This window comes from Ruditapes philippinarum, unplaced genomic scaffold (assembly GCF_026571515.1).
Source record: "Ruditapes philippinarum isolate M1 unplaced genomic scaffold, ASM2657151v2 ctg517_1_1_1_1, whole genome shotgun sequence".
NCBI lineage: Eukaryota > Metazoa > Mollusca > Bivalvia > Venerida > Veneridae > Ruditapes > Ruditapes philippinarum.
The window spans coordinates 443,555-587,733 of NW_026862442.1; the positions used below are offsets into that span (position 1 = coordinate 443,555).

General features: G+C 32.2%; 3 protein-coding genes and 1 long non-coding RNA gene across 8 annotated transcripts; 2 read left to right on the forward strand and 2 right to left on the reverse strand.

Moving 5' to 3' along the window:
- Positions 1-7,384: 7,384 nt before the first annotated feature.
- On the reverse strand, positions 7,385-103,617 carry LOC132719104 (protein retinal degeneration B-like). Of its 5 annotated transcripts, none has more exons than XM_060702845.1 (25): positions 103,500-103,617; positions 79,032-79,423; positions 77,893-78,079; positions 71,492-71,624; positions 62,997-63,200; positions 57,383-57,625; positions 56,115-56,504; positions 53,396-53,485; positions 47,163-47,225; positions 42,114-42,209; positions 41,334-41,466; positions 40,821-40,997; positions 40,292-40,502; positions 39,042-39,621; positions 38,339-38,509; positions 36,018-36,188; positions 31,323-31,471; positions 30,691-30,816; positions 30,203-30,319; positions 29,655-29,797; positions 15,847-15,873; positions 12,835-12,984; positions 12,187-12,370; positions 11,213-11,341; positions 7,385-8,721 (listed from the first exon to the last, which is right to left on the reverse strand). In XM_060702845.1, exons 3-25 carry the CDS (start codon positions 77,968-77,970, stop codon positions 8,374-8,376), a joined length of 4,113 nt encoding a protein of 1,370 aa, XP_060558828.1. In that variant the 5' UTR covers positions 77,971-78,079; positions 79,032-79,423; positions 103,500-103,617; the 3' UTR covers positions 7,385-8,373. The 5 variants fall into 5 exon arrangements, with proteins under 5 accessions (XP_060558828.1, XP_060558832.1, XP_060558830.1 ...); XM_060702849.1 differs by lacking the exon at positions 36,018-36,188 and adding an exon at positions 37,878-37,892; XM_060702847.1 differs by lacking the exon at positions 47,163-47,225.
- A 922-nt stretch (positions 103,618-104,539) lies between these two features.
- LOC132719094 (uncharacterized) lies at positions 104,540-105,501 on the forward strand. Its single transcript, XR_009624168.1, has 2 exons — positions 104,540-104,804; positions 105,156-105,501. It is a non-coding gene; the product is annotated as an uncharacterized LOC132719094 (long non-coding RNA).
- Positions 105,502-124,727: 19,226 nt separating this feature from the next.
- Positions 124,728-128,636, reverse strand: LOC132719085 (transport and Golgi organization 2 homolog). Its single transcript, XM_060702830.1, has 5 exons — positions 128,486-128,636; positions 127,654-127,800; positions 126,025-126,141; positions 125,377-125,491; positions 124,728-124,812 (listed from the first exon to the last, which is right to left on the reverse strand). Exons 2-5 carry the CDS (start codon positions 127,790-127,792, stop codon positions 124,728-124,730), a joined length of 456 nt encoding a protein of 151 aa, XP_060558813.1. The 5' UTR covers positions 127,793-127,800; positions 128,486-128,636.
- A 182-nt stretch (positions 128,637-128,818) lies between these two features.
- Positions 128,819-135,079, forward strand: LOC132719105 (transmembrane protein 199-like). Its single transcript, XM_060702851.1, has 6 exons — positions 128,819-129,040; positions 131,549-131,625; positions 132,720-132,809; positions 133,318-133,348; positions 133,838-133,962; positions 134,466-135,079. Exons 1-6 carry the CDS (start codon positions 128,857-128,859, stop codon positions 134,541-134,543), a joined length of 585 nt encoding a protein of 194 aa, XP_060558834.1. The 5' UTR covers positions 128,819-128,856; the 3' UTR covers positions 134,544-135,079.
- The last annotated feature ends 9,100 nt before the right edge of the window (positions 135,080-144,179 follow it).

Genomic DNA, 144,179 nt, shown 5'->3' on the forward strand with positions numbered 1-144,179 from the left:
ACAACATAAACACACATTTAATATACTGTAACAATAACGTGACCTTGACATTCCACAAAAAAAATATCTGTGAAACATTAATAATATTTTCATGATGTTGAATAATCATATGAGAAGCCCATTATGCAAATTTAGTCTGAAAACAGAGTGTATTGTGTAAAGCTAATGTGAAAGTTTATTTCAATATATTGTAAATACATGTATTCAAAAACAAAAGTCATTTGGCAATAAGTATTTAGAACTGGTATCATAATGAAAATGAAAATAAGAAAATTTCTCTGGTAAATATTTAGATAAAGCATCTGCTACACGTCTAATAAGTAGCTAAAAATAAACATTCAAAATTTAAAAATGATTGATTGATTGGAAATGTGTTTGTATTAAAAGGCTTAATATCTGATAATTGAGGCATTTTCCATTAAGGAAAATTTGAGAAATTTCAAATCAGGTCCTGAATAAACAATCTACATGTAGTGATAATGAATATTTATTACTTGAGAAGTATTAATGTGAATATGAGATTAAAATTTCTGGATTTATTTGCCTAAATTTTGTGAGGTTAGGTGTACTATTGCCATCTTGTATATTTTAAGCAAAATCAAATTAAAATAAAAAATCTAAACATGAAATCTGTTATACAACTACACAGAGGTAAAATAAAACTTATCGCTGACTTCATAGTTTCAGAAGTACAAAAAATAGTTTGGTTGTCATGGTTATATTACTTAAATTTATTATTACACTTAATTATGTAACTATTGGTTATTAAAGGAACTCAACTGAGGTCCAAAAGGCTAAAAACATAAAATTTGAATTTCTTCAAAAAATAGGAATTATCCGAATATATAAAGATATTTTTAAAAATGTACTCAGTCTCTGAATAATTGAAAATCGTATTTATGTGCTATTTTAGCCTGATTTGAATGAAAAGCATTGCCATTTTCAACTTCAGATAAAAAATTATACAACTGGAATAATCATTCTGGAAAAACGGAGTGAGCGCATAATCTGAAATTTTGCACACAAGTTATTGGTCTAGACCTACATCAAAAAGAACATCAATCTCTAAAATTATTTCCAGTCCAGTTATGTTAAAAAAAAACTTTAGTGGAATCCCTTTAAGAATGTCAAAAGAATTGGACCGAGTTCATAAAATGAGCCATGTCACGACAAAACCAACATAATGGGTTTGCGACCAGCATGGATCCAGACCAGCCTGCGCATCCGCGCAGTCTGATCAGGATCCATGCTGTTCGCTTACAGACCCTATAACAAGTAAAGAAACTGATAGCGAACAGCATGGATCCTGATCAGACTGCGCGGAAACCCATTATGTTGGATTTGTCATGTTGCGGCTCAAATATAGTTTAGGAACAAACCTGCATGTGCATACACATGGAGATAGATAAACAGAACTGACATTGAGTTTCCATCAAGGTCACCTGAATTACATGTAAATGCTGAAAATTTAGAAAATATGAAAATTCTAAATATTCACCATAAAAAGATATGATTGTGTTAGGGTAAAGATAATACTGGGATTGAATTGGACAAAACCACTGAGTGATTTATGTTAAGATATGAAAAAACAAGAACAAACAAACTTTTATAAGTTCTACGAATAGGTGTTAATATTTTTTGACAACCCTTACTTTGAAGGTAAAAGATCAGGTTAAAGCTGCATGCCTCCAGATGAGCCAAAATATTTTAAGAAAATTAAACTTAAGGAAAATTTTACTAAGATTTAAAGAAAAGTAGAAGTACTCAAAATTCAAGTTATAATTTTCATGTTTTGTACAATTAATGACTGATTTTGAAGTATTTATCATTATACTTCTACTGCGTGACTAACGCAGTAATGGTTATTTTGCATACATGTATTTTGAACTCTTCTAGTAATTTTACATGTATTGTAAGTGTTGTATGCAATTTGTAAATTTCTTACTTTGTGTACTTCACAATGTTTTATTTATAATAAATTTTCAAAATTCTTTTGAACATAAGCAAGAATCTGAAGGCATGCAGCTTTAAATGTTGACCTTGGTCGCAGGGACCTAAATTTTGCACACAACACTCTGCCTCACAATGGTGAACATTTGTGCCAAGTTACAAGTATATTGAAATCCCTGTACATGCATGTAGCAGTTTTGCTCCCGACAGGCGTTTTTGAATGACCCCATAGTGTGACCTTGACCTTTGACCTTTGACTTAGAGAGCTTTGAATGTATGCTTTGTATTACATTGACTAACAATGAATAACAATGATTTATCTTCAATAATTCTTTATGATATTACACTGAAATCACCAGGCTGTCACAAGACAAGAGTGACAAATCACATCACATGATTCCAACAACATTAAACAGCTGCATTCTTGATAATTAAGCATACCAATTTATACACTACCACAGCTAAATTAAAGAAATAAGAAAATACTGGTAAAATATTTAAAAACATACAAGTAACAGGGTAAATACATAATTTGATAAATAAGCACTGAATTGTTACAAAAATTATTTTTTTATCTAGATCTTCAATTTCATGTAATCAAATATTACTAAATTTCAAATACTTTTCATAATATTTAATTTCAAAGAAATCCAATGCACATAAAAATTAGTCCAAAACATTTCAATAAATACCAAAAAAATTATGTTTCTTTTTTAACCCAATATCTCTCTGGCACTGAATATCTTTTATGAACTTGTTCATCTTTACATCTGGACAAAACAATTTATAGTTTTTAGGGAAAATTGAAAATATGTACTGACTGAATAGTGAACAGTGCAGACCATGATAATCAAATGACTGACTGATCATGTTCTGCACTGGTGCTATGGATAAAATATGTTGCCGCCAGCAAGCAAGCGGTTTAAAGTGTCCATAAAACATTCTGCTGGAACACTACTATTTATCAATGACAGAATTTCTGTCTAGAAGAAAAAATGATGCACTATCAAGTTAGTAGCCACTAAAATATGAGTACACAAAATAAAAACTTGAGACTGAGAATGAAACACCTGACTTCATTTTGATTCTAGGAATAGACTAGAAGAGGTAAAAACACATGATATATGGTTTGACCATAAAGAGTGACTGTCTGATGATTTATGGAAAACGGCGATGTCAAAAAAAACTATTTTCATTTTCTTGGCAAAAATCAAGTGACATTCTGAGACAATGCAAAAAGTTTTAATTCGAATCCTTAATGTAAAGTAAGTCAAAAGTGAAATATTATCAAGCAAAATAAAATGAAAGAGTTGGTTTCCATAGCAACTTGTCACATGATCAAGGTCCAAGTTGAATGGAAGCTTAATACTGAACATAGAGGAAATAAATCTTCTACAAACAATGGATGGACTCTTATTTCCCAGTCATTAGATATAAGAAAAAAAATGTTCAGTCATTTTTAATATATATAAGAATCTGACTAGTACAAAATATGGCATTTTCTTGAAAATTAAAACTTTGACAAAGGTGCCATTTTTTTTCTTTCATTTTTAATTACAACATTCTTACACTTTTGAGTTTTTTTCTTCATCTTTGGGCAACTGTTTCAGGTTTAAATTCAAAGAAAATATACACAAGAAATACTTATAAAAATGGATTACAATAATTTGAAGGACAGCAAAATAATAAACACAATCTCTCCTTATTCCATAATTATTGCAAACATAACTTAAACAAGAAAATATTTCATATTGTTATCATAACAGTAGTATGTTAGCAATGTATCCATTTACAACAATGGAATGAAGTAAAAACAACAACAACATCTGACAGTCAGACAGACAGACAGTGTACTCGACAATTCCCAGTGCCTAACTGTAAAACAAGAGTCTGAATATTGCAGAAAATGTCTATGTTCAGATCAGTAAAATTCATTAAAAAAAAAAACAACCCAACCTAGAGTTATAAAATATCATCATCAGGTGTTGACTTGCAGCAATGAACTTGAAGACACCAGTGAAGTTTCAAGTGAAAGTGAAATAAGGAAAAATGTAGGACAAAAATTTTACATATTCACTATGACAATGACAGGGTATATAGAACATCCTGTCACCTTAAGTGCAATAACTGGTTAACTGAAGGACTTAACACATTACTGCACTAAGATGGAGATTTTATTATTTTCTGAATAGTTTGGCTAAAAAAATCATTCAAGAATGAACAAGTAACTCTCACAGAATGGAAGACAAAGACATAAGGGATAATTAACATGATAAGGAAGGTTGTTTTCATGATACAGAGGAGAAACAAATCATGAAAGACAAAAGTATCAAACCTGAATGTAGAATGTACATTGAATTTCTTTAACTTGTTATATGTATATGATAACCTGATAAGATAAATGTCAAAAGAATATAAGAAATCACAGAGATATCCCAATGTCCCTTGGACATTGTTAAAACATAGCCTAACTATGATGACAAGTAGGAAAATCTAATTTTACTCTCCTTGACCTTGACCCAATGACCTAAAACTAGTATATGGATAGAAAGTCAGTGACCTTCACCCCATGACCTGAAACTAGTATTTGGAAAGAAAATATTACAAACTGTTTATCATAACAGTAGTATATTAGTAATTTATCAATTTACAACTGAATGAGAAAAAGAGGTCAATGAAAAAAAAAATCATGAAAATAAATATATCGGTCAATAAAAGATGCTGTAATTAGAAATGGTGTAAAGGAAGAACCAAGAGGAAGAACAAACCAACAAACAAACAATTTGGGAGCATATGTGGCCTTGACAAAAAGGTAATAAATTATGTAGCCTTGACAAAAACAGGTAATCAAATTAATATACATTCTTAGTTGAAAACAACATAATGTTCTATCACAGAATGTAAAACTATTGCAAAGTCAAGTTAACATTTTATCAAGAAAATCGCTGTTAATAATGGAGTCATACTTTACTGTATCAAGCCAGTAAAATACCTAATAATGCTTGTCATGTAGATATTCATGTGTCAAATACTAAAAATTATTCCCACCTCTTAAATTATTCCTAATTCTTAATTGAAAACATAAAACATTTGTATAACGTGTGATAAATATTAATAATTAACTATCATATTGAAACTTGCTTGTCATGAAAAAATGTCTATTGCGGTGGAAACATACTTTATTGTATCATAAAATCAAGTTGTATGGAACCTTTGTCCACAGTAGAAAAGCAAATATTTGTAGTCTCACCTCATTTTACACTGTCTATTCCACAATTTTTGGCTTTTTGATACTGAATACCTTTAAAATAATAATGCACTGTTCCAAATTCAAAGCTGCAAGTCCATTACGTAATTTTTGTGATGTAAGTGTTAATGTCTTTACTAGACATAAACAAGAGGACCATGATGACCCTAGATCACTCATCTGAGTCACATTGCTAGAAAAGGTCACAATTTTTAAATGATGTAACTAATAAGTCATACCGGGTGTGTCATTTTCTGCCCTAGCAGAATTATGAATAAAATGCTAATAGAGATTTGCTAGTAAACACAACATGCAAATATCTAACCTCTAGGCATCGTAGTAGACTTAATTGCGTATTATTATGTCTTAGTATAAACTAAGTAACCACAGGGGTGGGGCCAATTTTTACCTCAGGGTCATGACGCTACATGCTTAATTTCTAAGCTGTAGACACTGTAGTTTCTGAGGACAATATTTTTTAGAGATTTCCATTTTTTAAGTCTATTTTTTGCTCTTGTGACCTATATTATGCATTATACCGAAACTTTTTATAACACCTTTGCAGATGACCACCTAAGAATCATTCTTGTGAAGTTTGGTGAAAATCCACTATGTGGTTAAAGGATACTGCTTAAAGAATTTTTGGATAATAACAGAAAATAGATTACAAATGATGGAGACATTGCCATCACAAAAGCTCATGCGGTCAGGTGAGCTAACAGGGTCAAATTTTTTAAGGCTTAAATGTATATTATTGATTAAAACAATTAACAGCATAGAAAATGCTATGAATAACATATAGATAAGTGACATGGCTACTCAACAAGAGAAAAGGCTAGTTTACAACAGACAGACATGGCTAGTTTTTACATGTTTATCACTTTTTTAACTAGTATGGCTTTATATTGTACAATTTAAAAAATATGTTTTACTCTCTGTTTCACTAATTATCTAACGACTAGTCAATCACATTCAACCAATTAACAATAGACATAACAATTAACACATAGACATATAGCCATTTTCACAATAGACTCAGCCAAAGTAAAACTAATTTATGGCTAAATAATCAGTTGTCATGGCCAAAATCTTGAAACGGTCATGGCCAAATAAACAATAAAAACCATTGTAACAATAAACCGAATGAAAAAAGCCATTTATGTTGACGATTAAACTATTCAACAGGGACGATACAGACACCAGGACTACTGAACAACAAATTTCGCCGACATTTACAATCTTATAATGGAAACAATATAGCTACTGATTGGCACCAAATGTTTATACAGTTAGATTTTAAATAGACATAAAATATTTTGAAAAAAATTATTCTACAGACAAAGGACACAAGACACTACTGACATTGTGATACTATACATAGTCAAAATATACAGAACTTTGGGCTACACTTAAATTAAAGAATTAAGAAAAATGATAACCAATTAAAGGAACAGGTTTAATCCTATTTTACTCAATTGAACAGGCTTAACAACTGTTAATCAACTGAACTGGCTAAACCAATTTCAATCCATACAATGAACAGGCTACATCACTGTTAATCAACTGAACAGACTAAACCAATGTTATTCAAATTTAATGGATTTTAATCAACTTAAAAGGCTAAACTAATTTTAATCAATCAAACAGGTTTAACCTATGTTTACTTAATTGAACAGACTAAACCCATGCTGATAAAAACGGATATTGTTAATCAATTGTACAGGATAAATCAATGTAAATGTAAAGCTATTGACCATAAAAACCAATGTTAATCAATTGTAGGAACATGCTTAATGTTAACTGAATGAAAAAGCTTAACAGATGTTGAGCAATTGGAGGAGCAGGTTTAACCATTGTTTATCAATTGGAAGTTAGAGTGAAGGAAAAGGCTTTACCCATGTTAATCTACTGACTAAATAATGCTTATACTATATAAATCAATGGAAAGAACAGGATAAACCAATGTTAATCAAATAAAGGAACAAGTAAAGTCAACGATACTCTATGCTCTCCTATTGTAGTTAACTGTCTGAAATAATCACCTTATAGTGTCAGTAAGAACTGCGGGCCTTTTCCACCATCATAGAGGCAGTCAGACCAAATTTTATACTACACGCAATTCCAATTTATTACTTATATTGAAATCCTTCAAAATATTAATGTAGATTTCAAGCTTCAAATCCTGCAAAAAATATTTTTGGCTTCGGCTATAATGATCATTTTAGTATATCAGACTGTTTTACCAAAATAAGGAATACTGAATGATGGTGAATGTTTTTGGATTGTGAAACAGTGTCAAACATGAACGTGTTTGGTAACTACTAAATGCCCCCGGCCCAGATGTCAGTAACAATTTTTTTAAAAAAGGGTTTACTTATTCACACAGTTATGGTCTGAAAAATTGCCAAGGAAAAAGTCAGTTATATAACTTGACAGAGTCATGAACTTTTCATATTCTGAAAAAAATATGTAGGCATGTCATTGCTATTTGATGAAGTTGAAAAATATTCAATTTGCCAATAAAAAATTATCAAATATTTACAAATGCAACCTTGAAACCATTGACTAAAAACTCCACAAAAACTTAAAGGACCACCTGAAGTATGTTTGTATTAATTAGTAAGTGTGTAAAATACGAAGCCATTGGTACTGGTAGAACTTTAGATAAATACAACTTGCTGGTTAAGGTTAACCTCCTACAGACAGACAAATTGACAAACCAATGGACAGACCAATGGTTAAATTGCTATATGCCAAAGGGCAAAAAAATCAAAATCTTATAAGTTGCTTGCACTATTTTCTTTCAAATATTTTAAGGTCATATATGTACTCAGGTTTTAGTATACAGAATTATCAAAACACTCTGTGAAAAAAATTTGGCAGTACATAAAATTCCTGCCTTGACTTAAACCTTTAATTATAACTCTGTTCACTTAACTCCTATTTAAGTGTACTGTTAAGTAAAATAAATAAAAGTAAACACCAAAAAAAAAACCATTGCTTTTACACAAAAAAAAAATCAAACAAAATTTTTTTATGCACCATTAAATTATGCAAATTAAATAATTAAAATGACACTGATAACATGTAATACATATGATAAAAGTATAAGACATTATCTCAAAAATATATTATTGACCGGTGAACAATGCAGACTAAATTACAAAATAACAAAACTATCTATGCGCATCTAATGACATTTTTGGTCGTGGTGACGTACCCCTGGCTCGAACTGCCGCCCCGAAGCTTGGCTGTACTGGCTGTAAAAGAGTATTTCCCTGATCGCTAACAGTTATCAAAGTTTGGGGACCAGCCCCACTCTCGGGGCGAGACACGCCCGGGATGTCAAATTGTCCGCTTAATGTTGATACATTCGAAGCTCTATGCTTTGATCCACGTTTTTCAGATGTTGGTAGACTAAAGCATGTTTTGCGTAACAAGAAAACGGCGTTTCCACTCGCAGGTCTCGATCCAACGGGACTCATTAGAAATTCTAAATGTGCTGCATATCCACTTGTCATAAACTACAAAATAAAAGAATAAAACTGTTATAAAAGATAAGGTTAAATCTCTTGGTGTACTAGTGTTTATGTTTAAGTTCTATACCAAACTATAGCTATAGATTTAGAAAATCCAGTACATCTTTACAGGACATAAAACAGTTAGAATTGATAGGGCAGTAAACTTTAAACTTTTTCAAGTGTGTGTCAATATATATTTAGAGTGTTACCAAGATTTTATATATTTTGGCTATGTGGCCTAGTTTTTGACCCTAGAAGTTCCATATTCCAAATTGACCTTGAAACCACCAAAACAACCTTTCTGTCTAATTTCCAGGATATTTGGATAAAAACTATAGCCTCTAGAGTTTTAACAAGGTTTTTCTATATTTGGGCTGTGTGACAGTTTTTGATCCCAGTTGACCCATATTTAACTTGACCTAGAAATAATCAAAACAACTTTTCTGACGAATATCAAGAATATTTGGATCAAAACAGTAGCCACTAGCATGTTAACAAGATTTTTCTCTTTTTTTTTTGCTCCTGTGACCTAGTTTTTTAATTGAGTTGATTAATGTTCGAACTCCTCCGAGCAATTATTTAGACAAGCATCCTGACCAAGTTAGATGACGTATGAGGCAAAAATGTGACTGCTTGAGTGTGAAAGAACTAAATGTGGATGGACGACAGACATTCAACTATCATAAAAGATTACCCCTGAGCTAACTCAGGTGAGCTAAAAAATTTTAAACTGAGAAACAGCAGACTGTATAAACAGAAAATAGGCTAGCATGATTCCTTACTGACAGCATAAGCCAACAGAAATAAAAATCTCTGAGAACATTCGTCTCTATTTGAATATGTAGGTCAGTAGGCTACAATGGCTATTACAGCCTAGAAGCCATGATAAATAGGCTATGCCATCAGTTTAATGTCAGGCTACCTCAAATAAAGTCTGGCCAGACCTTAACTATGTCCCCTGACTGCTTCATTTTAACATCTTTATCATTAAATCTAGTAAAGTAACAATGGAGAGTGTAAAAGTTTAAAAACAAAAACAATTCCATGAAATGAATCAGCAATTTCAACAAAACAATTTTTTCAAATTAATTTCCAAGAAACTATGAAGTTATAAAACCTACGAAAAAAGTTCTGCCCACATACTGCTGTTATATTACCAGGAAATAATCAGCTTAACATTGCATGGTATATGGTTGTTATTAAATTACTCTCAAAAGAAAATATCAGCATACACGGTAAGTTATTACATTACCCCCAAAGGATATAATATGAACATTCATTCAAAGTCCAACATATCAGTTTATAGTCAATTAAAGTCTTGCATGAGGAGTGTCTATAAATAACATGATATAAATGACGCACGCTAGCAAATTGTTGAAGTTATCAGGAAGTCAACATGGTCGTTAGTCACGTTCAAACAATATTTTACGATCACACAGATAATTAGAAAATTAATCTACTTCAGATGCCTTTTTTGGAAATATGTTATGCAACTGAGCATGCATGCTTCTTAATTAAGATTGAAGATTTAATAAAAGCAGCACAATGACATGTCATGTTAAACTATATAAGGTTATTTCCATCTTCTCACCTTAGTGCAATAACTGAATAACTTCTATTTAATTTAGAAACACTTATTACATTATTGCACTAAAGTGACGATTTATGGATTTTATAGAGTTCTGTACAATACAGAGATTTTTGCAGATAATTACCCAGCTAAACTTTTATTTTATAAGACAAGTCATTAGGTAGGTATAATACTAGTTTTTCAGCCGAGTTCAAGTTCATATATACCCACATTGTAACGAACAGTAAAAGTAAATTGGTCTATAATCAAAGGTATGTAATACAACAAATAAATATGTAGATAGGTTTTAGTATTAGACATAACAAATAATCACTAAAGAATTATACATGGATGTTGTTAGCAAGTGTGAAATACATGATCCGATTTTACATAATATATTTATATAGCAGAAAATAAAATGTTCAATAACAAAGTATTATTTTTCATCATGTAAGTGCTCATACAAAATCACTTGGAACTTTATCAATGTTTTTTTGTTTTTCAAGAAATATTTCATAATATTTCATTGTTTTTTTTATCAATATTTGAAATACTTATGGAAAATGTGTCTATCATAGACCAATCCACTTTATACCATATGAATTTTAAATTTCTGTTCCAGGCATTGGCACAGTTTTCTATATTCGTCATGTATATTAATTATACAGAATTTATTTTAGTTTAATCATGTAGAAATTCTAAGACACACTCTTAAATTTGTTTCTGGAAGTTAAAGTTCAAGCTCTAAACTGCCGGCTACTCATTTTTGTATTGTGACACTGAACTCCCCTGAACTACATATGGACTGTTCCAAATTCAAAGTTAGGCAAGTCCTTTGTTAAAAGGTGGCCTTTTGTTTTATTTAAAGACATTTTTTATTACATTTGATTCATCATGGCAAATTTCTTTATCCACATCACTTACTGTAGCAAGATTCTGTTGTTTCTTGTTGGATTTACCCACTATAAATATCTGTTCTTTAGACAAGCCCAGGTCTCTGTATCCATTAACATCTTTACTTGAACCATACCCTGCTCGGAACTTCAACTGCGCCTGTGAAAAAAAAAATGTTGGTTTTTTAAATACTACTTTACTGGTATACAGAAATCTTGGCACTACTCCTTTTCCAAATTAATGTATCTTAATGATCAAATTTTACACTCTATCAAAGATATAATTCCCATTCCATTTATATTAAACATTATTTTTAAATTCAGAAATTTATTTCATTTATAACTTATAACAGACTATTTGATGTCATAACACATTTTCCAGTAGATGACTTAAGTACAAATTTACTGTGAATTATATTAAATAATGGTGCTATGTGGCAAACTAAAAAACATAGAATAAAACCATTAAAGGAATGAAATGAACAGAAATTTTATTTTTTTTATGTTAATCATATTTCTGCCATGACTTGGCAACTTATGAAAATATTGCATTCAGTATTCACTTGCTGAAATACATATTTTGATCTTAAACTGTAACAAACAAATATTTTTTTTAACAAGAAAATATTACATCTGGTGTTCACTCAGTTAAATTTTGATCTTACACTTAACAATCAAATATTCTCTAAACATGAAAATATTAAATCTAGTGTTGACTTGGTTAAATGTATTTTTATCTTACACGGTAACAAACAAATATTTTCTTAATATGAAAATATTAAATCTTGTGTTCACGCGGTTGAATATTTTTTATCTTACCCACTGTAACAAACAAATATTTTCTTATCATGAAAACATTAAATCTAGTGTTCACTAAGTTCAATATATTTCGATCTTACACAGTAAAAAACAAATATTCTAATAGCATGAACATATAACTTCAGGTATTCACTCAGTTAAATATATTTTTACAAACAAACAAACGTTCTCTTAACATAATCATACCTCTGACTGTATTGTCTTAAGATGATTAAATTTCTGTCGTAGAGGATCCTTAGAGAATCCATCCATGAAAGCCACCATGCCATGTGGAAAGTTGTGCTGGGCCAGCCAGGCTACAACTTTATTATGTTGCATGTCCGGTCTAGCAGTCACATACAGGATTAAATAGCCGAGCTCCTGCCAATGTCTGAGAAATAAATAATGTTTAAAGCTGCATGCCTCCAGATAAGCCAAAATATTTCAAGAAAATCAATCTTGAGAAAAATGTTATGAGATTCTAAGAAATGTAAAAAGATTCAAGAGAAAAGTAATAATTTCCATGTTATGTGCAATAAATGTCCCATTTTGCTATATTTCTTACACTATTTCTACTGTGCTACTAACTCAGTACGGGGTGTCTTTGCATATTTTGACCTCTTTTTGTTAAATTTAATACTCTACTACCATTAGGTCAACTGAAAATAAAGTTGTTTTTTTCTCTCTCTATACTGAACAAGTATTCAAACTCAGTTCAAATGAACTTTATACCCCAATACAGTGTCCAAATATAAATTCAGTTAAAACGGCCTTTATACAACACAAATACTGTACATGTATTAACTCAGTTCTAATGACCTTTAACCCTGAATACAACTTTTTATAAGGACTCACCTGACAACGTCAACAGCTCCAGGTTTAACTTTTGGATCTTTACCCATTATAGAAACACTGGCTGTAAATGAGCCGTCAATACTGAATATTATCGTCTCTGTTCTAGGAGGTAGAACAGCTAAAAACAAGTCGGTGGTTGTGTGGTCTACCCTGTAAAACATGAGAAAATAAATTATTATCAATATAAAGGTATGCTAGAAATATGTATGAATGCAAATTATAAAGGGGACTTAACAAATCTGAGAATAAGTCTGTGAAAGTAAATTATAAACTGCTGATAGAGAAGGACATTGCAGAAACATTAGAAAACATATAGGATGTGGATATTTAGGTTTATGATAGTTCATGTATTACCTATCCTGCATTTATAAATGTAACTAAGGGGTGCATGTTAGACAGCTTATTAATTTCTGTGCCTGTTAAGCAAGAGCTTTGATGTTTGCAAATGGAAAAATTTAGTAAATATCAATGCTAGAGTAATAGCTCTTGGTCAAAAGCAAGAGTCTTGCAGTCCAATAAGGAGAATAATTCATAAATCAAGAGCCATGTAATTCTTGAACAGCACTGATTTAATAAATATCAGTGTTAGAGTAAAAGCTTTTGGTCAAATGCAAGAGCCTTGCAGTCAACAAAGGGAAATAATTTAGTTAATAGAGTTATGGATCTTGGTCAATGACTTACAATTAGCACCAAAGGCAGGACTGTACGGTGTTCCGTTTGGACACGTTTGGACAATCGTGACATTTTATTTATTCTGTACCCGCGATGCACGATGGTACGATGGTGAAAACGCGATGGCACGATGGTACGATGGTGAAAACACAATGGTACGATGGTGAAATCACGATGGTACGATGGTGAAATCGCGATGGCGCGATAGTATGATGGTGAAAACGCGATATTACATCGCGTTTTCACCATCGTACCATCGTGATTTCACCATCGTACCATCGCGGTTTCACCATCGTACCATCGCGCTTTCAACATCGTACCATCGCGTTTTCACCATCGTGCCATCGCGATTTCACCATCGTACCATCGCGTTTTCACCATCGTGCCATCGCGATTTCACCATCGTACCATCGCGCTTTCACCATCGTGCCATCGCGTTTTCACCATCGTGCCATCGCGATTTCACCATCGTACCATCGCGTTATCACCATCGTGCCATCGCCTTCCGGTGGACATGCGCATTGTACATCTTTATCAACAATGGATGAATGCATAACTATGTATTATGTGAGAGGCTATACGTATCGAGACATTTTAAATATAGTGAGGCTTAAAACGGGATTTGATCTCACTATTAATCACAGACTATTTAACCCATTACGTTATATACACGCCTTTTAACGCCTTTTTCCCCCCCCCCCCCTTTTGTTGTCTCAATTGGTGAAAAAATGCCTTATTTAGGCCCCCAACACTTGTTTTTGTTTGAGAAATGTTGTTAAAAAAGTGACCTCTTTTTCGGCGCGGCCCCCCAACCAAAAGATACCTCAGGGGGTTGCCAGAAGGGGGATGTGCCCCATTCTGTTTGGGGGGTTTGAAGGTTTTAAAATGATTGAATCTTAATACACAACACTTATTAAATAGTCTGTGATTAATAGTGAGATCAAATCCCGTTTTAAGCCTCACTATATTTAAAATGTCTCGATACGTATAGCCTCTCACATAATACATAGTTATGCATTCATCCATTGTTGATAAAGATGTACAATGCGCATGTCCACCGGAAGGCGATGGCACGATGGTGAAAACGCGATGGTACGATGGTGAAATCGCGATGGCACGATGGTCAAAACGCGATGGCACGATGGTGAAAGCGCGATGGTATGATGGTCAAATCGCGATGGCACGATGGTGAAAAGGCGATGGTACGATGGTGAAAACGCGATGGTACGATGGTGAAAACGCGATGGTACGATGGTGAAATCACGATGGTGAAAACGCGATGTAACATCGCGTTTTCACCATCGTACTATCGCGCCATCGCGATTTCACCATCGTACCATCGTGATTTCACCGTCGTACCATCGTGTTTTCACCATCGTACCATCGCGTTTTCACCATCGTACCATCGTGCATCGCGGGTACAGAATAAATAAAATGTCACAATTGTCCAAACTTGTCCAAACGGAACACCGTAGGACTGTGTAAAGTTTAGGATGAATATTCTCTGTGGTTTTGGAAATAGAACAAGCATGCAAAACCTTAACCAGGAATTTTCATTTCCGCAAAAATGTTTAAATTCAACTAAAACAAAAATTTTTTTATCTTGGACTTTGATGCACAAAATTATGATTAGAATGTTGCATGTAAAACTTCTACCTCAACTGACAAAAGAGTGAGTAGAATAATTCAGCTAAATTTTAAACAGCCATATAAAAAATACAAATAAGTACACAAGACATGAATACTTTTTTTATTAACCCATATCACACTAAATATCTTAAATGCACTCCTCCATCTTTAAATCTGGACAAAACCATTCATCAACTTTAGGGAAATTTTCAAATGGAGTACTGACCAAATAGTGAACAGTGCAGACCATGATAAGATGAGATGGATGTGACAACTGATCTTGGTCTGCACTGGTCATATTGCTAAATTCACTTGCTGCCAGTAAGGTTGAGATTTAAAGAGCACTTGATTAAATGAAAGCAATTATGGGAAACTGTTAATGAATACTGTCAACATTTTATAGTTGCCTCAGTGTAGTAATGGCTCAACTGTCCTATCAAAATGTAACAGACGTTAACACGCTACTGCACTAAGGAAACGTTATCGAAGACTTGTTTCAACACTTTTATGCAGAAAATTAATAGTACGGGTAATGCATTATGCTGTATAATCAGAGATATATTAAATCTACATTTAGCGCCATATACTGAAAAATAAAAGCATTACTATTTCTAATACTTTGCATATTTTATATAGACATGTGCATGTACATTGTTTATTAATAAAATGTGTGCAGAGATAAAATATTCTACAATCGCTAAAATAATTTACGTTTTCCTGCTAAAGTTCTGTCCCCATCTGCAAAAATACAAAAACCTTTCCAGACACTAGACATTTTCAATAGGAACCATTGTTTAGGTCTAGACTGGAAATTTTTTACTGTATATGGCTTGCACATTATGCTTTTAAGAGCCTACTTTATATCTATCAAAGTATAAAAAAAATTGAAAGGGTGTAATTTTCCATACAAATATACATGTACATATAAACAAGAGGGTCAAGATGGCCTTTGATCGCTCACCTGACCCAACAAGCATTCTGACTAAGTTTCATGACAGGTGAGTAAAAAATGTGACTACAAGAGTGTTAACAAGGATTATCCATATTTGAGCAGTGTGACCTAGACTTTGACCCCAGGTGACCCATATTCAAACTTGACCTAGAAATCATCAAAACAAGCTTTCAACCAATTTCCAGGATATTTGGATTAAAAAAGTAAACACTAAAGTGTTAACAAAATTTTTCTATTTTTAGTTCCTGTGACCTAGTTTTCATCCAAGATGACCCATGTTCAAAGTCATCCAAGCAATTATCTAGACAGGCATCTTGACCAAGTTTGATGATAATTGAGTCAAAAATGTAACCACTAGAGTTTTAACAAGGTTTTTCCATATTTGGGCAGTGTGACCTAGTTTTTGAACCAAGGTGACCCATATTCAAACTTGACCTAGAAATCATCAAAACAAACTTTTAGACCAATTTCCAGGATATTTGAGTGAAAACAGTAGCCACTAGAGTGTTAACAAGATTTTCTATTTTTAGCTCCTGTGACCTTGTTTTTCATCCGAGATGACTGATGTTTGAACTCATCTGAGCATTTACCTAGACAAGCATCCTAACCAAGTTTAATGATAAATGAGTCAACAAGAGCATGTTTGAACAGGGTGATGCTCCCGAATAGGTTTTGGACACAGAAAAGTACACCTCTTGTACTTTCAGAGTTATGTCCAGGACAAAGTTCAAAGTGCAATATTTCTAAATTAGGGAAGGCTGAGTTACTATTCTTTGCACTGTACTTCTATTCAATGAGATCTATCTACCTACTTAGTTTCTTATTGAAACCTCTTGTCGTTTCACAGTAATGTCCCGGATAAAGTTCACAGTGAAAAAATTGAACTAGAACTCTGCGAGTCGGATGTGTCGCCTTGACATACCGGTACTTAATGCATAAATTTGTCAGTAAGTCTAGTGATCATGTTGATATACAGTCAAACTTTGATCGCTCTAACTCCGAGGGCCTGTGCAAATTTGTTTAAGAGATCTGTAGTTCGAGCCAACCAAGGTTGAACTATAATTACATAGAACATAGGCTTAAAGGTTTTCCAGCTTACATTGGTCAAATGATAAATACGTCAATATAATTGTTTGTTAGTACATCTGTTTGTCAAATATGTCATATTAAGAATTATTATCCTATTGAAAACAGTATTAACAGTACACTGTGTTAATCTATATATTCATACATATTGTAATTGGTTGAGTTTGATTGGGCGATCATTATCCAAACTGTGAACAATGTTTAAAATATAATTATATGTTTATTATGGGATGAATTTTATTTTAAACAATGAATTGATAAAATATCAAAAAACAACATTTTACAGCAGCATCTATTTGTAGTCATTTACTAAAATAAACACACATACAAGTATCATTCTATACATAGATTACACTGTTACAATTCATGTTACATGAACCACGGTTGTAATTAAAGCCGTCCGGGTAAAAGTCATTTATTTATTGACTTTTGCACATTTCAGGAGTTATTTTCTTTTTATCGTTACTAAAGACGGGCAAATGAACAATAATTATTGTATTATAACAAACAAATCTGTTACAACACCTTTTATTTTGTATCAATTAACCTTAATTGTCTTTGTCATGATCACAAGGTGTTAAAAACATTGTGTCGCCGGCTGTCATATTATTTAGAACATAACAACCCGCAACTTTTGTTGTCTGTTTGTGTTAGACCGAAAAAGTGTGATTTACACTATTTTTCTGCCTAAAGGACCAGAGATCAGGTTCGAGTTTGAGCCATGGGTGATCGAGCGATCCTAGTTAGAACAATATATATTATATAGGAATTTTGCCTAGTTCGAGGGAAGGGAGGTATTCGAGCGAACGAAGTTTAACTGTATGTTTGCTTTACAAAAACTTGACGTTGCAAACGTTTTGATGTTTACTATTATCTTGTCAAATGTGTCAATTGCTAATGAAAATGATAGGTAAATGAACTTCTTTAAACAATTTAGTGGTGAAATATCTGATGATTATTCTTTAAATGAATTTCTGTAAGAACGGTTGTAAATGAAAGTTAAAATTTCATTGTGATGACACTGGCTAACTGATGATCGTGATGTTCGAATAAAATGTAACTTAAGCAAAGTATTTTAACTTGCACTGTATGCAGTTAGATATTATTAGAGATCAATATTTTTTCTCAACTGTACACATGTTAATTTATACTTCAGTGAAAAAAAAACAAAAAAACATCCGCATAAACCTTATTTAGTTCATATTAACTAGGACTCTGCAGTCAAGAAATATTTTTGGGGGGAAATATTGAAATTGATGAATTATACTAGTGATTTACTAAAAAAATGTTTTAGTTTGTTTTTTATTTCAGCGCAATGTCACCTGGCTGCAGTGACTAAATCAAAACAAGCTACACAAAACCTATAATAAAGAAGAGAAAAAACATTAGACTGCAAGCATTCTGTTCATTTAACAACATGTGTAATTTTGCTGTTCATTGTTACTAAAAAGTTACTTAATAAACTTTTACGTACATGCATTGTTTTTGTCAACCTAATGTTGGGTCAATCATAAAACTGATAAGAATTTTAAATGAAAATCAACTCTTCCCAAAATGCAATTTGTATGCAGTCTTGCCCTTGTTCACCAAAACCTAATAATTATTATAAATGGCGAAAATGATACAAATTTTTAGGTCCTGTAATTGTCACCAAGGTCCTGTTAAATGTTGGATTTCACAGGACCTATTGTCCTGTAAGATCATTTCAAGTTTCACTAGGACTGTGAATATATAAGCTCTAAGCAATGTACTTTCAGACAAGAGGACTTTTAAGACATCTATAATATTTAAATCAATGTTAACTAAGTGACCACAGGTGTATGACTTATATAACTTAGAGTACTACATGCCAAATATATTAGCTCTTGTGGTTTCACAAAGAAAACTTTAATCTATTTCCGATATAATTTATTATAAACTAAGTTGCATGATTTGTATAACTTTTGTAAAGGACCAAAATATTAATGATGTTGCATCGTGCCAAATATCTAAGCTCTGGGCATTGTGAGAAGAAGTTCTTCCAATGATTTTTTTTACGATACAAGTCTGTATAATTATTGTCACCTCTGGGTCAGAAGACCAAATTTGACCCCCCAGGTGGGCATAATTAATAAAACTGTATTTCATATCTGAGTTCTGGGCATTGCAGTTTCATAAAAGAAGACTTAAATATGTTTTCTTTTTTAAGGCTGTATAAAATAAAAGACCCCATGTCACTTTAATTGTCACAAGGTAATGCTAAGTTATGGGCATTGCATTTTTAGAGAGGAAGATTTTTATGACATTTATACTATACAAGTCTATGTTAACTAAGTGACCCCAAAGGTGGGCAAGGGGCATGACTGATATAACTTATGTAGAAATTTACTAAACAGTGCTACAAGCTCTTGGTATTGAAATTTCACAAACTAAGTCTTTAATGTTTTTTCCTATTCAAGTCTTAATAAACTTAACAGCCCTCATTTTGACCCAAGTGACATGATTTATACACAATCGGAGTGCCTTGGTTTAAATGTTAAAAGGTAAGCAAAATAAGTCTATCACTCTTTAGTATATGAAAAATTAAGCCAACCACATGAAGTATATTTTCAAATTTTAATAGGTCATCGTTCAAATGAAGAAAAATACGAACAATGACTTGAATAAGAAGTTAGTTATTTAATACCAACACTGACAATATGAGACCAGGAAGTTATCTGTGTTAACTTATAAAACAGTGTTACTGGTTAAGACCATTAGAAATAGATAGCGCTATATAAAAAGCAATATTGACTAAAAAAACTTTGGAAATTTAAGTACAACCTTGTAAATGTTTTCAGAAAATACTTAACAATTTTATTAAGATATATTGGTTTTAATGAAAAATTACCAACTTGATATATCTAGGACGAGCTCATGGCTAACAAAAATTAGAATTTTATTCATGGGAATTACAGTGTTTATAAAATAACTAGTTTATATTCATGTGGATAGAAAACAGTGATAATTTGCTATAAATAAGGCATATTTCCTACCTATGCCTTAGTTTGTTTTGCCTTAATTTGTTTTTAATAAAACCTGCCAGTATTGCTGCTTAACAAAGTTTAGATAACAAGCATATTTGAAAATAGGCTTAAGATACTCAAAACAAAAACATTCAAAAGACAAAAAGATGGAAAATTCAGTAAAAAACAAGCATGGACAACAAATGAATGAGTTTAAAGAACAAAAACCTGAGATCGGAGACTCAGCCAAAAAGCCTGGAAAACAAAATAGTGATGTAGGATTCCAAATTGAGAAGAACGAAAACAAAAGCAAAATAAAATGCCAAATCAAAGAGTCTGCACAAGTAACTGATGAATCTGATACAGACAATGAAGATTTAATAAAAATCACGACTGAGGAGACTGAAGAACCAATACCTCCCAAAATACTGATCACGACTCACAGAATGAGTTCTTCAGGAATGGATGAAATTAAACATACTCACAGAATGAGTTCTTCAGGAATGGATGAAATTAAACACACTCACAGAATGAGTTCTTCAGGAATGGATGAAATTAAACATACTCACAGAATGAGTTCTTCAGGAATGGATGAAATTAAACATACTCACAGAAAGAGTTCTTCAGGAATGGTTGAAATGAAACATGCCCACAGAAAGAGTTCTTCAGGAATGGAGAAAATGAAACATACTCACAGAAAGAGTTCTTCAGAAATGGCTCACGAAATGATGGCTTTAAACTATGATTTTTCATCAATTCCTTACGTATGTAGTAGCTCAGACAATAATGACATACAGATATCAAGAATGGATAAAATCATAGCACAAGGAAATATCCCGTATGTCTCTAGGAGAAATCGTCCTGCACCTCCACCTCCTGATCTTCTAGAATAAACTATAACCTTGAACTTCAACCTCCCATATTTTTTCCAGAATAAAAAGTTATATGATGCTTATAAACAATTAGCTTATACTTATGTATTTTAATATTCCAGTGTTGAGTGTTAATAATGTCAGACATTTTATGTTAAAACACATTTTATAGAATACATTAGATTGTGTTTATTTCTCAAAAACATTCTAGCTTTCTATTAGTATAAATATCATGTTCATCATAACTTTTTCAGCCTTGCATCATTTTGCATGAAGATGATAGAATTATGAGAGATTTTTTATCTGATATTGAGAATATGTTTTATGATATATTGTAAATGACCAACAAAATGGCAGCCAAGGGAAGGTAGAAACTGCTATATGAAAATCATCTGTTATTTCCTATAAGTTTAGATGTTTTATGCCCCATATTTGCATGTAAATTCTTTTTGGGGAATTTTCAAGTATTTATATTTACAAACAATGTTTATTGAATCCTTTGAAGGGATAATGTTTTTTTCATAACTTTTTCTTCTTTTTCCAAACTTTTCATAATGAGAAACAATAAAAATAATGGTGTTGAAACAGATTGCCATTGAAATAAAGCTTCAAAATACTCTAGATGTCAAAACCTACTACATATCCTGGAAGTCTATTGTTTCATCAGACCCCAAGCTTAAAAACAATTAATTTTTAGCTGTTGGTTTCACCAAAATCTTTCAATAAGGTTTTCACAGTTTCAAACAGAAAATGATTAAGTAATTTCAATGCAATATGTCACCTTGGAAGTCTGTGACTCAAATACACTTTTTAGGTTCAGATGACTTCTAACTTCAATTAACTTATTTTCAAACTAAAAAATTTAAAAGTGTTCATTGGATAATTTCAGGTATGTGACTTTCTTCATTTAATATAAAAAAAAATTTGTTAAAAAAAAAAGTAATGTTATTTTCATATCTATGTACTGTACATGTAAATATGTATGCTATTTCATTTTCTTTACTAAGTTCATGTTGTTGTTTTGATATTATACACTTAACGAAACTTATAAGTACTCCGACCAATTTTTTATTATATTGTGTTAGAATTACTATAACTAGTCTAAGTCGATACTGTATAAACTTTAATCATAGTATCATCATTTTATAATAGTAAATGCATTTTACAATAACTCAAACTTAACAGAAAATCAGTAACTGAGATCACCATTGTAAAAAATACCTTCAAGTTTAGTCAACCGGAGTTTTCGTGCAAGTTTGAAATCGGAGTACTTATAAGTTTCGTTAAGTGTATAATATTATACTTTGTTTTCATAAACAATTATTTTTCCAATTTTCATCATAAAGATACTTTATAACTGTACCTACTGTTAAAGCATTTAGTCATTTTTTTAAAGACCAGTAATATTCATTCTACAATACTGAATTTTCATAAAAAAGGCATTCCTAAATAACTAATGAAATAAAGAAGAATTATAATTAGACTTAAAAATATATATATATCAATCTGAGTAAACTGCTAGTTTTGAGAAGTTTTACATTTTTGTCATTATTTTCAAGAAGTAAATTTTTGTATCTATTAATTATTTTGCGTCCATTCACACAGAAAGCTAAGCAATAAATTTTTGTCTCAACCATAACTTTAAGCTAATAATCCTCATTACCGTAAAATTCCTAATAAACGCCCCTCCCCTAATAAAGGCCCCCAGGCCTTTTGATAAGGAAAACAATCTACTCATCAGTGCTGAACTCATAATTAAAGCCATAATTTTATTCAAATCATTTAGAATCCATTTTATTTTATAGTAAACACAAATATGTATAATATGAACTTAACCTTAACACTTTTTAATGTTATTACCAACACTTGCTAACACTAAATGTATTTACAGTGATTTTTGGATTTAGGAAAAACTGTGTTGTAATAATAGCCCCCCTTTTGGAAAATGTTTAGCCCCCGGGGGGCATTTAATAGGAATTTTACGGTATATGAAAAAAGTATTATTAGACTTGATATGTTTAGTTTATATAATCAGATGACTTCTTACTTCAATAAACTTATGTTCAAACTGTAAAATAGTATTTATTGGATAATTCCAGAATAAAACCAGCTAATTTACAGCAAAACTATTGACTAAAATTCACAGTGTCAGGTTTCCTTCTCATTCAGGTAATATAAAACACACCAAAAATCACAGATGTTTCACAGCCGCATTACAACCATAAAAACATCCATTCCACATTACAGATGTCTCAATACCTTCCTTTAAATAGAGAAAGGTCAATATTTTGTATTTACAGAGAAAAATAGGACTAGTAGTCAACAAGAAATAGGTGATAAGTTTCAGTATATCTTTAAATGTAGTTATATTGTGAAAGACTATTCTATGTTTCCTTTTACACTTTAATTGTATAGTGATGATACTGTTAACCCCTGATTAAAAACCTTAGTTATAAACATAATCATTTAACAAGGGCAACATTGTCGCAATATTAGCCCATCACAAAAGCTTTTGACAGAGATGTGGGCATTATAGATATGCATATACAGGGCTCCAGATAAGATGCGAACACGTGTAAATTACGCATGGAAATAACATGTTTACGCATTCAAAACAAAATTTAGGCGTATGAAAACGCAAACAAAATTCAGGATAGGCATTGAGCATCATTTCTTTCTCGTAAACGTAACCGAAAGTAAACTTGGGGATTATCTTATTTTTAATTTCGTCTGCGTCTACCAGTAACTTCCTGTAGTTCCGACCATCATCGGTTGTTATCGTATGTATAGTATGGTGGTGGAATTAACTTCGTATGAATGCTTTGCAACGTCTAAAGGTAACTTTCTGTAGTTCAGACTATCATCGGTTGTTATCGTATGTATAGTAAGGTGGTGGAATTAACGCAATTTCATAAACATCCGGTACAATGTCGCTGTCAAAAGTTAAAACGATTGACTCGTATTTTCAGCCGAAAAAAAATTGACTCAAAAGTAATTGTGAAGGTTATAATTAATGAAATAATTAGCACTGCCATGTATGAGCAACAGAAACATGCCTCAGGTTCAGATAAAACGTATGCCGATTGGAAATGCAAGATTATAAACCAAAGGAGTCCAAAAATCAAAAGAAATGACTTTGACATTATCTTGTATTACAAGAATGATAATGCAATAAACAAAACAAGAGCCATGTCAACATGGCCATCCCCCGCCAAATGTGTTTGCTCATTGGAAGAATGTATATGTAGTAGAGCAGAATAATTCCATTTTAAGAGGTCTTTTGGTAATGAAAACTGATGGCTATAGTGATTACAAATTTGAAACCTATGTGAATACTGAGGGCTGAAAATAACAAAGGGCAATTACTGAAAAATAATGCAGGGTAGGTGATCATTCTTGTGTGCTGCATCCCTCCTCAGTAAAATCTATCCACCTATGAAGTTTCAAGTTGATACCTCAAATACTTTTTGAGAAAAAAATTGAATTGAAAAAATAAGTATGAAAAAGAACAAAGGGCAATAACTCAAAAATTATAAAAGGTAGAGTTAACATTCTTGTGCAGTGCACACCTCCTGAATGAGATCTATGCACCTATGAAGTTTCATTTTGATATCTCAAAGGCTTTTTGAGCTATGCTCTGGACAAAAAATAATTTTGAAAAATAACAAAGGGCAATAACTCAAAAATAATGCAGGGTAGAGTTATCATTCTTGTGCAATGCACTCCTCCTGAGGAGATCCATCCACCTATGAAGTTTCAAGTTGATACCTCAAATACTTTTTGAGATAAGCTCTGGACAAAAAAGCATGAAAAAAAAACAATGGGCAATAACTCAAAAATTGTATAGGGAAGAGTTATCATTCCTGTGCACAACATTCCTCCTCAATAAGATCTATCCACCTATGACATTTCATCTTGATATCTCAAACGCTTTTTGAGTTATGCTCCACTCAGGTGAAAAATTAGGTATGAAAAATAACAAAGGGCAATAACTCAAAAATTATGAAAGGTAGAGTTATCATTCTTGTGCACTGCACACCTCCTGAGTGAGATCTATGCACCTATGAAGTTTCATGTTAATATCTCATAGGCTTTTGGAGTTATGCTCTGGACAAAAATCAATTTTGAAAAATAACAAAGGGCAATAACTCAAAAATCATGCAAGGTAGAGTTATCATTCTTGTGCACTGCACTCCTCCTCAATGAGGTCTATCCACATATGAAGTTTCAAGTTGATAACTCAAATACTTTTAGAGATATGCTCCAGACAAAAATGTCGGATGGAAGGACGGACGGACGGAAGGACAGACGGAAGGTCGGACGGACGGAGACTATTTCTACATCCTCCGCCGAAATTTTTCGGCGGGGGATAATAAGCATAATTAATGTTTTACTCTTTTCCATACATTTCAAGGAGTAAAAATACTCCTGCCAAATTTCAGATTTCAAGTTTTACTCATTCACAAAAAAATCAATGGGTAAATACTCATTGCCCTAAAAAATTATCTGGAGCCCTGCATATATGAGATAATTGTGCTCTGGCCAATATCCAGAAAATATTGAGATATTTCATCATCTCAAGAGACCTTGACCTTGCAAATATTAACGTTAATTACATGTGTCACACTTGTAGTCATGGTAGTTATCATTTGCATTACGATCCATCAATAAATGATGACAAAATGGTCTCCATTCACAAACTTGACCTCTCTATGTTTATGCCCCCGCCATGTAATGGCCGGGGCATATAGTGTTACCCTGTTCCGTCATTCCGTCCTTCCGTCATTCTGTCATTCCGTCATCATCAGTTTCCGTTCATTATCTTAAGAACGGTTGGACATATTCAACTCAAATTTGATATATGGATATGTCATGAGAAAATACAGGTCAAGTTCGAATTTGGTCATGGTTCGATGATTTTTGGCAGAGTTATGCCCCTTTTACTTTGAAAATAATATGAAATTTCAGTTTCCGTTCATTATCTTAAGAACGGTTGGACACATTCAATTCAAACTTGACATATGGATATGTCATGAGAAAATACAGGTCAAGTTCGAATTTGGTTATGGTTCGATGATTTTTGGCAGAGTTATGCCCCTTTTACTTTGAAAATAATATGAAATTTTCAGTTTCCGTTCATTATCTCCCCAACGGTACAATACAATCAACTCAAACTTGACATATTGATATGTCGTGAAAAAATACAGGTCAAGTTCGAATTTGGTCATGGTTCGATGATTTTTGGCAGAGTTATGCCCCTTTTACTTTGAAAATAATATGAAATTTTCAGTTTCCGTTCATTATCTCCCTCAAGGTACAACACATTCAACTCAAACGTGACATATGGATGCGTCAAAGGAATGCGCAGGTCAAGTTCAAATTTGGTCATGGTTCAATGATTTTTGGCAGAGTTATGCCCCTTTCACTTTGAAAGTAATATGAAATTTTCAGTTTCCGTTTATTATCTCCCCAATGGTACAACACATTCAACTCAAATTTGACATATGGATATGTTTTTGGAATGCCCAGGTCAAGTTCAAATTTGGTCATGGTTCAATGATTTTTGGCAGAGTTATGCCCCTTTCACTTTGAAAGTAATATGAAATTTTCAGTTTCCGTTTATTATCTCCCCAATGGTACAACACATTCAACTCAAATTTGACATATGGATATGTTTTTGGAATGCCCAGGCCAAGTTTGAATTTGGTCATGGTTCAATGATTTTTGGCAGAGTTATGCCCCTTTCACTTTGAAAATAATATGAAATTTTCAGTTTCTGTTTATTATCTCCCCAATGGTACAACACATTCAACTCAAATTTGACATAAGGATATGTTTTGGGAATGCCCAGGTCAAGTTGGAATTTGGTCATGGTTCAATGATTTTTGGCAGAGTAATGCCCCTTTCACTTTGAAAATAATATGAAATTTACAGTTTCTGTTCATTATCTACCCAACAGTGTCACATATTCAACTTTAATTTGACATATGGATATGTCAAAGGAATGGGCAGGTCAAGTTGGAATTTGGTCATGGTTTGATGATTTTTTGGCAGAGTTATGTCTCTTTCACTTTGAAAATAATATAGATACATCTTAGGAATAAGCAGTTTAAGTTTGAATTTGGTCATGGTTCAATGATTTTAGACAAACTTATCTTTCCTGAATGTTGGAAAAATTTTGAACTTTCAGTTTCACCACTCATTCTTTTAGCCATTATTTTGGCTACAAATATGCAATATGCTATTTCTAAAAGGTTAAGACTGAATAATTTCAGTGCCTTGAACATTGTATGGAAATGGTTTGTGTTAACATTGAAAAGTTTTAAGGGCTTTGAACTTAAAATGAAAAAAATAATTAATGCACCATCTGAAATTTTGGCTGCATGCGGGGGCATCCGTGGCATGATGACACATTTCTAGTTTTCATTCAAGATGACCCATGTTCAAACTCATCCAAGCTATTATCTAGACAAGCATCCTGACCAAGTTTGATAATGATTGAGTCAAAAATGTGACCGCTAGAGTGTTAACGAATAAGTGTGGACGGACGACGGTCGACAGACGACGGACATTCAACGATCCTAAAAGCTCACCCTGAGCTAGCTCAGGTGAGCTAAAAATAATATAATTATAATAATAATATTTAAGAAATAATAAAAAACTGCATAACTTCAATTATTTCGGTAGCACCTTCAATGCTTGTTGTGCTTTGGATCAGTCTAATATTTATAATCAACAATAATAAACATATCAAATGACAGAACATATTGTACATTTTTAACCAGGTTTTCAATTTTGAAAATCCTGGTTATTAGATTGGGGTATGGCGGGCGGATGGGCGGATGGGCGGCTGGGCGGATGGGCGGGCGTCAAACGAAATTGTGTCCGCTCTGTAACTCTTCAACCCTTTGAAGAATTTTGATGAAACTTCAGACAAATGTTTACCACATCAAGATGACGTGCAGAACGCATGTTCCGCATGGCTGGCTCCAAGGTCAAGGTCACAGTGACATTAACATTGAAAATCCTGTCCGCTCTGTAACTCTTCAACCCTTTGAAGAATTTTGATGAAACTTCAGACAAATGTTTACCACATCAAGATGACGTGCAGAACGCATGTTCCGCATGGCTGGCTCCAAGGTCAAGGTCACAGTGACATTAACATTGAAAATCCTGTCCGCTCTGTAACTCTTCAACCCTTTGAAGAATTTTGATGAAACTTCAGACAAATGTTTACCACATCAAGATGACGTGCAGAACGCATGTTCCGCATGGCTGGCTCCAAGGTCAAGGTCACAGTGACATTAACATTGAAAATCCTGTCCGCTCTGTAACTCTTCAACCCTTTGAAGAATTTTGATGAAACTTCAGACAAATGTTTACCACATCAAGATGACGTGCAGAACGCATGTTCCGCATGGCTGGCTCCAAGGTCAAGGTCACAGTGACATTAACATTGAAAATCCTGTCCGCTCTGTAACTCTTCAAACCTTTGAAGAATTTTTGATGAAACTTCAGACAAATGTTTACCACATCAAGATGACGTGCAGAACGCATGTTCCGCATGGCTGGCTCCAAGGTCAAGGTCACAGTGACATTAACATTGAAAATCCTGTCCGCTCTGTAACTCTTCAACCCTTTGAAGAATTTTGATGAAACTTCAGACAAATGTTTACCACATCAAGATGACGTGCAGAACGCATGTTCCGCATGGCTGGCTCCAAGGTCAAGGTCACAGTGACATTAACATTGAAAATCCTGTTTACATGATTTTAACTTGATTTGGCAGTCAAAGGTCATATCATCTTTGGAGGTAATTTAAAAAAGATATGATATATTATTTCATGTCTACTTTGTAACTTGTTTTTCATTATACAGAATTATCAATATAATTATAGTGAACAAATTCTTCTGTGCTGAACTCGTCCTACATTTCTCAACGGATTTTGTTCAAACTTTCACAGAAGCTTTGTCATCAAGCACCCTGGCACATATTGTCGGGGATTTGTGATTGGATAGTTTTTGACCTAATTATGGCCCTTTGTTTTTTTCCTTATACATAATATTATAGTGAACACTTCTTCAGTGGCAATTCCTCCTACATTATTCATGTTTTACATTGCACATAGTTACAGTGTTTGTTGCTTGTATTTGTATTTCAAATACAACATATTTATCTACAATGGTGATAATTGAAAACCTGGTTTCATGGCATTGCCATGTTTCTTGTTATAAGTATTTAAATGTATTTCTGAGATATTTATAACTGAGTTGAATGTAAGTGTTGGGAAGACGTACGCTATATGTAGGCGGGAACAACAATGACATCTTGATGGCAGGAACCAAGATGATGTCAACGTATAATCATATCAACATCACTACCGCCTTACTTGTATACTATTGAGTTAACAAAAAGATAGAAACAAGACACTAGGCTAAGCTTATATTACCCCACAGGAAGGTATCAATAAAATGAAAAGTACCGCATTATGTATGGGTTAATCTGATGCACATGAAACAGACTTTACTGACATGAAATAAAAATTCCACATATTTAAATCTTGTTCACCAGAAACAGACTTAACTCAATTGACACATAAAAAAGTTTTATATTTAGTTATTTACCTAACAACCATTTTTACTGGATGAATGCCTTGACTCAATCTTTTCTCAGGTGGGATAGTATAAGTAAGTCGACCATGACCATCTGTATTCTCAGTGCCCATATATGTCCATTCCCCTGATGCAGACATTACATGTATATCCGTCTGAAATAAAAAACAGGTAATTATGTTAATAATGCCAAGATGAACCTTCCTACACTGGTAAACTTAAATGCATATCATGCCAAAGTAATTGAAAATACTTAGCCCAGGACCCAAGGTTATAATGAAATTACCTAAGCTTAAACTACGAGCATTTTTCTGCATATTTTGATATTTATTTGGTACCATACTAGTTTATGTAAACTGAAACTGTCATTTGCTATGTAAAATTATTTTCTTTGTTCACTTGAATGTTGGGACATCCATGTCCTACTGACATCCTTGACTTTGTTAATAATTTCAAGAAAATTGGCTAAAATTCAAAACTTTAGCAGACAAAGTTTTATGCAGACGACAATTTTACTAAGCATGCAATGGGTTAATAAATCAGCATCAACTATTTCTCACCTTTTCCCCTGACAATGATGTCATATCCAATGGTCCGTACATAAATTTTGCAGACAAAACTTGCGGTTTATCTTCTAACACCAAGACATCATTTCCCCGGTGATTTGGCTGAAGATTCTGAAAGACGATTACAGAAGACAAGAGTGACTTATTTTGCAATACAATGTATTTCACAATGATCATTATTTTCAACATTATAATAATAGTATTTGATTTTTTAACTACTTCATTGTGATAGGGTTTGATAAAAAGTTTTGATATTTATAATACGCTAGTAATACAAAAAAAAAACATTTTCAATTACTTTCACATAAGTATATAATCATACTATCTTTAACTATGTTTTTCATATCTTTCCAAATTTTACCATTTCATAACATGAAACAGTGATCTCAACATTAAAATTTTTCTATGGTAAAAACGTGTCTGTTATAATTCAGTCGTTTTTATCAAAAGATTTATTTATAATTATTAGCATGAAAACATACCCTGACTTTGTACATAGTTCTTCTTTTCTGCCATTTTTCCTTCGGCTGACCTTCAGTTGTGACTGGCGACATTGTCTGTGAACTGAGATCTTCTTCATAAGACATTCCAAAATCTTGCTGAAGTACCTATTGTCAATGATGTAAACTTGAGTTACAACATTTCAACAACTGTCAATCATACTTCTTATAGCAAAATAAAATCAGCTAAATGAACCTTTATTAAGATAATGACCTGTAGCGAACTGCTGAATAGCGAACAGCTAAGACAATGATCAGACTCCACGTATGTGTTGGCTTAAATTTGATAGAGGTTGCGACCAGAAAAGTCAAGGTTAATTGTCTTTGTTATTAGTTTATTACTTCAATAATCTTTGTCTCCTTTTCTAATACTAAGATTATTGTCACATTGCTAATTTTACCACCAAACATATTTCTATAAGAGATCATTGAAATTTTTTTGATGCTATTCAAAATATATCTACCGGCTTATATTTTCTGGCCATGTGCCAACGTTTACTTTTATAGTTTAAGGACAAGTAAAGCCAAATTTCTACAACCATGTTCTAGAAAACAAATATTGTTGTTTCAATTACATTATTCAACACTGTATAAATGTTTAGAAATCAACTTACCTGTCGCAGCACAAATGAGACAACATCGGTGGACTCCCAGAAACTGGCGTGAAACAAGGGCGGCAAGGATCGCACGGGGAATGAATGTAACACTTCGGGGCAGTACAACATGTAATCTAGACGTTTACTGCCCCACCACTGACTGCTCACTGTTAATATAAAATTAGTATAAAATATTCTCACAAGATCATAACATTATTTTTTCCTATGTTTTATATGTAGACATATGTATAAAGCTATGATAATTTAAATCATATCTAATCATTTAACTGACCCCTTATGTTTCTCCTTATAAAGAAATTAAATCATACCAAACTGGCTTAAAATCTTGACATGACACCGTTGTGAAGTTAAGTAAGTTATCATTTTCATGGCACACTTTAACCCTTGCCATGCTTAACTTGTATAAAAGACTTGTCTGCATTTCATTTTTTGAGCATTTCGTAAATCTTAACTTCCTGAATTTCCAAAATGGACTTGCACAGCTTCAATTTTTTAACTGCTAACATTCAATTGATAAAATGAGTGGGGCCGTCTATTTACATTTTAGGCAGTTTTATATTTTATCCGGGCCATTTTTTATAATTATTTTTTTGCTCAATGACCTTTATAATAGTCAATCTTTTGAAATACGTAACAAATTAAGCTTTATTTGACAATGCAAAAATGAGCATAATGTCACTTTAATAGAAAATGAAATACTCAAAAATGCCTTTTTTTTCTTTGGATGTTATTTCATATAATTCGTATCATAAATATTAATAAGGATGTCCAATAATAGAACAGGAATTGATAGACAAACATTCCCTAGCATTTAAGGTGTTCCCTTTTCTGTATATATATAATAGGATAATAGGAGGGTATATGCATGGAAAATCGTTCTGGATACAAGGCTAACATTACATATTTTTCCTTATAAAAACAAGTATAATACTATTCCTCATATAAATATTTTCCTTTCTCTTAATGACTAAGTAAGTCAGATGTTTAATTAAGTTAAATGCAACAACAAAAAAACAAAACAAATAAAACAACATTTTATTTTTTCAAACTAATTGCGGATTATTCAGGACAAATCTTATCACCATGAACATAAAATGTAAATAAATCAATCATGAATGTTATTTGAAACATTGTTTTTTTTGTAGCATACTAAAGTAAAAATTACAAAATGTTATTCTTATACTTTTTAACATTTTAAATTTTAATGAAAATTAAAATTTATTTCCTTTAAAATTAGACACACATGTCACAAAACTTCAATACACCACAATTATCCAAATACACAAAAGTTTTCACAACACAAATCACAAAAGCAGACCAAAAGAACAAGATTTAACTTAAATCTAATATTAGGATTCATTTATAAATAACATTTGATGACCAAAATGACTGAAACTTAATTAGCACACTAAAACAAATCCTATGCTTTTAACAAAATAGTAAAGCACACTAAGAATTGGCTGAAACTATTTCCTGTAGAGTGTTAAGAAACTATAAATGATGTTTTCCTTAATTTCTTTTTAAACTAAGTGAGTTATATTTCAAACTGAATCTTATCTTACAGTAGCACACTGATCATAGTTATTAAATAAAAAAAAATGTGAATTGTTTAACACAGACAGAAATTAAACATATTCTGAATAACTAAGGACACATAGTCACTTGCTCGTAGGGCGAGCTAAAATCTAAACCAACAAAATATAACAGTTATAAGCAAACTTATGACCTAAAAAAAGACTTTGTATTTGAAATATTTAAGTGAGTATTCAAGAAAAGAGAATTTACCACAAAAAAAAATAAATAAACAAGAGGGCCATGATGGCCCTGAGGTCGCTCACCTGTATATAGCCCCCCCCCCCCAATTCTTACCCAAGGGCTTTTATTTGTTTATTTGAACAAACTTGGTAGATACCCATAAGAAGATGTTTCATGCAAAACATCTAAGTTCTAGCTCATTGGGTTTTTTAAAAAAGATTTTTTAAGTTTTACTATACACATATAGTTAAAAACAATGACACCCCTGGGGCAGGGCCAGTTTTGACCCCCGGGCTTTTATTTGAACAAACTTTGTAGATATTTACTTAAAGATGTTTTATGCTTAATATCTAAACTCTAGCTATTTGGGTTTTTTCAAACAAGATTTTTAAGTTTCTGCTATACACATATAAGGAAAATCAATGACCCCCGGATCGAGCCAGTTTTGACCCCAGGGCTTTTATTTGAACATATTTGGTAGACACCCATTAGAACATGTTTCATGCTAAATATCTTAGCTCTAGCTCTTTGGGTTCTTTAAAAGAAGATTTTTTTAAGTTTTTACTATATGCATATAGGGAAAATCAATGACCCCTGGGGCGGGGCCAATTTTGACCCAAGGGCTTTTATTTCAACAAACTTGATAGACATTCACTAGAAGATGTTTCATGCCAAATATCTAAGCTCTAGCTCTTAAGGTTCTTTAAAAGGAGATTTTTTAAGTTTTTACTAAATGCATATAGGGAAAATCAATGACCTCCTGAAGCGGGGCCAATTTTGACCCCAGGGTTTTTATTTGAACAAACTTGGTAGACATTCACTAGAAAATGTTTCATGCCAAATATCTTAGCTCTAGCTCTTACAGTTCTTTAAAAGAAGATTTTTTAAGTTTTTACTATATGCATATAGGGAAAATCAATGACCCCCCGGGACAGGGCCAATTTTTGACCCCAGGGCTTTTATTTGAACAAACTTGGTAGACACTCACTAGAAGATGTTTCATGCCAAATATCTTAGCTCTAGCTCTTACAGTTCTTTAAAAGAAGATTTTTTAAGTTTTTACTATATGCATATAGGGAAAATCCATGACCCCCCTGGGGCGGGGCCAATTTTGACCCCAGGGTTTTATTTGAACAAACTTGGTAGACATTCACTAGAAGATGTTTTCATGCCAAATATCTAAGCTCTAGCTCTTACAGTTCTTTAAAAGAAGATTTTTTAAGTTTTTTACTATATGCATATAGGGAAAATCAATGACCCCCGGGGTGGGGCCAATTTTGACCCCAGGGCTTTTATTTGAACAAACTTGGTAGACACTCACTAGAAGATGTTTTTATGCCAAATATCTTACCTCTAGCTCTTTGGGTTCTTTAAAAGAAGATTTTTTTAAGTTTTTACTATATGCATATAGGGAAAATCAATGCCCCAGGGGCGGGGCCAATTTTGACCCCAGAACTTTTATTTGAACAAACTTGGTAGACACTCATTAGAAGATGTTTCATGCCAAATATCTAAGCTCTAGCTCTTAGGGTTGTTTAAAAGAAGATATTTAAAGATTTTTCTTTCGGTTGCCATGGCAACCAGAGTTCTGCATGGAATTAAATTCTTTGAACAATTTTTAAAGGTGACCACCAAAGGAACATTCCTGTGAAGTTTGGATGAAATTGGCTCAGTGGTTTATGAGGAGATGTCATTTAAAGCAAAAGTTTACGGACGGACGACGGACGGACGGACGCCGGACGAAAAGCGATCACAAAAGCTCACCCTGTCACTTTGTGACAGGTGAGCTAATAAAAAAAAAATGATAATAATAAAACCTCCAGTTTCCATTTATTATTATACAATCAAGCTTAATTACAATTTACTATGAGTATTATCTAAACCCAAAATGAAATGAAAAACTGCAGAGTATTAAGCAGAATCACATTACAAAAGTAAAAGGAGTTATAACAGAAGAGTAATAACCACTGATTTTTTTTAAAAAAAGAATCAAATTCCATGCAGTCAATTAAGGTCCATGTATTTTAAGATGTACACTAGGGTAAAAACAATTTACTTTTCAAACATGCTCACTTAGTACTATATCATCATTCACTGTGAACTCTGAATTCCCTGTTAAACAGGTATAGACTCAAAGGTCATCATTATACTGACCTTAGAAAGATAGAAACTAAATTATCCTGCTGCTGACCTTATTGACAAAAGCCATCATGCAAATTATTTCTGTCTTATCTTCAGAAGTTTAGCCACTCAAGGGATATTTGATACTAATATCACTTGAAAGGCAATGAAAGGTCATGAAAAGTCATGACCTTGCCCTTTCAATTTCAAACATGACACAAGATGATATCTTTGTATAAGATAACAACTACCTATACCTACAACAATGTAAGATATCAGTTAATAAATTAGCATTTTATCAGGAAAATGTTTTAAAAAAAAACAATCCTAAGACTCAGTGACCTTGACCTATTAACAACAAATCATTCCCACAGGAAAAGGTCAACAGGTCAACAATAAGGATGCTATAAAAAATGGTAGGCTGTGTATGAGGACAGATAAACGGAAGGACAAAGATACAACAAAATCCAAAATTTTTTACTCAGAAAAATGAAAGAATGTGAACGACCTTCACTTATTCTAATGTCTTGACCTTTATCAAGGTCACCTTGACCTTAATCAAGGTCACAGTGAATTGGACAATACTAACACTGACAACAACAAAATAAGGTATGGGTGAACCTTCTGGCTTTCTTTGAGAGCTAGCTTAAAGAGTATGATAAGAAAATAACATAAATGATAGGAAGATGGAAATCGAGCAAAATATATAAATAGCTTAACAAATGTAACAGAGCTTAGCTAAACATTCAATACACTTAAAGCTGGGGGAAAACTTTTCTCCTTCATAATGCACATGCTTCATGATGCATTCAATACCATTTGCAATGTTAGAAAATGTGTTCCCGTGCGCAGACATGGCTGTTAGCTGACTGCACGTGCTTGTGACACTGGCTTGACGTTGTAGCGAGACGAGTAACTGGGATCCCGTGCCAGCCTGGTCAACAAGCTGGTCAAGGAACATGTGTATGTAGTGACATACGGTTTCCACTAGAACAATACAGCAAAAATAAAAACAAAAAACACGTTAAGTTTAAAATTATGAAGCATGTTATCCATACAGTCAAACTTGCTCTAGAAACCATGTCATATTTAATGTTTTCAGCACTTCCTTTAAGTTCCTTAAGTTCTTATATACTGATGCACACTTCTTAACTGCCTATGTTTAATTGCAATTTGGCTTATATACTGGTGCGGTGCACACTTCTTAACTGCCTATGTTTAATTGCTATTTGGCCTTTTTTTGTCGAATTTGTTGGGCTGTTTATTCTAATGTGACCAATTTCCATAACAAGAATTTTCTTTTTCAAATTTATTTACATTGCAATCTGTGAATCATTGACCTCTAGTAAAGCAATAACTTCGTTGTAAGGACAATAACAAATCTTTTTAAATGAAAACTTTACAAAAATTAATAAATCTCTCTGAAGCAGCACCTCTTGGCAGCAACCAAAATGTTATTATCTGAAAGAGTTTAAATTGTTCTCAATTAAGCCATTTTGGATGTAATTTAGGGAGTCTTTTTTTCTCTTTTTTTTCTGCAAAGATTGTACTGTACAAATTGAGAGGAATACCAGTATTGTGCAAAAAGAAATAACAGTTTTAGACATTTTTTTCTGATAAAAACAATATTAATCAATCTTAGGCAATTAAGAAAGTATGCATCAGTATAATTTTATGCTTGGAAAAAAAAGTTTTATTGATTAGAAGGAGAAAAAAACATGTTTAACACCTGCTTCCACCCCCTTTCCATAAGTACTTTTAATTTATTTAATTGAATATAATTTTATATTTGATATCAATTGGATATGGAACATAAAGCAGTCACTACTGAATAATTATAAACATGGGTTCTACTGTATTTGATATACAAGTGGTATAACAGATCATATCACAGCATAACTATCAACTTTAACAAAGACATTTACTAACATTTCATTATAAATATATATAAGTAGCAAAAACAACATCCAAAGTACATATATGTCTTTTTAAGGTGAAATATTGAATTCTAATTTGGATCTTTGACTTCCAAGTTTGACTTTGACCTATAAAACTATAGATAATGGCCATCTGAAGGACATACAATTTCTATCTCGTAAAAATGTGTTGTGGCCATGCAAACCATGATGGACAAAAGTTATGGTGTGTTCCTGCTAACCAAGATGGACATGAGTTATGTTAAGGTCCTGCAAACCAAGATGGACATGAGTTATGTTGAGGTCCTGCAAACCAAGATGGACAAGAGTTATGTTCAGGTCCTGCAAACCAAGATGGGCACGAGTTATGTTGTGGACCTGCAAACCTAGATGGACATGAGTTATGGTGTGGCCCAGCAAACCAAGATTGACAGTTTTGGTATGGTATTGCAATCCAAAATGGACAAGAGTTTTGGTGTGGTCCTGTAAACAATTATGGACAAAAGTTATGTTGTGGCCCTGCAAACCAAGATGCTCAGGAGTTATGGCTTGGTCCTGCAAACTAAGATAAACCAAGGTCATGGTTTGGTCCTGCATTATGGTGTGGTCCTTTAAACTAAGATGGACAAGCTGACCAATGGATAGATTGACATATACAATGCATTGTTAATTTGGTGAATATGCTGAGCCAATTACAAGCTGGCTCCTCCACATTTAATATCCATATTTATATATAAACCACCTCATAGCTTAAACTTACTTGTGTCATATGAATCTATACACCAAAGTTGTAAAACATAATATAAAATATAAATAAATAATGTCTTGCTTAAAATAAATATATACATGTTTTGAATGTAAGACAAAAATTAACACAAAATACAAATTTTTACTGACAAAAATAGAACAAATCTCACTAACTTAAAAATTTAAAAATGTCCTTGGGAAGCAATATGCTAAATTGATTTTGTAAGGCACAGATCAAGTATATCTAAATGACTTGCAGTACTCAAGGGTTAACTGAACCAGTAATTAATTGTTACAACTAAATAACATGTTATGACAGTGTTGGAGTCAGACTTTAAAATTTTAAACCTGACATAAAATCATACAATGCAGAGAAAATCAAGTGTTTCATAAATCTCTACAAACCTTACTTCAAACATTACTACAGAAAGTATCCATTAAGTTATGTTTACATGAATTCTATACTTTACTTACCTATTTGAATAGATTCTCCATCGCCCATGGGAAATTTGTTATATCTCGCTATTTTGATGGGCGGGATTTGACGGAACACGAAGTTCAGCAATGGTTCAAGACGAAGAGCAGATGGATCACTGGCATGAAACAAGTTGTACATCTGTTGACAATCAGGTCTCAGTGGAGTGCCTGATTAGAATGAAAAATGTCATAAACTACAGAATCATGTTCTGTTACAAGAACCAAATACTGTATGAAAAAATTTATCAGTAGGAGAACATAATAACAAAGGGTAACTTGTGAAATTTCAGGAAAATGACACAATTTCTTTCAGTTGTAACACATAATGATTTCTGGAATTTCAGGAAAGTGAATCAAACATTTTATCATTGAACCTTTACATGAACTTGTAGAAGCCTTTTCTGAAATTTTAAATACCTTGATTCCAAACTAAGTTCAGCCCAGTGTGATTTCCAAACTATTTTTTGTTGTGCATTTAAATTAATTGATAAAAGGAATTCTATGGCATTCTTCCCAAGTTAAAAACCTTAAATGTCACAAAAAATATAAAGTTGCATATTCAGTTTGATTCTAGGCAAACAAAAACAAACAAAAAATCACATAAAATAAAAAGTTGCATACTCAGTTTGATTCTAGGCAAACAAAAACCAAAAACAGTATTTCAGTAACATAAGTATACAAAATGTACCAGTAAACTTACCAGATTTTTCTCCAGCAAACATCTTCCTATATGCCAACACAAGTCCTAGTGGTGATCCCAGCATGAAGAAATCAGCCACTTCAAAATCAAACTTTAAAGTTTCATACTGACTTCCGCCACTAGTTCTCCGCACAAATTCCCCGGGAGTCTCGACCGACCTAGTCACTTGTAATCTCACACTATTATGACGTGTTTCTATGGGAACACTGTCCATTTTGCGTACAGCTGGTTTACTGGCATCACGTTCCGAGGATTTTGACTGATTATCATCCAACTTATCTGACTTTACAGATTTACTACTTTCTACGACTGATTTTGAATCAGTCTGTACACTTTCACTCCTTAATGTGTCCGGTTTATGTCGTAAAACAACATCTTCGTCCTGTTCCACGATTGTTGTGTCTTTTGCGTTTTCACACAGGGTATGAGAACTGCCCATAGAGGCCGACAGATCAAAGTCCTGGTTCAGATCGCTAGACTGGCTACCGTGGTGACTGTCATTACGTCCTAGAAGAGTGCGAGTCCGGGTTAAGGCATCATAGGTCAACACAGAACCTGTTGCATCGGCCAAGATACATACCTGTAGAAGCCAACAGTATATTTATCTGTTTAGGCCAATACCCAGTTAAAACACAACAGATTCGAAACCCCAGATTTTGACACATAGGTTGACAAATAATATTCAATTTATTGGCATGCAAATATATATAGAACAAGGGCTTTTTTATGTTTTTTTAATAGAAATAAATTAAAATCAGATATTGCTACACTTTAAAGTTTGTTTAATTGGGTTTTATAATACACCATCACATTATATGTCATATGGCGACGTACCAGCTTTACTAATGGAGAAAGACCTCAGGTGCCCTTCTGTGCATTATTTCAGGCACAAACGGGCACCTGAGTAGAACCACCAACATTCCATAAGCTAGCTGGATAGCTTCCTCACATGAAAGAATCCAAAGTCCCTGTCAGGATTCTAACCCACAGCAGTGAATGGCAAGTGGTTTGAAGTCAATGACCTTAACCACTGGGCCACGGACACCCCGCTACACTATTAGGACCAGTTTTTAACAGAAATTAAGTGGCCCCAGAAGCCAGGTTCTACTATAAATACTGGTCAATAGCAGCTACCAATTATTTCATTTTTTTCCTAACCAGAAATTAACTTAAATCAGATATAATGACATACAATTTTTCAGAATATATGTTAGCTTTAAATAAATTTACATAGCAAAATAATCAAGTACCTGTCCATTGAAGCCTTTTCCCTCTTCAGACTGTAGGAAGTCCATGAAGACAAGGTTTGCTTTGGCAATAACAGAATTCACATGATCCTGATAATCTGGGCTGCACACTGAGAAAAGACCAACAGCTCCCAAGGGAACAAACTCTTGGCTCCAGGGAAGAGCACCTTCACTTGAATTCGGAGTCATGGCATCAAACCCAAATGGGCTTAAACTGTAAATGAGATCAACAGAAATACAAAATCACATGATAACCCTATGTTTAAAGGCCCATGATGGCCAAGAAATACATTTGTTCTCATGTTCTCAAAAGCTCTTTAATTTGATGTCATGTTATATTTTCAAAAGCCAATTACCTAAGCCAATTTTTGCTTCTATTTCCTTTTGGCAATTAGTACAGTTACAGTGATTTAGTATTTTGTACAAAAGTCAAAAAACTACTTTGTTTACAATTTGCTATTTTTATGACAAATATTTTCACATTAAGAGCTACTTTCTCCAGAAACAAAGTGATCCCTCGGATAAAGCTTACCTCGAAAGAACATTGAGAGCCTCACAACAGATCTGAGGGCATGGCACAAGTCTGATAGCGATACGTCCTTTAGCACTCGGATAACTTGATTTGATCACAGTATCAAATGTTGTCTTTAATGTATTATAATCACTCCTCTTAGATGTGTTAAAATGATCGTAGGCAGGGTCCAATAAACTACCTATAATATAAAATATGTAAGTCAATGTCTTGTTGCTTAAAAACTACTAACTTAAGCCTGATTATACATATAAAGATATTAAACCAAAGAATAAAATAAGATTTTAGCTTTTAACCTGGGAAATTCAAGAAATGGATTTGTACTTCTTTTGAATTTAGGGACACTTGGGAAATGGTTACAATTTCTGACCCCTATGTTAGATTCATATCTTAAGTGTCTGTGTTTTTTTCTATGCACACTTCAAATTATTATAGTTCTATCAAAATTCATTTTATTACCAAAAAGATTTCAAAGACAAATTTTCTTATGTCAGAAAAAACAACCCCATAGACCTACCTCCATGTACAACAAGGAATAGTGTATTAGTTTTACACAGTGGTGGCACAGGTGCGTGTTTCTCAAACCCTCCTGTCTCTAGACTGTATTTCTGACAAAGTTTCTCAAAACGTCGGCTACCATGTGACTCTGAAATAAATCAAAGCAGAACAATCAAACAAAGCTTGTTTTTGTTATTTCTAAGACAAAAAACATTGATAGAGGCCAAGTCAGTAGGAAAATTTAGTATTTTTGTAAAAACTTGCTAACAAATTTATTGAAATTTTGTTGGTGTTGGTTGTTTTCACTCCAAATCAAGGCAGAAAGCCACACTGAATTTAACAACGAGCAATTCGAGTTCCTGGGCAGGCTGTCGAACATGTTTACCAATACTAGTTGCCTTTACTTTCACAAGGAACTGATTACTTTTGAACATGCCTGAGCAGAGGTACAGAACAAATGACGGTGGAAAGGATTTCATGATCATTCATAAAGAAAGCCTGGAAATCAAACCAGGATTGCCCAACTCATAGTCCAACATTCTACATTGAGCTAACCAGATGGTCTAAACTCTTACAGGCTTACATTTTATATTCATATACAACAATGTAATTTGAATTTCAAATTGTCCAATCAGAGAGTGAGAGAGCTGTAAGAGGCGACTAATTATCTCTTATTTCAAAGTCCGTATTTACCAGTCTTGAGAATTCATCAATTTTTTTTCTATTTCCCTTAAGGGAAAGTTTCTACAAAAAAAACAATATAATTCATAGATGACTAATGCTGAATGAATTTACCTTGGTCAAATGAGAGATGAGATCTGGCATCTGCAAATTCATCGTTGGAAACAGAAAGAGTTTCCATGGACAACGACTTCATTGCTAGTCCTTCCCCTGTAATTCATGACAATAATATTATTTTTTCAAAAATGATATATCAAATTATGAACAAGTGCATAATTGTCATAAGAATTACCAAATTTTCCAATATGACTTTTAAGTGTTTCAACAAAGAGTTTTACTTTTATTTTAGCATTACTTCAGAAAACACAGGGCCATGATGGCCTTGGATTGCTCACCTGAGATATATTGCTAGAAAAAGTCACAGGTCACATCTGGTTTGTCTTTTTTATTACCAAAGCATCATAATTTATCAAATATTTGTAGATGTCTTCTACAAATAATGCTTCATGACAACAAAAAATAATATCTAGGCATTGCAGTTTCATAAAAGAAGACAAACATGTATTTTCCTATACAAGTTTATATAAACTAGGTGACCCTGGGGTGGGATCAACTTTATACCCAGGGGACCACAAGGTGATCAATACTATATGGCATATATTTCAGTTAGAACTACACATTGCAGTTTCTGAGGAGATGTCTTTGAAGATGTTTTAATTATACAACCCTTTATAAACTATTTGTACTACTCCCAGAGCCTATTTTTCAAAGAATTCATTTAAAGTGTATTTTTTGCTCCTGTGACCTATTCATGCATCAGACTGGAAACATTTATATAATTTTTGTATAGGGCAACCTAAGGATCACTCCTGCGAAGAATGTCAAAATCCATCAAGTACTTGTAGTCTTGGAGATGTTTTTTAAAGAAAATGTGGACACCTGCAAATGACAAACACTGCAATCACAATTAAAAGCTCACCTTAGAGCACTTTGTGCTCAGTTGAGCTAAAAATGCTTCCAGTGGGTGGGGTAATATAAACTTTATCAAGAGAGATGCAATATTAAAGTAGATTATTGATAACAATATATATATCAGTAACAAATTTACACACAGTTAGAGAAGCTTGCATGTTATATTATAAATATAAGTATGAGGGTTGATCAAGAAGTTTCAAGATTATCATCAAAATCTATAAAACTAAATCAACTTTGGAGACTTTAATTAACAGTGGATACCATAAGTTAAATTAATAAGTTTGTTACCCTTTGAATTAGGACTTGTGTGTTACAATTCTACACTTAATAAGGGTCAATCCGCCCATTCAGGCACTGAGAGTACGGACCCTAAATAATGAGTTGCCTTCGCTATCACCTATATACATATATAGTGCTAAGGCTGACCAATGAGACTTGAATGCTTACAGTTTTATTTAAAAATTGTAAACCTAAATTACCATCATTGAAATTAAAAAGCAGGGAGCACATCTGTTACATCTGATCATGATCTGCATGGTTTGCTATAGAAGAATTTGTAACTGCTGGCAAGCTAGGGTTACATTTTGATTTGAATTCAAACTTTGTTAAGAAGTATTTCTGGGCTTCTTCTTCTCGTTTGTATTGACTGTTGCACATGATCATCATCTAAGTGAATTTGATGCTAATCAGAAAAATCAAAATACAGTCGAGACTGTCATATGTGACTTTCCAAGGGATCTTCAGAAAAAGGTCACATATGACAGGGAGTCTCTTAATACAGTCTCAAAGAAAATTAAATTTAAATATCATCTATCTGTCTATATACCATTGTGACATAAAGATCCTGTATGTTTTGTGATTGATATTGTTTGTTCACTACACTTGCAAAAAAAATATATATAGATATACTGTAATTATGCAAATAAAACAATTTTCCAACATCAAAGAATATGTAAAATGTGTACTGCAAATATTTGTGCACATTATATTTAATCAATAAATTACATGCATTGATTTCTTATTTGAAAATTTGACTAAGAATTTATAGAAAATAAAGTTCTAATTACCTCCCTTTAATGACCTTTATTTACATGAAATGTTAAATTGGGTGATATCTTTATAAATCATGCTTATTTAAACTTACAATATTGACAAATCTTAATTTGAGCATCATATTTATGAAATAAAACCATGAAAAAATTGTGTTACATATCCATATCCAAAACTTTTTCTGGTTTGATATCAATATTTTTTCCGTATTAATTATGCAGCCATAGAAAGGTAAATTAAAAAAATGCTGCTTAAAAAATCTTCCGTGGGCACTCTATAATAAAAAAAAATCTAACACAAGTCTTAACCCAGTTCACTTTATGTACATTACACACACATCGATTACATCATGCTTCCCATGAACAGACGCTACGTCACTTGATACCTGCATGTATACTGTGTAATTGAGATAGAGGTGTGTAGACTTTATTTGCTACTGGATTATAATTGGACTTAATTATTTTGGCCCTCTGGGTTTTATAATAGGTATAAATTATCTTATTAACGGACAATTAAAAGGTGTGAAAGTCGTTTAAATCAGACCAAACATTGCATTGGGACCAGACAATTAGGGTCGCTTGTCACATATGACAGGGAGTCGTTTAATTCAGACCATTTATATAGGAAAATACGTTGGGAGGACTGAAACAAGGTCGGATAAGACAGGGAGTCGTTTAAATCAGGGGGTCGCTAAGGCAGTCTCGACTGTATCTTAAACAGTGACTGTCATTCATACAGTGACAGTCATTTTTTTTTTTACAAAGCTTTTTTTTTTCTTTCTTATTAGCGTCTAACTATACAACACTGTGTTATGATTGAGATTCATAAATTTTCTTACAATAGTACATAGGAAATATATACTTGAAAAACTAAACCTCTTGAACAACCCGTATATAAGCATTATAGGTAATAAATTGCATACTTTATCTTAGTTAAATCTACACATCATGCATAATTAGGAAAGCATCGATAAGCATTTTTTTTGGAAAAGGTAAATTAATAGCCATTAATTGTAATTCATTTTATATGGCTAATTTCAATCAATTTGTTTCTGTAAATGACAGAGCTACAATAACAAGATATGTTTGTAAAACATGTATGCCCCCTATCAGCAGCCAATTAGTCATGTGATAAGGTTATTATGCATGACTTCTGACCCAGTGATCAAAAAATTAATAAGGGTTATCAAGTATCTACTGGTCATGAACTTAACCTTTGACCCCTTGACCCAAAACTCAATAGGGGTCATCTGCTGGTCATGACCAATCATCATACAAAGTTTGAAGTTCCTAGGCTTAAGCGTTTTTAGTTAATTGATCGGAAACCGTTTTTACCTACAAGGTCAATGTGACCTTGACCTTTGACACCTTGACCCCAAAATCAATAGGTCATCTGCTGGTCATGACCAATCACCATACCAAGTTTGAAGTTCCTAGGCCTAAGGCTTCTTTGGTTATTGATCGGAAACCGTTTTAAAATACAAGGTCAATGTGACCTTGACCTTTGACCACAAAATCAATAGGGGTCATCTGCTGGTCATGACCAATCACCATGCCAAGTTTGAAGTTCCTAGGCCGAAGCGTTCTTTAGTTATTGATCAAAAACCGGTTTTACTTACAATGTCAATGTGACCTTGACCTTTGACCCCTTGATCCCAAAATCAATAGGGGTAATCTGCTGGTCATGACAAATCACCATACTAAGTTTGAAGTTCCTAGGCCTAAGTGTTCTTAAGTTATTGATCAGAAACCGTTTTTACTTACAAGGTCAATGTGACCTTGACCTTTGCCCCTTGACCCAAAACTCAATAGGGGTCATCTGCTGGTCATGACCAATCATCATACAAAGTTTGAAGTTCCAAGGCCTAAGCATTTTTAGTTAATTGATCGGAAACCGTTTTTACCTACAAGGTCAATGTGACCTTGACCTTTGACCCCTTGACCCCAAAATCAATAGGTCATCTGCTGGTCATGACCAATCACCATACCAAGTTTGAAGTTCCTAGGCCTGAGGGTTCTTAAGTTATTGATTGGAAAGCATTTTTACCTACAAGGTCAATGTGACCTTGCCCTTTGACCCCTTAACCCCAATATCAATAGGGGTCATCTGCTGGTCATGACCAATCACCATATCAAGTTTGAAGTCCCTAGGCCTAAGGGTTTTTTCGTTATTGATCGGAAACCGTTTTTACCTACAAGGTCAATATGACCTTTGACCCCTTAACCCCAAAATCAATAGGGGTCATCTGCTGGTCATAAACAATCACCATACCAAGTTTGAAGTTCCTAGGCCTAAGGGTTCTTTTGTTATTGATCAGAAACCGTTTTTATTCAAGAGGTCAATGTGACCTTGACCTATGACCCCTTGACCCCCAAAATCAATAGGGGTCATCTACTGATCATGACCAATCACCATACCAAGTTTGAAGTTCCTAGGCCTAAGGGTTCTTTTGTTATTGATCAGAAACCGTTTTTACCCAAGAGGTCAATGTGACCTTGACCTTTGACCCCTTGACCCTAAAATCAAAAGGGGTCATCTACTGGTCATGACCAATCACCATACCAAGTTTGAAGTTCCTAGGCCTTAAAGTTCTTTAGTTATTGATCGGAAACGGTTTTTACCTACAAGGTCAATGTGACCTTGACCTTTGACCCCTTGACCCCAAAATCAATAGGGGTCATCTACTGATCATGACCAATCACCATACCAAGTTTGAAGTTCCTAGGCCTTAAGGTTCTTTAGTTATTGATCGGAAACCGTTTTTGCTTACAAGGTCAATGTGACCTTGACCTTTGACCTCTTGACCCCAAAATCAATAGGGGTCATCTACTGGTCATGACCAATCACCATACCAAGTTTGAAGTTCCTAGGCCTAAGGGTTCTTTAGTTATCACTCGGAAACCATTTGGTCTACGGACCGACGGACCGACAAGTGCAAAGCAATATACCCCCTTTTCTTCGAAATGGGGGCATAATAAAATCCTGTCAGTGAAAAGTGATACTATACAAACTGTGCTGTGTTACATGGAAAGCAAAGATACATGTAGACAGAGTCAATTTAAACAAAAGTGGGTGGGGTACATATAAAACACAAGTGGGTGGGGTACATAGAAAAACATAAGTGGGTGGGGTACTTACATGCAAAATGTGCCTCTGACTCAGAGCAGTCTAAATCAGAGTTGAAAACATCATCACAAAGACCTACAGAACAACATATAGGAAAAACAGAAATGAAAATAATATACTGTACAAAACAAAATAATTATTTAAATCAATACAACATTTTAAGCTAAACATTCAAGCTAAGTGCCAGCATACAATATATACAACTATATGCAAACATTAAATGTGCCTAATTCAAAGATGAACATGTATAATGTACTAAAAATATATATAGAGTTGAACTTAAAAAAAGTGTTAAGTGTAAAAAAAGAGTATAATGAAAACAAAATAAAGTTGATTCAGCTCTATGCAGTGTAGAAGCATAATGTGTCCTTAAAACCAGTGCAAAACAGAAGTATGTTCAATTTAAAGAACATAACAAATAGATGCAAACTTTGCAAAATATCATGTTTTGTTTTACATACAAGCAAACATAAAAAATATCATAACAAAAAAGAATATTAATTTAAAACCAAATTTCTATGCAGTGTGAAGTTCTATAATAAGTTTGATTTAAATATTTTTTTTCAAAATTCTTTTCCAAGAATTTTATAACTTCTTGACCTAAATCAACCTTAACTGTTTAAACATTAAATATATGACAAAGTATTTTATTCTTAAAATGTTATATATCTTTACTTTTTAAATAAATATTTAATGATTTTTTTTTTGTTTCTTTCTCTTAACTTTTACAGTATTTATACATAATTGAATTATAGCATATTTTTATAATGTAAACTTTCTCAAGTTACTTTTAATCAGCCATAAATGACCTTACTTGTGTCAAAAAAAAAAACAACGCCAAAATATCCAAAAAAATAAATGGCCACAAAGCATGGAGTGAGGAGGCATCAAAGCTGAAAATTCTCTAATCCAAAATCTAGAATAAAATAGCAGATTCTACTCAAGGTTATATACTAACGTTCAAGCCATAAACTTGAGTACAAAAAGCATCTGTCACAATTGTAATTAATTGATCCTAAATTTATGTAAAAAAATTTGTGTTTTTTTTGTACATTTACAAATTCAAAGAAAGGAAGAAAGAAAGAAAGAAAAATAAGAAAGAAAGAAAGAAAAATAAGAAAGAAAGAAAGAAAGAAAGAAAGAAAGAAAGAAAGAAAGAAAGAAAGAAAGAAAGAAAGAAAAAAGAAAGCAATTAATTAATTAATTAATTAATTAATTAATTAATTTCAATTAATTAATCAGTTTTTAACAATCAGTTTTAAGTAATCAGTTTTATTTAATCAGTTTTAATTAATTAATTAATTAATTTCTTATTTATTTATTTATTATAAATATTTTTTTTTAACAATTTAAAATGTGAACAGCTGTTGGTAAAATTTTCTTAACAGTCAATTATTATGTAATTTGAATGTAAACAACATTTTAAGTGAAGCAGGAAATGCAATAAGTATTATAGTCAACCAGGAAAGGTTAACAGGAAAATGTAAATATATGTGTATTAACTTTAATTACTTCAAACATTGCTTAGAAAAACCTTGTTGAATATTATGCACACTGTATAAAAGTGTTGGATAAGGAAACATCCCTGGTTAACCAAAGCATTGACTAGATCTGGTCTCCTTTTGCTGTATTTCTGGATTAATAACTCATCATACTAATGGCAACAAAAAAGACTTTAAAAACAAGCATTTGATAGTATTGCGGGCAATACAGTAGTCCCCTACCGGTCCCTCAAAAAGTTCTTTAATTGTCATACACTCCTGTGTATTGCCATTTATAATGAATTTGAGGATGAAGTCTGTATTTGAAAATATCAACCACAAAACATAATAAAATAAGTTTGTCTATATCACAGTAATGTGTTAAGTTTCCATGCTTAGTAAGGAAATTATGTTTATACAACCTTGTCATATTAATACGATGTGGGATTTTAAAGTAAATCCTATAAGGAATGAAGAAGTTGAAGTGAAAATACCAGTTTCTCGAAAAAAAATCTAAGTTCAAGGGGGACATAATTCTGGAAATAGTCTTGCTAGAGTATTTAACCTTCTCAAAAATGTCGAGTGATAATAAGAAACATATATATGAAGTTTGAAGTAGATACATTAGGAAATAAAGAAGTTATTTAAAAAAGACAACATTTTTTCTCCTAAAAAATCTAAGTTCAAGGGAGGTAATACTGATATTTTTTGTGCTAGAGTTATAAACCTTGTCACATATGATGTGGTTGATGACCAGAAACTTATATTTAAAGTTTGAAGTAAACACCTTAAGAAATAAAGAACATATAGTGAAAAAGCTGAAAAATTTAAATCAGAAATCTTGAAAATCAGGCTATTTGTTGCCATAGCAACCAGAATTTTCAACATAGGAAGAAAAGAAAAAGATGTGCATAATCTCCAGACTGCCATCTACCCATATTTCAAGTTTCATAAAAATATTTTCAGTACTTTTTGAGTTATCACTGGATCCAGTTTATGTGTTAAATTTGCCATATTTTCAGACTATTTGTTGCCATAGCAACCAGAATTTTCAACATAGGAAGAAAAAAAAAAGACGTGCATAATCTCCATACTGCCATCTATCCATATATCAAGTTTCATAAAAATATTTTCAGTACTTTTTGCGTTATCGCGGGATCCAGTTTTGTGGACGGACGGACTGACGGACTGACAGACTGACAGACAGACAGACAGACGGACAGACGGACGGAGGGTAAACCTAAAGTCCCCTCCGGTTAAACCAGTAGGGGACTAAAAAGAATAGTATTTTATAAATATCACTTATTATACAAAAGAAAAAAAAGACAAAAATCTGTTTAAGCCTATACATTTTTTTAATTATTTTAGTTTGGGACAGATGGAAGTTTGAGGCTTATATAAACCACTCCTTTAAATCTGCTTCCAAAGACTACACAGAACTGTTGTCATATAAGGTTGCGTCCCCAGTATGGTTCAAACCCATCATCCCAGGTTTGATACACAGACACTGCAGACAGGTAGCCACATCACCCTTAACCCTTATAAAACTGGAACCTAAGAGCAATTAAAGTTTGCCACCAGTAAAAAGCCAGGCCAGCCTACATTATGTGTGTAGACTGACAATGTTTTATGCTGTTGGCTGACTATCTTTTATTTTTCATCTTAACATCTCTGAAAATTGACAATGAAAAGTTCCAGAAATGGAAACTTGACAAATCCATTTATGAAATTCTGTGTGGTCTTTTCTTGACTTGTGGGTCTCAAGATTTAAGTATATTTAGTCACTTATAAAAATTAGGAGAACAGGCAAGTAGCTTTTAACATTTAAATATACTTATATTTCATTCAAGATAAAAGTTATGTTTATTTGTTAATGTTTTAGGTTATAAATTATTCAAAGTAAGCAGTTTTCCACAGTGCCAAACCATTATAACTGCATTCAACAACTGAGCTTCATGAACAATGGTCTTGCAGCTGAAGTGAGTTGCACCTTTTTGCGTTGTCTAATATTTTCAGCAAACAAACTATTAATGCCACTTCTATAACAAAAACTCCATGTTTCAAAAAGGGAAACCAAAGTTATCAACAAACACCCTCAAAACCATGCTTTCCAGCAATACAACCTACGTACCACCTTCATTTGGACCTTCTCTCTCCGTGACAACATTCTCTGAACAAGCAATATATATGCAAAGTTTTAATGTTTTATTCACTGAGGTATCAGAATTAGATTAAATCAGCTATTTTATTATATAAAGTTTTTTTTTCTTTATTAGGTTGAAGTTAATTCACTTACTGATGTCACAATTATATTAAATACAAATGACATATAAACTTTAAAAGAGTAAAGATAATAATCAAATTTTTTTCAAATAAGGATACAAATATAGACAAAATAGACAAGTATTTCATTTTTCAAGCTAATATGACAAATATATTCAAACATACATTCTTATCTCATTTAGTATTTTGAGTATTTCTATTCAATGTACACTAGGAGTAAAGTCACCCAAGTAATAAATATTTGGGAACCAGTCTAAAGTAAGAGGCTCTGATTGGATAACTCTTATTTAAAATTGTCCAATGAAATGATTTGATTTACCAGACTGGTTCTTACAACTTTGAACAAATTACCATACACAAGGATTCCAGTGAGCAATTAATTTGGGGTTACAACTTAAATTTAGCATAAAAATGTAACATACAGAAACTTATTTTAATCTATGAAGTATCTTTTAAGAAAATTACCAAATGCTGAAACAATTGAGATAAGAGAAACATATTTTGAAGTGATGATATATCATTGCTTTGAAGTGTGATATATTTCAAATATATCCATTACTAAACATTAAAACATCATTGTTCTATATGCATGTCAAAGTAAACTTCCATAATTTAATTTTGTCCCTGAAGAATACATCCTTCCTGGTTGCCTAGCAACCTTAGAATCATTTGCATGATTTGATATATACAGCTGTTATCATTTAAATCATACAAAAATCTTCATTCCCATTTCAACAGATGAAAAGTATAGTAAATCAGAGCTGCATAACAACTGATAAGAAATTAAAGTAATTCATTTGTAATGAGAAAGTATTCATTATAAACAGACAATTCTGATCTGTTTTAAATCAAATCTACGTAGACTCACAACATTTCATGATGAAAGACTAACAAATTAATAAGCAAAATAGAAACAATACTCATTTATGAGATAGATAAAACATAAAAATATTATTGAAGATGTGAAATAAACAAAATTGTTTTAACATTTGAACAAAAACATAATCTTTTCTGCCTAAAATCTACGAGTAGAAAGCAAGAAAAAGGAAGCATGCACAGCTTTATGAAACTTTTACCAAAGACAAGAGCCGGTTGAACCGGGTGATGCTCCCCTAATAGGTTTTGGACACAGGAAGGTATACCTCTTGTAGTGTCAGAGTTATGTCACAGGCAATGTTCAAAGTGTAAAAACAACCCAAATGTTGTGCAAGACACATTGTCTCAATATGGTGATCATTTCTGTGAAATAGTTGTAAAATCAGACTTCAAATAAGGAAGTTACGGGCTAGACATGATTTTGCTGCAAGGTCATGCTGTGACCTTGACCTTCAAAGTAGCGACCCAAATGTTGGGCGTGACACGAAGTCTTAATATGGTGATCATTTCTGTGAAATAGTTTTAAAATCTGGCTTCAAATAACAAAGTTATGGGCTGGACAGGATTTTGCTGCAAGGTCATGCTGTGACCTTGACCTTCAAGGTAGCGACCCAAATGTTGCGCACAACACGTCGTCTCAATATGGTGATCATTTCTGTGAATAGTTTTAAAATCCGACTTCAAATTAAGAAGGTATGGACCGGACACGATTTTGATGCAAGGTCATGCTGTGACCTTGACCTTCAAGGTAGCGACCCAAATATTGCGTGTGACACATTGTCTCAATATGGTGATCCTTTCTGTGAAATAGTTTTAAAATCTGACTTCAATTAAAGAAGTTATGGACCGGACACGATTTTGATGCAAGGTCATGCTGTGACCTTGACCTTCAAGGTAGCAACCCAAATGTTGCGTGCGACACGTCGTCTCAATATGGTGATCATTTCTGTGAAATAGTTTTAAAATCCGACTTCAAATAAAGAAGTTATGGACCGGACACGATTTTGATGCAAGGTCATGCTGTGACCTTGACCTTCAAGGTAGTGACCCAAATGTTGCACGCGACACGTCGTCTCAATATGGTGATCATTTCTGTGATATAGTTTTAAAATCTGACTTCAAATAAAGAAGTTATGGACTGGACACGATTTTGATGCAAGGTCATGCTGTGACCTTGACCTTTAAGGTAGCGATACAAATGTTGCTCGCGAACGGACGGACAGGCTGATGGACGGACGGACAACCCGACGACTATATGCTCCCCCAAAATTTTTCGGGGAGCATAAAAATGTGCTACACACTTGAAAAACTAAACTTTTCACAAAGATTGCAATTAATAGCCAACAAAAATTTATTCTGTCATTCTCTACAATAATTATAGCAAAGTAAATTCATGTGAAAAACTATTTTTAACTAAAACCAGAGACACTTTAATATACCATGTTTTATACATTGTATGTCTCTGCTAAGACCAGTCTATTATTACAATTGTTTGTCATTGGCTAATTTGAAAACTGAGAAATGAAATGAACCAATCATTTGCAAGAACTTCTAGACTGGTCTCAAATTCACATCTGAAATATAGAAGCAGATAGTCTTCATTACCTTGGGCATCATAGAACTCATCCTCATCTGAGCTTGATTCCTGCAACTGCTCAAGGCTCTGAAACCTCCAATCAGATACTTGACTAGAATCTAAAAATAGATCATAATTCTAAAAATAGAATACAAAATCTATAAAAAGAAGTTAGTTCTTGTTATGCATTTCTTCATTTTAATCATCAATCAAAATCGAAACTCATGTTTTTCTTTGCTGTTCCCAAAAATGAAAAACCAAACAAAACACAGGCCCTCATATAATGTGACTAACTCCCTTTAAGAAATGACTAAACAATCAGCCACATATAGATATTCCTCCAAAATTGAAGCAAAAAAAATGAAACAGGAGATTTCATTTAGATTTCATGAGATTTTGTAGGAACTCACAATGGTATTACAACATTGAACAAGAGGGCCATGATGGCCCTGAGGTCGCTCACCTGTATATAGCCCCCCCCCCCCACCCCCAGGCCAATTTTTACCCAAGGGCTTTTATTTGTTTATTTGAACAGACTTGGTAGACACCCATAAGAAGATGTTTCATGTTAAACATCTAAGGTCTAGCTCATTGGGTTTTTTAAAAAAAGATTTTTAAAGTTTTTACTATACACATATAGTTAAAAACAATGACACCCCTGTGGCAGGGCCAGTTTTGACCCCCGGGCTTTTATTTGAACAAACTTTGTAGATATTTACTTAAAGATAGTTCATGCTTAATATCTAAACTCTAGCTATTTGGGTTTTTTCAAAGAAGATTTTTAAGTTTTTGCTATACACATATAAAGAAATCAATGACCCCCCGGGCGGGGCCAGTTTTGACCCCAGGGCTTTTATTTGAACATACTTGGTAGACACCCATTAGAACATGTTTCATGCTAAATATCTTAGCTCTAGCTCTTTGAGTTCTTTAAAAGAAAAATTTTTAAGTTTTTGGGGCGGGGCCAATTTTGACCCCAGGGCTTTTATTTGAACAAACTTGGTAGACACTCATTAGAAGATGTTTCATGCTAAATATCTTGGCTCTAGCTCTTTGGGTTCTTTAAACGAAGATTTTTTAAGTTTTTACTATATGCATATAGGGAAAATCTATGACCCCCTGGGGCGGGGTCAATTTTGACCCCAGGGCTTTTATTTGAACAAACTTGGTAGACATTCACTAGAAGACGTTTCATGCCAAATATCTAAGCTCTAGCTCTTATGGTTCCTTAAAAGAAGATTTTTTAAGTTTTTACTATATGCATATAGGGAAAATCTATGACCCCCTGGGGCGGGGTCAATTTTGACCCCAGGGCTTTTATTTGAACAAACTTGGTAGACACTCACTAGAAGATGTTTCATGCTTAATATCTTAGCTCTAGCTCTTTGGGTTCTTTAAAAGAAGATTTTTGAAGTTTTTACTATATGCATATAGGGAAAATCCATGACCCCCTGGGGCGGGGCCAATTTTGACCCCAGGGCTTTTATTTGAACAAACTTGGTAGACATTCACTAGAAGATGTTTCATGCCAAATATCTAAGCTCTAGCTCTTACGGTTCTTTAAAAGAAGATTTTTTAAGTTTTTACTATATGCATATAGGGAAAATCAATGACCCCCGGGGCGGGGCCAATTTTGACCCCAGGGCTTTTATTTGAACAAACTTGGTAGACACTCACTAGAAGATGTTTCATGCTAAATATCTTAGCTCTAGCTCTTTGGGTTCTTTAAAAGAAGATTTTTTAAGTTTTTACTATATGCATATAGGGAAAATCAATGACCCCCTGGGGCGGGGCCAATTTTGACCCCAGGGCTTTTATTTGAACAAACTTGGTAGACACTCACTAGAAGATGTTTCATGCCAAATATCTAAGCTCTAGCTCTTAGGGTTGTTTAAAAGAAGATATTTAAAGATTTTTCTTTCGGTTGCCATGGCAACCAGAGTTCTGCATGGAATTAAATTCTTTGAACAATTTTTATAGGTGACCACCAAAGGAACATTCCTGTGAAGTTTGGATGAAATTGGCTCAGTGGTTTATGAGGAGATGTCATTTAAAGCAAAAGTTTACGGACGGATGGACGGACGACGGACGGACGACGGACGGACGGACGCCGGACGAAAAGCGATCACAAAAGCTCACCCTGTCACTTTGTGACAGGTGAGCTAAAAACAGTCACGCATCTGTTATATTTCATTGATTTTTGACATCAAAAGTATCATTTCTCAAGCAACAATTTAAATAATGAAGAAATTTTGTACAGTCTTTTACCTTTTAGTCAATATAAAATTCCCATTAGTTAGTCAATATAAAATTCCCATTAGTTGGTGAAAATAAAGCACAGAATAATATTTTATGATTGTAACATCTCTAATAAGAGTGTTAAAGTTATGAATATCATTTCCTTGTGTAATAAGTCATTTCTATTCAGGAAATAAAAATTCATGTACTAATTGACATTTTCAAGTTTTAACGATTAACTTTTGATTTTAATGTTGTGATAAAAATCACCATCATGTACTTTTAAATCAGTCAGACATAATACATTACATGATTTAGCTATTTATATTAAATTTTATATCCTATCAAATACTGATGACGCAATTTGTGAAAGTATTTGAGGCATATGTAAGACACCATAAATATTAACAAAAATTCAAGTCCTGTTTAAAATGTCAAGAACCAAATCGAAATTAAATACTGAAAGTTCAGGTATTAGGTATAACATTATATATATAATTGTGTCCTTACCTAGAGACGTTTTGGACTTTGACAGCTGACTTTTACTTCTCGACCTTGCGGAATGTTTTGAAATTTGCGATGGAACAGGGCTTCCAGACTTAGCTTTGTCATCTTGAAGTCCGTTATTAGATTTTGACACTTGAATTTTGGGACTGGACGAATGTTTTGAATCAGAACTAGCAGTCAAATTATCAACTATTTCTGATTTCTTATTCGTTGATTTTGAACTTTCGTTATTTTGTACAAAGTCTTCATTTTCATTGGCCGCAGCCATTGTTTCTTGTAAAGCAAGTTGTGTTTCGTACTCCAGTTTACGTATGTCAGCTAACTGTAGACCATGATACTCGTCTTGCCAGCACCAGGCCTGTCTGTGCGCTCGTAACATTGTCTTGCGTAACCCTAAACATACACAGATATATAAATATAAATATCATCTTTTTACAAAACATCTAAATTCATTTTTTTTTTTTTTCTGTTCCTCTCTTTCTTAGTTTGATTTTGTTAGATATCTGTTCTTGTTAAAGTCATCAGGCAACTTCCTGTCTTTTACTTGTTGAGGGAGATATAAATCAACACTTCATGAAGATATAATTGAGCCACATCATGACAAAACCAACATAATGGGTTTGCGACCAGCATAGATCCAGACCAGCCTGCACTGGTCTGATCAGGATCCATGCTGTTCGCTTACCAACCCTTTTACAAGTAGAGAAACTGATAGCGAACAGCATGGATCCTGATCAGACTGCGCGGAGGCGCAGGTTGGTCTGGATCCATGCTGGTCCAAACGCACTATGTTGGTTTTGTCATGGCATGGCTATATTATATATACTGTTATATTTGTATTGTTCAATGCTGTCTATTGGAACCTTGAAATATCTTTACCAAAATATTGTTTTATATAATAGTTAAAGCTTTATGTTATTAGCAACATGCACCTATAAATTCTTTAGAAGCAAAGTAAAGTTTGAAAATTTTGTTTCATTGGCCATTATGACTGGCCTTTGCCAACAGCAACAAGTATACATATTACTTACCATACCTTACCATACATAATAATGTTGCTCACGTAATTTTAGCTTTTTGATAAAATCAACAGTTCCAAATTAAAACTAGCATTAAGACCACCAAAGAATTTAGCATGGTAAAGATAAGATATCTAAAATTATCTGACTTAATCATGCTCTTATGTCAATCTTGTAAACATTCTAACAAATTTTGCAAATAATCATAGATAGCTTAACAACTTTCATAGAAATACAATGTAAAAACATTACCTATGTCATGTATAAATCTTTCAATTTTTGTCTGCATTCCCCAATATTTAAACTCAACTCTGCAAAGTTTATATGCAGTCATAATTTTCTTTTCTGAACTAACTTTGCTCAACTGACTATACTCTTCTCTCCAGTTATCATTCAGTGGGCCTCGATTCGTAGCTTTGGATACAAATATTTTAGGGTCCTCCTCCCTTCTATAATCGCCACTTGATATGTTGTCTTTTACAATGTCAATGAAATCTGGAATAAAAGAGTAAAAACTGGAAAGATTGGCCTTTTACAGTGACTTGCTTTGATGCATTAAATAAGTGTGTGATTTTTCAACCCATTCCCATCAGAAATTTTTGAGATACCAACTAATACAAGCAAAAACTTTACCAAAGTTTGATGCAGACACATGAGCGAGTACAATAGCTCTCCCTATTCTTCCAAATGTCAAGTCAAACACTCAAATCACATGGACATGTTGAAAATCAATGAAACTGAAGACCAGTCTCAAACTCTGGCATCTGATTGGCTTATTCAAAACTCAAATTCAAAATTGGCCAATGGCAGTGCTTCAAACTCTAGACTGGATGGCAGTTTCTATATTTCAACTTTAGCCCCAGTATATTACTCATAAATGGTATTTAGCTAACTATAGACACATTCTCTGGCACCAGTAAGAAAACATTATCAGTTTCAATTATCAGTAACAGCCAGTAAATCTCCCCATTAATTCTCATTTGGATTCTGTCACATTTTTCTCAGACACAATTTTCTCTGTAATTGCCTGAAAGCCGAGAACTTAATTACATCATAACATGCCCCTGCCATATATTGTATTTAAAGTCCCATAATGCTCTTTCTTTCAAGAAGAAAAAACACTGTTGATTCAGGTGTCTGAATTTGAGAATATGTTTAAAAAATTCAACAAAATTGTATAGGGAAGCATTAAGATTTTTTGGGGTTAGAGTTACAGTCAAGTCAAACACACACTGTAATGGTCAAATGGCAACTTTCAGGCTGCACTAGCGGATGAAGGCCTCTGCATTATTTCATGAATGGGTAGGCATTGAAACAGAACCACTGTCTTTCCATAAGCTAGCTGTATAATTTCTGAACATATAAATCGAAAGTACAAAGCACTGGCATTAAACTCAGAGACAAAGGATTACTGATTGGAAGTAAGCTAGAGGCTGTGAAGGCCTTTCATAAAAATTGATTTCAAATAAAAAATTCAATTTCAATCTAACATAGGAAAACTTGCTCTTCTTTTTAAATATGAGAAAATTCTGAAATCGATAAATGTTTGTTCTATTTTGTTTTTGTCTGAATTTCTCTTCATTTCCTGAATAACACAGAAATAAAATCCAGTCAACTAGATCAATTTCCATCAAATTTAGCCAATATCTAGATACCGTGAACTATGTAAGAAATTTCATCAAAATGAGAAAGAAAATATCAGTTGTAAATCATTATATAATGATAGAAACTTATTGAGATGTCAATACTGTTACAAGTCTCTTGTTTCTGTCCTACCATAAAAATAACCCTCAGACATTGATAGTTGAAATTGGAATTACTGTTGGAGAAAAAGAGAAGAAACTCTTATATGACTTTGTATTTTATGTACAAGTTTTTTTTTTTTTTGTGAATTGATGAATTGCATTTTATGTCCATGTACTGGTGTCTTAAACACAATTTCTGTTCTGTTCTCTCTTTGATCATTTAAAACTAACTAAAACATTTTTACTTATTTTTTCTTCAGACAAATTTTTTCTTTAGACCCTTTCCGCATTGATTAGTCTTATTTATCAGTATCCAGGACAACCTGTGAATCTGTGCAGTCTGACCAGGCTCTATACTGTTGGTAGCTTAAATTTTTAATATTGAAATCCCTAATATTCATAAGACTGATATCCAACTTCAAAGCAAGGTAAAATACAATAATTTACACAAATTCAGCAGGATTCAAGAATAAATATTATCTCTTACAGTGACTTTTCACTTTGCAACCAGTGTAACAGTCTGTCAGCTAGGACCTTACTGCAGTCTGACAAAATTCTACATTGTTTACCTACCTATGGAGTTCAAGGCAAGTCCATCACACATTTTTTAACCCTTAACCTGGAACTGGAACTGACTAACAATTTGCCTGAGTATAAAATCCGGGGCAGCCTGCACCCCCTCCCCTAAGTCTACTGCATGCAGTTTGTTTTTTTTGTTTGTTTTTTTATATTGATATTCCAGCAGCACGCCTCCAGATTCATGCTTATTTTAAAATTATTTTGAAATGTATTTAAAAGTAAAATATTGTGAGGTAACTAAAAGGAAGCAATTAACACATTACAAGCAGCACTCTCTTTACCCATGTAAATTAACAAAATAAAGTCAAAATGTTCGAAAAACACCCTTTTCTGGGTTAGTAACACAGAAGAAATATGGTTATAAATATTGAAAAATCAATCATTTATCACACAAAACAAGTAAATTATTTCTTAAATCTTGAATATTTTTACTTTTTCCAAAAATCTTAAAACAATTTTCTCAGGTTTAATTTTATTGAAATATTTGGCTCATCTGGAGGCATGCAGCTTTTAAACTGTGCCAATTTACAGCAGGTCAATTCCCATTATATTAATAAACAGTAGGTTACGGTTTACGGATTTCAAAATTTAAATAATCAATTGGGTTAATAAGCTTCCAAATGGACAGAATCAAATTAAAGTAATTCATTCTCAAACTTTTTGATTCCAATAAAATCCAACAGATTATTCAATGCATTATGTTGTGTCTTTTGTGTTTTTTCCTGATTACAAAAATTTTATTTCCCTAAAATTCACAGAATCTTCAAATCCTTTGTAATCAATCGAGAGATTTTGGATGCATAAGACATTAAATCATTTCACAGAGGCATTCTGACTGTACTTCTTTCACAATATTTCATTTGAATTTTGCAATGAATCATACGAAATCATAATTTTTTTCTGGACCATGACATACAATGAGAACAGTTTCTAAGGCACTATTTTTTTTAGGCGTAAGAATACAATAGTCTTGTCCATATTCTTTCTTCGTAGAAATTCGAATTTTGTGTGTAAAAACATTCTGGATCAATATGACATAAAATTCCATATAGTTTTCTAAATTAAACGATCTATATTAATTTTCTGGTAAAAAATAATCAATCCTTTTTGTTAATTCTTCAAACAAGTATTGAATTAAATTTGGAGTTGCAATTGCATGGGACTGCACATATCATCTCAGCTGGTTTTGTAATCATGACATTGTACTATTAAGATCATAAAGGCGGGAACCATTTAAACAATTCTGAAACCATACTATTTTAGTTACAAGGTAATTATGTATGTATATCTGACCTTAAGTTCTCTTCAGTTAATATAGACAATTTAGTTTCATATGAAGAATTTATTTTAGTTCAATTGTAAAGAAAGCAGGGAGTAGCCACACTTAAATGGCATCTGCTTTAGAAGAAGAAAAAAAAACCTGCATCAAGAGGGTTTTTGTTAATGTATAATTTATTACCTATAGGCCATCATGAAAATCATTGGAGCACAAAACATGCAATAATAGATGTATTAAGATATAAAAATACAGATCAGAGAGACAAAGGGTGTGGCTGTGGTATAGTTATATAGTTTAAGCATGTTAGGCTGACTTTAGGTGCCAAGGTATATTATCACAATCAGTCAAAGGGCTATTCCAGGTTACAAATGTTCCTGCTTGCAGCTTACAATACTGTGATGAAATATATTGTAATGCAAGGACCACAGTTGTTATTTTCTTAATCAGGTATTCCAATTATTAGACTGGTGGAAGTCCGTGGGCAGAGAGTATTAGCTGGACATTAACAACTTCTTCTGTGCAAAACTCCTTTTTGAAGGTCAACATTAGTTTAGGATTTCAACCAAATTTTCACAAAATGATTGCCATCATAAAATTATGTGCCTTGGTAACTTTTTCAGGATTTTGTAACTACATCATTTTTGGCAGAATTATGGCCCTTTTTTATTATTCTGTAAATAATTTCATATGTACAGATCATTATGGTAATATCTAACAAAAGGCTTTTCGTAAATGATGTACTGCTATTACTCATACAAAGATAAATACTATCATACGCTTCCAACCAGTTAAACAGTACCATTTCCATTTATCAGTAGTTTTTTTTCTCTTTATAAAGTTTTCTGCCATAAAAGAAGGTATGACCAATGCCAAGTAAAATATTGTTTCCCTTATTGAGAAGAAAACATTCCCCATCTTGATTATTTTAAGTTATTTCACTGGTGTTTGTGGCAGTCCATTAAAATGATAGAAAACAAGCAATTATCATAGTATTGCAAGCAATCCATATTAAGTCCCCTACCGGTAAGAGCCCAAGCAACATTCTGAAGGGCCATTCACTTAGGTTCCTATTTCAAGTAAATTTGTTGAAAAAGTTCTTTAAAAGTGATCACAGGAAACAGTTTTTATGTACAGACAGACGGACTGAAGGACACTCTAAAGTTATTTTTTAAACATCCCTGTTATCAAAATATAACATTTTTAAAATCCTATCATGATTGAAGAAGTTGGAGTAAAAATTACCAATTTCTCAAAAAAAAGTCTAAGTTCAAAAGGGGCATAATTCTGGAAATAGTCTTGCTAGAGTATTGAACACTCGCAAATGTTGAGTGACAATAAGAAACATTTATATGAAGTTTGAAGTAGATACATTCAGAAAAAGAAGTTATTAAAAAAAAACAATGTTTTTTTCATGAAAATTTTAAGTTCAAGGGAGGTAATTCTGATAAATTTTGTACTAGAGTTGTAAACCTTGCCACATATGATATGGTTGATGACAAGCAACTTATATTTAAAGTTTGAAGAAAATACCTTAAGAAATAAAGAACTTATAGTGAAAAAACTTAAAAACTAGAATAAGAAATCTTGAAATTCAGTCTATTTGTTGCCATAGCAACCAGAATTTTCAACATAGGAAGATAAGAAAAGGATGTGCATAATTTCCATACTGCCATCTACCCATATGTCAAGTTTCATAAACATATTTTCAGTACTTTTTGTGTTATCACTGGATCCAGGTTATGTGTAAAATTTGCCATATTTTCAGTCTATTTGTTGCCATAGCAACCAGAATTTTCAACATAGGAAGAAAAGAAAAAGACGTGCATAATCTCTATACTGCCATATATCCATATTTCAAGTTTCATAAAAATATTTTCAGTACTTTTTGCGTTATCGCGGGATCCAGTTTATGTGTAAAATTTGTCATATTTTCAGTCTATTTGTTGCCATAGCAACCAGAATTTTCAACATAGGAAGAAAAAAAAAGACATGCATAATCTCCATACTGCCATCTATCCATATATCAAGTTTCATTAAAATATTTTCAGTACTTTTTGCGTTATCGCGGGATCCAGTTTTGTGGACGGACGGACTGACGGACGGACAGACGGACGGACGAACTGACGGACGGACAGACAGACAGACGGACGGAGGGTAAACCTAAAGTCCCCTCCGGTAAACCGGTAGGGGACTAAAAATGCTGTACGACAGGAACAGAGGCCCATCTACTGATTGTAAAAACATCAAACAATATGTTTCCTACCTACTGTTCTTTCTTTTAATTCAGATTGAGAAAGACCGAATATATTATCCAACTCTCCACCATCATTGAGATATCTTGTCTCCACTTCAAGAACAAACTTTTCCACAAACGGGCACCGGTACCGTGTTTTTGTATACGGATATGCATTCCAGGCTTCCTCCTCTACACGCAGAGCAGACTTTGGTAAAATAGCTCGGAACCAACCTGAAATCAAACAAAAAACATGTACTTGTATATAACTACAGTGAGTTATATGGGATTTATTTAAAACGGCACAACTACAAATGAGTAAAATGATGCAGGTAAAACTTGAGTGTACATGTTTTCATGTTGACACTAAATAATCAAAAGATTGAACTGGATCTTCAATAACGTTGTTTAATTTTGATTACCGGAAAGCAACTCATATGAATGACCATAAACATATAAACATATAAAAACGCACAGCACGCTTAAACGTGATGCTAATATTGTCGTAATATTCTATGTGCATCTAATATAAGTATATGTATTGTGCACATGTATTGTGCAAAATATGGCAGAATTCACTAGTCTTGTCAACATATTTCTAACATGTTATATTACTAATGAAATAAGATAGGACAATTGGATCAAAAACCAACACAAATTAAGTATCAAAACATGTTTCGCTTTAATCAGCTTCCTCAGTTGATACATAAAGAAAAATGAAATAAGAGAAATTTTGGCATATTTAAGTTCAAGTTTTAAGTAATTTCTGTAGAAAGTATGTGCTCAAAGCTAGGTAAACTTTCTAATTTTTACACTTTAAAAGATTTAAACTCATTAAAACAACTTTCAAGTTTTCATAAAAAATTAACACAACTTTTTTAACTGAATATTTGATACGGGATTTCAAAAAATTTGCATTATGTATGCTAATTTAAGTCTTAATTCTAAGCCTTTGGTATTTTCAGTATCTGTGTAGAAAGATTTCAAATTAACATATTCCAATATGAATCATTTAAACAATCCCTTAAAATTTATTTGACAAGAAATAAAAACACCAACAACAAAAGAGTCTTCAAGGTCTGCTAAATAATCAATATGCACATTTCAATTTAAAGCCAGTGCCTAAAGCAGCTTGCATTAAGATTATTGCCTATCTTTTAGGAATTAAAGAAGCCTTATTAAAGCAACGCCATAAAACAAGAGAAATTAAAATCATATTAGACTGGGCATCAGTTACCGGATATAATCTATAGCCTTGTCAATAAAAGTACAAGTAAAAAAGCTATAACAAACTGTAACACAGTCCATTTATTGTAATCATGTAATAAACATTGCGTCTGCTACAGGAAACAAGGTACTGCAATATATGGATATCATGATCAAGTAATGATGGTACCGCGTCTAGTCAAAGGAGAAAATAGGTATTAAATTCCTTATTTTGTTGTCTGTTCCATAATGTAAGTATTGAGTCACTTATTTGCCAGACGACATTATTCATCCGCTCCCAGACATTAAAATATCAGGTCTTAGCAATTAATTCCCAGTAAAATATCTCTCAATCAAGTTTTTATGTCGACAATAATCAGAATAATTCCTTTCAATTTTGAAATCGACCTACCATCTTTTCAAACCTCCTACAATTCTAGCAAATAGTTAATTTGAAATCTTAATATAGGCAATAACAAGCCACACCATGAACTTTTTCTCTTAAGAATAGCCAAGCTTAAAAAGTTTGGGGATTTTGTGGAGGTTTTTTTTTTTTTTTGGCTTAATCAAGGGGCATAACTCTGCCTAAGTCCAAAAAATTTGCATCAAATTATGCCGGTGCATTAGAAATCACATGCTGGCAACAATTATCAGAAAGTTTCATTGTTCTTGCAAATATGCTTTTTGAGTTACAAACAAAAATAGCCTAAAACTGGTATTTTAAGATTAATCAGGGGACATAATTCTGCTGATCTTAATTAAATTTGCATAAAAAATACTCAGATGCTGATTACTATTCATTAAAAATATCATGACTAGCAGTTATACTTTTGGAGTTACACACAACAATAAACCAGTCTACTTTTGGAGTTACACACAACAATAAACCAGTCTACTTTTGGAGTTACACACAACAATAAACCAGTCTACTTTTGGAGTTACACACAACAATAAAGCAGTCTACTTTTGGAGTTACACACAACAATAAAGCAGTCTACTTTTGGAGTTACACACAACAATAAACCAGTCTACTTTTGGAGTTACACACAACAATAAACCAGTCTACTTTTGGAGTTACACACAACAATAAAGCAGTCTACTTTTGGAGTTACACACAACAATAAACCAGTCTACTTTTGGAGTTACACACAACAATAAACCAGTCTACTTTTGGAGTTACACACAACAATAAACCAGTCTACTTTTGGAGTTACACACAACAATAAACCAGTCTTCATAAGGGCAGCATGACCCAGACAAGGGTCAATCTTTATGCCCAAATAACCTCACAGAAAAAATATATTCAACAGGTGCAAAACTGTATTTTTTTAATGATTTCAGGTATATTTGCTGGAGCATTTGCACAAGACCTCTCATACTTTTGATGCAAAGACATGAAAATACATTGCAATGTTTTAAAATTGCGAAAATCTAAATAATGTAATATTTGCCAAATTTTCATATTAAGGAAAACAGCTGATACAAACTATTTTACCTAAAATAACAGTTTACAACTGTTTAACAAGTTACAACTGTATGTATTACATGTTTTTAATGCTATTTAAACAACACAAATTCTTTTAATTTTCATTGAGTCAACAGCTAAATTCTTGGCACAACTTTGAAATTACCAATATAATGCATAAACATCAGTACAAAAAGGTTAAAAGTGTGTTATAGTGGCCAGGAAGGGGGTGAATATTTCATAATGATCCAACTATGCAAAACAATAAAAAAAATTAAATGTTTGTTTTATATTTAGCTTTTTCTAATAATGTAATCCAGCTAAATATTCTATAACAAATATTTCAAATTTTAGCCAAAGATTTGAGCTAGGTATACAACATGTATGTCTGTAATCTTCTGGCACTAATTAAAGCTATTTTATCAATTTTCCTGTTATTAATCATTATTACCCATAATCATAAGCATTTACAAGGAAATAATGCAATGTGCCATATTTTGATATCTGTAATAAGGGTAATTAATGTAATTTGATATACATAACCTGTTTGATATTCACCACAGCTATTGGTCAAGTATTAACAGATGCTCAGATGTTCTTAAACTTAGACTACTACATAAAATGGTAGAATAGGCCTATAATTATTGAAACCTGTGTGTGTATTCTAAGTTTAGAGAGGGTACAACTTTGATAATTTATTTGGGAAAAGAAACAATTGTATGGTAAATCTAGGCTGATTGCTCATGAAATGTTAAAAGAAGGGCATGCTTATTAGAAATGTACATAATTGATTTCACAAATTAAACAAGAGCCATGTCAACATGGCCATCCCCCGCCGAATGTGTTTGCTCATTGGAAGAATGTATATGTAGTAGAGCGGAATAATTCCATTTTAAGAGGTCTTTTGGTAATGAAAACTGATGGCTATAGTGATTACAGATTTGAAACCTATGTGAATACTGATGGCTGAAAATAACAAAGGGCAATAACTGAAAAATAATGCAGGGTAGGTTATCATTCTTGTGTGCTGCATCCCTCCTCAGTAAAATGTATCCACCTATGAAGTTTCAAGTTGATACCTCAAATACTTTTTGAGAAAAAAATTGAATTGAAAAATTAGGTATGAAAAAGAACAAAGGGCAATAACTCAAAAATTATAAAAGGTAGAGTTATCATTCTTGTGCAGTGCACACCTCCTGAGTGAGATCTATGCACCTATGAAGTTTCATTTTGATATCTCAAAGGCTTTTTGAGTTATGCTCTGGACAAAAATTAATTTTGAAAAATAACAAAGGGCAATAACTCAAAAATAATGTAGGGTAGAGTTATCATTCTTGTGCGCTGCACTCCTCCTCAATGAGATCCATCCACCTTTGAAGTTTCAAGTTGATACCTCAAATACTTTTTGAGATAAGCTCTGGACAAAATAGCATGAAAAAAAAACAAAGGGCAATAACTCAAAAATTGTATAGGGAAGAGTTATCATTCTTGCGCACAACATTCCTCCTCAATAAGATCTATCCACCTATGACATTTCATGTTGATATCTCAAACACTTTTTGAGTTATGCTCCACTCAGGTGAAAAATTAGGTATGAAAAATAACAAAGGGCAATAACTCAAAAATTATGAAAGGTAGAGTTATCATTCTTGTGCACTGCACACCTCCTGAGTGAGATCTATGCACCTATGAAGTTTCATGTTAATATCTCATAGGCTTTTGGAGTTATGCTCTGGACAAAAATCAATTTTGAAAAATAACAAAGGGCAATAACTCAAAAATCATGCAAGGTAGAGTTATCATTCTTGTGCACTGCACTCCTCCTCAATGAGGTCTGACCACCTATGAAGTTTCAAGTTGATAACTCAAATAGTTTTAGAGATATGCTCCGGACAAAAATGTCGGACGGAAGGACGGACGGATGGACGGAAGGTCGGACGAACGGAGACTATTTCTATATCCTCCGCCGAAAATTTTCGGCGGGGGATAATAACAGTATTGGTTACTTATTATAGGTATAATTGACTTCCTTATTAAACAGAATATTTTATCAACTCCTGGATAATATACTGTTGGAACTCAGCAATTTATTTCCAATCAACTATATTATACACTATATAAAGAAGACTTTGAACAAAATGCTTTTTATTTATATCAATAAATTGAAATTGTATTATAAGAGATTGTTTACTTAGCATTATCTTATGTTAAAGCTAATCATTTTCAGTTATCATTAAGGTGACAACGGAGTCAATTATCACTGAAAATACCTAAAATGAGATTTTTTGCTTAGTATATTTATTAACCTTTTCTGAACACATTCGTGATTTAATTTTGGAAGCAGTTAGTCCAAAAAATGTGTTTTTAAACGTTTTAAAACGGTTCCTGTACTATTTTTATCTGCTATCGCGTAACCTGTCAATTATCGATAACGCTCCGCCCCCTGTTGAGGCATCAATGAGGGAAATCGGTAGTTCCATATATGCGTGAATTACCGGTCCATACTGGTCCATACTACTTGTAATTCATGTATCGTACAAATACCGTACATCTTTTATGAATATCGTCTACCTTTTAGTTAGCCTTTTTTATAAAATAAGAAATTGTCGGCCAGTGTACGTAACATAATGTATGAAACATAAATAATTAAGCATAGCGACAATTAAATCGCACGACCACGGTGTTGATTAAAAATATAGTTGCTAAAATATCCATAATGTGTGAAAATAATTTGTCTGTCCCGTTAATCTGATAGATATTACATTGAGTTTATGGACTTTTGTACGGATTCAAGGGCTTGCTTTACATTCAACCTCGTTTTCTAACAATGTCAAGTAAAACAACAACAAAAACAGACAACATTTTTTATGTGAACGCCTATATGACTTGTGGTAAGGTCTCCCTGACAAATTTCTAAACCATTTTAGGTTGTCTAAGGATGATTATTTCTCTATGAATCAATAAAAAAAGATAATAAAATAAATTATCAGTGAATGCTTTGAATAAATTGTTCGCTAGTAAATCAAACACAGTACTAATAAACCTGGGAGAAAGTTTGGAATTTATTGTATATCCCAGTAGAAACTGGATCTCTATGCCGTGCATAGATGATTTTCATGATAATAGAAGTCAAGAAGGTCAGATCATAATGATCGAGTGATACCTTTTATTTCTATTAAAATATGTGAAGCATTTATATCAATTTGGAGGAAAAAATATATAAAATCCCGTTCTTATTTGTACATCTACCATGGACTTTAAAAGACTGTCAGAAGCTCAGTTTTTTTGTTATTTTAATTAATATTTTAACGGAATTTTATACACGAGTACACAGATAGAGTGACACTGGTATAATATAATAATAATGCTGATGATAATAATAATAAACTTCAAATGTGAAACAATTAAATACCCCGCTAGCGGTGCACAAATACGTCCCATTTCCCCCCACCGAGTGCCTCAAATTTTACCGAAAGTCACGTGACATGTGCAACCGATACCAGACTGACGGTAAATCACGTTAAGATTTGAAGAAATTTCTGTTATAAACTGATATTAATCAGCAACTTTTTAATTGGTCAGATGTCACTTGGTCATAAAATGTTGTTAGAGTATGTTACCGCAACTTGTGACCCTCTCTGGTGCGATATTTGTGTATTATGTAATTATTTAGCGTGAAACGTAGGGGTCCGAGAGAGAACAGCCGATTTATGACACTTCGTTTGATGCGGGTCGGACTAACTTTGAATCGGCATAACTTTTTTAATAATCAAGCAATTAACATGCGGTTTAAAGCACATGAAAGGGAATTCATTTACGGAGGGAACCGTGTCAGGGATTTTTGTTTGCTCAATCAGCGACTTAATTATCTTTAATTACGTAATATGTATGGTGAAAAAAGTCGCATAAAATGTTCGACGTTACGTAATATTTTTTTGAGAAAAGATAGAAAAAATTTGAGACACGGTTCCCCAGATATTATAAGTATGTTTATTTTCCAAAAGTTTGATGACAAAAAAATAAAAAATGACTTTGATATGACGATTTAAAATTTTAGGATTTTTATTAAAAATCAATCATTTACAAAGGCATTTTTTCAAATATGTTATTTTTAATGATGATCAACGACATTTAATGCACAAAGATTAAATAAATAACAATTATTACTAAAATAAGTTGGTTTAAATGACATTTATGTGATTACCACGGAAAGTGTCTGTTGTCACCTTAAAGGGAGACACGGGCAAAATTTTCATTTCTTCGTTTTGAATTTTTCATTCATTATTTGATAAATGTCTTCAAAATGAATGCACTAGGCAGTCACAAGAACAAAACTGTTCTGCTTATAAAGAATAAAAGGGTGGTTACCTAACCTGACCCACGTGGGTCAGGTTTTCACAATAGTTGTCACAGTGAACTCTGGAAACGTTAAAAAATATGTCAAATGAATGGGCTATACTTGTTATAATCATATAATATCCACAATATCTGTTTTTGTAACTTCAAGGGTTTGTTCAAGTCGTATGACTTCTTTTAAAACTACTCTGTGATTCTATCGGCGTCTCAAGTTCGTTCAACATATATAGATGTACTTACGCTTCAAACCCAAAATATAAAGATTTTATGCAGAAATTCATGCTGATACTTTCATACATGTTATTCAAGCGTGATTTGTGTTCAAAAGATCATTTTAGTATTTTTGTCATTAATTTGCCTGTGTATCCCTTTAATATAAAATAGTCTGTAAATGGACTCGCCAAATGGTTTTGCTAATTTTACTTTAAATCTTTATAATTTTATCCTCTTCATAATTGTAAACCAGTCAAAGACTCATTGGAATTGCCTCTTCATTGGTCAATCATGCAGCAAATTCAGCCAATGAGAATGCAGCATACCTAGACTGGTTATGAAAGGATATTTTTACTCAGCAGTAATGACAATAGAGGCTGTTATTTATGTATATAATATTGTCCCTTTCATTAGGAAAATTCATTTTGATAAACAGAAAATTTACGACAAGCTAATTAACAACACAAAAGATATTATTGATCGGGAGTCTATTTTCCAACGGTACTAAAGTTCAGTTTATAGCAATTTATGATTATCTAACTAATGAGCAAGTCCTTGTTGCCAATAAAATGATATTGATTTCATATAAAAAATTGGCAATTGGACTGGTTATTTACCGAAAATATATTCATTCTACTATTAAAAGAAAGTTAGCAGGAAATAAAAACCGGAGAATGTTACGTCTACCGATATAAGAGACGGCAATTTGAATCGAAATATGCACCACATGATAACTATGATCCCTATGAGGACTGCGTTGAAGACAATATATACAAAATAATACAATATATATCAAGCCATTCTAATTGCAAGAAAATATATTTCGTGTGAAATTTACATGTGGCACTGAAACTGGTCAATAATTGTACAGAATCCAGGAACAACCAGAGAGTTTAATAGCCAATCACTTATTAACAATGCTAGTTATAATCATTTTTAGATTTTCAAAATTGTATATTTTCATAGAAAAGCAAAAGGGTGAAAACATTTTAAGAACATTTGAAGATATATTGCTATGGTTACATACAGGGTGAAAAAAAGTCAGGCCTGACAACCTCTGTGTCACAAATCATTAAGTTTGTTTGATTGTTTGTTTGTTTGATTGGGTTTTATGTCACATTGACACAGTATAGATCATATGGCGACGTTCCAGCTTTACTGGTGGAGGAAGACCTCAGGTGCCCTTCGGTGCATTATTTCAAGCACGAACAAAAATCATAAAGCTCTGAATACATCTTCTAACATCATTTAACTATGAGAATACAATAAAACCTCACATTATTACCTGGTAAATGACTTCCTATGTGATATATCTTATATGTGTACTGTCCACTACCCCCTGGTCCTTCAGTGTACGGCTGATTTGTTATAATCTCTACTCCACTCCCTGCACCATGACTTTCTTCTCTACTCTTTCTCTGTAAATAAAATCAAATAACAATAATTATCATACGTTATTACCACATTTAACCCTTATAACGGCTTTAAACGGCTTAGTTTCAGGCAGGAGTTAAGGGCCTTGTCAGACGACAAGAGAGGCTCTACATGTATATTGGTGAGATAGGCTGTTCACTTTTGGTTTAGGCATTCAAGTGCAAAGGCAACATTTTCAAAGCTTTGATAACAAAACAAATAATTATGTTAAAGTTAAGAGTACACTTAATGTATTAAATCAAAGGGCTGTAACTCTGTTCACTTAAGTTTATTGCATATGTTAAAACGATTGAACAACTAGATGTACATGTAGGTCTCATTATTTTTTTCCAGCACAACAGATTGAAAGGCATTATAAATATATATATATAAGTGAATTAAAAACCTGTAATTATACAGCATGGAAAATTATGGCAATGGTGCATGCAGCTTTACTGACCCTTCCTAGATTAGAACACTTAGTAACGTATATAAAAATATATCTTAATTAGTTGATAAGGACAAGTTTTATTTTGTTATTTTGGTAGTTTTTTACGCTGATTTTAACTTATTTTGGGTCATATCATGGCAGTCGGTCAATTTGGGTCATATCTTGGCAGTCGGTTCACGTAACTGCCTTTGCAAGAATAACTAACCGGACATTACAAATTAATCCACAAATGACTAACTACTAATTTCACCAGCAGTGAAAAAGATCAACTGTAATTAACAGTGAAATGTCTGGCATGTACAGAAGTTATTTAAGTTTCTTGCAAAAAAGTAAAAGCAACTGGTACTGGTAAACTGCTTGACAGTCTGCCAAGGAACAATGCAGTGGCTGAACTTTGCTCTGGTAAATTCAATGTGGCTTACTGCCGTGATCCAGAGCACCACCACCAATCAATAGGTTAAGTTGGCTAAGTTGGCAGACAAGATTTACCATTATCAATTTTCATTTGGAGCATGAACCACCACAGGGTATAAGGAAGATATGGTGTCATGATAATAGTATTTACACACCTCCTCTATTGTTTGTGACAGGTCTATATTTTTCGGATAGACCTGTTTAAACAAAAGAAAGTCCGTTATGAGGTCTATCTTTTGCACGTGCACAGGTCTGTTCTAGTCAGACAGACCCGGTCATGAAAAAAACGTGAAAAAATAGACCTGCTTATGCGCAGACAAAGAAAACATGAAATGCAATCAAAAATTGAAAATGAAAATAAAATGTAAATGATTGTCATAATATTCCTGTCTTACAAAATCTGGATACATTCTTTTAAACAAGATAATGTTCCCCTGAAAACCTTCGAATCCAGGGCTTAGTTTCAAAGAATGCTACTCTACAACATTAAAGATACATGTATAATCCAAAACTTGCTTATAGTGACATGCATATTTATACAAGTTCTTAAAGTTGATTGGTCTACATTGGGCACATCTCCCATTAGTTATTTAAATAGCGATAGAAACGATTCCGATATTATTAAAAGAACTCTTGAAAAAGAAATGTTAATACAGAGTTGTAAGTGATTTAGTATAACGATTTATATGATGAGCTATCATATTTTATTCTATAACACTTTATAATCGGATCATGTATCTCACACTTGCCAACAATATACATATGTAAGTATATCCTGGTCTGCTGGGTATCTGGACATTTGCCCCTCAGACAGTTGTTCCCTCGGAAGTTTTCTCTCTTTTTGCAGTAGCGGACATTTGTCCCTTCATATCTTTGGAAGGGTTGGGCGTTTGCTCCCCCCCCCCCATGTTTTAAAAATGTTAAAAATTAATTTTGAATTGTTTATTACAAAAATTCATCGCCTTTTGTCGAAATTCTAATTGTGCTTAAATAAACAAAACCTGCGCAAATTTGTGAAAACAAATTGACATCCATAAATAAATAAAATAAAATACATTATATTCATACATGAGATGACCTCTGACAAGTAACAATTCGCCACAACATAAAGGGGGCACGCGTCCGAGAGGACAACTGTTCGGGGGGAGGGGGCAAAATTCCTAGAATTTGCAATGTCTTATACGAAATACTATCAACATAATTATTCATTCTTTAACATACCTTCCATTACAGACCCATTCTCTTTATTATTGACAAATTGCACATTTACCTTTTTGATTATTTTTTTGATTTAAATGCAAAATATATATTATATTTAAGCAGAACGTTGATAAAAGCTTACCTGTAAATGAGCTGTGTTAAAAAAATAATCTTTGTGCATTACATCAAATGTTTCAGAAGCCAATACTTTGACGGTGTGTAAGTTGGATATAGGCCTCGTACATCGATCTTTCTGTTTAGGAAAGACCTGGTCACGAATTTCATGAAACACCTAGAGCGCTACGCGCTCTCGGTGTCACATGAAATTCGTGACCAGGTCTTTCCTAAACAGAAAGACCTCGCTCGATATCCTATACATAAAATTGTATGCATCTGTCATGATACAAAATGTACTAATACTTATACTGTTTGACCTTATTGACTAGTGTCATCTTAACCAGGGTGTAGGCGTTTTAGTCAGAAAATCGTGGCTACTCTAATGGGAAAATGTACTTTACAAATGACTTCTGAAATGAACTGTTATAATCTCTCCTTTAAGTTAAAACAATGGATACATTGTGCTATGAGTATATATCAACATGGATCAACACAATAGGAATAGGTTAAGCATGGATGTCGGCTAACACTTAGAGTAGTAGTCATACTGACTCAAACATTCTTGAGTCACTTAAAAGTAGTACCTTAAGAGTGCTAAATCTGTTCAATAAATATAGCAAATTCTTTTTGTAAAATGTACACATTCTCAATTATCACTGGAATTATTTTTGTTTTTTTGGTGGGGGGAAATCATTGGAGTCGAAATCACCATCCGCATATCTTGATCAGACATGTTCATATCCATACATCCAGATGTTCATATCCAGACATCCAGATGTTCATATCCAGACATCCAGATGTTCAGATCCAGACATCCAGATGTTCTGATCCAGACATCTGGATATTCAGATCAAGACATCCAGATAATTAGATCGAGACATCTCGATGTTCAGATTGTTATTTCATTCTTAGTTCGCTGTTATGACACAACCATTTTTCGCCACCATTTTCATTGTTGAATGACAACATTTTTCTTCCCTTTAATCAAATGTTTACTATTAATATGAATATGTTTACTCATCTGGTAGCAGGAAACTTAAACGTGCGAAAATGACATTATTGAAATTATACAAGTCATGCAAAAGTGACCTCCTACAAGCGAAAAAACATGACACATTCCCTAGTGTCAGTCTAAAACTTTTCTCTTTTTTCATATTTCTGACTTTATACACTCAGTACAAGTTATTTATATGAGCCATGCCATGACAAAACCAACATAATGGGTTTGCGACCAGCATGGATCCAGACCAGCCTGCGCATCCGCGCAGTCTGATCAGGATCCATGCTGTTCACTTACAAACCCTATAACAAGTAGAACAAGAGCTGTCCGTAAGACAGCGCGCTCGACTTTTTTATTGCTTGCCAATAAAAAAAGTTTTTGCAGTAAAAGGCAATACAAGAATCTCTGTATTTTTAAAGTGAACAATGGCCATGAGCATTAAGATATTTAGTGAAGAATTATTTTACTGAATTGTGTAACTTGTCCACCAATCAAATAGGCGAGATAAAATGTGAAATATGCATATACTACTGATTTTAATTTCAAGTACAAAAAGAGAAAAATAACTAGTTGTTTGATACCCTTGAATATTACAGCAATGTTTATATGACATAATTTATGGTAAAGTGAACAAGTGGATAGGAATGAATTTTTTTAGATTTTTTAAGTTTTTTAGTGCTTGCCTATAATACAAAACATTGACAGTTAAGGGCCATAATTCAAATAAAATCTTTGACAGAATTACCTTCTCCTGGACATGTTTGGGAATCATGATTGTAAACAAGTATTCCAACTTTCAAATTAATATCTCAAACAGTTCAGTCAAAAAGTGGACTGGTACTAAAAACTTAACCAAGATTCCAAGTCGATAAAAGGCCTTAATTTTTAAAACAAATCCTTGACAGAGTTACCTTCTCTTGCGTACAGATGGGGGTAATGATGTGAAATAGCATTAAAAGTTTCAAAGCAATATCTCAAAGGGTTAAGGCAATAAGTGGATTTTACCCATATTCAATGTATTTTCTAAGTCAAAAAGGGGCATAATTCTGTCAAAAACCTTGACAGAGTTATGTCCTCTTGTCTGTTGATGAAGGTCGTGATGGTAAACAAGTATGGTCAGTTTCAAAGCAATACCTCCAATGGTTTTGAAATAAAGTGAGGTGGTACAAAAAACTTAACCAAGCTCAATACACTTTCTAAGTCAAAAAAGGGCCATAATTCTGTCAAAAACCTTGACAGAGTTATGTACTCTTGTCTGTAGATGGAGGTTATGATGGTGAACAAGTATGGTAAGTTTCAAAGCCATACTTGTAATACTTCTGAAATAAAGTGGGGTGGTACGAAAAACTTAACCAAGGTGTGACGCCAACGCCGACGCCGACGCCGGGGCGAGTAGGATAGCTCCCCTTTTCATAGAAAAGTCGAGCTAAAAATGATAACCAACAGCATGGATCCTGATCAGACTGCACAGATGCGTAGGCTGGTCTGGATCCATGCTGGTCGCAAACCCACTATGTTGGTTTTGTCGTGACGCGGCTCATATGTTAAAATCAGGATATGATGCTCATGTATAGTTTTCAACAAGTTATGAAAATGTTAAACAAGTTAAGGATAATAACTGTAAATATGTTCTTTTTGCAGGTCATTGTCCTGAGGCTTTCATATTACAATCTCTGTCTTAAATATTTTGCCTGCTAAATGTGTATTGACAGGTCTTTTCATAAGGGAGTATATAAAAGCTACATTTAATGAAGTATTTTTGTAAAATACAATTAACTATTAAATTTAATGTTGTTCCATAATTTTATGGTTGTTTCTTATGAGACAATATAACATATAGAATAATTTCCCTGCCATTTATCACTCATGTATAATGTATGATGACAGAATAAAATGTTCCAGAACATGTTAGTATGCTGCTATTTTTAGCAGAGCTTTAATCATTTAGCAATAATTTTCATCATGCGCCATTTGCTTTTCAGGATATGAATGTATAGTAACATATTTCTTTCAAAAAAGTATTTTTGAAAAATGTTGTTTTCTTTTTCTCAATTTTTTTCAGTAGACATATAGCTTAGATATACACTCTAATATTGTACTATTAATGTGATCAATATATTTTCCCCTTAGTGCAGAAACGGGTTAACCCATTTTAAATTTTAATAGGAGTTAACCCATTATGGCACTTAAAGGTATTGTGTGAGGATAGTCTGCAAATTCATGGACCAAGATCAGCATCAACAGCGGTTAGAATTCCCCCTCTAACTTGTTTGATCTAAATTCCCTGATAAAACAGTGCTAAAATGATTTATCAGATCTTTCTAGTTAGCAACCACAACAAAAGAAAATAACCCCAACATAAATAATTGACAAAAAATATCTGATCTCCACAAAGCTCTCACAACTTCTCCCTATCGGCACCAGAAATCTTACATTAAATAGTGTCAAAAATCCCTCTTTCTAAGTTATCATAACACAAATTCCCCATTGTGGCTGAGTGGTTGCTTTTAATGGTTGAGGCATCAGAATTGCTGAGCCACCATTTATCCCTGCGTGATTGTAAGAGGTGACTAAATGGGTTTGAATTACTGGAGTCTATGCATCTCTTAGTTCCAGCAGATGAGGTGGTTTTGACTCCTGGCGTTGCTTTAAGTTAAGAAGTTAGACAAAATCAATTTTCCTGTTTCGGCACCATATTACCTTAATTGTGTTTGTGCACCGTAAAACCAAACAAAACAGATTGACAAAGCTTCAGTCCTACCTTTAATATACTTGGGCAAACATGCAACAGCTAGAAATGATTTCATATTTCACTGTTTAACCCTTACTATGCTAAATATCTTTAAAGAACTTGCCCATCTTACAATCTATACAAGACTATAAATCATTTTTAGGGTAAATTTCAAAATATGTAGTGAATGAGCAAACAGTGCAGACCATGATAATAAGGCACAGATTTGCTGGCTGATCTTGGTCTGCACTGGTTGTATGAGGAGAATCAGTAGTCCGCTAGCATGCTTAGGGTGAAGAATGAGTCTGGTAATTTGATCCATGATGACAATGGTAAAAAGACATGATATGACAAACTTACTTGTATCATATAAAGCTGGGCTATTCTGTATTCCTCCACGCTCATGGGCAGCGATATACGGTACTCTTTCACCAACATCTTTATTGCTTAAATTCTCCACTTTCTATGCAGAGAGGTGTATAGTGGGTAACTTCTCCTCATCCAGGCTCCACCAATGGTCAAACACGTCATGAACTTTTAAAGTACACTGAAATTATACAGCTCTACACTATCTTATTATAATAAACAAAACTACTCTCTCCTGAATGCTCAACAAATGTAATTAAAACTTCACAATTTATATCTCCACTAAAATGTCACAACTTCCAATCTTATATGTTGAATTTCAATGGATTGCTGTGCACCAAATTACCTTAACAAGAAAAATGCATCCCTATAGGTAATGAGATAATTCTGTTGTTTTTTTACTATTTTCAAAAGAAAGAAATGTTACACTGAACATACTAAGATATTAAAAAATCCACTGTTTAAGTTCTTTTCGTAGAATCTTACAAACAAAATTAATGTCAAAATCTTCTGTTAAAAAAGCACTTTCACAATCTTTATCCTTACTATTTCATTGTCATACTTCAGTAAGAGAAATCTGACAAGAAAAAGCAATTATTATCAAAGTTTTATGTTATTAACTCCTCGTTTTGATTATTAACAAATTTTTAACCATCCTTAGTCCAATATCCCACTAATATTTCAGTCATAATTTCAACATATTTAACATCCTGGAAAACTGTTAGCAATAAAATCGTGTGTAAATCCTCTATGTAATGATGCTATTCAATTTCAAGTATTTCATTATATATCAAAGTTTTTTTGCTTTCCTTTTCTCTACTTTAAATACTTGTAAACATTTATAGCTCATTTCCCATGAGGTTTATCCTATACACCAGCTTTGATAAAGATAAGTGTGAAGTATACTTCTGATAAATGATGACTTGTCAATATTTGTCAACTGCATGTTTAAATATGCTGACCAAAAAATAATAACTTTTTTAATTCACACAGTGGCAGCCGATAGCACACAAAAGTACAAAAGCTGATGAAAGTTGACAGCTGTTAAAATCGTGACAATTAAGTTATCGTTTACTGATGAAAACCACACTGTTAAAATTATCCTGGAGAAGAAAAATAATTCAAATTCTTACTGTAACTAGTTGTTGTTCTTTTCTTCTGAAAGTTGACAGTATCCAGTTGTGACATTTAACAGCACAGTGATTTAAAATGTCCAAACTTTCATCATCAGACAGAAAACAAGCATGTGGTCTGTCGACAGTCACTGTAGCAATTATAAATGCATGATTAAAAGTCAGTAGTTGACAGCAGTCCCAGTGCAGTGGATTAATAAACAGTTGACAGCATGGCAGAAGCAGTGGATTAACAGTTGACAGCAAGTGAGAAACAGTATAATAATGAACAGTTGACAGCAAGGTTGAAAAATGTTTAACAGTTGACAGCAGATGTCAAAACAGTTCTAACACAATCATAAATTCTCTGTAGATGCCAGGGCCATGAATTCTCCATCATTAATATCTTCTGGCTGAAAATAAATCAAAACCAATGTATCAAAATATAGGTGGTCTCTGACTAAAGGTAAATATTATAAAGAGAGATAATTCCTGAGGTTATCAATAAATTCATCTAGAACAATATCATGCTTAAGGGGGGAAAACTGAAGTATAGATCCAGAATGACAATTTGTCTGGCATATAGCTGTAAACAGAACGATGCATTACATGCTATAACCCTGCACTGCCAATTGGACAAAAATTTTCTCCCACTTATTTTGGTGCTAGGCCAGATGGAAGGCTGAAACTTTACTCATTTTCACCACAATGCCTAGGTGAGGGATGGAGAGTTTTGTCGCATAACTAAAATAAGCAAATTCACCTAAATAAAATTATTTGTCTCTAAACATTTTACATTAAAGTCACAAGTAACCCTTCAATTATATATAGTTCAAGATATAATTCACTCAATATATCACCAGTAAGTTCTACATCATCTGCCAGATCACCATCGTACATCTATACTACAGATAATCATGATCTACTGTGTACGATTATTCACTTGGTAGTCAAACAGTAACATCTGTGTAGTACCATAGAGAACAGATATAACCTGTCAAATTAATTAGTATCAGATTTGTTTATTTTAACAACTTTATGCAATTAGCATATATATACACTTTACATGTCCACTACAACAGTTTTTCTGTACTAACTATGTGCAAGTATAGATCATTAAAAAAAATCTTTTTACCTCCATTTATTCATTTCACACTAGTAAGCTAATAAGACGAATACAGTAACAGTTTTACAGTTCAAATTCTGGTCATGGCATTTATATTTCTGTGACAATTTAGTTGAAAAACTACTATTTATAACTAACCTTTACAATATAATATTGCTGGCAGCAACTATATTAATGACTGTCTGACCAGGCTGGCTGTTCAATTATATATTATTTTTAATATTATATCCCTGATTAAGTCAACTGACAGTTCCAAATTCATAACAGATAGGGTGTTATAAAGATTCAACAGGTTTCAGTCATTGCTGGGTTTCCAGTTTCATGCATGAAGACAAACCCACTTTAAGTACTGGTACTAAATCTTTGATCGTATTATAAGATAAAAGTCTGTCATTCATAATTGTGTTATACCATAACATACATCAATCAAATTTTTAAATACCTATACTCTCAACAATGCATGATTTAATTATCATACAATTTCAAACAGTTTACCTAAACTATGTTCCTTGAGATTCTAATAGTTCTTAAATTACATTCTCCACAAGTAAAAGGCAACTTCTCAGCATATAAAAAACTACTTTCCTTTTACATTTACCTCTTTTTTCGCAGTATTAAACTAGTACATTTGCAAACATTTTCAGCTATTTTCCACAGAATTTCAATCATACACTAGCTACATGTAACACTTTTCCTATTTACCTACTTTCCACAGTATTTCAATCTTACACTAGCTGACACTTTTCCTATTTACTTATTTTCCTCAGTATTTCGATCATACACTAGCTGACAATTTTCCTATTTACCTACTTTCCTCAGTACTTTTATCATACATTAGCTGACACTTTTCCTATTTACCATTTTTCTACAGTATTTCAATCATACACTTAAGCTGACACATTTCCTATTTACCTACTTTCCTCAGTATTTCAATCATACACTAGCTGACACTTTTCCTATCTACACACTTTCAAAAGTATTATAAGTATACTGACACTTTTCCTATCTACACACTTTAAAAAGTATTAGAAGTATACATCAACTGATTAACCTACTTTCAACAGTTTTACAATCATACACTAGCTGACACTTTTCCTATTTACCTACTTCCTAAGTATTACAATCATACACGAGCTGACAATTTTCCTATTAACCTAATTTTCAATAGTATTACAATCATACACTAGCTGACACTTTTCCTATTTACCTAACTTTCCTGAGTATTACAATCATACAATAGCTGACACTTTTCCTATTTACCTAACTTTCCACAGTATTACAATCATACACTAGCTGACACTTTTCCTATATACCTACTTTCCTCAGTATTTCAATCAAACAATAGCTGACACTTTTCCTATTTACCTACATTCCTCAGTATTTCAATCATACACTAGCTGACACTTTTCCTATTTACCTACTTTCCTCAGTTTCAATCATACACTAGTTGACACTTTTCAAATTTACCTACTTTCCACAGTATTTCAATCATACACTAGTTGACACTTTACCTATTTACCTAACTTTCCTCAGTATTTCAATCATACACTAGCTGACACATTTTCTTTTTTACCTACTTTCAACAGTATAACAATCATACACTAGCTGACACTTTTCCTATTTACCTACTTTCCACAGTATTTCAATTATACACTAGTTGACACTTTTCCTATTTACCTACTTTCCTCAGTATTTCAATCATACACTAGCTGACAATTTTCCTATTTACCTACTTCCTAAGTATTTCAATCATATACTAGCTGACACATTGCCTATTTACCTAACTTTCAAAGGTATTACAATCATACAGTGGCTGACACTTTTCCTATTTACCTAACTTTCCACAGTATTACAATTATACACTAGCTGACATTTTTCCTGTTTACCAACTTTCCACAGTATTTCAATCTTACACTAGCTGACACTTTTTCTATTAACCAACTTTTCACAGTATTTCAATCATATACTAGCTGACACTTTTCCTATATACCAACTTTCCACAGTATTTCAATCATACACTAGCTGACACTTTTCCTATTTAACTACTTTCAACAGTATTTCAATCATACACTAGCTGACACTTTTCCTATTTACCAACTTTCCAACTTTCAACAGTATTTCAATCATACAATAGCTGACAATTTTTCTATTTACCTACTTTCCACCGTATTTCAATCATACACTAGTTGACACTTTTCCTATTTACCTACTTTTAACAGTATTTCAATCATACACTAGCTGACACTTTTCCTATTTACCTAACTTTCCTCAGTATTTCAATCATACACTAGCTGACACTTTTCCTATTTACCTACTTTCCGCAGTATTTCAATTACTGTATTCCTAGAAAAGATTTCGCGTTTTTTAAGTTAGCGGTTTTCGCGGTAGGCATGATTCCGCGAATCTTTATAGCCGCGAATATGTCACTTATAACAAATCCGCGAACATTTCTAGCTTCAACCAAATATAACATAAAAAGTGCAGAATATCTATTATAATCTACTTACACAAAACAACATATAAACACAGGTTTTAGAGAAATGTGTAAAGAATTATTTATGTATGTTATTGATACTAGTTTTCACGTTGAAAAAGAAAATATCAATTATTAGTAATTATCATGCTTATTGACGTTATTTGCTAGTCACGGCGTTGACAAACGCATTTACAGTTTGCGAACATTGAATGACTTGGATTTTATTTGCTTGGAGTAGGTGTAATCCTTTGTTAAAAGTACAATAGCGATCAAGTGCTACATTGATAAACAGCTGTTATGTTGTTAAATGAAAGCGACGTACAGTCCGATAATGTGTAAAAAAAATACGTATCTACATTTTGGAGATAGAGTCAGTTATTATTCAAATGAGAATAAAAGCTAACTGGTCTGACTAAATCTTACTTAATAACATAATGAAAAAGGTAAGGAAATATGAAAGTGTTGACGGAACAACCGTCCTTGTTCGAGTAGTCAATAGATGAAAATGTATCGAGTAACGTTGCGCTTTAGGGGTGACTTGAAATAAAATAATTAAAGCACCCACCAGGCAAGGTCATGCATCAAAAACGTAACCTCCAAAAACTGTAATTTAGGCCGTAGCGACTTAACATTCGCGGAATTCGCGGTTAGTACATATCCGCGAAAGTTTGTCTCCGCGAAAATGCCGACGTTGTGAAAAACGCGAAATATTGTATCCGCGAACATTTCTTGGAATACAGTATACACAAGCTGACAATTTTCCTATTTACCTAACTTTCCTCAGTATTTCAACTTACACTAGCTGCCACTTTTCCTATTTACAAACTTTCAACAGTATTTCAATCACACACAAGCTGACACTTTGCCTATTTACCTACTTTCCGCAGTATTTCAATCATACACTAGCTGATACTTTTCCTATTTACCTAACTTTCCTCAGTATTTCAATCATACACTAGCTGACACTTTTCCTATTTACCTAACTTTCCTCAGTATTTCAATCATACACTAGCTGACACTTTTCCTATTTACCTACTTTCCTCAGTATTTCAACTTACACTAGCTGACACTTTTCCTGTTTACCTAACTTACCACAGTATTTAAATCATACACTAGCTGACATATTTCCTGTTTACCTACTTTCCTCAGTATTTCAATCATACACTAGCTGACACTTTTCCTATTTACCTAACTTTCCTCAGTATTTCAATCATACACTAGCTGACATATTTCCTATTTACCTAACTTTCAACAGTTTTACAATCATATATTAGCTGACACTTTTCCTACTTACCTAACTTTCCTCAGTATTTCAATCATACACTAGCTGACACTTTTCCTATTTACCAACTTTCCACAGTATTTCAATCATACACAAGCTGACACTTTTCCTATTTACCAACTTTCCACAGTATTTCAATTATTCACTAGCTGACACTTTTCCTATTTACTTACATTCCTCAGTATTTCAATCATACACTAGCTAACACTTTTCCTATTTTACCTACTTTCAACAGTATTATAATCATACATTAGCTGACACTTTTCCTACTTACCTACTTTCCTCAGTATTTCAATCATACACTAGCTAACACTTTTCCTATTTACCTACTTTCCTCAGTATTTCAATCATACACTAGCTGACACTTTTCCCTATTTACCTACTTTCAACAGTATTTCAATCATACGCTAGCTGACACTTTTCCTACTTACCTACTTTCCTCAGTATTTCAATCATACACTAGCTAACACTTTTCCTATTTACCTACTTTCAACAGTATTATAATCATACATTAGCTGACACTTTTCCTACTTACCTACTTTCCTCAGTATTTCAATCATACACTAGCTAACACTTTTCCTATTTACCTACTTTCCTCAGTATTTCAATCATACACTAGCTGACACTTTTCCTATTTACCTACTTTCAACAGTATTTCAATCATACGCTAGCTGACACTTTTCCTACTTACCTACTTTCCTCAGTATTTCAATCATACACTAGCTAACACTTTTCCTATTTACCTACTTTCCTCAGTATTTCAATCATACACTACTTAACACTTTTCCTATTTACCTACTTTCAACAGTATTTCAATCATACGCTAGCTAACACTTTTCCTATTTACCTACTTTCAACAGTATTATAATCATACACTAGCTAACACTTTTCCTATTTACTTACTTTCCTCAGTATTTCAATCATACACTAGCTAACACTTTTCCTATTTACCTACTTTCCTCAGTATTTCAATCATACACTAGCTGACACTTTTCCTATTTACCTACTTTCCTCAGTATTTCAATCATACACTAGCTAACACTTTTCCTATTTACCTACTTTCCTGAGTATTACAATCATACAATAGCTGTCACTTTTTCTATTTACCTACTTTCCTGAGTATTACAATCATACACTTGACATTTTCTCTATTTGCAGGTATTTTCTACTTAACTTCACAATAATAACACTTGTTTACATAAACATGTTCCCAGACTGTAATAATAGTACATTTGCATTCTCTTCAATTATTTGACAACTTCTCAGCAATGTTTATATCAAATATAAGTGGAGGAAAAAACACATGTAACCAAAACATTAGTTGAAGCTCAAACTTATCAACCTCATAATGCCCCTCCTTATTGAATTCAGCCAAGCTGGCAGAAAAAATTATAATATAATTTTCTTGCTTGAAATAGATCTTTTTTCTGTTTGGTATATATACCTTGGCAATAGGAATTTTATTCAATAAAACCAGATAAACAGGTGCCTTAATTTCAGATGTTTTAAATAGCAGTTAACAAGCTAGTGTACCTACATCTTCAAACAAAAATACACAAAAAGTCACCTGTTGTAGAGTGGTATTTTCTCATCTCATTAATATTAATTTCTTAAACATACAATATTTTATAAATCTGTAATTCTGTGGGAACCTGACTGCCGGTAATTGATATTTGAAAAAAGGTATTCTTCAATGTGAATGAGGTCAATTTTAAATTACATTTGCCCATAGCAAATGGAGTATTCATCTACATAATAGTAACTTACATTCAAAAGAACAAATTCTGCTTGTCCAATTTGAAATATCACCCAGTTTTGAAACATAAATTTTGGTTGCCCACTTTGAAATATGAATTTTGATTGCCAAGTGAAATAAATATGAATGTGAAATATATGTTGATTATGAATTCTGATTGCCCAGTTTAATTCCTGAAGTATAATTGCACAGTATGAAATAATTTAACTCTTTTATAATTGCCTAGTTTGAAATATGAATTCTGATTGCCAAAGTTGAAATATGAATTCTGATTGATCAGTTTTGAAATATGTACTCTGGTTGCCCATTGTAAAATATAAGTTATCTGGTTGTCCAGTTTGAAATAAAAATTCTGAATATAAATTCTCTTGTTAGCCAGTTTGAAATATGAATGCTGATTGCCCAGTATGAAATATAATTATGAATTCTGATTGCCCAGTCTAAAACATCTGGTTGCCCAGTCTGAAATATAAATTCTGATTGCCCAGTCTGAAATAAAATTAATCTTTGGTGGCCCAGTCTGAAATATAAATTCTAATTGCCCAGTCTGTATATTAATTCTGATGGCCCAGTCTGAAATATGGTTGCAATTGTCAAAGAGAGTATGAGTAAAACTGTAGAAATTGAAGTTAATATGACAGACACACCACAAACTCTATGATCATTTTATGTGACTTGAAATATTACACCAATATATTATCAACAAACAACCTCATGATATGTTTACAAGCAACACCACCTTATACCAGCTACTGCTTTTGACACTACCAAAACGACCCTCCACTTTCATTAATATAGGCTATATTATGTAGCTAAAATCACAGTAGTGGTCACAAAAAAAAATTTCTGTATTGGATTCATGATTAATGATTTAGTTCACAGATATAGATATACACTATATATAATAAACTCATAGTGGAAATTGTTCCGTCAATGCGAGTGCCCATGCGTCAACTCTCCTGAGACATTATCATGACAAAACTTCTCCATCTAAAAGCTCGCAACAGATTTATTTGATACCCTTCTCTGCCATTTCCCCCAAATCAATTATTGGAGGAAATCCTACGCCCATTTTCTGCAAGCTGGGAAAACTGATGAATTTTCGCAACACTATCTCAGGCTCTTGGTGACATAACAAAATCCTTAGCAACATTAAGCCTTATCGTTAATCCATGAAAAAACTGTTGCTCGGCAGAGTTGTATACTTATGAGCATTGAGATTATAATGTTCAAAGCCCTTCCATGAGTGATGACCAAAATATTTCTTAGATTCATACTGGAGAAGTTCTTGTCCAGGGATCTAGATAATTGATTTTTACATTAATTATATCATGCTAAATTGGTACAAAGGACTTAAATTGTTGCTGCATCTTACTATGGTACACATAAGCAAATGTTTTTACCAAAATACTTAACCGTTAAGCAATCAGCAGTTGGCCTATAGAGTATGGTCAGAATTAATAAACTTTAAAGTGCAGATCAGACAAAGTCAAAGAAGTCATTTTTACTGTTTAACTCAGAATCAAAAATCCATATTTTTTTAATTCTTTAGAAATGTCAAAATGCGTTTAAAATGTTTTAATTAAGAAATAATATATCCCAAACTGTGATTTTATCGCTCAATAACATCACTGTTTGGAGTTAGGATGCGAGGAATTATATCACGAGGGCATAGCCTGAGTGATATAATGATACCCATCCGAACGACAAACAGTGATGTTATCCAGCGATAAAATCACCGATTTGGATATATTATTTTGATTCTAACATGACATCAACAAATGAATGCTGCCATACCTGATATTAAGCAAAATTGCGCCTGATTCAAAGTTTCCGTACTTATTGTCAGCACGTCGGATTTTATAGTGGTTACATCACATGTATAATGATTACGTCACATGTCTAAATATAGAACATGAAACAGTGATTTTATAGCATAATTACACGCACTTTCAGTTCTTCTATGTTCAATAGGGGAAAATGCAGATTGATAGAATAATGGATTACAAGCATGTTACAACTGAAGAAAGAAGCTTTGGATGTGCAGTAATGCGTCATAAGCAAAATGTAAACAAGGAAGGATTTCGACTTCCATTCAAGATTCTAATGCACAATAATTATACAAATTGCTAATAAAGCAACAGAAGCAAATGAGAAAATTGCATATCAGAGACATGATGGGCCTTTAACTGCTCAATTATCAATAGTTCACTTATATATATCGTTCTCAGCCTTTTACCTGTTAAATGTGTAATGAATTTGCCTAACTTTGATTTCAGAACAGTCCATTTTCTGGTAAAGGGATTGAAGTGTCAAAACATTAAAAAATATCACCATATTTGGCAGATTGGTCTGGCTATAATTGTAGTGACAAAGAATAATAATTACATTCGGTTCCAGCAAGGTAATCTTTAAGAGAAACATAACATGGTATTTTGACATATTTTTGTTGTTTGTTGATACTTTTCCATGTAAATTTGTGAAAATGTTTTCATTATATAGGTTTATCACATACTAAAATATCAAATTCCTACCTATTTTAACTTTTAAACAAACTTGTCACAGAATATTAGGACAACCCACGTATATCATCTATTACATAAAATGTAACATGACGACACGTACTTGGCTCATAATTAAAACCTTAGATGCAATCCCTTGTTACAAGTTCACCATTAACTTATAATCAGTCCCTTAGCAACAACATAAAATCTGATTTAATCAATCCATAGAAACAAACTAACATATTAGCTGAAAGCTATATTCCCCAGCAACAACAACTTAGCTGCAAACAAGTTTATGTTTGCTGCAAACAAGAACTGTCATGTTGGAAATAGAAAAACTGCCCCCCCCCCCTCCCCTACCCAGCAGGCAAAGTAGAGGAACCACATGACCTTGACTTGCATTAAAGGCATGGTTACTATAAAAAGTGTTTCAATAATATAGAAACATAAACATTATATTTTCTTGTTTCTCAGTATTAGCCGATTCATTTTGTTTCTAAATGACAAAAATATGACTAGCAACAACATCTTTTTACCTGTAGACCTGGCCTTTGAATGTGACAAGCTTTCCTAATGTGTCAAAGATGAAGTATGCCTAGTTATTTCAATATCCATTCATTCATAGATTCATGGATTGATAGGAACCTGATTAATGCTGGCAACAAACTGTCATTATGTCAAACACAATTATGCATGATAATAATTTTTAAATCCAGGAATAAAAGATTTGTTGACTGGACTCAAACAACAGTGTACTTTTACAAAAAAAATTTGATCTACAAACGTGACCTTGACCTTTGAGGTTGGCGATTCTTGAGCCCTGCACATCATCATTATGACAAACACATTTAAGCATAATAATTCTTAAATCCATTCTTCTATGACAGAATTGTTGATCTGACACAATTATCTTGGTCCTTTTACAAAATGTCATATAATGACATTTGACCTACAAGTGTGATATTGACCTTTGAGTTAGGAACCTGATTCTTGTACTCGGTACGTCATCACTATGTCAAACACATTTAAGCATAATAAATCTTAAATCCATTCATCAATGACAGCATTGTTGATCGGACACGAACATCGGTGTACTTTAATAAAAATTAATATAATGACATTTGACCTACAAGTGTGACCTTGACCTTTGAGGTAGTGACCCAATTCTTGCGCTCTGCACAGTGTTATTATTTCCAACACATTTATGCATAATAATTCTTGAATCCATCCATCAATGACAGAATTGTAGATCTGAAACGAACACCAGTGCAATTTTATTAAAAACTTTCCTTTGAAGTCAGAGTGTGACCTTCACCTTTGAACTTCAGGCCTAGATCTTGCACATGACATATTGGCTTAATGTGCTACACATTTACATAAAATTACTTTAATTTCCATCTAAAAATGACAATGTTATGAACTGGACAAAGTTTGGAAGGAAGGACAGTGGGATGGACTGACAGACGGAAGGATGGACACTACAAAAACTATATGCCTCCCAATTATTGGAGCATAGAAATCAAAGCCAGAAGCAGCAGTTAGCAGCTAATCCTGGCAGGAGTAACTGATAGCAACTTTAGCTTTAATTTTACCTAACAACTGCCATCCATTCTGTGATTTATGCTAATAGCTATAAGATGTATGCTAACAACTGTAGAAAAGCTAGAAGTTATAAGATTAACAGTAACAACTATAAGATTTATAATTTAAACTGCTATACAATTTATCCTAAGTAACATTTATAGGTTTTATGCTTATATCGGTAAGATTTATACTAATATCTACAAGTTTTATATAAAACGGATATAAGCTTTATACTAATTACCTGTAAGAGTTATGTTAAACCTATAAGATATATGCTTAAAACTATGAGATTTATGCTATACCATCTAAAAGATTAATTATAACTGCTATAAGATTTATTACTGTGTATTTGAGATTGATGCTAACAGCTATAATAATTATGCTAATATCTATGAGATTTATGCTAACAGCTTTAAGGTTTTTTAGCTGAAATATATGAGAACATATATAAGACTTTTGCTGATATCTTTAAGATTTATGGTAACAGCCATAAGATTTATACATACAATGTAACAAATAACTTGCTTACAATGTACAAATGTAGCTGGTATCAGGTGACAAGTAGTTACCTGCTGATGCAGTTGTAAGCAATCATAAGCAAACAGCTGACATTATAAGTTTATTATAAGTCCATCATATGTAAGCAATAGCTGACAATACGCAAGTCGTCATTGCTAATAGCAAAATACTATTGTGGATACTGACAAAGCCTATCCAGAATTGTCTGCATATCAGCACAGTCTGGCTTGACTGTACTGCAGATTGTCAAACTTCAGGATTATTTAAATAATTAAACCTCTCACATTAACAACAGACAGTTCCAAATTTAAAGTTGGGGGGACTATTCCATTTTTTTAGACAGGAAAATTGGAAAAAATCAAAATAGTCAAGATGGTAAAATAACAAAATGTGTCACTTCTGAAAATTAAGAACAAGCTGTCGCAATAAATATCAACAGGAAAAAAATATGCACTTATCTTTGAACCTCAATTAGCATGCTTGAATTATCTCCAAGAATTGAAATATCCATATACCGGTATATTATGATACTGAAACTAACCTTATAATGTCCCTTTCTAGCTTTAAGAATTAATTCAAAATTCTTGCATAAAGATGCTACATTTTTCCAATTCCGTTCATTAAGAGCAAAACTAAATTTCTATGACCCGCCACTTTAACTGAGTAGACATACTCTATACATATACAAATGTAAGCAATGGGAAAATTCCAATTTACAAGACGACATAAGCACTGATGCACACAGAAGTTATAAAATCCAATAAATCAGTATCTGAGGAAAGAGAGAGAGAAAAAAAATCCCAACCGTTGGTTCGGCACCCATTCTTGTTTTTACTCTCTCGGAGTCTTAATATGCATTATCTGTTTATCATACACTGACATTTAAAATAATCGATAACTGTTCTATCAGAGTTAGCTCCACCAGAACCCAGGGACAAATCTTTCCCAATGATTGCCTCTTATAGAGCCGCTGAGACAACATTATTGTCTAATGTCTTGAAATATCTGAGAAAATATTTTGACCCAATTTGGTACCAAAAGAAATATATATATAAATAAACATATAGTATTACAGTATAACCTCTGTATAGTGGCCCTCCATAGAGCAACCACCTTTTTATAACGACAGTATCATTTCTTTCCCTAAGTAAGACTTCACAATTAATTTAACCTCTGTACAGCAATCACCTCTTTACAACAACAGTATCATTTCTTTCCCTAAGTAAGACTTCACAATTAATTTAACCTCTTTAGAGCAATCATCTCTTTATAACAACTGTATCATTTCTTTCCTAAAGTAAAACTTCACAATTAATTTAACCTCTGTGAAGCAATCACCTCTTTACAACAACAGTATCATTTCTTTCCCAAAGTAAGACTTCACAATTAATTAAACCTCTTTAGAGCAACCACCTTTTGCAACAACAGTATCATTTCTTTCCCTAAGTAAGACTTCACAATTAATTTAACCTCTGTACAGCAATCACCTCTTTACAACAACAATATCATTTCTTTCCCAAAGTAAAACTTCACAATTAATTAAACCTCTTTAGAGCAATCTCCTCTTTACAACAACAGTATCATTTCTTTCCTAAAGTAAGACTTCACAATTAATTTAACCTCTATAGAGCAATCACCTCTTTACAACAACAATATCATTTCTTTCCCAAAGTAAAACTTCACAATTAATTTAACCTCTGTACAGCAATCACCTCTTTACAACAACAATATAATTTCTTTCCCAAAGTAAAACTTCACAATTAATTAAACCTCTGTTTAGCAATCATCTCTTTACAACAATACCATTTCTTTCCTAAAGTAAGGCTTCACAATTAATTTAACCTCTGTCAAGCAACCACTCTCAGCAGCAACTAATACCTTTAACTCTCGAAAGTAGTTTTCGAGATACCATCTTCAGAATGCAAAAACTGAACCAAAGTGTGAATGCAATACCGGGGTGAGTAAAAGAGCATCTCCTGATTCTTCAAATAGTCAAGCTTATAAAATGAATTCAAATACTTGTACACTAATACAGTAAGTAAGCAGTATTACCAGAATTAGAACCTAGAGATTATAGGTAGATAATTTTGTAATTAGTTAATTCTGGAGGTAATATAATTTCTCAGAAAAAATGTTTAGTATATCACATGAAATAAATGGAAATAGCAGACACATGAGCATTTTTCTCAATCAGGTCTTTGATTAGTTTAAATGCCAGAGTTCAAAAGTGTAAACCTGTTTATTCCATTATATATCGAAGTAGTTAAATCGGTACCTCAATTTCCTCAACATACTGAAATATTTTTTTTTTTTACATACATACATAAACTGCAGAAAAACTTATTTATTTAGAAAGTTCAAGGAAACACACTCAGACATAAGGAACATAATATTATGTTTTGTGTGGTACTTTTTTCAAATTTATTTAAACCACAAATCAATTCCCAAAGAAAAGAGAATTTTCAATTTCATGTCTTCCTTGTTACAGGTATTTATTTATTCACATTTCAATAGTACAGACTTTACAGTGTGCCTTAATGCTAGAGATCAAATGACAGCGAATTTATTATTATTTATTTTTATTTTTTTGGTTTGGTTTAATGTTGCACCAACACAGTATAGATCATATGGTGACTTTACAGTTTTACTGATGGAGGAAAACCTGAGACAGGTGCCCCTCTGTACTTTATTTCAGGCAAAAACCTGAGTATAACCACCGCCATTCTGTAAGCTAGCTGGATAGCTTTCTCTCATCAAAATCTGAAGACCCTGGCACAGCTTGAAGCTACAGCAGTGACAGCCAAGGGGTTTGAAGTAAATGACCTTAACCACTCGGCCACAGACGCCCCATAGCAGATTTTACATGTCTAGGTAACTCAAGTGCCAAATAAGATCAGATGTTAGTGTAATAGACAAAATCATAAATCTAAATTTACAGAGGAAACTTGATTATTTATCTGTTGTACAGGAAACAATACACTGTTCTAACAATTCTGAATGCTATATAATACTCAACTTACTATTTATTGATATTTATTAACACTTTTAGTCACTGAATTTTATAGTTCATTAGCACAATTTCACATGTACAATGTTCATGAAAATCAGACTGAAAAAAAAAATCTGTCCAACATGGATATACAGGCTGACTATATAATGATGTCCTAGGCAAGCCATTAACAGTACTTAAGCATTCAAAGAGGTCACATTCAATTATGAAGGGGTGCACATACATCTCGACCCCCCCCCCCCCCCCCCACAAAAAAAATAAAGAGAAGAAAAAAACATCAGCAATTTTGCTTGATACTCAAATTATAAGGTCTTGGTCTCTTGGGATTTACATTGGCCAGAGAACAGCCTGTGACAGTTTTTGGCCAATCAAATACCTGAGATCTGAGTATGAGTATAGAGAATTTCTTTATAACCGAAGACCCAGGATAACATTTTTTTCTTATGAAACAGAGTTGTCCTGTTATGCATTCAGAATTATCCAATAACAATTAGAGAGATTTTAATATCCAAACAAAAACCAGTTGAACCGGGTGATGCTCCCCAAGTAGGTTTTGTACACAGAAAAGTATACCTCTTGAAGTGTCAGAGTTATGTCCCTGACAAAGTTCAAAGTGTAAAAATGAACTAAGGGCAATAACTCCAAAATTAAGCAAGGAAGAGTTATGGTTCTTTTGCACTGCACTTTTACCCAATGAGATTTATATACCTACAAAGTTACATGTTGATATCTCTTATAGTTTTACAGTTATGTCCCGGACAAAGTTCACAGTGTAAAAATGAACAAAGGGCAGTTCACAGTGTAAAAATGAACAAAGGGCAATAACTCCAAAATGAGGCAAGACAGAGTTAAGGTTCTTTAGCTCTGTACTTCTACACAATGGGAAGTCCCCTGACACCCGCCCTCCTGGTAAATAGGCCGGGCGCCTTCAAAAAGGCTCAGCTGTGCTGCTGATATTTCAAAGTGTAGCCAAATAATTGCTTTCCAGCTAACACAATGTACTTATATTTTGGTGCAAGAAGATTTCAGCTTGATAATTTTTAATGATTTTGGCAACAAAATTATATCTGACATTTGAGGATAGAGAATCTAACCAGAATGTAAAATAATCAAATTTCAGTGTATAAGATATTTGATGAATATAATATAATTCAATAAAGAAACCATTATACTTTACGTAAGTTTATATGAATTGATCTTAGTTTGATTGTGTTGGAAGCAATAAGCTTATTGAAACAGTCTTGAATCCGTTCCTGGAAACAACCAGTACTTAAAGCAATAAGTGTAAAGTTTTCTTGACCTTTCTTGACCTTACAGAATCATTTAATCATGGCTACACAATTATTATCTATCAAAACATATCAAAGATTATATAACCTGTATCATCATAACATTCTTACAAAATATTCTACAATTTTCCCACAGTGATTCTTTTTTTTAATTAAAAAGAGAATAAATAAAACCATCAAATCATTGACAGTTGCTGAAATAAACCATGCCACTTGGTATTTGTGCTGAAAGTTTAAGTGTGGCAGATTTCCTTGATCAAATGTACAGCTTTTAACATTTCTCAATTTCAGAAGTTTTAATGGCTTTAAGTCTGTATAATCAGGTAGGTCTAAATGCCAAAATAATTACCATGATCTGTAATAAGAAATATTACCGTAAACTCTCAAGTAACTGTACCTGTAGCAAATTTCAGTTTTGACACCATACCTATGCATCAAGATTTTAATTTTAGGAAAAAGAATATTCATAGCAGGCTTGTTCATGGTCATTGTCAAAACTAATTTACAGAAAATGACTTAGTCAAGTCTCCTTAGTCAAATCTAAAGTATTTGATTAACACTATCTTAACACAAGTCAGTAAAAGTGTATTCAAAGAGGTCACAGTCATTAATTATAAGAAATGGACATAACTGTAACATATCTAGCCCTAAAATAAATTTGAAAAATTTACTTGATACCAAATATAACAGTTACTCAGTCAATGTACCTTATTAGGAACATGAAATACATGGCTATAGCTCTCCTTTTTAAACCTTAACCTGTCGGAATCATATGTGATGTAACCTTAACCTGTCGGAATCATATGTGATGTAACCTTTTGCCACCAGTAAAATGCCAAGTCAGCCTACAAATCTGTGCATTATTGGTAGCTCAACTTTTGTATTTTTAATTTTGAAATGCCTATAACTTTGAATGGACTGTTCCAAATTTAAAGAAGGTCAAATCCATTTGTTAAGGACGAAATAATAGGAAAATGAAATATGCTGATTAAGTGGGCAAGAAATCTCAAGATTTATTTCCCCTATAAAATTACATTATTGTTTAAAATTTTGGCTGTGCTACAGATGGACAAAAAAGACAATAATCTGAACCCCATATCAAAACTTGATTTTCTGGGGATAGGTTTATCCTTGTTGCTCCTGGTAATTACATCTACACCCCTTCCTTGATAATTTGATGTACAACTTTTGTGAATCGATTCTTCCGCTCAGTGGCCTAAAATCTTGTTTTTATTTGTATGTACACTGTAATCAGAAGGTCTTGAGGCTTGAAACTTAAGTCAGGTGGAATTTATGTCATCAGTGTCTTTGTGTTATGAAATTGTAATGTTTGCTAGATTACACATAGAGTTGTAGAGGAATTACTGTATAGAGGGTGAGTGAGGCATCTTATAGAAGAACTACAGTAACTCACTCTAGAAAAAATAACTAGGTATAAAATGCACATGAGGTATCTGTCAGAATATAAAAGTTGATTAATTGAAAGAAGGCTTGTTAGCAGTAATTAATTAATCAGGAATCAGATTTTCTAAGAATGTAGTTTAAGACAGAAATAGTCAGTTAATCTTTGAGTTATCTCATCCACCATCTCAACTGTTTTAAGTGTATTTTGTAGTGGTTCTCTAGCTCCTAAAATATTTCTGAAGAATCATTCACATCTGATCTTATATTATGAGAGCTTTTAATACTTCTGTACAAAGAAATATCATTATCACATAGCCTGTTTCATTTTTCTACAGGAAAATGTTATAAATAAACTTGGAAAAATTCATTATCAATCTTATTAGTATTAGTACCATTTATATATATGTTTCTACATGTATAATATAAATGTGGTAACAAAATTTAGTCTTTTAATGCCATTGTGGCAAGATCTCGGTCATATGAAATTTCGGTTACTCTGCATTACTTTTTCCATGCAAGGAACATAGTTAAGTAGCTGATATGAATATCATTTGCAATTTTGCAATGGTGACATATAAGTCCATTTGGTCCGGTGCATTTTTTTATGTTTTTTTCTGATGATAACATGTATTATTGTAAATATATTTTAGTGTTTACGGACAAGTATGTCATGATAATAAATCATTTACTTACTTACTCAGTGGAGTCAGTCTATAGTGACAGTTTTTTTTCTTAAAGTCCACAAATTTATCAACAAGCTTGTCTAAGTCAGTTGTTGTATTAAAAGCTCTGGTGACAAATCTACACAGTGGCATTTTAGGAGAAAATATAACAGTTTTAGGTAGAAATTATAGCTTTTTTTTTAGGACAAGGAGAAACTGCCCATACTTAGCTGTAAAATATACAAAAAAAATCACTATTAGCACAATTACATGCGTACATCGCAAAGCCAAGTCAGTAACTACATGAAGTACCATACCCTCTACCACCAATATCATCAAAATATCACCGATCAATAAAAAAAAATCAAGGAAATATATAGCATTTTTCAGTGATAACCTATAAGCTTGCATGCCTTACACCTGTGAGCACAATAATGTAAATCAGAATAAATGTTTACGATAAAAAAAAATTCAAGCATTATACTTTAAGTTTGTTTTTTCCATTTCTATAGGTAACCTTATATACCACATTATTTAAAAATTAAATTGAAATAGTAACTAATAAGTTACTGTATAAATGCTTTTAATTGATCTATACATATGATACAAGTAATAAGTTTGACTGAATTAAAAATCTTGTACTTTGGAAATATGATAGGCCCTTGACCTATATATAATTAGTGACTTACTTCAAAGTCTTCTTTTTATTGACATCAATCAATTCATGAATTTAAATCAACCTTCAACCTAAACAGAAGTGGTAAGCGGCAGTATATAGCCAGGCCATCTGCACATCACTACAGTCTGACAAAACCATACTAAACAGGAAAATCATATTCTTTCCATAATACCGTAATATATTTATGGTCGATTCTGAACAGAATTGTAACATAGAATGTCTTTGTTATTTAACACACATGAATAATTATTGTACTTAAACAAAATAAGATGTTCCCAGAACAAAATATTATTCTGCTATTAGATTGTAAATAAGGTTTTATATATTTAGCAATGATTTTGTACATGTTCCATTCATCTATAAGGTAACTTAATGCCATACTTCTTTCATACATTACAAGTATATTTGAACAGAAGTATTCTTCTTTTCTTTAATTCAAACAATAATTTTTGCAGCAGATATATAGCTTTATACACTTTAATATTCAAACATATTGTTCCAAATTCAAAGAATGGTAAATCAGATCAAAACCATTATGCACATTTAACAGGTTTAATATGGGCTAAAAATATCATTAGATTTGCTATCATGGCTTTTATGGCATGGTTTTTTTTTTACTTTACATGCTTTTTTATTCATTGTTCATAATTATCGATATGTGATGAAAACAATTGACATTCACAGAATAAGTTGTACTAAGTTTTTTTTTGTGAAAAAAAAATGCGCAATAATAATGTTGGCACTAACTACTATGCAATTTAAATACATAGTGTAAAAGATCAACAGAACAAAAAAAACTGTGTTATTTTGGCAAAAACACAGGGTATTTATTGTTATAAATACCCGTAATAAAAACCTGTGATAAAAAAATAGTCACTAAAAGTATGTGAATTATTAGTTAATAGAGAAAAACAACAAAAAACAACATTATCATACCAATGAAAATATTTTTAACAACAGGTGGGTGGGAATAGAACTTCTTTGCCAAACATCCTGATCTGGGGGGAAAAATTGGCACAGTATGTCCAATATCTCTTTTTGAAATGTAAGTACAAAAAGCAGGGTCAATTCTTGTCCATATTGTAGAAAATGGGTTATTTTTAAAGAATTTTTCATCTTCGTGTCTTAAAAGTTCATGAAAAACACCAAACTGTAAACATCATCTCTTTTTATTTTCTGATTATTTATAATAATTCATACTTTAAATTTTGTACCTGGTGAGTTTGATTGTCTGCACTCATATTATCTATTGAATGTTTTGAAGTTTCCACAATTTATTGGCTGATGCCAGATTTATAGGTGGAAAAAGATTTGTACTTTTTTCATACTCAAATTGGCACAAAAATAATCTTTCAGTCCCTTCATTTTATAAAACAATTTGTCCCAATGTCAAGCAAATTAATGAAATATTTACAAATCATTTAACAAGTCAATAATAAGAAACACAGATTCACGTTCATTGTCAATGTCTGCTCAAACATGTAAAAATTACCTCCTAATGTAATATAGTTTAATAATATTAATAAATTGATCATGGTGATGATGCATGAACATGGTTACTATAAACAAGCAAATTATCTCACCACATTAAAAATAGTTGAAACATGTACTTTAACCCTTCCTTTAATACTTACATTGTACATGTACTTTTACGATTTATAATTCATATATTTTATATCATCATTCAAGTTATACCATAATTACCTCTTATAAATATGAGTACATGTATAATTTATGTTTTCTTATAAATCAAAACTTTTTTATATAAAATTTAATAAATATATGTTTACTTGGCTTCCAGTTTTGACTGTCAGAGCAATTAACATTTAATCAATACTGGAAGAAATGTAAAAAACAATTCTATGCTACTGAACTCATTAAAATAAAAATTTAGGAATGTACTTGATTTGACCTCAAATCTGTACTTTATTCTAGAATGGTTCTAGCTATATAGTAACAGAAAGTTACCCATACTCTGTTGAATTTTGTAGAGCTGTCATTGAATCAGTCCAGAGCATACTAAAGATACATCAATATTAGATGACAATTTTTTATATTGAGTATAAGTTTTTAAGTAACAATCTCATACCGGTAGATTAAAACATGTCCTTTAGACTGGGCACCTGCTTTCATAAATGTTATGGGAGAATTTTTGTAATATTTAGACATTTTATTACATACACATGTAGTGCCTACGGTCAACCAGGCATTTGCACATGGTAAGTGTATTAAATGTACCACAAATTATGCCAAGATAATTATTTCTAAATCAACCCAGAATTAAATACAGGACACAAACGTAAATACACTATCAAGTCTTGACTTTTAACATTCAAGTGTAACTAACCTTGACCCCTTGAAATAGTGACCAGATTTTTGCATGCAACATGTTGTCATGTCCAACAAATTTATGCAATACTTATTTTAAAATCCATCAGGGGATGACTGAATTATTGACCATACACAACCATCAATGCGACGTTTGAGTTAGAAAATGGTTGTGTGCAACACATTTACACCGTACATGAAGAGTCATTTTTAAAATTAATTTAGGAACTACAAAATTGTTGACAGGACATGATTATCAATGCACTTTTGAATTTTATGAAAAATTCCTTTCAAAGTGTCTAATTTGGCCTTAAACTTTGACCTACAAAATCCTGTGATTTGCAAGTATTAAAACACATTGTGACAATGTGCTTGAAATAATATACAAAATTATCTAAAAATCCATCCATGAATAATAGTTATTAACTGGACAAAATGCTGACAGATGGAAATACAGACAGACAAATTGAATGACAATTCAAAATTTTTGAGAGGCATTAAAATTGAGCAACATACAATGTACAGTATAGAGATTCAGGTCAGAATGATATTTCGAAATATTAGACCTATATGGGCTTGTTACAAATGTACAGTGTAGTTTATGTTGGACAAGCTCATGACAATGACTTATAGTATATCTAATAAACCATAGGAAAATACAAATTACAAAAAAATGTCTAATATCTTGCCTTTTTAAGCTTTATTTAATCAATTGATTGTAAATAAAATATAAATTTATGGCAAAACTAATACATGCTATTTCAGCCTAATTCATTAAAGACCAGCATCATATTTATAGGACTACTGGTCATGCTGCATAAGCAATTTAACTTTGGAGTTAACAAAAAATAATTGAATTCCTACAAGCTTTAAGGGAACTTCAACTGTCATGTCCCAGACACTCAAGAGTCAGACCATGACCCCATCTTGCAAAATGCCTTTCTTAATTCTCAGTAATTTGGTTTGATTCAATTTCCATTTGAATTAAAATTAATTTGCATTTATCATTAAATCTCAATAAAGTTAAGATTGTAGACTCATAAACATTAACACATACACTGTATCAACAGAATCTTTTAAATACAATTCAAACATTTTAATCTACATACATGTGTGTATGGGACTTCCTATCATGATTTTCCTGTGTCAGTCAACATATTATTGAATTATTTTTTACCTGGAAAAAGAACCAATGTTCATCAATTCTATTAAATTATTATGATACCATACGCTCATTCTCAATAAAACACAGCATTTGATGTTCCACTGGGTAGCTCTTATACGAAGGTTTTTCTTGAGGTCAAAATGTCGTTAGAAAGGTGGCTGCCACTTTGTCTAATAGGGACACTCTCAGTTTTACATTTATGTCTGTTATTTTTCTTTTACAAGTACCATTAATGCCCTAAAATGTAACATACGTTCCTGTCGCCACCTAGAATTTTCAACTTTGAAATTGTATTTCAGGAAAATAAGTTCCAGAATAAACGAAACATGTGCAATTAGTCATTGCTTTGTGTATATGAACTTTGATTATTGGTAAAAATTATATTTGACTGTTAAAATCTCATTAATATAATGGATGATCAAATGTCGCCAATTGCATATAAATAAATAGTGACAAACCTAAAACAATAATAAGTGGAACCGAAATTACATAATTGAATCGATGCATGCTTAATAATACAGCATATATATAATTATAAGTAAAAATAAGCTTGCAGCCTTTCAAATATCATTATATTTTCTGAAATTTTCATTTTTTATTCAAATCTTTTCAACAGCATTTTAAAAAGAAACATACGTTACCATTATTTAAGAGCCAATTCATTCAAAGAAAAATCCAAACAAGAAAGAAAATTAACATGTGTATAACTCTATATTAACCACAAATTATAGCGGGTTAAACGGTCTTGCGTCATTTTTAACCCACTTTCAATGTAAAAATGAATCATACGTTACAGAAACATACGTTATCAACTTTTTAAAGTAAGTTTATCAAAAGGGAAATTGAAGTCAAAAAGCACGTATAACAGCAACATTAACTTCTATTTGACATTAGTAAGTAAATTTTGATAACTTTGGTCGAGTTTTAACTTGTTTAAGTAACCACAGTGAAACAAACGTTACTTTTATCAAACAGACTTTATATTGTTTACACATGCATATATAAAAACATAAAATCGCATTTTTATGACAATAGAATGATGTACATTTGATTCCTAAATAAAAAAGTCGATTTTACATGTAAGTTTCAATTTCGTGATTAAGTTCATAAATAAGCGAGTGTGAAACATACGTTACTCCAACTTACAATTCAACAATTTTTGAAAATTAAAGATAAAGTTGGCTGTTAGTAATGGTTACCTTGTATTAGATGTAAGAAGATACAAAATTGTTTTTACAAAGGAAAGATATGTTAATAATATGTTGATGTACCAGCAGAAATGTTAAAACTATTTTACAAGATATTGATGTTCTCAGCAACAACTAATTCGTTTCTGCAAAGAGCTTACTGGCCGTATTTCATTCTATATATAATAATGTTAAAACAATATCCATAAATATACATTATTTTACCAAAAATAAAATTGTTTTCTCAACCTTTACTTGCATTTGAATAAAATGAAACATACGTGACATCCTATATGGGGATAAATATAGAACTGCTTAGCAATAAATTTTCCAAATATTAAGAAAGTGAAAAGTTGAATGTTTTGAAAAAAATTGCTAATACAACATTTGTGTATGCATTCGACCTCTCATATATTATATTTGATATATATCCTTTGAATGAAGACATAAAATAATCATTTCCAAAATTGACTATTTTTGCTTTCTATGAATATTTAACTTTGAAGAAATTAACTAAAAATTAGCAAGGTACACAACTTCCTTGAATTTTCCTGGGTTAGAAAGTCCCTCTAGATAAAGAATTTACAGATTTTGATATATTTTAAAGACTTTTGATGTTAATATGCAGCCAATATGTTACACTATTAGATCTGAAATTTACGTTACCGAAGAAATACAGTGTCATTACCAAAATAAATGCCATCCTGTTATATCATAGTCTCTTGTTCAAAATATTTCTGGCAAACTTGCAAAATACCCTAAACTTTTACTTCAGGGATATAAAATGACACAATGACAACATCAAATTCTTAATATTTTTCAACCTCAAATGCTTTATTTTATTGAGAATGGGCGCATAATTAAAATTTTACAATATTGATATCAAAAACTTGTAGATTTTGTATCTTGTCATTGCTATTAGTCTTTCATTGAATGACTTCGAGCTTCCTTTTTTCAGTTTAACATTTATTGGAAAATTAGAATTTGACCAATGTAAAAAAGTAGCTTCAAAAGAGATTACTTCTAAATATTTGGACATGTAGTCATTGCTTAACCAGATAATTTCTGCAGTGTGTTTATTGAGCTCAGACACAGTGTAAAAAATCAGTCCCCGCTCGGAAAGCATTACAAAGCTTTACTCTTCTCGTATTGGTTAGTCAAGAATATGTTTCTCAGTCTGACATCTTTACTTTAAAACCTGTTTGCTGAAGTCTCTTGCCAATTTGGCAGTAATTATTTATCAACTTCAAAAATTAGTTGCAAGCCACCCCCACGGTACCCGCCCCCCAATCCTTCAATCGAAAAGAAACAAATTTCAGTAAAAAATCTTGCTGTTTTTCATAATATCATATAAATCGTATTTAGAATAAAATCAAATATAATTTTTCTGAAGTAAAAGAAAATGGGAGGGGCACTTTCATTCAGTTAGAGAGTAATTTTACTGGAAGTTATGGAAGAAAATTATGCACTGACTACATCATATCAGCCGAATATATTATCACTTTATTTACAACTTACCAATACACAATTATCCAAAATAAATCACACTGTTGGAAATTTCGACAATGACATTTGTTTATTTACATGTTTATAATACCGGCCGCTTACACCATGGATTAAACTAATTATGATGTTTTGATAAACGCCGTATCTACGGTATGAACATATTTACGGTATGGTCGGTACCGAAATTAATAGTTTAGATTATATATGCGTAAAATAGGTCGATACTACACTTTAAACATAACTTATACGTTTTGCATATTCAAAAGATACTCGGAAATATTTGAATTTTACTGTGAAACAATCAAACATATTGTACTGTATGCCTAGTTTATGAAAAAAAATGCCAATTGCGAGTATACTCCTTGTGTAGTGATGCAATTACTTGAGATGATGATGATGATGATGATGATGATGATGAGTTTAACTTACTGAACTTTCCGGAAATACACCTTGCAAAGTAATTTTTATTTATAAAATTGGATAAAACAATACAGACACAATAAGTTCTAATTGGATACATTTACCCAAGCTGTTAAATTTGATGATAAGGCTCAGAAATACATAGATATTGAATGAGTGTATATTCAATATTAAATTTAATGAAAGAGTTGAAAAGAATCATACAGATAAAGTCTTAAGTATTGAATATACACGAAAATAAATATTCCATTTATCACTTATCGAAAATAAGAACGGTTTACGATTTTCGTATGTATGGACGCGCTTATAGATTGTAACGCTGATATTTCAATCATTCCTTGCTCTGGAAACAAAAACACCAAATAGAATGTCAAACAAACATACAACTTAATTTTGATGAATTAATGAGGAATTAGGATCTATGTTCTTTAACCATTGATAATGTGTAAATTTTTTCCTTTTGGTTACTTCACAATATAACACATTCAAATACATTATCAAAAATTTCATGAAAGTTAGCATGAATCTGGAGGCGAGCTGCTTTAAGGACTTTCCAAGATGGATCAAGTCACTTTATATACATCGTTTTCTTATACATTTCATATTCAGTCATGCCAGTCGGGTATGAATATCATGTGACGAACAACTCGATATATATGCACGGTTGCTGTAACAATGAATTCGAAGGGGAAGTGACATGCTGTGAAATAGAAAACAAACATTATTTAATTGGAAGCACAGTAGATATTCTAATTTGTGTTGGACTTATGTTTGTATCTATCATGATTATTACTGCTCTCTGTTTTGGTCGTGACGACGGGTATAATGTTATTGAAGGAACTAATGCAAAACAATCAGGTGATAAAGTTGTTGTAGGAACTAATGCAAAAGAATCAGGTGATAAAGATATTGAAGGATCTAATGCAAAAGAATCAGGTGATAAAGATATTGAAGGAACTAATGCAAAAGAATCAGGTGATAAAGATATTGAAGGAACTAATGCAAAAGAATCAGGTGATAAAGTTATTGAAGGAACTAATGCAAAAGAATCAGGTGATAAAGTTATTGAAGGAACTAATGCAAAAGAATCAGGTGATAAAGATATTGAAGGAACTAATGCAAAAGAATCAGGTGATAAAGTTATTGAAGGATCTAATGCAAAAGAATCAGGTGATAAAGTTATTGAAGGAACTAATGCAAAAGAATCAGGTGATAAAGTTATTGAAGGAACTAATGCAAAAGAATCAGGTGATACTAATACAAAAGACCATTTTCATAATAAAAAAATAGATGGAACCAATGTACAAAACTCTTTTTGCCACCACGGATGTATTTGCAGTTGTGGATGACCAAACAAAGATTTACTTTATTAGCTGTTTTGTGTAACATCATAATAATGTTATCAAATCACGAATATTTCGAGTAGAAAAAGCAAATATTGTTTAATAATTACAATGATAGATTAAGACATACTTTAAAACATGCATATAGAAAATCGACAACACCATAGTATTTAATAGATTTATATATTTATAATATGTACTGTAGCAGCATAGTAAACTTTTAAAATGACCATAAAAGGGACTCCAATGAGGTTGTTTTTTTACATGACCGGACTAGGAATATTTTTCGAGATTTTTATTCAAATTGATGAAAATCTTTACCAATCTTTTATTCTCGATATTTGACTATGCAAAATGACCTAAAAGTGAAAAGCGTTGTATAATTATAAAATTAAGGCACATGTTAAAGCTAGACTCAAATAGGATATTATCGTGTTTTTTTTTTTAATGTAATCCTGAGTACATTTCTTTATGTTCTCTCTATATTAAATGCCCGAGTTGATCTATGCAAGATTTTCAAATTTTATGTTTGTATGCTTTTGAACCTCATTGGAGCTTCTTTAAGGTCAAGCATGGATCAAGGGCTAAATGATGACGGAATCCTACAGCCGAAAGGTCGGAGATGTCTGATGTTTCTCGCCCTAGGTCCATTTCAAAAGTCTTCTTTTTCTGTTCTATATTATTATTATTATTTATCAAATATATTCCAAGATATTTCTTCCAAGACTTGTGTTATTTATGTTTTTATACATTAAACTTCTTTCAAGAGCTTTAACACCACATTCACCACACATATCAAGACAGAATTGGCATCGATCATTTAAGTGCATTTTCAACAAATTTTAAAAGGAAATTAAACAACAACAAAAGCACAAGGAGTTAATATTTTCAACAATAATATACCATGATATACTTCTTCCTTTTCAAATTAATTTAATAATTATAAGGTTCATGGCAAATCGCTTTAAAAATAAACAAACAAGACAGTATTCTATTTATAATTTGTTTGTGTGTTCAAAATGCCTTTCGCCAATGAACACGTATTGAGAAGAAGAAAATGCTTAACAAAAAAAAATCAATTTTATCTGGTACAATTATTTTAGATATATGTTCCCTGGGTCAACTGTCTACAAAGTGAGGATATATTGTCGTTAAACCGGCATGCCTCCAGATTCAAGCTATTTTTTTATTATAAATATTCAATTGTGAAGTGAAGAAAGAAAGTAACTAACATATTGCAAACAGCACTTAATTACATGTACAATTCATGTAAATTACCACAGAGGTCAAAATATGAAAAAATAGCCCTCATTACATTAGTCACGCAGTAGAAGAAACACGGTGATAAGTAATGCAAAATCAGTCATTATTCCCACAAAACAAGTAAATAATTATCTTTTTGCTTTTTTTTAAAAAAAAACCTTAGTGCATTTGTCTCAAGTTTAATTTTTATTAAATATTTTGGCTTATCTGGGGACGTGCAGCTTTAAGACCTTCGTTAAACCATCCACCCAATAATTTGAAAAATCACTTTAAGTATATTTGAAGTGAACATGATGATATTGGTAGGTACGAAGTCGAAGTACCTTAACATACTTGGTTGATAGACTTGAAAATCTTATGGTAGGGTCTGTCCGGTGAAGTACGGACAGTCAGTAAAGTACGGACATGTCTTTAAAAAGACAGGTGTTTTTTCCACACGTCATCGTATCACGCGCGAATAACTTCCGTGTTTTTTCAAGTTTACATTTGGTGTTTTGATTACGCACACGTTTACTAATGACCAATCACATGGAGACAAAACAACGCATGCGTTTGAAGAGACCACCACTTCCTTTGCTTACGTCACACAAAGTTGCTTTAAGCGCGAATTTTAAACCTGCAGTTGCATCATTAAATTCCAAGGTATACATGCATTGGAGCTTTTGTATAAATGTATTTACTTTGAAAAATATCGTTCTAATTTTAAAATAAAGTCAGAATTACGATAATGAAAGTGATTTAACCCTCAAAATATAAAAAATAAAAAGTGTCCGACTTTCCCGTCTCTTTTTGCATGCCTGAAAACTACGGACATGTGATTTAACCATGTCACGTGTGAAACACAAATTAGATCAATAATTTTATTGTTGTTGTTTTTTCAATTCAATTAATGATGCATTATTGATTTGCAACAGAATATAAAAGACATGCATAAGAAAGCTAAAACCTATTTATTTGTAGATGTTAATGATTTTTTCCCTAATCCATTTTTATAAAATTTATTTCACATTGTAGAAAAACCGGTAAAAATGGCACGGAGGGTGAACATTCTGTCCATAATAAGTCTCCGTGAATCAAATGGATGTTGGTTGCAAAATGTGGAGCAAAAAACATCGACTGCTTAGCGATTTGGAAGACCTGTTTTTTAAAAGAAACTGTGTATTCACACCCTCTGATATGTATTCTTTTTAAAAGAATGATTGAAATCTTAGACTCTAACCCTTTATATGTGCATATTATGGCAACATCTCTTCAGGATATAAGAAAAACAATCTTTTTACAGATGATATGAGTATTGTTTTGGTTGGCGCATTAAATTTGGCCGTTTTTAATTAAAGATGAGCACATCTTACTGTGGTTTGGAAACCATTAAAGAGGAAACCTTGTAAAACGATTAGTGAAATTATTAAAACTGAACAATATATCTATGCCTTTTTATATTATAAGTTCATTGTTTTGTTGCTTAAAAGTGTTGCCCACATTAGTTATTATGTAAAAGAATGCCCTAACTGCTTAAATCTTATTGACAAGACAAATTTATCCTTTCTTTTATAATATTAATAAGTGTTCACTTGGTTAAATTAAAAGACTTAACACATGTTATAAAATTCAATAGGCAAGTTAATCTCTGTTTTAATGCAAAATACACTAGAGGATATTGAATGAGTGTAAGTTCAATACTGAATTTATTGCACGAGTTGAATAAAATTATGTTATGCCAAGCCTCTGGCGAGCATAAATTTATTTTATTCAACGAGTGCACTTAAATTCAGTAATGAACCTCACACTAATTTAAATATTCTTTTTATCTCATACCCAAATATAAAGACCGGGTTTACAAGGTGAAAAAAGAGTCATTTTTTCAATTCAAAAATGACGTGTCTCATAGTTAAACGCTTACATTCAGCGCGTCTTCACAATGGTTTTGTAAAACGCTAATGAAGTCTCGTTAAAAATATGCACGGCCGTGCAAATTCCCATTTTTACGGAGTCGCCAAAATTGGGCACGAGTGTTTGTAATAAAATAATTATTGAGATTTTCCCTTGGACAGAGTGAACCAAACGTGACACTTCCCTTTTTTACAATGATTATATACGGTCTAAAAACCACCTGCCAGCACCTGTCGTAACCGTGCCCAGAAAAAATTAAAGCTAGTCTCATATAGGGTCAAAGCACATCTAAAAGTGTCAATTGATGTAATACTCAAGAAATGAATGCGTTTCATAATATAAATTGTTAACTTTTGATTCCACAAAAATATTATCTGGACTAAGTATGATTTAAAACATGAAAATATGAATACCAACCTCGTACATGGATATTTCACAAAGAAAAGATACACAGATATCGTACACTGTAACCTCAAAACCCCTAAAGAAATTAACAAGCACGCACAAACACGATGTTTTCTCTTTGCGTTTTTATCCGGTGTAACAATATTGAATATTATAATTAAAATAATAAACCCTTTTTCAGTATGCCAAGAAAGTGGGTTTATACGAAGAGGGGTAAAAACCCAACTTTATAATAAAACATCCATTAGATGATGCTGTTAATGCCGTGAAAGAGGGTATGTCTATTAGACAGGGCTGCTAAGCATTTCAATGTACCAAAGTCAACCATAGGAGATAGAATTAGCGGAAAACACGAATTACCATGTCCCTAACGGCCGCCCTCCCCATATACCTAAAGCCATTGAAGACAAGATTGTTGATGCGGTAAAAATGGCAGCCCGTCGAGGCATTGGGCTTACCACGGCACAACAAGTCCTAAACAGAACTCTGGTTCTGACCAAGCGGATTGAAGATCGGTGGAGCTTCCCCAACTTCAAAGCTGGAAAAGGTTTGGTGGGACGGGGTCCCGGCGTCGCCATCCAGATTAGTTATCAGGGAAGCCCTGAGAGATTATCCTCTACACGGGCAAGAATGGATGAAATGAATTAGAAAGTGATCGGAAAATATTTTGTTGATCTAGGTTGTCAATTTTATATAGGTCATGACATAATTGAACGCCGGCATGAGCTAGAACACTACTTTGACGTCATTTAACAAATTACGTCAAAAGACGTTCACGTTGTAACTTAAATGTTATCAATGAAAAAGTAAATTATTTGAAATGTTAAAAGATAAATATGCGTTTTTGAACAAGTTTTTTTTATTTATTTCCAAAAGTTGAATAATTGTCCTTCTAGTAAATAATTCAATATGTCAATTTAAAAAAGTGACATTAAGGTTTGTTTTTCTCATTCCGGCGTTTATTCGTATAATTTCCGCGAGAATTATTAATTACATACAATATAAAAGTAATATTTTAAATTATCGTTATTATTATTATAAATAGCTCGCAGAAGAAATTTGCAACTCATTTCGGAAAGAAGATTCATCATAACTTCTAAAATTTCTCAGTAACCTAAAGAAGTTGTCCTATTAAATGCACTTGCTTGGAAATTTGGTCTTTCAATAAATTGCATTCAAAGTGCAAAAATAGCATTTAACAATTCACTACATCATCAAAGGGACAAGACATTTATACGATAAATAGAGGATATTGAAAAAAAGTTTTAAGCTTTAGTAAACTGAACTTATTGAACGATTTGAATAAAATATATCATTGCGAGCCTTTGGCGGGTATGTTTATTATTTATTCAACCCAATTTTAAATAAAATTCAGTTTATGAACTTATCAAATTAAATATTTATTTATCACATACCAAAAAAGGAAACCGTTTTCATTCTAAACGTGCAGTTATTATTTAAATTTATTGTAAATGAAAAACATATGTTTATCATACATGTATCTATAAAATCAAGAAAAGAACTAATGATTACTGTTTATAGGGATTTCCAATTCAAAATTTTTATTTTTTTTTCTATTCCAGAGTATCATTACACGATTAAATCTAACTTGATAAGCCTCGCAAGATATGGAACTGGCCGATGCGAAATAGCAAAAAAACCTTTTTGGCACGAGCCCGTCAGAGTTGTTGCTGCCAAGGGGGATCTTTGCTGTTGGGTAAAACATCCAACAAATCTAGTAATATAACGGTTATGGCTTGCGTAAATGCTTCTGGTCAAAGACAGCCACCCATGTTTTGTTGTAAAGGGAAGAACTCAAAGGTCCCTGCTGGGATTTAATTCATCAGCCGCTTTCCACACCGAATCTCGCTGGTTTTACCAGGAGAGAGAACGGGGATTGATGGATAACATTGGTGAGCAATGGTTCAACGATGTCTTCATCAATTTACTGCGGCCCAGCTAGACCCCAGCTTTTAATACTAGATGGCCATTCATCACATGAAACTTTAGCTATCCTATAAGGGCAATGGAAGAAAACATTCACATTCTTTCCTTTACCACCCACACACCACACATCATCTACAACCCCTGGATAAAATCAGTCTTTGGCCCCTAGAACAGGAAGTATAATTAGAATGTCAGGAATTCCTCCAGGGAAACCCCCTTCACCAAATCAATAAGTGACATTTCCCCCATCTTTCGCACAGCATTGGGATTGCACCGTCATCCCATTCTAACATTGAAAAGGTGGATTTCCGTGCTTGGAGGTATTCTACCCGTTTGATTTCCAATCTTCCTTTCTGAAAAGGTATTTGCCCCAAGCGGGGGGGGGGGGGCAAACCGACAGATGTACCTTACTTGCAAACAAATAATGTTCCTGTCTCGACCAATTCCAATCCAATCATGGACTCTCTCGCACGTAACGATATCTTTCAACAAGTTTTCGTGTACTTTTACTATCACTTTCTTCGTTGGTGATTCGCACTCCAGCCTTAAAGCTGTCCTTCGCCTAAATACAAAAAACTTGGACCCCACGGTTGGGGGTTACATTGTTGGAGCGTTGACCCTATTGATTTCCGGGGCTATTCTAACAGTACTGTTGACGATCCAACATATTCCAAATGCCTTTAATGACTGATTCACCGTCCTATATAAAGTGGAAACCCGTCTGTTTACTTTTGCAAATGGTAAATGAGGGTGATCTGACCATGAAACCCACTTTTTGATCCCAAAATGGCATAACTGGTCATTTAATTCCTCTGCTTCTTCAGCTTTTTCCTGAGGAAATTCTGTTATGGTCTTCAAAGGCAAAGCCCTGTATTGAAGAACCTATCAACTTATCATTTTGTTGCCTCCGTCAACCTCAACGCAAAAGGCCACGAGCGCGAAGAAAGGAAAAAGCCAAATAACGCGCATCGGTCTTCTACAATTAAATGATTAATCCGTGTGAAAAATTAAAAAAATTGAAAAATTAAAAAGAGAAGGAAGCTTAAAAAAAACAAAAATTTTAAAAAAGGTGAAACCAAAAAAGACAGGAATATGTTTTGTTAAAAAAAAATTTTAAAATTTTTATCCAAAAAATTTATTTTAAAAGATGAAATTTTAATTTAAAAAAATTCAATTGACAGGGTCAAAATATTGGGGTTTTATTGCTTGTTTGGGGTTTAAAATTTTTAATTTGACTGAATTTTTTTAGTTACCGTTTTACGAACTCCTTTTACGAACAAACCTGTTCTATTTTTTTTTTTCCTTTTCCTTTCCCCCAAAAAAAATGTAAATTTAAAAAATGCAATTTTTTTGTTGTTTTTTGGGGGTTTTTTTGGTTTAAAATAATTTCTTGAAAAATTTCAAATTTTCCTAAATTGTTTAAATTTGATTTTATTCAACTTTTCAATATTAAAAAATAAAAAGTTGTGAAAACCTTGTCCTAGTTACGATAACAGATGGGTTTTAAATTATTTTAAAAATATGTGTGGCCATTACAAAAATAGCCTGTTTAACATACTTGTAAGAGGCTTCCAAGAAATAATTATAAATCAACAGGATTATGGTCGCGGGAAAGCAATGAATTAAATTTGGCTGGGTGGTCGGGAAACCTGATTGATTTGTTTTCGAATGAATAGTGGTGTATCATACAGTTGTTGACTTAAGCGGCTTTTAGATTTTATTCATCTAGCTCTATTTATTACATTCGAAAATTAAAATTGTCATAACAAATTTTAAATAGAAATCTAGAAAATAAAAAATTTTATAAACAATTAAAATTATGTACATTTTGTAAAATGAAAAGAAAAAAAGTTCAAATGTCCGTACTCCTGCCCAAAATAAAAATTGGGTGTCCGAATTTTAAGAATGTCCGTTACTTTAACCCTCTATTGTCCTACTTAAACCCGGTTTTACATAGCCCCAATAAATGGCAAAAATTTGGGATTTCCCTGAAGGGTTTTTTTGTTTTTGGGATAACGGAAAAAACCCGTGTAGAATTTTCATCCAAATTTAAAAAGCCCCAAACGTATTTAGGATTCCTTTTTCATGTTCATGGGGGTGATTCACATGCATCAATGCCGAAAAGCGTCCGTACTTTCCGGAATTAACCCTAACTTACAGTGATAATGTATAATATAATTTTTAGATAAAGATTCTGTGTGTGTATATTTTACGACACAAGGGCGATGATTATCAACTTTTTAACAGATTATTGTTCTTACAAATGGGATAATGATTAAAAGAAATACGTTGTACATAACACATGCTTTAATAGATATAGAAAAGTTACGAAAGTATATACAGGGTCCGTAGAAAATTGGAATTTACAATCGTTTATATTGGGCCATATATTGATATAACCTGTCAAAAATCTAATCTAAACAACAGTTTAAAGGAAGGAAATTCTATAGTTAGTTATAATAAAAGTTATAAAATCTATGTACCCATTAGCTGATTAAAACAAGAACTTGTATATGACAGTTTGATGATATTATAACTAGTTTTTGTGGAAATGAAATACTCTGAATCCCAAGAGAACATTACTGTATATTCTATAAAATTATGTATGATGTCAATGTTTTATGCCTTTATGTTTTTCATAAAGTACAATAAATTGTAAGGTAAAATAGTGGATGGATCCCTGACCATATTTTACCTATGACAGGGGGCAATAAAAGTAGTAACATCTTGGGCTTCAAAAATTTTAAAAATGAAACAATATAATAAATAAACAAAAAAACTAGAGTATTGCATAATTTTTAAATATTAATAAAAGTTTTTGAGGGCAGCCTCCTATTTTTCCTGCAATAAAAGATTCTCAGCAACTTTGAAATGAAAAGAATTAATCCAACACATTGAGTAATAAATATAAAGATAAACTTGATGTTAATTCAATCAGACTGAATCAAGTAAACAAGGAAAGATAAACAGAAAAAATTCTTTATTTGAATTCTTGAGTTTTATTGCCAATAACATAGTGATTCATTTTACAGAGATCAATTTATTTCAATTATTCAAATCATATATTAAAACTAACGGGTATAACAAAATACGAAATTAAAATTCTGATTAAAAATTAAGCATTACAAGTACATATAAACCACAACAGACAAAGATAACAACATATAAATTATTGTCATAAATAACAATTATCACTTTGACTTGTACATGTACCCAATACACAATAAAACCATTGCAAAAAATCACACTTAAAAGGTTTTATTTATTTTTTTTATTTTCAACTGGGAAATTATTTCTAGGTTTTCTTTTAAAAAGATTAAAATTTTTTCATTAAAAAAAAAATTTAATTTAAAAAATTTGTTTTTAAAAAACCCGGATTCAAAAAAAATTTAAAACCAAAAAAAATATAAAAAATAAAAAAATTTTAAAATGAAAAAAAATAATGGGAAAATTTCCCTTTATGATTTAAAAAAGTTTTCAGCATAAAAAAAATTTCAAGGGACCAGATTAAAAAAATTTTATTTTAATTTTTTTATCACCAAAAATCATCATAAAAATTTCGTTAAAATTTTAAAAAAATTTTAATTATTTCCCTTTGATGGTTTTTTTTCCAAACAAATGGGTATAAGAGTTCTTTTTAATTTGTCACATTTCCAATTTTTGTCCACTTTGTTTACAGTGTTTGTTTCTAAAAAAAAACACAGGAAAAAATTATCAAATTTAAACTTTTAAATTTTTAACCCTACAAATATTTTAAAAACCTAAAAATTGGGCTTTAGGGTTTTTTAAGGGCCAAATGATTTTTAAAAAATTTAACATTGGACCCGGAAAAATATTTTAACAAAATTAAAGCTGGACTTAAACAGTTTAATTTTTAAACCCTATTTTCTCTTACCTGGGCCCCCCAAAATTTAACTTAAGGGGAAAATAACAAAAATTAAACTAAAAAACCCCAAAGCTCTCTTAAAAAAAAATCCCCTTTTTAAAATTTTAAAAGGGGAAAAAAAAAAACAAAAAATTGAAATAAAAAAAACCCTTTTCCTCTTTCCCCTTTTCCCAAAATTGAACTTGAGGGAAAAAACAAACCCCCCCAAAATAAAACCCTTGTTCTCTAACCCTTTGGGCCCCTATTTAAAAATTTAGGAGAAAATTTCAAACATTTTAAACAAAAACCCTTTTTCCCCCCTTACCTGGCCCATATTTTAAAAAAGGAGAAATACAAACATTTGGGGGGGGAAAAACTTAAAAAACCCTTTGTCCTCTTACCTTGTCCAATATTGAAACTTTAGAAAAACCCAAACATCAAACTAAACCCATGTTCTCTAACCTTGGCACATAATTGAACTTAGGAGAAAACACAAACATTTAAACTAAAACCCTTATGTTCTCTTACCTTGGTCCCATAATGAACTTGAGAAGAAAATACAAACATTGAACTTAAAACCCTTTGTCCTCATTACGTGGTCCCCCATATTAAACTTAAAGAGAAAATACAAACATTGAACTTAAAACCCTGGTTGTCCTCTTTACCTTGTCCAATTGAACTTTGAGAAAACACAAACATTCAAACTAAAACCCCTATGTTCTCTAACTTGGCCCATATTGAACTTGAGGCGAAAACACAAACATTAAAACTAAAAAAACCCTATGTTTCTCTTTACCTGGTCCCATATTTAAACTTTAAGGAGAAAATACAAACATTGAACTTTAAAACCCTTTGTTCCTTTACCTTGTCAAAATTATTGAACTTGAGAAAAAACACAAAAATCAAACTAAAACCCTATGTTCTCTAACCTTGGCCCCATATTTAACTTGGGAGAAAACACAAACATTAAACTAAAACCCTATGTTCTCTTACCTGGTCCAAAAATTAAACTTAAGGAAAAATACAAACAATTTGAACTTAAAAACCCTTTGTTCCTCTTTCCTTGTCCCAATATTGAACTTGAAGAAAAACAAACATCAAACTAAAACCCTATTGTTCTCTAACCTTTGGCCCTTTATTGAACTTGAGGAGAAAACAAAAACATTAAACTAAACCCTAAATGTTCTCTAACCTTTGGCCCATATTGAACTTCAGGAGAAAACACAAACATTAAACTTAAAACCCTATGTTTCTCTTACCTACGTTTCCCATTTAAACTGGAGGAGAAAACTACAAACATTGAACTTAAAATCCTTTGTCCCTCTTACCTGGTCCCATATTGAACTTAAGGAGAAAACACAATCATTGAACCCAAAAAACCCAATTGTCTATCTTACCTGGTTTCCCAATATTGAATTGAGGAAAAATTATCCCAAAAATTGAACTAAAACCTTATGTCCTCTTAAACCTGGTCCAATATGGAAAACTTGAGGAGAAAAATACAAACATTGAAACTTAACACCCTTTGTCCTCTTACCTGGTCTCATATTAAACCTGAGGAAAAACACATCATTTGAACTAAAACCCCCAATGTTTCCTCTTACCCCTGGTCCAATATTGAACTTAGGAGGAAAATAAAACATTGAACTAAAAACCCTATGTTCCTCTTACCTGGGTCCAATATTGAATTGAGGAAGAAAAATACAACTTGAACCAAACCCCAATATCCTCTTACATGGGTCCCACATTGAACTAAGGAGAAAATACAAACATTGAACATAAAACCCTTTGTTCTTTTACCTAGTCCCATATTTGAACTTGAGGAGAAAACACAAACTTGAACTTCTTTGTGTTATAAGATCACCTTCAGTTTTCCTATCAACAGCTGCAAATTTTCTTTGCTAATTTCTCATCGGGGAAAATATCTACAAATTGTATTTAAATTTACATTGCTAAATATGTTAAAGATATGGGTATTACAATTCAAGTCAAGCAAAAATAGCAAAATATTTTTACATTTAGTACTCAATCAGTTTCAAATTATGGTACTTCAGTTGCACTTGGCAATATTAATTAACAAGATTAATTAATACTTCCCACCACAACATTTACTGAATTTTATCCGAGGATTGTGGCGTTTTGGGAAAAATTGTAGATAGGTTCAGAGGGGCAAAAACAATATGATTTTGACACTACCCCCTGTTGCAACACCAAACAATTCCTGCTTAAGCCCAAAGAAAGTAAAAAAAAAAAAACTACATTTTAGTATTCTTTACAACAAAAAATATTTGCACTATTTAAACCCAATTTTTAAACCCAATTTTACTTTTTTTTTTATTCCCTTTTTTTTTAAGGGTTTTAGGGAGAAAAAGTGAAAAGGGGGGGGGGGACATATTTAATTTTTTAAATTACAGTGAATACCCAATTTTTTTAAAAAACAACCCGACTTGTTCAGTTGGGAAAGTTTTAACCCGCCAAAATTTCGCTAAAATTTTTGCAAATTTTTTAACGCCAAAATGTTGGTAACATAAAAAATCTTTTTCCCCTTAAAATTTAAAAAATTTTCATTTTTTAAAAAAAAATTGAAAAAATTTATAACACTCCCTCCCCTTAAATTTTTATCACCATATTTGCAAACTTAAAAACTTAACAAAATTTATATTTTCCCCCTCGCTGTAAAAAAAGTTAAAAATTTCTTTTCCCTTATTTTGTAAAACTAAAATCTTAAGTAGTCAGGGTGGTCTTTTTTGAATAAGCAAGCCTTGCTGGATATCAACTTACTGTGTTTTATCATTTAAGAGTTGTATTTTATTGTCTATAAGTTGGTCTTTGATGATCTTTATTTCCATGTTGGGGTTGGACTACATTTTAAACAGTTTTTGCCCTTCTGCTCGTTTTCTCCATGGCTGATCTATACCATCAGCTGTTTCACCCCTATATGTACGCGGATAACACAATTATCTCAATTTGATACATCATGCATGAGTGATTTCTGCCATCTTGAATTAAAAAATAAAAAATGACTAAAAAGAAGAAAAAAAATGAAAAAAAAAGGGAATGCAAAAAAAATCAAATGTAAAAAAATTAAATGGGAAAACAGCTTTGTCAGTCTTTAAAAATTTTTTGGTTTTCAAAATTTTAATTTTCTTCAATGTTGTTTTTATTCCTTGAAAATTTCCCTTAAAGGTTAATAAGAGCAAAAAATCCCTTTTAGGGCAGATAAACCAATACAAGATTTTGGGGTTTTGGTGCCCCTACAAGTATTTTTTATCAATTTTGTTTTATTTATTATTCTCTTTAAAAAAACAAAAAATTTTAAAAAGATTTGTGCTTTTTTTGATTATTTGATTTTGGGGAAAACATGTTTAAATTAACAAATCTATGTTAAAAAGTTGGGGAACTAATTTTTACCCCCTTTTGGGGGGGCAATTTTTTACCCCCCATGCATGATTGAATTAAAGTTTATTTACCCAAAAGGGTTGATGCTACATGGAAACTAAAAATTAAAAAACTTTAAAGGGAAATTTTAGCTACTGAGGGGAAAATTTTAAGACATTTACTATTTTAAAAACTAAAATTTTAAAATAAGTGACCCACCTGGGAAGATTTATTTTAAAATTTTTTTGAGGATTAAAAAGGTGAGCAAACAAGAGCCACCGCCCCGGGGGGGCGGGAACGGGTCGACTTTTTATTTTTTTTAACCCCAACATAGAAAGGTTTGGGAAAATATTTGAGTTTCCTTTTTATAAATTTGTTTTGTCCCTTTTCCCTTGTTTTGTTTTTAAAATTTTGTATTTTTATATGAAAAGAAAAATTTTAAACATATTTCTTTAAAAAAAGGAAAAGTACCCAATTTTTAAAAGTAGCAACAATTTACGCCAAATTTTAAAAAATTTGCAACAATGACCAATTTTTTAAAAAAAGAAAAATTTTACCCAATTTCTTAAAAAAAAGAAAAAGAACAATTTTTAAAAATTTGAACCAAAAGACGCAATTTTAAAAATAGAAAAAAAAAAATACGCAATTTCTAAAAATAAAGAACCCAATGACGCCAAATTTTTCTAAAAATAGAAAAATGAACGAAATTTCTAAAAATAGCAAACAAATGACGCAATTTCTAAAAATAGAAACCATGACGCAACTTTCCTAAAGAATTAGAAAAAATGAAGCAATTTACTAAAAAATCGAAAAATAGACGCAATTTTCTAAAAATAGAAATAACATGACCGCAAAATTTTCTAAAAAATAGAAAAAATGACGCAATTTCTAAAAGTAGAAAAAAAACCAATTTCTAAAAATAGAAAAAATGACGGCAATTCTTAAAAAAAAGAACAAAATTGACGCAATTTCTAAAAATAGAAAAAAAATTGACGCAATTTCTAAAATTTGCAACAATTGGACGGCAATTCTAAAAATAGAAAAAAAAGACGCAAATTCTAAAAATAGCAAAAATTTACGCCCAATTTTTAAAATAGAAAAAAATGAGCAATTTTTAAAAAAAGAAAAAAATGACCCAAATTTATACATGTTTTATATATTATATAAAATATATATTATATTTTATTTATAATTTTATAAAATCCCAATTGTTTTATATATATACAGGGATTTTAATGAGGCCCACCGAGGAAAAACCCGGGCTTAAGGGCATTTTTTTTTGAAATTTGGTTTTTTACATATTTTTTGAGAGAAATTTCTTTCTGAATAGACGGGTTTTAAAACCGTTTTTAAAACAAAGGGTTAGTTATTTAGATATACCCCAAATTTAAAGAACGTTTTATATTGATCACTTTTTTTAAAAAAATGACGTCGAAAAAATTTAAATTTTTGACGTTTAAAATTGTTTTAATTTTTTGGGAAAATTTAAAAAGGCCCAAAAAAATTTTAAAACTTAAGTTCCAAACCTTTTATCATTATTTAAGCTGTAAAGAAGGGTTTGTAGTTAAGTTATTTTAAACCCATAGGGTTCCCGGGTTAAATTTTGATTTTTGCGGGTTCCCTTTTTCAAAGTTATAACCCAAAGGGCCCCCAAAACGAGTATACCGCGGGAAAAAAATTTTTTTTTTAAACCCTTTCCCAAAACTATATACCTTTTTAAAGTGGACAAAAATTATTCGCATTTTTTAAAAGGGAATTTTTCCTTTAAAAAAAAAAATATTTATTGAAGGGGAAGGGACAGGTGTTTGGTGGGTTTTTTGTATGCCCGGGTTTACATAGATTAAATGAGACAAAGTTTTAGGTAAATACCAAAAAAAAAATTTAAAACAACAAAAAAAATTTTAATCTACGGGTTTTAAATTTTAAAAAAAAACAAATTAAAAAAAAAAAGTTTCTTTTTCTTTTTCGTTTTCTTTTTAAAAAGTTAAAAATGGCCCTAATTTAAAAAACAATCAGTTTTTGGATATTTAAAAACTGGGACTTACTGTTTTTTAACAGTGCACCCCCTTTTAAACATGGATGATATGAAACTGTCCCGACAGACGAAACACCCAATTAACCCTTTTTTTACATTCCCCATGCGAATAACGCTTTGGGACGACCATGAAAAAAACCGAAACCGTGTTCTTTTTTAAAACTTTAAAAAATATTCCTCGCCTTCAGGTTTTTATTTTTTCCCCTAAACCCCACCCGTTTTGTGTTGTTGGAACCCGGAAAAATTTTTTTATTAAATTTTAAAAATTTTAAAATTTTCAATATCCGTAATGAAAAAAAGCCAAACATATTTTCCCATATGCTTTAAAAAATTTAAAAAAAAAATTTTTCGGGCACATTCACAACTTCCCGGGAAGTTTTAAAAAAAACGGGGAAAAGCTTGGACGTTTTTTGAGTAACAATAAAAATTTACATGACGATTTCCAACTGTAAATGTTTTAAAAAAATTTTTTTTTTGAAAATAAGACTATCCGTACATATAAAACTAATTTAAAAAAAATTTAAATTTCAAATTTAAAATGTATTAGGGGTATTGTTGCAAACCCTTTTTGCATAATATTTTGCCCCCAAAAAATTTTTTGCTATCACGAAAAATAAATGGGGGACATTCTATGTTAAAAACAATTTTTATTAATATGTGATTACAGAACCATTTTTTTATGTTTTTTTTTTTTTTCTTTTTTTAAATTTTATTATTTTTTTTTGGGTTTTACGTCACTCGACACAAATATAGGTATATTCCCCGTTTTCCCGCTTTAAATGGTGGGGGAAAGCCCCCAGGTGCCCCTTCCCTGATTTTTTTCAGGCCAACGGGGAAACCGAGTAGAACCACGGAAAAAAAATTCCGGAAGTTTGCTGGATGCTTTTTCCTTTACATGAAAAAAATTTCCCCAAAATCCCTGTTTTTTATTTAACCCAAGCGGGGAGGGCAAATGGTTTTTAAGTCAACGAAACCCTTAAACCCCTCGGCCCCTACTTTAAAATTTTTTTAAGTTTTTTTAACAGATAAAACTTATTACCCCTTTAAGGGTCATTTATTTTCCGTATCTACATTTTTCATAATATAAAGTTAAACTAAATCGAAGAAAAAAAAATCTTTTTTGTACACAAAAAAAAGAAAATTAACCCCTTTAAAATTTTTTATTTTTTAAAATATTTTTGAGTTTTGGATTTGAGTTTTAACAAAGCATTTTAAAAAAGTAAAATTTTTGTTATTTTAAAAAATAATTTTGGTTTAAAAAAACCCTCTAGAACGGGTTTCCCCTTTTTTCGCCATGACAACTTGGGGGAACATACAGGCTGTTGGTTGTAGATGAAATCTCTTTTTAAAATTTGGGGCCCGGGTGTTGAAGTGTTTCCCAAATTTTATTTCCACCGGAATTTTTTTCTTTTGATGTCCGAACCCCGTAAAACTAACCAAAAACCGCGGTGTCCTTAAAAAAAAAATTATTTTTTTTTTTTTAATTTTTGGGAAAAACCTTTAAATTTCCTGCTGCGATTTGAAATTTTTTTTTAACAATTACAGTGTTTTAAAGATACAAAAATTTTTTTGTATTTTTCTTAACCAAAAACAACCAGCGCTAAAATTTTAACGAATGCTTTTTTAAAATATTAGTCCCAAAAGTAAAAAATTACACATCATACACCCCAAAAATTAAAAGGTTTTTTTTTTTTAACTTAGAGAAAAAAAAATTTTAGGGAAAACCCGTTAAAAAAAAAAAATTTGAAAATTTAAACTGTGTTTAAAAAACTTGGGAAAAATGATTAGTTTAAAAACCCCAAAATGTTTAAACACTTGGATTTATTTTCTTTTAAACCCAAAACATTTTTTCGCGAGACTTTTTATTTTAACTGTTTCCTTTTTATGAGTTTACAAGTTTGGGTTTGGTGAAATGTTATTTGTATTCCCTTTTAGTACGATATATTTTTTGATTTTTATAAAATTGGGAGTTTTTATATATTAAACATCTTGTCCCCTTATATATTGAAAAATTTTTCTACAAAATAAAAAAAATTCGGGGTAAACGTAAGATGGACAAAATTTTTCCCTTCCCAGTCACGTTGTGGCAAAACTACGCCCTTTTGCACTTTTTATATAATCACGTTTCCTTTTTAAAAATTTAAAATTTTAAAATTTTTCCCAAATAAAAAAAAAAATTTTGGAAGGGGTTTTTAAACCCGGTTTTTTAAATTACGGTTTATTTGGAATCATTTATATCGTCCCAATTAAAAAACAACCTTTTTAAAACTTTTAAAACTTTTAAAAAATACGGGTTGGAAAAAATTCCAAGCATGGGAGATATTTGTTTAAATTATTTTATAATTATTGCTAATTATTGTTCTTTTCCTTTTATTACAAATTTTTTATTTCCTTTTTGCGAAGAAATTGGAAAGGGGTCCCATCAGTTCGTTTGTTACATTTTGTTCAATTTTTTCCCCGTCTAAAAAATCAAAGTTTAGTATCCTCGAAAAATCTGTTTTTTGAGTTTTTATAGGTGTTCTCCCAAAAAAAACCGGTTTGGGGGGATTTTCCCGAAAATTTATGAATTTACAAAAAAAATAAAGAAAAAAACAGATTAAAAAAAATTTGGGGGATTTAGCCAGGGTACCCAACTTTTTTCTTGGAAATTTTAGGGAAGGGATTATCCATGAGCTATTCCCCTTAAACAATTCTTAAACCTTTCTAAAATTTAAACAATAAAAAAACAAATTTTAAATCTAAAAAAAAAACTTTTTTTTTTATTCCCTGATGTGGAAATATTTTTTTTTGTTGGGATTTCTTAAAAAATTTATAAAACATATTCAAATGAATTATGAAAAAGATTTAATGTAACTTGGCCCGGGTGATTTTTGCAACCTAAATTTAGATTAGCCCATAAAATAAAGAAAGCAATTTGGGAAACCCCCACTGAATACTGTACAATACATAATTAAACTAATTAGATCAAACAACCTTTTAAAAAATATTCTATTAAAACACCATGTACGTTTGCATTTAAAATTTTTTTTATTTAAAGATATAGTCTTGGGGTTTCTGTGGAAAATACAGTTCGTACTACTTTTGAGTACAAAACTGTAAAAGTCAGTGTTAAAATTTTCCAACGGTTTTTAAAATTTTTCAATTCTTTTTTTTTGATTAATAAAAAAATGTTTTGTTTTTTTTTTAAATTATTACTTTTATTTGGGCACTTTTCTTTAACTCCTCCTTTTCCCTCATAAAAAACTTTTTTTGGTTTTTTCCCAAAAAATACACTTAAAAACCTAAACCATAAAAAGCATTTTCCGTGTTTTCATTTGTATGTATACCCAATAAGGGGGTTTACTTCCCTTAAATCGCTGTAGTGCACAATTTTTTGTTGTCATTAAGAAACCGGTTTTTCCTCGACGTTTTCCTTGCCCCCCTTCCCCCCTTTAATTTTTTTTTTTTTAAAAATATTTTAATATTTTGTTTTAAATTTCACACACACATTATATTAAATATTATATATAAACATTTTAAAATTCTTTCCAACCCAATAAATGCACAAACTGAAAAATTTAGTAATATAACCTTCCCAAAGGGCAAGGTCATTTAAAACCAATTTTCAAATTTGGTTTGATAAACAAAAAGGGCTTCCTTTTTTAATGTTTTGTTTTTTAATATTTAAGTTTATCCCTTCAAAAATTTGCAAATTTAACAAAGCCAAAACAATGAAAAATTTCTAATTTTTTTGGGCCTTTTAAAGGCAATTTTCATTAATGAGTTTAAGGTTTAAGGTCTTTCAGTATATTTTTAACCTTTATCTTTTAAGATTATTATTTCAATTTTTAAAAAACCATTTAAAAAATAACCCAAATTTTTCGCCAATTTAAAAGCCAAAAAAAATGGAAATTTCAATAATTTTATTTCAAAGTCATGGGGCAGATGGAGTGAATTGGTTTAATCTGGGTGGGTTTTTTTTTAAGGGGTATATCCTTGAAGGTTTTATGTTCAAGTTTTTAAAACAATCCATTCAAAAATAACAAATAACAAACCCAAAACAGCATAAACAAGGGAAAAAAAGAAAAACTTTTTAACCCCTTGGGAAAGGGCAATATTTATTAATAAAAGGTTGTTTTGGGCTACTGAAAGGGCTTTCCAATTTTGGGCCCCAAAATGGGAAAACAAACACCCAAAAAAAAAAAGTTTTATTTATCCAGGTTCAAGTTTGGGACGGGGAACGGGAACGGGGCGGCAACGGGAACCCGGCCTGACCTTTTTTAACCAAAACCTTTTACTTTTTTTTTCCAAAAAAAAAAAATCGACATAAAAAAAAAGACAAAGAAATACCAAAAAACTCCCAAGGTTTTCCAAAAATTTTTTAAAAAACATGTAATGTTATTTTCCCCTTTTAAATTATCAAAAATATAACCTAAAAAATTTAATGTTTACTACCCTTCAAAACAAACAGAAACAACAGTAATTTTTAACCTTTTAAATTTTTGAAATGAAAAAATTACCCTTTTTCACTTTAATTTTAGAAACCCAAGGGCAGCTACAATCTTTTGAATTTTGACCAGGGCTTTTTTAAATTGTTCACAGACCAACTTTAAATTTTAATTCCATAATTGATTTAAAAACCTTAAATTCCCCCAAAAATGGTAGCTGGGCAAGTCCAATTTAAAAATTAAAAGGGAACAAATGGTAAATTAATTTTACTTTAAACCTTGGGGGTTTTCTTCACTTTTAAATAAATTTTCCCGAGACATTTTATCAAGCTTTTGATAGCTGCAATCATCCCTGTAAGTATACATTTGTATATATAACTTCTCTCTTAACAATCATTAAAATACTACAAGTTTGTAATTAAATTTTTATTTATTTACCATGAAATATTTATTGTCTCAAAGAAACTTGAAATTCTATTGAATATACCCTTTATATTGAATAAAAACTGTTTTTTATACTACATGTATATAGAGGTATTTTTGGATACAACAGCTTAAATTGCAAATTCTTGAAATCTGCATACCTCCAAATGAGCCAAAATATTTCAAGAAAATCTTACTTGATAAAAAGTACAGAGATTTTAAGAAAAGTAAAAAGTCTCAAGATAAAAGTAATAATATTCATGCCATTTATGACCAATTTTGCAGTATTTTTCTCAATCTTTCTATTGCATAACTAACACAGTAAGGACAAATTTTGCATATTTTGACCCCTTTTTGGGTATTTTTTTAATGGGCTGCGAGTGCCATTTGCAGTTTGAAAGCTATTTTCTTTGTTCATTTCACAATAATTTACTTTTCAATACATTTTCAAAATTTTCATGAAAATTAGCATTGATTAAGTCAAGGGATGTACCTGAGATCTAGAAGAATAAGATGAAATGGATTATATTCTGATGAAGATAAAGAAATTCTGTCTAAATATTCTTCACAAGATTCATCTCCCCTTAGGAAATCCCGAACCAGTGACCCTGAAGTGAAAGTACATGTATAAACAATCTTGAAAATGTGTTCTATGAGTTTCATGTGGTTCTTACTACATTATATGTACTACAAATGTAATTAAATTTCCTTTAAATTATGAATCTTTCATTTGAACTCGAATTTATGGATTTGAATTTTGAATGCCTTTTGCAAGTACTGGGTATATGTACATATTAATTATTATTACCAACCATGAAAGAGGCATTGCAATTTTGTTTTAAAGTATAAACAAATACTAATCACATTAGGTTTAAGCAGGTTACCAGTTAAGGCAAAAGCAGGCACAAGGGTAGGACCATTGACCTCAGACTTTCTGTAAAGAAACCTGCTGGATATCTACCCAGGACCCTGATCTACTTCAAGCGAGCATTGCAAATACTCTAGAAAGAATTCCTTGAAAGGCATCATAATATCTAAAATATTTCTTACATTATTCAATACAATATACGGATATAAACTCATAAAATAAATCTTCAGTCTACCTTTTTTTTGCAAAAAGGAAAACATTGTCAATTTTTACCTCTGCCTTTAGCATCTAGTCTCTGTTTAGCTAGAACATTAAGAAGAACTCCAATCTTTCCTGATGTAGAAATACCTAGCCATGACCCTCCCTCTCTTCCAGGCTCCAAATCAGCACCTATTGTAATATTAAAGATAAGGAGCAAAATTAAGATCCAATGAAATGTATAGCCTCTGCAAAGTGGCCCTTTGTAGAGCAATTACCTCTTTATAACAACCATATTATTTCTTCCCAAAGTAAAGATTTTCACTTTATAATTTACCTCTGTAGGGCAACACCTCACTCTAAGCAACAAACAAAATGTTTGTCTCCCAAAGGACGTTGTTCTACAGTGGTTATTCTATAGACAAGAGCAATCAATGATCACATGTGTCCCCTCATGATGGCCAATTTCATGTTGGGACAAGTTTTGTGACAGACGGACAGACAGACAGACAGTGCACAACTACACTTGGTACTAATCATTCCTGTAAAGTTTGGATAAAATTGCACCAGTAGTTTATGAGGATTAGTCCGGACAAGCTTTTGTGTATCTGGCAACACACAGAAAAAAACACCTTTTTATCAAAGGGCCATAACTCGGCAAAAAATCATTAAACCAGAAACCATGCAATATGCGCAAGGACTTGAGCTACAGATCAATCCTGTAAAGTTTCATTGAAATTGCATTAGTGGTATAAGAGAAGTAGTCTGGACAAACTTTAAAAATAAAAATTATTAAAGGGCCATAACTCTGACAAAAATCATTGAACCGGAAAATGCTGACAATATGCACAACTAGACTTGGTACTGATCATTCCTGTAAAGTTTGGATGAAATTGCACCAGTAGTTTATGAGGAGTAGTCCGGACAAGTTTTGTGACGGATGGACAGACGTACGGACTGACAGACAGACAATGGAGAAGTGATCCCTATATGTCGCCACTACTCCGTAGAGGCAACACATTAAATCATTTGAAAACCAGTTGATGGAGTGGATAAAATGTGGTTCTTTACTGTTATCTTATTCTAGTTAAAATTTGTAAAACTGTTCACATATTATTGACTGAAATGAAATACACATTCAAACAATATCAAAATTACTTACCGTAACATGTATGTAAAGTTGTTAAATCATTACATTAGTATTATACAGGTTTTGAGATTTAAATATTATTTCTGAATGTGTTCAGCCAGGTTTATATCACAGGTGCTTGAAACAAACTTTTTAAAGTTTTAAATGGGCTATATACTATAATAAGATATATCTTTATATACATATATACGTAGAACGGTTATGTAAAATATTTGATTATGTGACTAGCGCCTGTGGTTTATATAGATTTTAATCTGATGTAAAATTATGAAATGTCTGTCAGGTGAGCACATTTTATGAAAATACCCAAACAAAAATTCAAATCTTAAAATACAAACTTGGAGAAAAAAAACATCAATGGTATTTAATGTGTAAAAAGGGCCCTTTCCTTATTATTGGGATGAAACCATTCTTATAACACATTCCTACTTTACAATAACATAGGCACAGTGTATATAATAAACATTTTCTACCCATTTTACATATAGACATATACTCAAAAGTGAAATTTTCTTTTTTTTTCTACAACATATTTCTCATTACACTACATGTACCTCCCATCCATTTTGAGTCATCCCTGAATTTAGCTGTATCTGTTGGCCTTGGCCAGAACTCGTCTCGATTACTTGCAAGGATCAACTTGTAACCATTCTCCTCTGGGTTCTCATTCACGTAAACAAATAACAGGCACATTTCTGAAACTTGAGAAATGAACTTTAATTGAATAGTTAATAGATTTGTTAGTATTACAAGGTATCTCCAAATGGATTTAACTCATAACAGTGTTGGAGCAGTACCTATAGACGCTTGCAGAAATCATGATCACAAAGTAGAAAAATGATTCTTACATTTTTTATTCATTATTGTATATATATAAATTGGTGTGAAGAGATGAATTGGACATTTTAAAGTTCATACTGTTGTGTGAAAGGCAATATTTAAGTATTTAATCATTCAAGCACCATGTCCGGGATATACAAAAATATGGTATTTAGTGTGGAGCTCCAAAACTTTGTTAGTCTCACTCTCTCTCTCCAAATACAAGTATACCTTATTTCAAGGGAAACAACTACAATCTGGAATTTAAAAAGGATTGTCTCCCTTCTACTGTAAAAAAATATACTAATGGGCAGTTCGAAAAGTAAGTTTTCTGTGCAAGACCAGTTAAATGTAACCTGACATGCTACAAACGATAGCTGGAACTAACGATCAATTTAAGTTCCAGCTGGAAGTGATTCAGTTAATATTCAAAGAAAGATAACTCTGACAAAAGAAACATAATTATAAAAATAGATTGCCTCTCTTGATTGCACAATAGGAAGACTTAAATGTGTCTTCCAAGAGAAAATTCACATATCACCAAGAATTTTCAAAAAAATAAATTACCTTGCTTTCGTAACTTTTACTGAAATGTCATTTAACGATATTTTGAAACAGTGGATAACGTTCTTTTCAGTTCAATAATTTTCACAACCCACTTATTCTCACGGTTAACCTCATTTATGACCTAGAGTCGTCGGGCTAATCTCATTTCAATTTATGTGGTAGTAAATTTAAAATATACTAACACAATTTTGTTGTTGTATAAATGAAGTGAACATACACAAATAGATACATTTGGAGTATGATGTATACTTTTAATAAATGAAAATAAATTCAATCGTGTGTTCATTTTACGTTTATTTTATAGCATAAAAAAATATATTTACAATAATCCCCTTCTCAAAATAATCAAATGGTCCATTGCAGTTTCCGGAATGGAGAAACAAATATTGGAGCCTGAAATTTTAAAGACTAAACGAATTTCAGACGAAATAGATGCACTTCTAGCAAACCAAAATATCGGTAGTGATTTGTTAAAAGAGTTAAATTTATACAAAGACGAAGAAGCCATACCTTTTCGTGTTGTTAAAGAAGTCTACGATGTTTTGTCAAAATCAGGTGACAGGAAGTTTATTGTACGGATATGATAAATATATGCAGTACTTATTTGCTTTCAATTTTAATTGATTGACAGGTGCAGTTAACGCTGTGGGTTCTCCAAAGGTTATATTCAAAGTTTGGATAAGTGTTTGTACAAATTTCAAACTTAATTAATCATTAAAATTAGTGATTCTGCATGTATATTAATCAAATTTACAGTATTTGATTACGTCATGTATGCTTTGGTGTTTTCAAATAATTGATTTCCCAAATTTGGGCATAAGATAACAGGAAAACGGAATCTTGCGTTACTCTTCTTCCAGTCGCCTATGGGCAACCTATTTAGTTATGTGCATAGTTGGTCGTTAGTAAATGCTGTACAAAAATAAAAGAAATATAAAATATAAGTCATCTGGTGTAAGATTTTTAACAATCCTTTTGTATGTAACAATGGTTTTAACATAATGTTATGACGCGATGAACTTAATTTTGCATTTTTCTAATAAAACAATTAATATTTTGATTTAAACTCTAGCTTTCGTCAATTGTTAGTTGGAAATAGAATAAAGAATCCTATTCTTTTCAAGACCTTTATATTATGTCTTATCACTAATATTGATAATAATATTTGAAAAGATTGCTTCATAAATTAAAATATATCGTGCAAAATGTAAATTAAATTGTTTTAGGTTAAGCAAATTTCAACCTTTTCAAACAAGATTTGTTCTAAAACCAGTAAAATTAGTATACTAAACAATTTTTTTTATGATTTACAGGTATATCAATCGAATGGACTGATCAAGTTTTTTATATAAAGATTATAAAAAGGAAAGGCTTTGAGCAATTTGTCTAGTAAAACATGTTTTTTTTATGCCCCCGCATGTAAAACCGGGGCATATAGTGTTACCCGTTTCCGTCATTCCTCCTCCGTCCTCGTCCTTCTTCGTCCTCCTCCTTCCGTCCCTTCCGTCCTTTTCATTCGCGTCATTCCGCATAAATCAGTTTCCGTTCATTATCTTTAAAACGTTTTGGGCAATTTCAACTCAATTTGACTATGGATATGTAATGAAAAAACAGTCAAGTTCAATTTGGTGCATTTCGTTTATTTTGCAGATTAGCCCCTTTTTTTTTTAAATAAATTATGAAAATTTCAGTTTCCGTTCATTTATCTTTAAGAACGGTTGGATCACATTCAAATTTACAAATTTGACATATGGATATGTCTGAGAAAATAACAGCGTCAAGTTCGAATTTGGTTATGGTTCAATGATTTTTTGGGCAGAATTTTATGCCCCCTTTTACTTTGAAAAATATGAAATTTTCCAGTTTCCGTTCATTATGCTTCCCCATGGGTACAACACAATCAACTCAAACTTTGACATATTTGATATGTCATGAAAAAATACAGGTCAGTTCGAAATTTGGTCATGGTTCGATGATTTTGGGCAGAGTTATGCCCCTTTTACTTTGAAAATAATTATGAAATTTCAGTTTTTCCATTCATTATTCCCTCAAGGTTACAACACATTCAACCTCAAAACGTGACATATGGATGCGTCAAAGGAAATGCGGCGGTCAAGTTCTAAATTTGGTCATGGTTCAATGATTTTTGGCAGAGTTATGCCCTTTCACTTGAAAGTAATATGAAATTTTCAGTTTCCCGTTTATTATCTTCCCCAATGGTACAACACATTCAACTCAAATTTGGGACATATGGAAATGTTTTTGGAATGCTCAGGTCAACTTCAAATTTGGTCAATGGTTCAATGATTTTTGCAGAGTAATGCCCCTTTCACTTTGAAAATAATATGAAATTTACAGTTTCTGTTCATTATCTACCCAACAGTGTCACATATTCAACTTTAATTTGACATATGGATATGTCAAGGAATGGGCAGGTCAAGTTGGAATTTGGTCATGGTTGTATGATTTTTTTGGCAGAGTTTGTCTCTTTCACTTTGAAAATAATATAGATACATCTTAGGAATAAGCAGTTTAAGTTGGAATTTGGTCATGGTTTCAATGATTTTAGACAAACTTATCTTTCCTGAATGTTGGAAAAATTTTGAACTTTCAGTTTCACCACTCATTCTTTTAGCCATTATTTTGGCTGCAAATATGCAATATGCTATTTCTAAAAGGTTAAGACTGAATAATTTCAGTGCCTTGAACATTGTATGGAAATGGTTTGTGTTAACATTGAAAAGTTTTAAGGGCTTTGAACTTAAAATGAAAAAAATAATTAATGCACCATCTGAAATTTTGGCTGCATGCGGGGGCATCCGTGGCATGATGACACATTTCTAGTTTAGTTGTAAAACAGAAGCTTTATTCATGATATATTTCTTTATGTTGCATATCAGTTACTTTGTATACTTTGAAGTTGCTGCCAAGCCTATTTATAAAGAATTGATAAGTTATTTCAGAAATTTAGATAATATAAAGATCATGCTTAACCAAAGAAAAGCAATATTACAAACATGCAGTATTGTAAGAGTAATTGGTAATGAAATTTCTATATTTCAGGTGGAAAGAAGATTTATTTGCATGAGCTGTTGGAAGGAAGTGATCTTCATATACCAGAGTTAAAACCTATTCCAAGGGTAATATTGTATCTTCTCTAGTAAAGTTAAATTTCATGTGTAGTCCAAGAATTTTTAAATACTGTGTAAAATATCTTAAATTGACTTGTCTATCTTTCTGTTTCAATCTGGACAAATCCATAAATTTACCTTATTTTTGAAAAAATCCAAAATATATACTGATTGAATGAATAGCTGACAGAGCACCCTAGCTAAACCTGGTATGCACTAGTTGCACGGGAAGATTCTTTAGCCGCTAAAACGCCAGAAGTTTAATGAACACATTAGTTTTATCATTACTTTATACTATCAGACAGTCAGTTCAGTTGTACACTTCAGAAGCATCAAACAAATTTAGTTCTTATAGGGTCAGCAAAATGATATCATATAACAATGTGAAAACTTTTTTGTCATTAAAAATTTTGTTATCTCAAATACAAGTTGTTGTAAAATTTGCACTATTCCTTTGGCTTTTTATCGATTAGCATAATTATGATCCTATTACTAAAGTTATAGTATACAATAGATTTTAACAGGATGAATATTATTGCATGATATTTAAAACTGTAAGAAAATGGAGTTAAGAGGCTGAGGTTGCTGATAGGCTGCTTTTGACTTGTTTATCAATTATCATTTGTTTATTGGTAGGCGCATAAGATGCTTAAGAATTTTTGATATCATTTGTTAGGCTTAAATTGTTGATGTTTTCATGGAATTATGAAGAAATTATCCACATAACCATTAAAAGTACAAAAAGTTCTACTAAGGTGCCTGCCTCCAACTGAAAAGTAAAAGTTGAAAACTGTATGTCTTTTACCAATAATATTTCACATTATATATCAGAGGCATATATCAGAGGCCTATAAAAGCTTCTTTTAAATTGTGGAATTTTTCAAACTTACATGAACTATTTTACTTTTGAAGTGATTAATTTTTACTTCTACCGGAAATCAAGAGGCCAAGGCATCTTCCCAATTAAGTGAGAAAACCACTGCTAAACAGATCAAATAGTGCTAATTTTATTTCATTTATTTGGTATTTTTGATTTTTGTGGTGTTTTTTTACTATGTGAAGCAAAATTCAAAATAACAGTATGCAACTATTTTGTTTCACAGAATCCTGAGCTTGAAGCAAGATGTAAGAAACTTCAGGCACAGCTTGACAATAAAAAGTACCATGAGATGGTGAAAAATGTAGACCATTCAGTAAGTTTTTATTCAGTTATATCTGTGTAGAAACATCCTTAATTTATTATACTAAATTATGCCTAGTTTAAACATATTTGTTTTAGTGCAATTGGGAAACAAGTTTTTGCCACTTTAATTAATCATTTTCGAGTCCGCTACCTGGAAATAACGGGTTCTGGTGTCATATGAGGAAACATGATCATGCCCCGAGTAAGGCTTGAACCCATGATCCCTGGGTTGAGATGCAGACACCTTAGCCACTAGGCCACCGCTCCCCTTAAATTATGGTAATTAATATTATGATATAAGAGAGAAGATGAATGCTCTTTTTTAGTTATTACATAAATGATTATCTCTTAAAAGATGACCTATTTTAAATGGAAAGAGTTAAATTACTTGGTGTGCAGATATGCAAACTTTGTTGAATTTTGGATGTTATGTATTGAGGTACTCCGAGAATGTTTTCAGGTCAAAATTTGTTCAGAAGGCTAGACATATTCTCTGACATTGTGTTTTGTATTTTCAGAAAAAAGACTACTTTTCTGCTGGCAAAGATGGTAAAATTATATTCTTGCACTAATATATTTTTTTTTGAACAGTCAGTTCAACACTTTATTGTTTTATTTTACTTAATAGGCAATAAAAGCCATTCCCATAAAGAGAGTACTGTAGCAATTCCTTACAAAACTGTTTCTGAAATATCTTATCTGGCATTTGTATTCAAGGCTCAAGAATAGATTTTACCAGGATATGATATATTTCATTATATCAAACAATCAAATGCATTTTCATATTAAAATTTGGTTTTTAAAATTTCTGTTATCTAGAAAATTTTGCATCTACATTTTTTGTGTGTGCCAATTTTTTAATGTTTTAATGTAAGAAAATAGAGACATTTTTTAAAACAATGTCTTTTGGTTTAAATATTTCAACTTCCAACAAAAGTGTACCAACTATATACCATTTTTGTTTAAATCTAGAAAAAATAGGCACTTAGACCTTGGTTATAATGACCCAAATTAATTAAGTTGTATTTTTTGTTTCAGTGAAAGAGATGAATAGACAGATGGTTTCTGTCTTTAACTTTATAATAACTGTGGGCGGTGCATTTGCTTTTGGTTACAAGGCTAGTCAATATACATTTGGTGGATACAGTAATGTGTTTGCATTGGTAAGCACCTTTTATGTCATATTGATTTTTGATTTTTGTATTGTTTGCCTGCTTAACGCAATAGTGAGAGCATCAGAATTGTAACCAGGAGTCACTAGTTCAATCCTCTTCTGACAGTGTTGAGTCTCTTGTTAATGGTCTCATGGCAAGAAAATATTATTACTGGTAAGTTATCCAGGAAATCCAGTTAGGTGGGAAAAACCAAAAATATGAGAAATTCAGCATTAAATTTTGATGATCGATCTGGGCATAACCAAAGATATGATAGATTAATAAAGCAAAATTCAGATGATTAATCATCTTTCAATACCCTTCATTTTTAGGGGAAATAAAAGAGTTTATACTCACTAAATAGCAGCTGGCTGAAAGTTAAAAGAATCCCCAGCAAAAAAAGGCAGATCTTTGTATTGTTAAACTTTTTATTTACAAGTACTCTTTAATCAACAATTGAGTGTTTGTGTGTGTTGACTACAGTTTTGTTTCTTTTTTCTTACATATTTCAGCAACTGATAGCTGGTCTCACACTTGGAACTATCTTGTTCTTTGCTGATCTCTATTTCTTGCTGAAAGAATCAATGTGACACATCGGGGAGTATAAAACTACTATACTGTGATAAACAGACAAAATGGAGTTTAATCCCTCTGTATGACCACATCCCCATGGCGACACTACAAAATCAGTGTTTTCAAAGGACATAAGCTATGTTTTTTGTTCAGAAGGTGGTTGTTTTGGGGGATTTTCCCAAAAGAAACATTCCGTAGAAAAAAGTCAAGGATATAGTGGATTTAAATGGATTTAAGTGAATGCTTTAATTTTATTGATAAAAATTTATTATGCTATGATATTAAGTTATCAAAGGACCAAATTGAATTATTATGCTAATAAGTAATATTAGAACCTTTTTACAAGCACATGTTTCTTTAAGTTGTAGAAATAATTTTTATAAGAGACTGTTTCCTATAAAATGTTCTTGAAAAGAAACTTGCAGCAAAAGAAAAGTTTTTGCATATGTCAGCTTTTTTATTATCTTTTATTAAAATAAATAACTTTAAAATGACAGATATCCAATAGTGCAATAACTTGAAGCCAAATTTAAATAATTTTGTTAGAATAAAATGAAAAAAAAAAAGCTATCACAAAGTGTTTTGTTTTGTGTTTTTAAAAGTTGTCACCAAGGCTAAGCCCTGTATAACTTATTTCAAAAGTGATATTTCTATTTTAACTATGTTCCCTCCCTTACGTTGTACAATAGAGTGTGACTCTACAGAGCAAATATTTTGTCATTTAACATCTGATTCATTGTAGAATTTTTCCCCAAAGTATTATAAACACGAAGGTATTAGAAATATAAACTAAGGGAGGTTACTTAAAACTAGACTTAAATTTTGGATTTATTCCTCTTGAAAACTGACTTTCTGTCTTGTTTTACACAATATACAACTATACATGGCAATCATTTGGGCTAAAATTGTGAAAAGAAAATTGCCAAAATTCCCCAAAAGCAAATTTATTTAAAAATTTCCCTCTCTGTAAACAAAAACCTCTTTTGAAGTTTGTGGGAAAACTAAAAAGCATTAACATGAACTGCCGTTGGAAGCAGCAGGGCCCAGTAGAGGTACCATGACCTTTGACTTGAATCAAAGGCATGGTTACTATGAAGAGTAATAGAATATAGAAACATTTACAAATACTTTCTCAAGGAGCCCAGTTATTTAAAAAAAAAACATACAGGAATGACATTCAAATATGAACTTGACCTTTGGGTTGCTGAGCTAAATTTTGTTCATTACATATATCTTAATAAGCAGCATATTTGTGCATAATTATTTCAAAGTCCATCCATGAATGACAAAGTTATGTGCAAAAGAAGACAATCTATTCACATTCATGACATACAAGTGTGACCCCTATGTGTGACACATCATCATCATGTCTTGCACATGCTAAATTATTTTCATATCCATTAGGAATGACAGAATTGATGCACTTTTTATGAAAAAACTGATTTTGGAATACAAGTGTGACCTTGACCTTTAGTTTAAACAATATTTATTTATAATCTATACATAAGGTTGAATTAAAATCTACTGATTGAGTAAAATTTCCTTCGAGTTTGACCTTTGAGCTTCAGACCTAGATCTTGTACATGACACTGCCCCAATGTGTTACACATTTAAACAAAATTGTTTTAAAATCCATCTCTAAATATCAAAGTTATAGACCAAACAAAGAGTTTGGACTGAAGGACAGACAGGCGGACGGATGCTACAAAAACTATACCTATCCATTATAATAATAACAAGAGGGCCATAATGGCCCTTTATCGCTCACCTGAATATGACTGGGTTTTTTAAAGATTGATGATGATTGAGTAAAAAAATGTGACCATAAAAGTGTTCACAAGATTTCTCTATTTCTAACTGTGACCTAGTTTCTCCTCAGAGATGACCCATTTTCGTATTCATCCGAGCAATTGACTTGACAAGTATCCTGACAAAGTTTGATGATGATTGGGACAAAAATGTGACCACTAAGGTGTTCACAAGGTTTTTCTATTTTTAGCTCCTGTGACCTAGTTTTCCATCTGAGATAAATCATGTTCCAACTCATCGTAGCAATTGACTATAAAAGCATTCTGACAAAGTTTGATAATGATTGAATCAAAAATGTGATCACTAGAGTGTTCACAAGGTTTTTCTATTTATAGCTCCTGTGACCTAGTTTTTCATCAGAGATGACCCATGTTCGAACTCATCTGAGCAATTAACTAGACAAGCACCCTGACAAAGTTTGATAATGATTGGGTCAAAAATGTGACCACTAGAGTGTTCACAAGGTTTTTCTATTTTTAGCTCCTGTGACCTAGTTTTCCATCCGAGATAAATCATGTTCAAACTTATCCAAGTATCGACTAGACAAGCATTCTGACAAAGTTTGATGATGATTGGGTCAAAAATGTGACCACTAGACTGTTCGCAAGGTTTTTCTATTTTTAGCTCCTGTGACCTAGTTTTCCACCCGAGATGACCCATGTTCGAACTCATCCAAACAATTGACTAAACAAGCATCCTGACAAGGTTTCTTAATAATTGGGTCAAAAATGTGACCACAAGAGTGTTCACAAGGTTTTTCTATTTATAGCTCCTGTGACCTAGTTTTTCATCGGAGATAAACCATGTGCAAACTCATCAAAGCAATTATCTAAACAAGCATCCTGACAAAGTTTGATCATGATTAGGTAAAAAATGTGACCACTAGTGTTCAAAAGGTTTTTCTATTTTTAGCTCCTGTGACCTAGTTTTTCATCAGAGATGACCCATATTCAAACTCATCTGAGCAATTGACTAGACAAGCATCCACACTAAGTTTGATGATGATTGGGTAAAAAATGTGACCACTAGAGTGTTCACAAGGTTTTTCTATTCATAGCTCCTGTGACCTAGTTTTTCATCAGAGATGACCCATATTCGAACTTATATGCGCAATTATCTAAACAAGCATCCTGACAAAGTTTGATGATGATTGGGTCAAAAATTTGACCACTAGAGTGTTCACAAGGTTTTTCTATTTTAGCTCCTGTGACCTAGTTTTTCATCAGAGATGACCCATGTTCAAACTCATCCAAGCAATTGACTAGACAAGCATTCTGACCAAGTTTGATGATGATTGGTTCAAAAATGTGATCACTAGAGGGTTCACAAGGTTTTTCTATTTATAGCTCCTGTGACCTAGATTTTCATCGGAGATGACCCATGTTCGAACTCATCCAAGCAATAATCTAAACAAGCATTCTGACAAAGGTTGATGATGATTGGGTCAAAAATGTGACCACTAGAGTGTTCACAAGGTTTTTCTATTTTTAGCTCCTTTGACCTAGTTTTCCATCCGAAATGACCCAGTTTCGAACTCATCCGAGCAATTAACTAAACAAGCATCCTGACAAAGTTTGATGATGATTGTGTCATAAGTGTGACCACTAGTGTGTTCACAAGCAATTGTGGACGTACGACGGACGACGGACATTCACCGATCCTAATAGCTCACCCTGAGCAAGCTCAGGTGAGCTTATAATAACAAGAGGGCCATGATGGCCCTAGATCACTCACCTGACTTATCAAACTCATCCAAACAATTACCTAGACAAGCATTCTGACCAAGTCTCATGACAGGTGAGTCAACAAGAGCTGTCAGAAGGACAGCGCGCTCGACTTTTTTAGTGCTTGCCTATAAAACAAAACTTTGACAGTTAAGGGCACACAAGACTTTAACTAGGAATTTCTAAGTACAAATCAAGAAACATTTTCACAGAGTTATCTTCTCTTGCTTACAGATAGGTCTCATGATGGCACATAAGAACTCCAACTTCCAAAGTAATATCTCAAATGGTTAAGTCAACAAGTGGACAAGAATGAAAATCTTAACTGAGTTTCTAAGTCAAAAAGGGCCATAATTCAAATAAAATCCTTAACAGAATTACCTTCTCCTGCCCATGTTTTGGGACCATGATGGTAAACAAGTATTCCAACTTTCAAATTAATATCTCAAACAGTTCAGTCAAAAAGTGGACTGGTACTAAAAACTTAACCAAGATTCTAAGTCGATAAAAGGCCTTAATTTTTAAAACAAATCCTTGACAGAGTTACCTTCTCTTGCGTACAGATGGGGGTAATGATGTGAAATAGCATTAAAAGTTTCAAAGCAATATCTCAAAGGGTTAAGGCAATAAGTGGATTTTACCCATATTCAATGTATTTTCTAAGTCAAAAAGGGGCATAATTCTGTCAAAAACCTTGACAGAGTTATGTCCTCTTGTCTGTTGATGAAGGTCGTGATGGTAAACAAGTATGCGTCAGTTTCAAAGCAATACCTCCAATGGTTTTTGAAATAAAGTGAGGTGGTACAAAAAACTTAACCAAGCTCAATACACTTTCTAAGTCAAAAAAGGGCCATAATTCTGTCAAAAACCTTGACAGAGTTATGTACTCTTGTCTGTAGATGGAGGTTATGATGGTGAACAAGTATGGTAAGTTTCAAAGCCATACTTGTAATACTTCTGAAATAAAGTGGGGTGGTACGAAAAACTTAACCAAGGTGTGACGCCAACGCCGACGCCGACGCCGGGGCGAGTAGGATAGCTCCCCTTTTCATAGAAAAGTCGAGCTAAAAATGTGACCACTACAGTGTTAACAAGGATTATCCATATTTGAGCAGTGCGACCTAGTTTTTTACCCAGGTGACACATATTCAAACTTGACCTAGAAATCATCAAAACAAACTTTCAGACCAATTTCCAGGATACTTGGATCAAAACAGTAGCAACTAGAGTGTTAACAAGATTTTTCTATTTTTAGCTCCGGTGACCTAGTTTCACATGCGATTTCGAACTCATCCAAGCAATTACCTAGACAAGCATCCTGACCAAGTTTGATGATAATTGAGTCGAAAATGTGACCACTAGAATGTTAACAAGGTTTTTCCATATTTGGGCGGTGTGACCTAGTTTTTCATCCAAGATGACTCATGTTCGATCTTGACTTAGAAATCATCAAAACAAACTTTCAGACCAATTAACAGAATATTTGGATCACAACAGTAGCCACTAGAGTGTTAACAAGATTTTTCTATTTTTAGCTCCTGTGACCTAGTTTTTTCATCCGAGATGTCCCATGTTCGATTTATTTCCAGCAATGACCTAGACAAGTTTTCTGACCAAGTTTGATGACAATTGAGTCAAAATTGTGACACTAGTGTTAACAAGGTTTTTCTATTTTTAGCTCCTGTGACCTAGTTTTTCATCCGAGATGACCCATGTTCGAACTCATCTGAGCTATCACCTAGACAAGCATCTTGATCAAGTTTGATGATGATTGATGCAAAAATGTGAACGCTAGAGTGTTAACAAGTTTTTCTATTTTTAGCTCCTGTGACCTACTTTTTCATTCCGAGATGACCCATGTTCAACTCATCCGAGCTATCACCTAGACAAACATCTTGACAAAGTTTGATAAAGACTGATGCAAAAATGTGACCGCTAGAGTGTTAACAAGGTTTTTCTATTTTTAGCTCCTGTGACCTCCTTTTTCATCCGAGATGACCCATGTTCTAACTCATCCGAGCTATCACCTAGACAAGCATCATGACCAAGTTTGATGATGATTGATGCAAAAATGTGACCGCTAGAGTGTTAACAAGGTTTTTCTATTTATAGCTCCGGTGACCTAGTTTTTCATCCGAGATGACCCATATTCAAACTCATCCGTGCTATTATCTAAACAAGCATCCTGACAAAGTTTGATGATGATTGGGTCAAAAATGTGACCACTAGAGTGTTCACAAGGTTTTTCTATTTTTAGCTCCTGTGACCTAGTTTTTCATCCCAGATGACCCATGTTCGAACTCATCCAAGCAATTGACTAGACAAGCATTCTGACCAAGTTTGATGATGATTTTTTCAAAAATGTGACCACTAGTGTTCACAAGGTTTTTCTATTTATAGTTCCTGTGACCTACTTTTTCATCCGAGATGACCCATGTTTGAACTCATCCGAGCTATCACCTAGACAAACGTCCTGACCAAGTTTGATGATGATTGGGTCAAAAATGTGACCTCTAGAGTGTTCACAAGGTTTTTCTATTTTTAGCTCTTGTGACCTAGTTTTTCATCCGAGATGAGCCATGTTCGAACTCATCCGAGCTTTCAACTGGATAAGCATCCTGACCAAGTTTGATGATGATTGAGGCAAAAATGCGACCGCTAGAGTGTTCACAAGCAATTGTGGACGGAAGACGGACATTCACCGATCCTAAAAGCTCACCCTGAGCAAGCTCAGGTGAGCTAAAAAACAAAACCAATAAAGCTAAAAATTATTATTTTATTGCATGTCTGACATCACAAAATATTACAACACAAAGTGGCACAGATTAAATGCATATTCTGTAAGTAAATTAACAATCTCAATTAACAATTATAGATTACACAAAATACAAAACAAATTATAAACCCTCCTCAATGGCTAAATTTCTACAATGGAACAGTCCTGCTTAAACGCTATGGACCTATCCATTGATAATGGGGGAGTTTTTGATGAACAAAATGCTTTAAGTGCACAGGCAGCATTAAAGAGTCTTGTTGGACTATAAAAATATTATGGCTGACATGGCGCTGTACTGTTGGTACAGGTAAAACCAGATTGCCATTAAAACTTTGATGGTTATTCAAGTGAAAACATTAATTAAATTATAAAGTCTATATCAGATTCACGGTATTGTCATGGTATAGAATGAAGGCCGTGTTTTCCTGCTATAACAATACTCCAATTGATAACACTTAATAATTGCTATCACAGGAATGTACATGTTGCCCAAAAAACGAATAACAATAGAAGAACTACAGTATGTAACTAAATATTGGGGAATTTCCCAGCATATTTCTAGATATAAACTAACTTTTATAGTTAAAACTTTGTGGTGTGACATTAAGTACTAGTAAATATATTGAAACATCTTATCTTCATATTTTGTATGGCAATGTACCATGAGGCTATAAGGTAAAATTTTGTCGCCACAGATAAGATCGGGAAAACCCGGGTTACCCCATATTTTTTTGAGTCCAGATAACATCTATTACCCCTTGAAAATGTCATGGTAAGACGTACAATGTAAGGTTTTCAGCTACCAAATCCTGAACCTTCTTTAAAGATATACTCTCTACTATATTGATAAGATTAAATAAAACACACGTAGGATAATGAAATGTAAATGTTGTAAGCAATCAACCTTGACATAAAAGAATTAATATTGCCATGAACCACACACATAAGAGTGTTGATCTCAAAACTGTTTTAAGTCCTGCTTTATTTCATTTGAGTTATTGCAGTTTTGTGGTCAACCCTCGATGTATGTTAATAAATGCACTTTCTTAAATATAAAATTTATCTAATAGAAATATTAAACTTAAAATCCTTATTAAAATTCCATAAACCAAACAAAAAACAATTTCATAAACCAAACAAAAAACAAATTGCACCTTAACCAAATTATAATGTATAATTTTGTAAAGATATAAATAATGACCCATCTCAATCATTTATTAATCCTATAAAATCAACAGAAATGAAACAAAAAGTAAACAAGTTAACAGCCTGTAATAAAAATGCCACAATACGGTGTCCTTTAACACAGATGCGACTAATGAAAATGATAAAAAAAATGTTAAAAATACATGAAGATCGTATTCAAACATATTTTAACAAATCAACATGATCAATGAACCTTTCCAGTGTTTACCATTTTATGGAAATTGCATGACTGGCTATCAAATAGCTACACTTTGATTATACTGTCAAACATTTACACAGTCATTGGCTTATACGAGAGAACATGTGGTTTTATGTGTTATACTGCACTTGAGAAGTTGAACAGGCAAAATATAGAAAAGACGGGGCTAGATTTTTCACTAAAAAAATCATAAAGGTCTATTCTACAATAATAAAAAAATACCCCAAGAAAGGTTATTTTTATTAGTCTGTATCAAAGAAGCCAAGTTTACTACATATGGCATTCTGTTTCAATATTTCTATACCATAATACATGTACTACCATTATGACTACTAATATTTTCAAAAGCCAAACAACAAATGCTGTTGACATTTTAGTGTAATTTTGATTGATACATATGTAGAATATGAATAATATCAAAATGTGTAAATATTTTCAAAAGTTGTAGGTGTGTAAAAAAAAGTGCATATACATGTACATAACAATTTGTGTATAGTGTTAACAGGTGATGGGTAGACATATCGTCAAAAATGTATATTAATTATGCGCAAGAGCAATTCTAGCAACATTCTGAGATTATTAAAAGTTATGTATATATACAAAAACAACATCAAGAAGACAATGGTGTTACTCGCAACAAAATACTTTCCCTACTTGCTAGGAACTGAGTCCTTCAAACCATGCAATAAATATACTATCATAATGGTTAACATTTTACAATATTATAACTTTCTATTCCACAAAGTTCTTAACCTCCAACATTTTGAGGGGTTTGGTTTACCCTTCTTTATCAAGGAGTTTGCTGTTTATTTCTATAAATCTAACTTCTTATCTTACACAAGCTAAGAATGGATAGTGCAAGATAAGAAGATAAAAATTATGTGATTTATAAAAATAAACAGCAAACTCCTTGATAAAGAGGGGATTAACCCCTCGAAACGTTGGAGGTTGAAAACTTTGTAGAAAAGAAAGAAAAAAAAAATAAATTAATTGTTTCCAGAGTGAGTTTAAAATTACAATATTAACCAGATTTTTTTTCCAACTAACAAATGTTAGTAGGTTCTTTTAGATGGATGGAAACGTATTTCAATACAGACAAAGGACAAATACAGTGTAAACATATTAATGGACTAATATAACTTAAATATAATATTTGAATACATTAATTTACCTGTCAAACTATTGCTAATAAACAGTTCATACAAGAAATATATATATTGTAAATAAAAATATATCTATGATATTATGGCAGTTACTGATTCAATGCTACAGAACAAATAAGGAATAATGTACCTTTTTAAGCAAATGACCTAAAAACTTTGTTTTTTGATTGACTCAAATGATTTTATGAAATTCATACCATTTGTTTGACATGAATTTTAACATAATTTGAAAGCTATTTCAAGCCTCTTAATAAGATCATCATTTTAAATGATAACAACGAGCAACAAACAAATTAACCATAAAAATGTCCAAAAATTAAAAAATATAGATGTACCAATTCAAAGTACATGTATGTTACTTATTAACATGTGGTGAAATTGAATGAATGCTTAAACTCTAACCTTGAAGGTTAAGGTCGTTAAGGGTTTGCTGCCCTTTTAAACCTTGGAAGTTAACTTTGAGTCATATATGGCAAAATATTTTTTTTTTGGCAAGAAACTAAGGAATAGAAAATGGAAAAGTACATGCTAAAGTAAAATATGCAGCAAAAAACTAATAAAATTTACAAAATTTGGTAAACTAACAATACTCAGAGATATATTTTCTGAATAAAAATGTATATAGGCAACAATGTTTATGACTTGAATTAAGTGAAATGTAGAAGTTCTGAATTTTAAAAAAGAGAAGATTTGTAGCTAATAGTTGTACAATAATAAAATCCCTTTCTTTTCGCAGTATGTAACATGTCTCTCCAATATCACTTCTAAATTTGATT

Coding starts and splice junctions, on each gene's coding strand:
- LOC132719104 (XM_060702845.1), bottom strand. CDS start 77,970: ATGTTGGTGAAAGAGTACCGTATATCGCTGCCCATGAGCGTGGAGGAA. Junction 36,189..38,338: donor TGGAGAATCTATTCAAATAG/GTAAGTAAAGTA, acceptor GTATTGTTCTAG/TGGAAACCGTATGTCACTAC. Junction 30,817..31,322: donor TCTCATTTGTGCTGCGACAG/GTAAGTTGATTT, acceptor CATTGACAATAG/GTACTTCAGCAAGATTTTGG.
- LOC132719085 (XM_060702830.1), bottom strand. CDS start 127,792: ATGTGCCTGTTATTTGTTTACGTGAATGAGAACCCAGAGGAGAATGGT. Junction 126,142..127,653: donor TGACTCAAAATGGATGGGAG/GTACATGTAGTG, acceptor ATATTACAATAG/GTGCTGATTTGGAGCCTGGA. Junction 125,492..126,024: donor ACTAGATGCTAAAGGCAGAG/GTAAAAATTGAC, acceptor CTTTCACTTCAG/GGTCACTGGTTCGGGATTTC.
- LOC132719105 (XM_060702851.1), top strand. CDS start 128,857: ATGGAGAAACAAATATTGGAGCCTGAAATTTTAAAGACTAAACGAATT. Junction 129,041..131,548: donor CGATGTTTTGTCAAAATCAG/GTGACAGGAAGT, acceptor TCTATATTTCAG/GTGGAAAGAAGATTTATTTG. Junction 132,810..133,317: donor TGAAAAATGTAGACCATTCA/GTAAGTTTTTAT, acceptor TTGTATTTTCAG/AAAAAAGACTACTTTTCTGC.